This window comes from Venturia canescens, chromosome 4 (genome assembly GCF_019457755.1).
Source record: "Venturia canescens isolate UGA chromosome 4, ASM1945775v1, whole genome shotgun sequence".
Classification (NCBI taxonomy): domain Eukaryota; kingdom Metazoa; phylum Arthropoda; class Insecta; order Hymenoptera; family Ichneumonidae; genus Venturia; species Venturia canescens.
In genome coordinates, this window is record NC_057424.1 from 23650145 (window position 1) to 23773019 (window position 122875).

At 40.0% G+C, this 122875-nt stretch overlaps 7 protein-coding genes and 1 long non-coding RNA gene across 20 annotated transcripts; 4 read left to right on the forward strand and 4 right to left on the reverse strand.

Annotated features, from left to right (window-relative positions):
• The first annotated feature begins 24596 nt into the window (after positions 1-24596).
• Positions 24597-28921, forward strand: LOC122408758 (FAST kinase domain-containing protein 4). 3 transcript variants are annotated; one of them, XM_043415762.1, is made up of 11 exons: positions 24597-24756; positions 24908-25058; positions 25811-26284; positions 26372-26521; positions 26622-26867; positions 26945-27089; positions 27246-27338; positions 27416-27577; positions 27686-27761; positions 27858-28071; positions 28627-28921. In XM_043415762.1, the coding sequence occupies exons 2-10, from the start codon at positions 24918-24920 to the stop codon at positions 28060-28062; spliced, it is 1692 nt and encodes a 563-aa protein (XP_043271697.1). In that variant the 5' UTR covers positions 24597-24756; positions 24908-24917; the 3' UTR covers positions 28063-28071; positions 28627-28921. The 3 variants fall into 3 exon arrangements, with proteins under 3 accessions (XP_043271697.1, XP_043271698.1, XP_043271696.1); XM_043415763.1 differs by having other exon boundaries at positions 28682-28921; XM_043415761.1 differs by lacking the exon at positions 28627-28921 and having other exon boundaries at positions 24598-24756; positions 27858-28127.
• A 180-nt stretch (positions 28922-29101) lies between these two features.
• LOC122408760 (zinc finger protein 830) lies at positions 29102-31485 on the forward strand. Its single transcript, XM_043415775.1, has 3 exons — positions 29102-30011; positions 30557-31174; positions 31267-31485. The coding sequence occupies exons 1-3, from the start codon at positions 29908-29910 to the stop codon at positions 31406-31408; spliced, it is 864 nt and encodes a 287-aa protein (XP_043271710.1). The 5' UTR covers positions 29102-29907; the 3' UTR covers positions 31409-31485.
• A 333-nt stretch (positions 31486-31818) lies between these two features.
• LOC122408759 (uncharacterized) lies at positions 31819-68242 on the reverse strand. 9 transcript variants are annotated; one of them, XM_043415766.1, is made up of 7 exons: positions 68116-68242; positions 67314-67672; positions 45614-45766; positions 44769-44909; positions 43867-43981; positions 41913-42127; positions 31819-37385 (listed from the first exon to the last, which is right to left on the reverse strand). In XM_043415766.1, the coding sequence occupies exons 2-7, from the start codon at positions 67438-67440 to the stop codon at positions 37225-37227; spliced, it is 912 nt and encodes a 303-aa protein (XP_043271701.1). In that variant the 5' UTR covers positions 67441-67672; positions 68116-68242; the 3' UTR covers positions 31819-37224. The 9 variants fall into 9 exon arrangements, with proteins under 9 accessions (XP_043271701.1, XP_043271703.1, XP_043271704.1 ...); XM_043415768.1 differs by having other exon boundaries at positions 68082-68163; XM_043415769.1 differs by lacking the exon at positions 68116-68242 and adding an exon at positions 67947-68084.
• A 5674-nt stretch (positions 68243-73916) lies between these two features.
• LOC122408637 (putative defense protein 3) lies at positions 73917-81946 on the reverse strand. Of its 2 annotated transcripts, none has more exons than XM_043415513.1 (4): positions 81797-81946; positions 80418-80696; positions 78741-78948; positions 73917-74425 (listed from the first exon to the last, which is right to left on the reverse strand). In XM_043415513.1, exons 2-4 carry the CDS (start codon positions 80635-80637, stop codon positions 74365-74367), a joined length of 489 nt encoding a protein of 162 aa, XP_043271448.1. In that variant the 5' UTR covers positions 80638-80696; positions 81797-81946; the 3' UTR covers positions 73917-74364. The 2 variants fall into 2 exon arrangements, with proteins under 2 accessions (XP_043271448.1, XP_043271449.1); XM_043415514.1 differs by lacking the exon at positions 81797-81946 and adding an exon at positions 81631-81763.
• A 3291-nt stretch (positions 81947-85237) lies between these two features.
• On the reverse strand, positions 85238-88162 carry LOC122408635 (palmitoyltransferase ZDHHC6). Its single transcript, XM_043415510.1, has 7 exons — positions 87914-88162; positions 87383-87564; positions 87195-87279; positions 86718-86992; positions 86255-86467; positions 85859-86046; positions 85238-85648 (listed from the first exon to the last, which is right to left on the reverse strand). Exons 1-7 carry the CDS (start codon positions 87966-87968, stop codon positions 85507-85509), a joined length of 1140 nt encoding a protein of 379 aa, XP_043271445.1. The 5' UTR covers positions 87969-88162; the 3' UTR covers positions 85238-85506.
• TORIP (Torsin interacting protein) lies at positions 87718-90787 on the forward strand. 2 transcript variants are annotated; one of them, XM_043415512.1, is made up of 3 exons: positions 87718-87881; positions 88691-89533; positions 89674-90787. In XM_043415512.1, the coding sequence occupies exons 2-3, from the start codon at positions 88742-88744 to the stop codon at positions 89959-89961; spliced, it is 1080 nt and encodes a 359-aa protein (XP_043271447.1). In that variant the 5' UTR covers positions 87718-87881; positions 88691-88741; the 3' UTR covers positions 89962-90787. The 2 variants fall into 2 exon arrangements, with proteins under 2 accessions (XP_043271447.1, XP_043271446.1); XM_043415511.1 differs by lacking the exon at positions 87718-87881 and adding an exon at positions 88244-88435.
• A 573-nt stretch (positions 90788-91360) lies between these two features.
• Positions 91361-97364, reverse strand: Kap-alpha1 (karyopherin alpha1). The gene is made up of 8 exons (XM_043415507.1): positions 97186-97364; positions 96215-96427; positions 95680-95874; positions 94967-95187; positions 94442-94705; positions 94150-94354; positions 93728-94031; positions 91361-93592 (listed from the first exon to the last, which is right to left on the reverse strand). Exons 2-8 carry the CDS (start codon positions 96425-96427, stop codon positions 93396-93398), a joined length of 1599 nt encoding a protein of 532 aa, XP_043271442.1. The 5' UTR covers positions 97186-97364; the 3' UTR covers positions 91361-93395.
• A 5058-nt stretch (positions 97365-102422) lies between these two features.
• Positions 102423-111704, forward strand: LOC122408706 (uncharacterized). Its single transcript, XR_006260517.1, has 4 exons — positions 102423-103232; positions 103334-103538; positions 109027-109250; positions 111589-111704. It is a non-coding gene; the product is annotated as an uncharacterized lncRNA (long non-coding RNA).
• The last annotated feature ends 11171 nt before the right edge of the window (positions 111705-122875 follow it).

The following is a 122875-nucleotide window of genomic DNA, read 5'->3' on the forward strand; positions in this document are numbered from 1 at the left end:
TCTTGAGATGAAGATATCCTATAGAGCCTGGAGTTCTGCCGGAACAGCTATTAATAATATTGATAAGTGTCGAGAGGAATGCCGCGAGAACGGGCGTATGGGAAATCATTCTGACCCGGTCTGGAAAACAAAATTCCAGTCTTTTCATCCTTCTTTCCTCAACCCCCTCTCAAATATTCGCCATTGTTATTTTTTCCCTCTTAATTTGGATCCTGAAGAGTTTTTAAACGATTTTCCGATGTACGAAACTCGGAGCATTACACGCTTTAAAATCTATAATCGAACCACCCAGGCCGAAGATGCGTCAGCTATCGTTTTCCCATCGAACTTGTACTCGAGATTATCCGCCATGTGTGATCCTCCGGTGCGCAATGGAATCGATTTTTCAGAAATTCCATGACACATCCAGCACTATTTAATCATTTAATTTCGTTAAGAATAGACGATTTTTTGGTAAAACGCTCCCACCCCAAAATGACGAATTTATAAACAAAAATGAAGGAAATTCGAGACCAGGACCGACGAGATTGCTTCATTCTCGTTCGAAAAAACGTGAGCTTCGTTTTCAAACGAATCATTTTTCTGCTCAACGAGCCGCATGAATACGACCGTTGGACGACGAGCTTTCTGTCTGTGGGACACCCTGTATAAAGGATCATTCATTTTTTACCCTCGAGTATATCATGCACGAGGTCGAGGGGCACGCGGAAAGTGGTGGAACAAAGCGGTAACATATCGGTGGAGAACGAAATGAGGAGAGAAAGAAGAAAATCCGAAGGAAGAGAAAATACAGAGAGGGAGAGGGGGGTGGGTCGGGTGGGGGGTTTCGAATAAAAAATTTCACCGTATAAACGGTATAGAAGTTACATTAAACGGGACACTTTCGTAGCTCTATTATCGGGGTTATTTGTGCTCGTGAAAAATAACGAGCCTCGTGTGTGTAATGTAATAATAGCTCTTCGTAGTGCGCATACTAAATATTGTACAGGGTGTTACATCACTCATTTTCAATAGGAAAAAACCCAGCGAAAAGTCAAATTTTCATTCGCTGAAAAAGTTTAACTCGTTCCTCGATCGAATTCCCATTCCTCGACAACTCTTTTTGATGATTCAACAAAATTTGTTCTTATCTTCACTCATTTTTTTTTTTGAGGTTCATCAAGTCATGTGCAAAAATATAACCACGGTAACGTCGCCTCCAAACTTCGGATATTCGAGAAAAAAAATTGTGAAGATTTACATCATGCTGTTTTGCAAAAACCGCCATATTGGAAATATCGAGAGAGGATGAAGAGTGTTCATGACCAGTGTTCTGGAAAGGTCAGGCATTAAGGACACCTCTGCAGGCGATAATATGGTTATATTCGAGTGCAGCAACGATAACAAAAATCGATTTGAAAGAAAAAACCTGAAAAAATTTTTGACTTATTAATGAAAAACAGAAAAATAATAAAAATTTTGATTTCACTCTACAAAATAAATGCCAGATTCTGAAAAAGCATCCTCGAAAACCCGCTAAATGAAATTTTGAAGAATTTTACTTTTGTTTTTTTGCGCATGGGTTAAAACACGTTTTTCGTTTCTCCTCTCAAAATTACCTTCTTAAAATGTTCCCGAACAAATAAGCGTAATCATTTATTCCCAAACATCAATAATACAAACGAATATTTTGGTCGTAAATATTTGAAAAGTGTTATCAGTTGAATGTTAATCGCTTAGGAAAAGCGAATACTTTTACGTTGAGCACAGAGGAAATTTGTTTACCTTATAAATGCGTAAGTGATGAAATACTATCGAGGTACTTGAGCGCATGCGTGCCATTGGCCGCGTCCACGAGCTTTACAAAAGAATGAAATACGAACCGCAGGTAACGCCTTCTCATTTTCACTTATACGAATAACCGACTCGATGTAACGCGTAATTAGCAATCAGCCGTGTAATTACGATTACGCCGAGCGCGCCTGCGCTGTTTATTTTGTTTTCTCCACAAGTGGGCGCGCGCGCGCGCGCACCGTTAATTGTTTGAGAGATTTAAGAGACGCATCGAAGATCTAGATCGAGCAACTCGGAGGGCGAAACAAACTCCTCGTGCATACTTCGTTTTAGATTATATCGCTATTTAATACCCAAAAGACATGAGACTTTTGGATAAATGACCGACAAAAAATGGACCTGTCAAGCGCCATTTTTACCGATTTTCAACATTAATTTACCATTCAACAACACGAATTTTATAAAATTGATAGAACTGGAGATAAGCATCGAAACGATAAAAACATTTGACAAAATCATTAAGTCATTTAATCGACAAACAATTTGAGTTTCAATGGTTATCGCGAATGTTACTTTCATTATTAATCCGTCAATGTCGAAGCGACGCGATCACGGTTCTTTACAAAATTGAAAAAAAAGCTGATTAATTGCATTCCCCGTGAGTACAAAAAAAAGAGACGAAACTAAATAAGAGAAGTAAAAAAAATAATACAGAATCTTTTCTTTTGACTTTTCTTTATTTTCGTGAAGAAGAAAGTTGTAAGAATCCCTGGTGGGAGAACCCGTAGCGAAGGTAGCAAGTATCGGGAAAAAGGAAGATTGAAAGTATTATGCTCGATCCAACAGGGATTCTTATTGTATAATGAAATTTTCCATTCTCGCACCCTCCTCGGAACGCTCATTGTCCTGTTAATTCGATTTTTCGCTAGGCCACAGTTGGTCGCCGGATACTTTCAAGCATGACGCGGATACTGAACCACGAAATTCAAAGATGGCGGGAATCTCATGATCGAAGACGAGCCTCTTCAAATTTTTAGATTATTCGCGTTGAACGTGTCAAATATTCGTAATTTGTAACCTGGCAACGATGAGTTTCGACGACGCACAAAGTTCCTGGTTTCCCTGAAACGAGTTAACAACTGAGGTCCAAGTGATTCCCATTCGATTGCAAATTGTCGTCGTCCAAATGTCGAATCGATTTTCGATACTTTTTTCTTTCGCGTTAAACGGACGGATCTCAAAGCCGGTCGATGCACTCGTATAAAGTTATCATGTATAAATATTTACGACGTACTCTGTTCCAAAGACGGACGCCCGAGTGCCATAATCCTTTCTCGACCGTAAGCACACATTGATTGGCCATAAGGAAGTGGCACCGTGTCAACCCACCTTTAAATTTACAACTTATTAACTTTTTCCACGCTAACCTCCCTCCCGTTCGTCCAATTTCCGTCATCCAATGGCTCATAGACACAGTGTTACAACTAATTATTGAACAAGGCATTCACCACCCAAAAATGGAGGCACGAAAGGATGGAAGACCATGAGAAATAATGGTCCGAATGAATATTGGCTGTAACAGCTCATCGAGAACATTTCTCATCAACATAGAAACTCACGGAATATGATTTATACAATGACGGACTAGTCGAACTCGGAGTGAAGCATCTTGGAACATGCGACTCCGTTAAGACTGTTTTAAACGGTAATGCCCACGGTAAACTTTGCGGAAACGGTAAATCGTTTCATAGATCCTGGCATATTTATAAGACACATTTTTCAAATGGTGAAAAATCGTTTGATGAATTCATCGAGCATTCTCGCATCTTCTGGATAAAAATGTTATTTTTGACTATTGTAAAAGTGTATGCGAACGAGCAAGAATGAAGGTTTCTCGATCGAAAATGGTTTCGAGGGAAATCTTCTGACCCTAATTTTCTTTCGGCTGCTTTATGCGAGGTTGAAAGCTCCCGTGTTTTGTTCAGACGCCACGGGTTAGATGCTCCGGGGTGGTCTTCCTCGGGCCCGAGATGAGATTTGTAAAAAAATGGAAAAAGGAAATTGCGATCGTCCGAAAGTTGGAATAAATGAATGTCGGAGAATGACACATACGGTAGCCTATTGACAGCGGCGCGGGAGGGAAACAGAAGAGAAACGCCGCGTATCAAAACTCGCCAGCAAATTACACCGATCCAAAGAATTTCTTTCGTTTTCATTTCTTTCGATTCGTCTCATAGATTTGTGAAGTCACGCCGCAGGAGGGCTGCGATCTCGTTCGCGCACCTGAGCGAGTTTATCGCCGCGAGCAAAGAAAATTGTAGCGCAGCTAAACGTTATTTTAGAAACTTTAACAAGAAATTAATAAATTTCAAAAAAATAAGAATAAAGAGAAGTAAAACCTCCTACCGAATCGAGTAATTTGTTCCTTCATCATCGCGCGGGATTGAAATCGATTGAAATCGATTGAAATCGATGATTGGCCCAAAGAATACGGAATTTCCTACAACCTTCGAGAGCGTTTGACTCAACGATGTAGACGCGCAAATTCCACGGAAGAAAACGCCATAACAAGAGTTATAAAACCAAAAATATCTCCTCCCTTGAATAATGGACATTCGATCGAGGGAATTTGAAGAACCAATAAAAGACAAAAGAACGAGTTAAAAGTGCGATGCGATGAAAAGAGTAGCGAGGTAAAAATGCATGAGAAAAGAGCGAGAAGGGTTGTTGAGTGGCATAAAAATAATGAACACAGAGGCCGCCATGTCGGGCTTTAAGCTCCGTAAAAATTATCCCCAAGATATACGACGCTGTTACTGGGATTGGAGCTAATTACCACCCAGAAGCGACGTACGCATACAATCCATGCACACAGCGATGAAAGAATATGTGCACAGACACGCATGCACTCAAACGGATTCATACGGATGATTCTGCGTGTATAGAAAGAGAGTTTATTCGTCGACTGGCTTGGCTCGTATACGGTGTTTATAATAGCGAAAATCAACGTCGTGTTCTGAACTCCGGTAGGTGACCTCATATCAGAGGACCGCGCGCTCATGGCTTTTCATAGCTATCCGACCTCGGGATCGTCCACGAGCCGATTTATTCCCTTGTAACGAGCCTCAGAAATAAAAGAAAAAATGAGAATAGTTCGACGAAGAGGTGCGCGCGCTCGAAAGCAAGGCGAAGCAAGGAAGCCACAACGAGCAACGAGAGGTATAATGATAAAGATGGGGATAGATGAAAAGGAGGAAAGAAAAAACAACGACGGAGAAAAGTCTTAACCCCTTTCCTTTGGACGATATATATTCCTCTTGACCGTCGACTTCGTCATCTTCCCATTCGTATATATCAAGAGACGCGAGACGCGTACTTGTGTCTGCGTACCTGGGCCATTACAATCCGTCTCTCAAGACTCTGAGATTCCTCGTCTCGTCATCGTCATTATCATTTACCATCGTTACGCGTTCCTTCATCGCGTAATACACCGAGAACTCTGCCGCGAATTACATTCCCGCGGTATTTCTTTCCGAAGTATATATTTGGAGCTCTACACATTTCGTAATAATACTTTTGCTATTTTAGAAGAGGAAACACTCGAGTCTAATCGTTAACTACCGAATGAGAAAATCCCGTAGGAAAAGCCGAAATAATTTGATCGATTCCCGTGGAAAAAACGGAGAGAAGAACCGAGGCATGGAGAAAAGCAGAGAATAGCAGAGTATCACGCATCAAGCCGAGTCAGACAAAGTTGCAAAATCATAAAAATCATGAAATCTGAAATCATGAATGAGAAAAAAAATTATATCGCAACTTCATACGAAGTCATACGAAAATAAAAAATCGAATGAAAAACTCCTACAAAATCGTGCAATATCGCATACCAAATCATAAAATCATACATAATCAAGATCGTAAAAAGGGAGAAAAAGAAAAATCGTACTTGTGATCGCACTCAAACGAAATTGTCCAAATATATACCAAACAAATTCAGGCACGAAAGCGAAAACTGTTTCGGTGTGAGAAACGAGAAAAACGGAGCAGAGAAAGATACGGAAGAAAAGAAACGAACGTATGAGGAATAAAGAGCTGGAGAGAGAGAGAGGAAGAGAAAATCTGGAAGCTGGCGTGCTGTTAGCGATCTTCTAGATGGTTCGGGGTCATGAGGCGAGGTCAACGACGACATCGGAGAAATCACTGATACAAATGAGCCCGAGACATTTGAAAAAGATTCAAACTCTCTTTCGTTCTTTCCTTTTCTCACTGGCGTTACGAAATAAATGACGTAATTAGGGATATTAAGGGGACACGATTTGGTGTGGATTTTAAACTGGATTCCAAAAATTCCAAAGTGCGTAAGCAAAAACTACCGCGGTTACAACCAACACACGACGAAATGAAATCTCTTTTATCCCCTCCCTCCTGCCGGCCCCCTGCGCGCTCGCTCTCTTTTATTTTCTTTCCTTTTCTTATACCTCCTCGAGATAAGTAGTCGCTTTTTGCATGTACTCGTCGTGTGATAAAATGCTTGTAACCCCACTTGCGCTATGATGTTTTATTTCTCGGAATTCCTTCGAGTAGTGCGGAATCTTTTTAAAAAATCGATCGCATGGAATTCGCGTATTAATCTGAATGAGCTCTTGTGCAAAATGAAGCTTAACGCTGACTCAACGTTTCGGATGAGTTTACGCGGTGTCTCTTGTCGCCTGGCGATTCCATCCGGACTCAGGGTGGAGTTGAAAAGTTTGAAAAAGCCCTTGCCCACGAATAGATTTTCACTCTATTTTGCCAATAATTTGATAACAATGCGAGACAATCTATACGGTGCTCCGCGATAAAAATATGCCCGACTTGGCCGCGCAATTTGGACCTCGGAATCGTCTCGAGCAAAAAAATAAAAAACCATTCAAATATTTCTGGGTTTCACATGGTCAGTTGCGGAATGTATGGATACCGAGGGATGCATAAAAATCGGCGATAAAAGTAACTACGAAAGAAACACTAACAGATAAAACTGCTACAATTTATTTCTCGTTAAGGGAAGATGCCAACTTTTTTTATACCAGACGAGTCAAATGTCGTTCGAATAAAAATAATTCAGTTAAAGGAGAAAAAAGGCGTACATTAATCGACAATCCCGCAAGAAATTATACAACTCCATAAAGTCCATCTAATTGTATTTGACGCATGTTAATACAAACACACATGTCCTATGCATTATGCACACATTTGTGTGCGCGTGTGTGTGCACGGGTGTACTCGACGGAGTGTGCGGACGAGCTCGAGGGCGAGAAAAGATCGCGAGAAGAGATCGGTGAGAGGAGAATCCTCCTTATTGGATGCTTATAAAAGCTGGTAAAAGTTACGTAAGGCTCTACTGAAGTGGCGCGACGAGCAAGCGAAGACGAGAGAACAGCCTCGAGCTCACCCCGAGCACCAATTACCAAGCGTAACTATTCATATCGGTATGAATAATCTCCGAGAAATCCAACTACACATAGATATCCGTATAAATTTATAAACGTTAAGGAAACTGTGAAGCAGATAGCAATAGTGCTATAAACTCGTATATACGTATGTATATGCACATAAGTATATGTATGTGGACTTTTAATGTCGACTTTGCGTTTATTGCTAGGGCAAAATTCAACGACGCGATGCAAACAAAGTGTCAAAACTCTGTGTACCAGCAACATAAACTCTCGTCACAACATTATTTTATCATTTATTATGAATAATGATGCTACGAAAAAATAACAACGATAATGGGGTATTACAACTTTTTTTGAAAACGGATTTAAATTTATGCTGAGATCGTAATGAAGGAGTAGAATTTTTATTTTTGTTTTATAAGAGCGAAAGGGGTCTTGAGAACCATTTTTTACTTATGATTTTGAATTATCGCGGGGAAACGCCACGCTGTTTCGGTTCGTGACGTCACTCCGTTGGTAAACAATACGATTGCGAAAAACCAAGAAACAAGATTTGTGAAAATAATGAGTTGTAATGTACATCATTGGTGTCTCGTGCCTGAATGCAATAATACAAGTGTAAAAACACCACGGAAACTGTGGATTCATCGCCACCGTCAACGTATTTATCATTGGCAGATTTGAACTTTCTGCTTTCACAAAACCCTCTTCCATGAAGCGATTTTAATAAAATAATTGATAAAAAGCCACAAACGTGATGATAACTTGTAAAATTTCAAAATAACACAGAGCGCAAGATAAAAATCTAGATTGTTTACCATCTGTGACGTCACGTTGGAGTCCAATATGGCGGGTGGCGTTTTAGAAATTTGAAAAACAGATGAAAAAATACGACTTTTAAAATTGAGTTACACAATTTACGTCGCATTTTTATGAATAAATATTTACGTTTCTCATTTACTTTTTACGAAATCTATATTTTTTCTTACATGCTGTAAAATACCCTATTGTGAAGGTCGCGTAACAATAAATTACCTCGATAATCTTTGTCATCAATCTCGGTTACCAATTTTACAAAACCCCTCGGTTACCAATTTTCGTAGAAATCTGAAAACTTTTTTTTCCGGCATTTTGGGCACTTGACGTGGAAAGTGTCTTGCCACCTAAAGGGTTAACGCAGGAAAGCACCGATAAGATCGAGGCGAAACAGGGTGAGGAGGAAATATCGTAATTCTCAAAAATTCGAGAAGCTCTATCTTCATTCTTACCGTGTCGAAAACCAAGAATCGTAATGGAATTCGTGGAATTTGTAAGAAAATAAAAATCTTGAAGCACAATAAGGTATCACTGAAAAATTGGTGGATTTTTTTCACCGCGATTTCAATCCAATCCACCTTAAGGGCCTCTTTAAAAAAGAGTCGTAAAAAAATGAGGATTTCTTCAAAATTTCAATGTTTTAGATAGACATTATTTTTACTGTGAGATATGATTTGAGAAACGCGTTGAATTATCGCTCCGACTCATCCCGTAGAACATTCAACTCAATAAGAAAGCCACGTGGAGATCTAGGATCAAGTGGGAGCGTGCCCATAAGCACGGTCATTGATATGTGTGTGCGCACGTCGCCGTGGCGCGAACGAGGCAAACGCGCACGAGAAAGCCGTCGACGTCTTCTCGGACACACGGGTGACTCTTTCTCGCGAGACTCCCGAGGTTTTTCAAGACCTTCGAGAGATCCTTCGCGAGCTCAAGCGCGCGCGAACGATCGTGGATGCTGTGAAGTTACGGGGCGAAAGGGTAAGGGTGGCCGAGAGGGAAGGGGGCTGATTGCGCGGGATTCCCGCTTTGAAGTGGCACCGCCGATGTTTCCGAGACCGTCTTTCCGACTCGTTACCACTCTCTGATCATTTCTCTCTCTTTCTTTTTTCCTTCCTCCGCCATTCGTCCTCTCTCTTTCTCCCTCGTCGTATGGCCCACGGGTACGTGAATTTCTCATCCAAAAATTGGTGCAAGACTGACGTCTAGCTTCATTTATTCTGTCAAATACAGCAAAAGCACCGATCACATTTTTTAATCTTGAAAGCATCGAAAATTGAAAAGAGAGCCATCGAAGATACCAACTTCCAAGTACTTTTTCAGGGGTACCTCCGTCTCTTTTTATACCGGGCAGAAACTGGTAAAGGAAAATAAGGAAGGGGTTTCTCTGCATTGATCCTAAAACCTCATCACTGTTTGAAACAAGTACCAAATACAAGCATCCGAGTCGTCCCTTTTTCCTTGTCCCTTCGTAATTACAATTTCTCAACGAAAAATGTTTCGTCAAGCATCATTATAGGACGAAGGCAATTCAAATCTGTCACAATCCGTAGCAACGAAATTGATTGACGAACATCGAATTGATACACGCAATAAAATTCACAAAATTTTTACTGCACAGAAAAAGGATCTTCGAGGGTGATCGCGTTCGATGGAAGATGCTCGTGAGTCAAAATTGATATAGAACATAAGCAGCACGTTCCTCGAAGCCCATCAAAAGTCACGTCCTGTGTGTATAGTTGGATACGCGCAGAAGCAGTCTCTCGGGTGAAGCGGACAAAATCTTAATTAGGCCACCGTCGGCACCCACTTTTCAATTTCTCACCCCGCGCTACCCATTTTGATCTCTCTCGCGTCCCGCCATGTCCGAGATCTCAACAACGTCGTTCGCTCTTTCCACTGGCCAGCAAAAAACTTAATTCCTCATTCCCTCTCGCTCTCTCTCTCTCTGCGCTTCACTCTCCTTTTCCCTTCTTTCTTCTGCCTTTCAACCGTTTCCTTTCTCTCTCCGTCTGCTCTCATTCGCACGCGCTCAGCTCCTCGTCGTTTTCGTTCCTTTCTTATTTTCCCTCGTCTTCCCGCTCCTCGTCTACCAAAGCGTTGTCATTAACTGTCGTTCCGTTTCGTCCAGGACCGGCACACGCGAGAGAATGCGCTTGAGAAGCCAAGAGAATGGGCTCGGGAGCTCATTCGTTATCTAACATCTGGAATAACTAAAATATCTAATATCCAAAATTCGGTTGGAAGTTTTTAACGAATTTTGCCAAAATTTCGGAATAAGTCCATCACGCTTGTGCATGGTTCAACGGACAAAAACATCGATCAGCTCAGAAATTTATCGTCAACTACACAAGACTCGTTTATAGGACGAATTTCCACCGGCGAAGATGATGACGAGTGGGAAGCATCGTTCCCTCCGCGGGGAGGATGAAAATGTTGAACATTGGGATCGCGTCCCCGCATTCGGTGTCTCATACGAAGGGCACACCGGCAATTACATCGGAGAACAATTACAGGTTGGCACGTCTACCTCTCTCGGTGCAATCGTTCGCTTTTTCTCTCAGCCGCTCTCGGGATTCCACCGGCGCAGAAGGATGCCGCGCGAGTAAACCTTTTCTCATCGCGGTCTCTCTCCTCGTCTCCTCTTCATTTAGCTCTCCGGGGCTTTTCTCTTGTCTCGTATCGCTCTTGCTCTTGCACCGATTCCACTTCAATTTTTCCACTTCTCCGTGCCTCATTCGTGCTCTTTATGCGACTCCCCGTGTCTTTTATTTGTTCCTCCAAGTCTCCCCTTTTTCCTTCCTTCCCTGTCCCTTCTCACCTCGCGCTCCCTTTCTTCACGGCTGCGATAAGGGCTCGATTGAAAAACCATTGATTAAAAAATGAATTTACTGACTCAATGAAATCGGAGTTAAAGTGGCTCTATTAATCGGTAAAGACGATGCTAGCTGGGGCATTATACAAATTAGACCGTTGAGATATGATTTTAAGGGAAAAATCGTATTTAACGAGCTCAACCGCGTTATCAGGCAATTTGTCTCAAAGTGATTAAATTTCTTCTTAGAAAAGTTGTATTCCCCATGCTGACAGTGCAAACGGAATCTCGTTGATCGTTAGGAAGCGATGATCGTCCGGGGTGCCTTAACGCGCCGAGGTTCACAGGTCGTCCACGAATGCCGCGATGATTGGCGGAATGCGCGCGGTTTTACGATCGCGCATGCGCCTGCGCGCGTGCACGCAGCGCACCGAAGGGTGGAGGGAAGGAAAAAATGTATTTTAAAGAAGAAGAAAAAACGAAGAAAAACGTGACGAAGTGAGTGAAATAAAAAGTTTGTGAGGCCAGTGGTGTGCTGTGGGGAATAGCTGGCCACAGAAAACCTGGATAATACTTGGTGGTAGTTATAATTTGATGCGACGGGGCTATAAAGATGAAATTACACCTAGTGCGAGGGCAAAGCATTAAATGGCTATAATTTTCGTGGAAAGTAAACATCGGGGGGAGCAAGAGGGGCGTTTGTGTGCACGATGAATAGTTGAAAGTGGACCTTTGTCCATTGTAGCCTGAAAACGAGCACGTTCGGATACAGACGCGTAAGATTTTCGCCCATATCTGAATATTACTAATTTTCCTCATCCATATTGTCGTTCTTCAACGATGAAAACAGCATTTTAAAACGATTTTTTCGGCCAAGGGGTCTAACAGCGAGATATGCTTCTGCGGATAAATCAAATGCGGCTATCACAAGAAAAAAGTTGAATCGGGAAAGGGGAAGTAGAAGAGAAATGAAGGTGCGAAAGTGCGTTGAAAGGATAATGAAAGGTTGAACAGTGGCCTCAACGCGTTTCGTACTGTTTATCGATGAGAAAGTGCACATAAGAATTAGCAGCGTTGCGTTCGTAATCGATGTAGAAGCCGGACGCGTCCGCGCTCATGTGCTTCAACACCCCGGCCACAGCGCACTCTCCTATATAATCTCAGAGGCGTGTAGCTGCGCTCACACGAATACGAGAGAACACGCGCTGCCATAGACCGCGAAATCAAAAATCGGCTCGGGAAAACAAATAAACGAAGGAATCGAATAATAAATAAAAAGAAAAGTGGAATGATGGGATTACGAGGATATAAAGATCTTCTACAAATCAAGCCAACACCTTTCGACACCGGCAATTTGCTAATAACGCCACCACGCTCTCTCTCTCTCTCTCTCTCTCTCTCTCTCTCTCTCTCTCTCTCTCGTTTTCTTTCTCCGTAACAACTTAATTCGGGGCCCCGTAGCCGCCCGATCAAACAAACTGGTAACCACCACTCAATTCGAGCCTAATAACAACGGGGCGTGCGTGGCTCCGCGAGAGGGTCGAGACCCGAACGAACCAACAACGAACTCTTTACCGCGGTAACTTTTCATACCCTCAACATAAATATAACTATATGAGGGGCTATGCACGCACCGAGCTGCGACGAGACCGAGTGAGAATCATCTTTTGGGGCACTCGGACGAGCGAGCCGCACATTTCGTACGGTCAATTATCCAACTTTTCATAATCGATCGACGGCCCCGCGACCAAAATATTCTGGCGGCTTCGACCCGATGGGATCACATCCATCGCACCATCAATTCCTACTAAAATTCTTCTAATAAAATGTTTTTTAAAAAAACGTAAAAACTCTTTCACGTAAGAAAATAGTAGTAAACTTTAAAAAGCCTTTAATAAAATAAATGTCGAGAGGTATCTTTTTCTTTCAGACTTTTTAAGGTAACTACTGTACTGCAAGCTAGTCAAATGAGTGCTAAATTTTCAAAACGTTTTTAATTAAGTTTAACGTATCGATTAAATATTTTGTTAGTGGATTTGTATTACAACATATCTTATTAAGACGTAGAAATATTAAAACCGCTAGGTTTGCAAAACCATCAACTGATAAATGCAAAATTTCCACGCTGACACATTTTCACTGGTATTTTTCAAAGAATTGTCTGCGTTTTTTCATCGATTTTATTGCAACAAGTCTCATTTTATTCGTCAACTGGTCCTCTATTAATCCACCGTATGGTTGTTTTTTCAACTTGATCGTTTCACCGTTGCAGCTAATCGTTCATTGAGTGAAAAAACTTTTTCATTCATAGTTTCTGAAGGAATGAATTTAAAGGGAAATCTACGTGGTGAATTCGTAGAGGATCAGTTGAGGAACAAAATGAGACTTGGTGCAATAATTCGGTTAAAAAATAGAGATGATTCTTTGAAAAATACCTGTGAAAATGTGTCATCATGGAAATTTGCATCTATCACTTGATAGTTTTGCAAAACTATCATTACAAATATTTTTTTACGTTAATAAGATATGCTTGAATACATATCTACCAACAATAAATTTAATCGATACGTTGAAGTTGGTCTAAAAGCGTCTTGAAAATTTAGCACTCATTTGACTAGCATGCAGTACTATTTTCTTATATTGAGGAATTTCGCAGTCGGGAGTTTTCACGTTTATTCAAAACATTTTTTCATCTCACGTTTTTTAAAGTTCATCATTTTTTTAATGAGAAAACCCAGCACAGCGTCAACTCGACACTGGGCAGCAGTTCACCACCGCATTGTTTCCGTATATCTATGCATATAATGTAGAGTTGACTAATTGGCCACTTGGAAACAGCAGCTCGAAGTGAAAGTAGCAGCGCACAACCGTGCGAAGTTGTCGATAATCGAGCACTACCTTAAATGCTCAATATGGAAAAATAAACTTGAACATAAACATCAGTTTTCTCAGCGACTTCACTACAGATCTTGACAAATCATGTCTAAGAACACTGTCCGTCACTTCTAGAAAGAACAAGCAAAAATTGGTCAAAACGAGTGCGACCACTCCAGAGAAACTTGCTTCAAAAAAATACCCCCTGTCAGCTGATCGCAGTGAAACGCACAACTCCCGTCTTTTTGCGGGCAGTCGGGAGTTAAAAAAAACTCGCCTGTAAAACGTGCCAAAATTCATCTCATTACAAGCCTACGCGAAGAGACTTTTATAGCAAAAATTACTATGTTTTTATAGTAACGTCGGACCACATCGATATTATAATAATAATCGCTACAGAGTGTGTCAAATATAATGCAAAAGTTTGGGGGGAACTGTTACCACAGTTCATTGTAAATAACGCGCTGTACTATATCGAAAATGAACATCGAACGAATTTTCATCAAAAACATAGTAAATAATGAAATGATTTGATGAAAATTTAGGAAATAACATAGCAGTCGTTTCGCTGTGCTTTACCAAAAATTGCATAGTTTCGTATTTTCCTTTTTACCGCATTGATTTTTTCTCAATAACATAGCAAAATTCATGCGCCCACCAATTCTATGAGGTGTTGCGAGTATAAATATGAAAATTAACCAGTGGCACATAGTAAAATTTCAAGCAATTTGTCCACTCCAATTGACCTAAATTTTGCCTGTCGTACATAGTAAAATTTGAGAGAACTGCTTTCGGTATCAAAACTATACTATGCACTTTGGTGAAATGTAATAGAATGGCGATATAGAACAGCATTTGCTATAAAACATAGCAAATTTTTGTAGCAAATTCATCCGAAATATTCGTATAAAAGTATCTCCTTGTATCGAACGTATTATACGCAGAAATGACATTTTTTATTTCAAGTCCTCGTGGAACGATAATTTTTTATGTTCTCTTTGATGATAGACGTACGACGGAAGACGATGTGTATCTGTAGATGCCTGGATATGTATATGGAGTTAAATGTGTTTTTACACTTACTATCTCGTCAAAACTCGAACGGCCAAGAGCTCACGATTTTACACCGTGATATATAGCTCTCCTTGGCGAACCCGGACGTGTTTGCGTTTTTCCGTATAGATGCTATACGGAGCCCCTTGGAAATCCCTTGGCAGTATATAAACGTATATATGGGTACGGATCGTACCGGACGAAGCGAGTTGCCCACGGTAGTAAACGTGTATACGCGTTGACTTTACACCGCAAGCTTTATGGCAACAGTACGGAAAGCGTGGAAGGGCGTTTCCTCCCTAAATACCAGAGATATATTAACCATTCACAATATTTCCCAAGGAATGGTGCACTTGAGCTTGTTAAAACGTGCCCGAGCGCGAGGAAATCGTTTGACACGGATTAATGATTATTTTATTAGCTTTTTAACAAATATTATTTTTTCCATTAATATTAAGCCGCTAGATTGTTTATCTTTTCATCTTTATTATCAAATGAGTTAATTTGCAACGAAACTTTAGCGACATGGGACAGGTGCTAAAATATTCCACGACAGCTTTCGGCTAAGATATTTTAAATTATCTTGGAATAAAAGATCGAGAGACTACATTATTTGGGAGGCTAAATCGCATAATGTGAAATTTCGCATAAATTTACGCAGCTCGGCATCGAAACGATTTGTGATCGCATTGTTTAGACAACGACGTTTCGACGAGCATAAAAGCTTTTTTCACTTTCGAAGCCAGTTGTTCGAAATCATTTTTGTTCCACACACACTCTCTATTGAATATTAGTTTTGTTTTCTCTTTCTTTGAGTTTTTTATCCTTTTATTTTTGTGTATCTCTGGCACGCTATTCGACCACCTAGAGAATAGGCACCACCCGCGGGGTGTCTCGTTCGAAAATCGTTTGTTTTCTTCACATTCGCCGCATATTATCTCCTTCACGCAGACCTTCTCATCATCGCCGTCGTCAATGTCGTTGTCAACGGGGTAGTGAGAGAGCGAGAAAGAGAGAAAGACTGTTTCAAGATTTCTCGTGACGCGACGCCTCGAAGAAAAAGCTCTTGCACGATACAGCAAATACCATTTAGGACGGGGAAAGAAAGAGAATTTTCGAGTAGACCGAGAAGAGGAATCAATTAGGTAGGCGCCGAAAACTGTTGAAGGATTCTCGGGACGAGAAAGGTGAAAGAATGTACAGTTGAACTTTCTATAAGTTTGCAGCCTCGAGTGACGAAACGACCTGCCATTTGCATGGAGGATTAAACTCGTAGGAGGATCATGACCGAATCCAACGGACGGTTGAAAAGAGTGCAAATTAATCGGAAAAATGGTAAGGATCAAGTCCAATTTGCTGTTAATACCAGCCCCGAATTCTTGCTCGAACAATTGACCCGAAATCGACGACGAGAGGACCCTCGACTTATCCCAAATTCAACTGTATAATAAAAATTTCTACGAAAGCCACGATCCACGATAAGTACTGCGAAAAAAGTGAGAAATAAAAATTTGTGTGACTATACTAGAATCATTAGAAATTCAAATGAGCCGATTGAAAAACACCTGTGCGAGGAAAGTAAAAGCTGTTCACGCGGTAGCTTAAACGTGTCGGCAGGGTTTGGTCTCTTATTCTTCTTCTTGCATACACCCTCCAATCATTTCTATGTCTCCCATCCGTTTCTACAGACTCGTTCTTCCTCGCTTTTTTTCTTCCCCTCCTCGCGCCTTTTATTCTACGCGGGCTCTCGCTAATTCTCTACTAGGACTAATTTTTTCAACACGTGTGTATACGCGTGACTGAAAAAACACGCACGTGGTGAAAAATTGATGGTTATTATGATATAGTGTTCACAATGATCGGCAACACCGAACTGTACCATTAAGCTTATTATATATTCTATTTGCACAATAGAATCCGCAAGTGCATACAATGTCCTCTATATATGTGGTAGGGCGCATGAGTCTTGTGAGCATAAATTAGTGGTTCTTCGAGCTCGGGCACAACCTCATTTTCGTAAGATCCAACAATTTTCGCCACATCGAACCTTACTTTTCTTATCTCAATCTACGATTTCATGGAACATCGAGAATGGACAGGGTGAGAATAAAAAATTAGAATGACTTAAAATTTGGAACAGCTCAATAAATCTCGAGTTTATAAATTTCGAATGATCGTACGGAGACAGATCAATTCGACTAGAGCTTTGAAGGTCGGAAATAAAGGAGAAACCTCAAATTTCGAAGGACGTTTACGTCGAAAATATAACGTAACAATCGCCCATAGAAGGACGATTGGAATATCGATTTTCGGGAAATTTGACTATCGCTCTTTCGATTCGTAAATTACTGTAATCAGCAATACTGCGAATGTTCACGATTTCGAAAATATAATAACGAAAGAGCGAATATTAAATCGAACGGTCAAAATAGAGAAACGCTAGAAAGTCGACCGATCGAAATAAAGAAATGCAGTGGAACTCAAAATACACGCTTCTCACTCACTCACTCACTCAGACTCGTAATCCCCAACTTCGACCATCGCCATTTTGTAGGCTCGGAAAATTCGCTTTCGATTTTTTGCTTCTCTGTATTCTGGTCTGTCATTTTGAATTCGAAAATATGAACTTTTGACATTCGTACGGTCCGTGAAAATAGCATTTGAAATGAAAACTGTGGAAAAATATATTTTCTATAGTAAATACGAATTCGAAAAAGGAATGTTCGATTAAACACGTAATCTGCTAAATAGTCGATCGGGAATAAGAATTTCGAATGACTTATTTTCCTCCAATCTGATATTACAGCTTTTAAAATTTCGAAACATCGACCCTTCTCAAATTCGGTTATTCGACATATTGAGCCTCACCCGTAAATCGTACTTGGAATCTCGTGAGGATTTTAGAGCTGCGGAAATGATGTCCGAAACGCTCTCCCAGCTTTTCCCAATAAGCGTAAATCATCCCCGAGTAAATATTGAAATAAACCTTTTCAAGATTATATTTCTTCGTTAGAATTAATAACGACAAATATATTAAATTGGCCGAACGAATTACGACCTTCATCTTCACAGGGTTCCGCGAGCTCCGCGTGTTACGCAAGAAAAACCAATCCCCAATAATTTTTTAATCAGAAAAATTCATCGTGGGGATTCGCACAATAATCCGACGTACTCATTAACGCGGTGTTTTATCGTTGGACAGTCAACGAGAGGATTGTCGGTAGCAGCCACTGCGAGGATTTTCCATGTAGCTTATAGCTTATTCGCTATAAACACACGTGTCTAAAAGACGTCGTCGAGGCACGGCATCCCATCGCGGCAATATTAGTAAGGTGAAAAGGTTACGCGCATTAATTAGTCGCGACTGTCTCCCGTTCCTCGAGTGACGATGATGATCATTATTCGGGATGCGAGGCCGGAATAGAGAGCCGGAGAATAAGTTCTCATAACCATTCCTACTTTCCTCAACATTTTATGGCATTGCTCTTATCTCCAATCGCGACGAGTTCGTTGCGAAAAGTGGTGAAAAACATTTCTGTAAGGAAGGATCGTCGTTTAATGGCGGATAAAAATGGGAGAACGAGGGGCAAAATAACTGAAAGCTGCGAGCGTAGCTGTCGAGCGCTTTTCGGGCTTTTTTCTATATTCTAATTCCACGATTGAAAGATAACCAGCAGAAGAGATGTTCCGCGGAGATGAAAGCCTTATTTTTCTTGTACGAGTGACGACTGTGAAGAGAGTCATCGATAGGAGCGAAAAACGAGGAAAGAGAGCACGCGAGGCGGTGTACGAGGCATAAAATCGAACGAGAGAATCTCGTCGATCCGGTCAACGGACCCGTAGTTGAATCCGATTACTCAGGCCCCGCATCGCTCTCCATGAATTATTGAAGCTATCGCGTTTGCTCGAGTCACAAATACCGATAATTCCCAGTCAAAACTCCCGCGATAGCAAAGAAAAAAAAAAAAAAAAAGAAAGAAAGAAAATACACGAAAAATCCGATATTTTAGCCAAAAGGAAGTCACCGAAACTGAACTGCAGCGAGGAAACTTTTCCTTGCGCGATTGCGCTACGAAAATTAAATGATAAATTATTAATTGAGATACTGATCGGTGTACCTCTGTCAGTGGGAATCTTGTTAATCTCAATTGTACTACAATCATGGCTGGACATACTTCGATAACCGGGGGTAATGAAACTCGTGAGAAAGAGGGAGATATATTTGGCGTATATAGTTACGACTACGTACCGGCAACTATACACATCGAGAGTTGATGTACGATCGAGGGAGAAATGGCTGTCCGCGCGCCACCGCGTCCCGATAAATCTCTCGCAGATTTTTTTTCCGATCCGAGTCCGAGGGCGGGCGTTCACGAGTCTGGATGGGCCGCGAGAGAAAGAGTCGGAAAGAGAAAGACTAAAGAAGGAAACAAAGATGGAACGAGATAAAGAGAAAAGGGAAAAAAGATGAGAGTCTCGATCCCTCGGAGATGTGGAAGGAAGTGAGGAAGGCCCACCATCGAGTCTATATAGTTGTCTTTAGCCGCACGTCTTATAAATATATAACATTTTCATAAATATTAATGAAACGCGCCGGGGACCAATTGAGCCAAGTTTCCTTCGCGTTCTCTTTATCCTCCCCTCTCTCGTTTTCTGCCTCTTTTGTACAGCCGATGCCCGTACTCACGAAGCGACCTTCTCAAAAATCGGAGTTTCACAATTTGTTTTCAAAATCACGATATTTTATACAAATGCTTATGGAAGTGAAAAAAAAAAAAAAAAACATTTTTTTCAAGAGTTAGTACGTATGATTCGGTATTTGGTTGAACAGTTTACGACATCGACTCGATCAGCCGAATGGACGAAACGTACGAATGAAAACCCCCTTAATAATCGTAGTAAACTGCGCCGTGAAGAGGAAACCTGAAATCATGGAAATCAATGGTTTCGATTCAAGAAGCAAAACGTTGTCAAATAAATGCAGAAGTTGCCAAGCACATCGGATTACGAAGAAAAAATCACAAGGGAAGATAACTTGGACGCAAAAAATTATAACCACAAAAAATACGGAGACATTAGAAAAAAAAATTGCGACGAAACAAATTGAGATCAGAAAAATTTCAAAAATAAATATTACGAACCAAAAAATTGGAAGGAACAAATTTGGCCGTACGACTTGGCGCTTTACTCGACTTTCGAATTCGTGAGTGTGAGATACAGGTAAATTAGACAATTTCAACTACAAAACAAAAACAGCTGTAAAAGTTTGTCACTCAAATTGTTGTGAGAGTGCAAAAAAAAATTTCAAATGTAACCAAAGAATGTTAAATCAAATGATGAACAACGATGTTTTAAAATGTACTTGTTAGTCACTTTATTTTGCACTTATCGAAATTTGTCCTTAACAATTTTCCCTACGATACAACCGAAATCAGATATTTTTCGAAATGAACAATAAATTTTTATCTGAATAATGGTAATTCTGTTGTCGAAATAAAAAATCTGAAAATTCGCAACAAGTTCATCTTTAACCTTAGATAACTGTTGAAGGAGTGAATTTACCGAAAAATCATAAGAGATCTTATTTGTAGAGCGTTCGATTTTCTCCAAAAAATGATTTCTTTCGTTGCCACACGTTGACTTGCTCAGAGGGGAAAAAATGAGCTGTAAAAAGTGTCAAAAGCCCACGTCATTTATAAGGTAACTCCTGTACTGCGTGCTAGTCAAATGAGTGCTAAATTTTCAAAACGCTTTTAGACCAATTTCAACGTACCGATTAAACTTATTGTTGGTAGATATGTATTCAAGCATATCTTATTAACGTAAAAAAATATTTAAAATGATAGTTTTGCAAAACTATCAAGTGATAGATGCAAATTTCCATGATGACACATTTTCACAGGTATTTTTCAAAGAATCATCTCTATTTTTTAACCGAATTATTGCACCAAGTCTCATTTTGTTCCTCAACTGATCCTCTACGAATTCACCGCGTAGATTTTCCTTTGAACTCATTCCTTCAGAAATTATGAATGAAAAAGTTTTTTAACTCAATGAACGATTAGCTGCAACGGTGAAACGATCAAGTTGAAAAAACAACCACACGGTGGATTAATAGAGGACCAGTTGACGAACAAAACGAGACTTGTTGCAATAAAATCGATGAAAAAACGCGGATAATTCTTTGAAAAATACCAGTGAAAATGTGTCAGCGTGAAAATTTGCATTTATCAGTTGATGGTTTTGCAAAACTAACGTTTTTAATATTTTTACATCTTAATAAGATATGCTGTAATACAAATCCACTAACAATACATTTAATCGGTACGTTAAACTAGCCAAGTGTCGCATAAAAAATAGGGCGCAGCCTCCTTTCTATGTGAGCATTATTCGTTGTGAAATATGTCCCAAAAATCCTTCAAATTATCGTTAATTACTAGTAAAAAAAATATATGCTTGCGATATTTTACTAAAATTTCATAATTGCTCGTGATTTTGAAATTTTTATATTTGTTCTTTTGCGCACGCCCCTGCTAGAACGTATGCACATATACAAATGAACGCTCAGAAGCGCGTCAATCGTGACAACATTGTACACAGGCAACTGTTTGAGACGAGCGCAGCGTACTAAAGTATAGTGATAATCTGAAACTTTCCCACTCAAATTCTCATACAATTTTTATTACAATCATTTTTTTCTCAAAAACTAGACGGTAGATCATGTTTTTTTTTTTTTATTTTTTTTCGGAAGATACTCTAACACTGTGTTTTTTTTTTTTTTTTAATCAAAATCGTAAGTACCGTTCTCGAGTTATTTCGGTTCACATTTTTCATTTGACGATTACCATGAGTTCAGATGGAGAAACCGCAGAACTTTAACTTGCAATATCTGAAAAACTAAACCGTAGAATTACTTTTTTCTTTTTTTTTTTATCGATTCGTTAGATTTTTCTGCGCGACATATATATTTTTCAAAATTTTCGTCAGAAATCGGGTTTTGGTATTGGACAACAACCTTAATCAGAAAATATCTCATCTTTACATGAATATTAGGAGCTTATTCTGGCTCGATGTTTTCTCAGGTCTTGAACTAAAATTCTAGGGGGCGTCGCAGAGCCTACTGAAGAAGCTCACCGTAGTGCCACCTTGTATAAACTCGACGAAAGAACGATTAATTCTTGACGATTTTTGCGAGTCAGTTGGCCTCCGAAAAAATGAGGATGAACCAGTAAACACACGAGGCGGAGGAGCGCGTCGACGATGAGAAAAAAGTGAGCGTAAAGCCGCGCGATCGGAATTATTTAGTAGCTTTATTCAACTAATTTAATAGCGAGATCGACAAGGTAGGGGGACAAGGGTCGTCAGTAGATTGAATTACATAAAAAAAAATACCTATCGAAGGCAAATGTTGGCGTGCGGTCGAGAGAGAGAAAGAGAAGGGGGGGGGGGGGGGAGAGGGGGGAATCACTCGTTACATATGTATAGTTATCTATTCCGTGGGGATATCGCAAACTCCCGTCGACGTCGCCATGCTCGTCGTCGCATTGACGACGATTACGATGCGAGCGATCGCCTCGGTTGAGAATGTTTTCTTCTGGCGTTGCCGAGGACGTGGGCCCTTTATTGGATTTAGTCCCCTAATGATTTCGTCAAGCAAACGGATAAAAGAACCTGCCAACATTCCGCGAGTAAACGCGCAACCCGCGCTCGTTTCTCCATTCGAATTTGGCGCTGTTATATAGACAGGGACGCGGTACAGGGTGTCCCGATTTCGAAGGAAAAAATTCTCGCGGTTTGTTGTACCTTAAAAAAGTAACCTCTCTCAGTCCGAGTGCCCGGAGTTGTCTCTAAATTTTGTTTGCCAATAAATTAACTGGTTGAATGAGCACGGGCGCGCGACGCTCGTTACGATTCTGAAAAATGTTTGCGAGAGAGCCTGCCGAGTTGAAAAGACCGTGGAACTTGGAGAGCGGAAAATGACGGGCGAAAAAATTACGATTTCGGCAAGTGATTCCCAAATGGGACACCCTTTGCGTCGGAGATCTCTTTTCTGCGCTCGATGAGATCGGAGATAAAAGAGAATCGAAAAGGGAGAGATGATAAATAAAATATGAAATATCTACTTTCGGTGGAACAAGGAGAGCAGGGAAGATGTCACTCGTTAATGGCCATTTTCGTCACCTGAAATTTCGTAGCTGCGCGTTACGAGGCAAAACGTTTCAATTTTTTGTTCACGCATCGGCGCAAGGACACTTTTTTGTTTACATGTCTCCTCGCGATGCACGACGCGGCTGTAATAGATTTTCATTTTTTCCAAACAGATAATATTTGCGCTCGTTACACGTAAACAAATCAATTTTATTGAAATTTGATTTCTGAGCTCTTCCAGTCGTAATCGAATAGCAATTAAAGACCTTCAATCTTGAACTTGAGCTTTAAGGATAAAGCATAAAAGTGATTAGACGAAATTATTACAGCAGCGACGTTGAGGAAGATTTCATGGGAAAATAATTCTGTTGGACCGACGCGAATGGCACGATTGTAAATCACACGCATGATGAATTACATATACAATGCACAAATTAGTTTTTTCACGTTTTTTTTTTCTCGATACATATTTATGTATGCGTAGTTTTTAGACCGAAAGTACGAATCGTCCGAGCTTGACGAACGGTAGTTGTACGTATATCGTTATAGTCGCGAACGAGAGACTGAAAAGTCCGTGGGTAAAGAGTGAGGTTAAATCCGCTGAAAGAGAGCCGCGTCAATCGAGCTCCCCGATGTCTTTCCGGCTCACGTCAACGGTACGTCAACTCTAAATGGAAATGTCTTAATTATCTGGCTCTCTTATATAGGAGTCTGAAAGTGCCCCTGGGCAACTCGGAACTGTTACAAAAAACGATCCCTCGCGTATTATACGCCCCGAGAGCTTGTGAAACACCGCGGCGGCGAACAGTGCACAGTGCCTGTTTGTTATCAAGCAGATCGCCTTTTGTGTATGTACTCGAAACTCGAATAAATGCCACTTCCATCAAGTGTTGATAAGGTAGAAACGCAGGGTAGGCAAAAAATATGCCACACGCGTTTTATCTTGATACGATAAACATGTTCGAGTAAACCGGTGCTAACTTTACAGGTTTCTAAATATTCGATCGCACTCTGTTAACGAGGGTTAACGTGATCTATCAGTTGTTCAGTCGGTAAAAATCCTGCTACACGTTTTATTCCGAGTAGGTTGATATTTGAAAGAAAATATGAGTTACACGCTATTCTCATTTATTAGAGATCAAGGTGTAACTTTTATTTTTCTCAAAAAATCAAGGATGTCCGAGTAAAACGTGTAACCATTTTACAGCTATCTCTCTCGCACTCACTCAAGCACCACGCAAGTGATAGAAGAAGAGAATGGCTCAGTATAGACTCGAGTTCGAGTGATGAAACTGAGAAAATCGACTGAATATGATGAACAATGGAATGTATAAGTTACTAGCACAAACGACGAGTCAAAAAATTTTTATTCGATTGTCGATTTTCCGAAATACTTACCTAGGACAGCCGATTCCCGGTACGAAATTTCTAGCTTCTCTCTTGTTGAAAAACTTGCAGGAACACTCATTATTGTCTTTGGGTCATGTAAAGAGTTGATTGATGAAACGAAAGCATCCGTTCGCTACGGGAAAAACGATAAGTTAATAAAAAATTCAACGGATAAAGGCATGAATGCAAAATAATAATCGTTTTGTGTGGTAAATTGGAAACGGGCGCCATTGAAAGAGGGGTAGTGTTTCCTTCTTTTCGTCGCTGCGTGTCTTGTGTCTTGTCCGCTCACAGCGCACTCTAGCATCGAAAACTGATTCCGCCGTGGGACGGCAAAAAAAGAGATGTTAGCCGCCTAACCTAAATATGAACTCGTGAAACAATCAGAAAATATCGGGATAATATTAATTATTTAAAGTTTGATAATAGCTCTTTATATGTTGTCAACTTATTGTAAGTAATAGCAAACAATACGCAATTCATTAAGCAATCGGTGAATATTTATTTGATAGTGATACGGCTGGTGTTGGAAACTTGAATTTTTTTCATTCACCCACAAGTATTATATTTTACATCGATTATATAAATAAGGATTTTTAAACAGTTTATTAGAGATGCTTAAACTCAGTGGAATCCGGCGAAATGCGTCCTCCAGACTTGCACCAATGTCAGCATCCTGGCAAAAACCTCTTCAAAAATTAAGCGCAGCTTGCTCCGGTGCTGCAAATCTCAGTCCCAAGCTTGCCCAAACCAAGGTACATTGTCAGTCGAATATCATTTTCAATTTTTCCCACGCCCCAGTAGCGTATAATTAAATGCATAATTTTCCCTGTTGTAAATTTATGCGTAACTCAATTCAACTCTGACGATTTTGACAAATAACCTGTGATTATTTATTAATTTAAAACACCATTCCCTTCAGTTACAAATATCAGTTTTATAGCCCTTTCTATTATTGATAAAACCAGAATGTTGCAGCATATATATTTGAATATTTTTTATTAATTATAACAATAATAACCATTCTTTTGCTAATTTGGAGCAATGTTTTATGTTCCAAAAAATCCTATTACCAGCACCTATTTGTCAGAGAAAATAGTCATACCTTTGACACGATAAATCACTAAATTTTTCTTCATTCTATTACAATACAATATCAAAAAAGCTTATTTAGTTTAGAAAACATAATTGCAATTGAAATGGATACCGCATCAAAATAAATGTTTGAATTAAAACGATCAATTATTGAGTTTTGATCTATCACAGTATCTGACTACAAAGATGACAAATAAAATTTGAATAAATATTTCATCAATGTTCTTAAATGTACTATAAATCAATTGATCTATATTGCAATATAAACAGCGATTTATAAACTGGAACAATCAATGGAGAAGTTTTACATCGAGTAGAAAAATTCTGGAGTCAAGAGATTGTAAAGAGCAGCTCCAACATTGTCCAATCCTCGTGTAAATACAAATATTTATATCAAACTTTTCTATTACAGGTAGATAAACCACGAGCAAAGGGCTTGAAAAGTGAAAAGAAAGAAACTCCACCATCGAAAAATCTTTTGATTCAAACAGCATTAGATGCCCTAAAAGTGTCAGGTTTCCAATCACAAGATACAGGAACGGAGGAGGCGACGATAGAACGAATAAAAGCTTCGACGACTGTGAGAGGTTTATTAGAAATGATTGATGTTGAAACCATCACGGCTGAGCATGCTCGTACTACAGTAACGATCTTGATGGATTGGGTTAACAATGGCAAAGCCAAACTCAGTGATTTTGATCTAGACAGTAGGTTCCTACATCTGTGCGATTTAATTGCTCAGTCCAAACCATCGAAGCAACAAACTCAACCAAGGAAACTCAAAAGTCATGAATTAAATCATGAATTGAGTCTTATGTACGGTCTGAACGACATTGATGACGTTATAAAAGAAATTTCCAACGTATCAATCAGCCACATGATCCAGGTGAAATTTTCTTTTGTTTTTTTTTTATCCAACTGAAAAGTCCTTCCTCATTTAATCTGAGCTTTCTCGCCCGGATGTTTACTTAAGGTGATGAAACGATTGGCCCAACAAAAAAGGCGTACGACGCCGTTACTCACGTCACTCTGCTATGACATTAGTCGATCAAAAGATGTACTAAACATCAAACAAGCTTCTGATATTTTGTATAGTATGGCTGTGCTCAATTATTCAGACGAGGTGAGAAAAAAAAATAACTTATGACTTGGATTTGTTTTCATGCAGTTTTGGACGATTGTAAAGATGATTCGACTGGTGTGATCTTTCTTTTCGATTCCAGGCATTGTTAGAAAAAATTTCAAACGATATCATTGGTACGATAAACACAGTCAACAAAAGTCCAATAATTGGTTCGATCGTGACATCACTCGGAATTCTCCGTTATAAAAATACGAAATTGATGGACGAATTATCCACTTGGTACATGAACAATTCGAAAGATGTACGCCGCCAAGATTTGTGCTCGTATTTTATAACCCTAGCGATGCTTGGTCACATACCTTCCGAGTCTAAGAAAATAAAGAAGGTACAAATAACGATAAAATCAAATTTTCTTGAATATTAAATCAATCGACTAGTCAAAATGTACAATATTTTTATCAGATAATTATTGATCCGTTGGAAGAACGTGACATGCCGAGACCTACTGATTGGCTCAACGTTGTTTGGGCATGGACGATTTTACAGCTCGCAGAGAACCGGCACATAGAATCTATATTAAACAAAGCTTTCGTCGCCAAAATAGCGAGTGCGTATTATTTATCATGAAAAAGTTCAGCAGCCCGAACTCTTACAGCTCTCAATATGTCCTTACCCCTGTTGCTCTATATCGATAATTTAACAGATTTTTTAAGATCCATTCGTTATTGAGATTACTAATGGCCAGGTTATCTGTACATTTTAGTTGACATAGAAACACCCAATGTTTTTATACCAAGACATCGCAAACTGCTAGTCATCAATGGAGCTGCTCAGTATTTGACTACGAATTATAATGGTAACCAATCAACTTTAAACACTAACACGTCAAATAGAAATCTTGCAATTAAAATACATTTATCTGAAAAATGTTAGGACCGCTTTTGGAAGAGAATTCTCAGACATTCGCATCTATGGTTCAGAGATCAAAAGAAAAACAAATGTTCACACAGTCGGTGACAGTCGCACTTGCAGAGATGTTTCCTCCCCCCGAATACATGAAGGTTAACGTTGACTTGGGTACGGGTTTTCTAGTGGGTAAGTTGAACCAAATTTAACATCATCCCGCAGCTCACTTGGCGTATTTTATTTTCTCATTGAGGGAGACTCAAATCTTCAATTCTTCTCCACATCACTTGTTTTCAGATACTGAAATTTGTATAGACAGCAACGGTGATCGATTACCCGTTGCGAGTGATTTAAAGACAACAAAAGGCTTCAGGTACGTGTGAAAATCTAAAGAAATTTCCATCGTAAATATTGTGAATCAGCAGAAACCAATTTTAAATTGCGCTTGATGTGTTTTCGGAAATTGTAGGATAGCCGTGATGTCACTCAGTTATAACGATTTTTGTCGAGGCAAACATGATCCCATGGGCTTTTACGAATTTTATTTCCGAATCCTCGAGGCTAAAGGATATAAAATCCTTTCAATTCCGTACACGGAATACAGCACGCAAGACGAAATGTCTTCACGGATATTATACATAAGAAACCGTATTAAAAAAATGCTCGATAAATAGTCCAACCTGGTTAGTACAATATGAACGAATATCATATAAATTTAATAAAATACGGTTCGAAAATATCTTTGTTTATGTTTCATCAATAATTACCTATGAATCACTTTTTCGAAGTTCAAACATTTTTGCCATGATGCTTCCACGAACATAAACTCAAATTCTTAAATATTTTTGTCAATTTCTGACAATTCACCAAATTTTACAGGAATTTTTGGAAATCGAAAAAACATTCAGTATTCACTGCTTTGGAGAGAAAAATTTCAATTAGCGGAGTGAAGTAAACTCTCCAAGCAATATGGCGGGAATTCTTTCGATTTTACAAGTTTAGCTGTTAATATTCCCCTTTCATTATCGAATTTATCACATTGCCAAAACACGTGGTTCGGATCTTCTTCTGCTTTTCCACAATCACACAATCAAATTTTTTAAACTTGCTTTTAAGGAGGAGTGCCCGCTTCGTAATCTATTATTAGATACAATTCCTCTCCTACATAAGTCAAGCTTATCAAACCACCGACGCGTATTTTGCTTATAATAATATCCAAAGTATTTTTTTCCTTTTAGACCTGATGATGCCAAACACCATTCGTGAAATTCCGCATTCTTTAACATTTTCCAGTGAGCGTGTCTCTTCCTGACATGATGGCTTCTTTTGCTGCAGTATCGGCGATTTCATTTAACTTAACCCCTCGGTGACCGGGGATCCAATAAAACTTCTTTTCCACTTTGTTTTAAATCTTCGAGATTTTCTTTAATGGAGTTATTCAAGTATGAATATCGATGTACTTGAGGAGAGCCCGCGAGAGATTCGAGGACGCTTTTGGCATCGGAAAATAAATAGCGAATTTACGCGCGTCAATTGTTTTAACAATTTCCAAAGCCTCCCCAATCGCCATTGTTTCTGCCGTATATATGGACGCATATTTCGTTGCTCTAAACATTTTGGTTTCGTTATTGTCTTCCCTAAAAATTGAAAATCCAACGAAAGGCTTATTTTCCATTTTGGATCCATCCGTGGAAAGGACGATCGATTCTTCCAAGGCTTCCTTAAATTGCTCTTGAAATCCCTTTTCACAGTCTTTCATTAATTGTATCTCTTTTCCTTCTTGAAATGAGAGTCGTACTCATAGCTAAAACAATGAGGTTGCGGAGATTGCGCAAATAAGAAGCTTACGCGATCGAGATCCTGAAACGTTTGAACTATTAACGGTTTATCTCCTCGATGTACTACTGTAGGATTCTCGAATGATTCACACAACTTCTCCAGCGAGGGTATAATCTTGTGGCCAGGGTTTACCAACACTCGTGTTAAATAATTTCGACATAAATATCTAAACCTTATATCTAGAGGAGGTTCTTTGGCTTCCGCAATAATCACATTTGTTGGTGTGGATTGTCTAAAACCCAACGCAATACGCAAGGCCTTATACTGTATCCTATCCAATTTTATCATTTGGGCTCTACTGCATTTGTGAAACAAAAATGCTGCATATTCAATGCGTGATCGAATTAGAGCTATATATAATCGCATTAAAAGAGTGGGATCTGCCCCCCACCATGTGTGTCCTAAACTCTTTAGTATTTTTATTGGATTCTGGCATTTTTTAACAATAGACGAGATCTGAGGATTCCAAATTAAATTGATTTCCCGCGTTTCCTTTTTTCGTCATCGAACGCCATCTGATGAGAAATAATAAAGTTTTGAAAGTGATACCAACTGATCCAAATTCAGACTGTGTCTTACGCTCTTACCAAGTTGCTAACTAACGCCTTTGCTCACGCCAAGTTTCGACGTTTGTCAGTGATAACATTTATTGCTAATATAAATAATTGAATTGAATAAAAATGTCGATGAGAAAAAAAGTGACGCAGGGGGACCTGAGAAAAGCTATGAACGAAGCTAAAAAGAAAGTTACCTCTGTAAAAAAAATCGAATCTCCACTGGCAAAATATCCTTTTTATCGTCATTTGAAATTTTAGGTTATATTTACATGTACACATTCATCATGTTCGATAATTGTATAAACAATATTTGAAGTGTTTTACGGAGTGTTTACGGATATTAGGAAAAAAAGAATATTTGTCAAAATGTTTGATTTTATCAAATGAATTGTATAAAAAAATTATTCGGTTACACAGTTCAAGCGAATGAATCGGAGGAACCAAATAAAGTTGTCAGCTGAATTGAAATATTTCCTGAAGAACCTGCAATCGTTTCTTTCAATGAATATCTAGCGGTTCTTGCTAAGAAAAAATATGAGAGAGAAACCCAATGAAATTGATAAATCTTGTTCATCATCAGACTACTGGGAATAAAATACATAATTTTTCATGATAATGGAGCTTATTGTAGCCAGAGTTATTGTTAACAGCTTCAATTTCTTTAGAATCATGATTATGGTTCCAAATTATTAGAACGTGGCTCATATTTTATCTGTCCTGTTCAGAATTATATTGAATTATGCTAAAATAACGTTTCTTAACCAAAAAATACGTATACCGAAGCAGGACAGCTGATGTGCATTCTCTGCAAATCGATAGTGCGTAGCGAAGTTGTATGGCCCATACATTTGAATTCCAAAGTACACAAAGAAAATATAGATAAAGCAAAGAGAAGTGTTATGGCAAAAGAGAGTAACCCTCGCATATGTCCTGCCAAAAGGCCAATTTCTCCGAGTATGGAAAGTTACGGAACCAAAAAGGTAAAGGGCATATTGAAAAACACAACTGTAGAGAAAAGCGTCCCAAATTTGCCATCGGATTTTTTCGACAACTCGTCAAACGTGATAGGCGCAACTTCATGGGTCTCGGAAAAGTCAGAGATTCCAAAAGTAGAAAAACCACGAGAGGGAGGAACAAGAGAGGCTCAAGAAGCCAAGGATGAGACACACGCAGCTTCCTTGCCAGAAGGGTTCTTCGACGATCCTAAAATGGACGCAAAAGTGAGAAATGTCGATTACAAAGATCCCATTGAGGAAGAATGGGACAAGTTCCAAAAAGAGATAAAAGAGGAAGCGGCGCAATCTGCCCAAATTATTGCTGATGATCAAGAGGAAGCAACTACAGTGCGACAGCTCGACGAAATCGAAGAACAAATGAGGAATTGGAATAGGTAAAAATACCAGTTTTTCAATATCTTGTAATAAGGAATGGAAAAAAAGTAAACAGGCTTGACTAAAATTAAAAAACTGCATACTTTTCCAGAGTAATGGATTTCGTGAAATTAAAAGATCAGGTCCGAACGTCCGAGAGAAAAATGGATTGTATAGGTAACGAGGAATCTAGTGACGATGACGAGAACTATGATGAATTTTTAGACTGGCGTGCTAAAAATTCTTATAAATAGTTTTTTATTATTTATTGAATCTTTAAAGTGTACATTAAAAAATGAAAACCGCTAATATACTATATTTGTAGATATCACGAGAATGTAGTATGGCTTATTTTTTCCCAATATCTTCAGTACTCCATTTGAGTTCAATTCCTCTCCGATACAGGTTCAAAGTCTTGTCAGCAGAATGGTGATGCTCAAATTGACTTGCACACAAACTCCAAAATTTTCAAAAACCAAATTGACTTACGGTTCAAATTAAATGAATTCCGATGCAGGAAATTTTATCCAGAACATTCTGTCTCAACCGAAAAGAACTCAATCCATCTTGCAGGAATTAAAAAAAAATTTTTACATCATCATCGTTTCTATCGTATCGTTAAAAAGGACTGGATACTATTGGTTAAGCAAGTAAATGGTAAAGCTCGAGGTATTATATGATTTTTATTAAAATGAATTCAAGATCAATAAGTTTCCAAGTACAATGTAGTAAGAGTTTTGGTACAATAACATATATAATTTGTAAGCTAAATATGTTATCGTAATATGAAATGTATAGAATATAAAGGCTATAAAGTTGACTAAGCCGGCACTAGATATATTTTATAGTTATTACAGACGTTATACTTTAATCATAGAGAATTAAGTCAAAAATTATTCAAGTATTTAGTCATATTCACTGCACACGCGCAACCCCTTATAAAATATTACGTGAATGCAAAGAAAAAACAAGAAGATGGCTGCGTTTTCCTCATTATAACCGTAAGTATATTAAATGCTCATTCCGTTACACGTGAATTCAATCTATAAATACATACAAAGGTGAAATATTCCATGTGTATTCACTTATATATTTATTACCTCAAAGGCAATGTTTTTCGGTGAGTAAATGATTTTTTTTCACGACTGCCCCAAAGCAAAATTTGAGATAAAATGAAGAAACGGTATGGATAAAAGATATTCTCTCTCTAAAGATGATCGAAACTCTGTTATATTATTCATAAATTACGAGCTAAATTTCAAAGGTAATGCAAAAACGAAGCGATGGAGGTTCTTTGTTGATTAGGTACACGTTGTTCTGATTGAGAATAATATATTCTTTTGCGTAACAAGAGACTTTTCGTTTTTTTCCTTATTTCCGTCACTTGGTGAATCTGACAGAAGTATATAGCATCTTTTTATTTCTGTCAAATCATCCCCTTAATTTTTCATCCGATCACTAAATATTTCTCCTGACGCGAATCAAAATCATCTAATTTTCTGCCTACTATTTTGATTCTCACGAAATGAGAGAAGATCGTTATTCTGCGTTTGCACGTGTGCAAACGAGAATCTGATGCAAGATAGCGACCGATAAATTCATTTTTTTCATTCTCACCCTTTTTACTTTCCCAAAAATGCATTATCGTTAATGATGCATCATCAGTATATATCTGGCACAGATAATCATCATGCTAACCGCGGTTATCGCTCTAAAGCTGAAGGAGGCGTTAATTTATTTCTTTCTTATTTTTTCATTTATAATACGTCACATGACGTAGTATGATTATATAACAATAGTGTTATGATAATTTATGATTGTGTATCCACGAGATTTGTTTTTTCGTTTTGCTTTTTTTATTTATCTGAATTTGTGATCAACGTCTCACCTGCGTATGCTTTGACAATCGATATTATTCACGCAATTTATTTAAAAAACAATCGGCAATCGTTAACACAACGTTCCTCGTTGATGATTTCTTCGTTTGTTTTCTTTTCCTTCACGAGTAGCGTCGAAGGTGCACTAATTATACTTTGTACACGCGGGTAGGCCTAGCACTTCCCCATTGACTGGACTACCCGTCGTCTACTCAGTTCGCACCTTTGATTCGCGTCGTTGTTTTCATTCGTGTTTTCCACGTTTTTAACCTCGTTGGCAAATGTTGCTGATTGTTAAACTCGGACGAAAATCTTATGTTTTTCATCTTGTCTCCATTTATAATCGTTAGGACGTATATTAATAATTATTAAGGAAAAACGACAGTTCAACACGAGGAAATATCTCATGGACGATTTATCGTGTTGCGACATCATTGGCGCTTTTTAGCTACTAATAATGGTAAAAAAAAAAGACCCGCCACACATGACTCGCGTAGTAACAGCTTGCGCAAGGTTCAACAATATCGCACACTCTCTTTGTCCTTATAAGTTTGTTTTCCTTCATTTCCGTCGTGTCATATTTCGAGCGATATTTTCAGTTCGTTATTATTATTATTATTTAATGGCTCACGCAAGGTACATTCAGCAAGTGTAGCAGATAGAAATATTCGGAGATAACGTTTGAAAAATGGTTAATTATTTTTTTTTGAGTTATTTATGTTTTTTTAGAAAAGGAGTGTATACGAAGTGTTTTCATGTCCGTGTGTGTCTCTTTTTCGGGCAGAGCGTGAGGACAACTTTATTCGTTTTTTTTTCTTTTCCAACATCAGAGCGAATATTCGCGCCTGACGCTTTGTGCTCTAAAAAGGTAAACCCAAAGAATTCTATCGGTATATACATACATATATTTTTATGCTCGAGTTTTTATGCACTTTCGTTTATACCACGGTTGAGTAATAATGCTGTCGCGCGAGTTTAGAGGAGGCTACAGAAGCGATTTATTTCTCGTTTCGGTTAAATCCTACTCGATTGTTTTAATACCCAAATTCGGGTCTGTAATTGAGATTATTCATTCGGACGCGATTGTGTCAAATTCTTTATAATGTTCATCATTGAGCGCTGTATTTCGATCTCTTTACCCTCACTTTTGTTTCTCCATTCGTTATTTTAATAATTTTCGAGCCCCGTCAACTCAACGTGGCGAAAATCGAACCCGATCTCAAAATGGAAATCTTCCCCGAATTTCCTTTCAAGATCGAGTCAAGTCGCACCATCGAAGGTTTAACCTCTCCGACACTCGGTCCATCAATCCCAATCTTCCAACCAAAAGCCTTTTCTCATTCATTTTTTATTTCTCGTATTTATTTAATGGACAGAAAATGATGTGCTATCGTGCTCTTTTGCTTCAGATTATCAATACTACTTCCTTGCGGCCTTCTTCCCAATAATTAATGCGTTTTTTCTTCCCTATGTTCACTTCGCCTACATCGATTTTTAACCTATAATACAGTGTCGTCACGTCTTATGGGGTAATTCTCGTTAATCTTTTTTTTTTTTGTTTTTTTTTTCGTTCTTTTTTTTGCTTACGTAGCTTATAATCACAGAGTAGCACAATAACCGCCTAGGCGTTATTCGTACGCTAAACCTACTCGATAGATAAATTTTTTTTTATTCTTTTTTTCATTTGTTTTTTTTTCTCATTGTATCGATTAGATGTGAAATAGGGCCAAGCTTCGTCGAGGGTGGGCAGAGAACGACGATCATTGAATAATGTTTTTCAGATTCTAAAGTTTAAATTAGATTTTTTTCATGTTTCCCTTCTCATAGAGAGGCACAAAATTGCCGAGAGTTACTTCGGCATAGAGTGCTATTTATTATTTTAATGCTGCTTTATTATTGTAATTAATATTATTATTTGGGTTTGTTTTTTTTAAATTTTTTTATTATTATTCATTTATATTAGTATCGAAGATTATCTCTGGTTAGATTTTATTTTCGAATGAAAATCACGATTATAACAACGCTAGACGATAATTTTAAAATCTTTTTGATTAATTTTCGTCGAGATGAAAAAAGACTCGTTTCTATCGTTAATCAGAGGCTATTTTTTTCATTCTTACGGATTCTATTTATCACGCGTGATTAGCTGAGCTAGTTTGGTGCGAAGTTTATCATCGTTTTGCAAAGTTTGCTCTCCTTTTTATTTATCATCACTATTGTTATTGTTATTATTGTTGATCAGCGAGCACTACATCGCATTTGGGCGTTTGGTCACTCGCTCTAATTATTTTATTTATTTATATATATCTACCTTTTTATCGAATGATTATTTAAGGCGAACTTCCGCTCTGTCGATTTTTTCGTCCTTCCTTTATTCTTCTTACTCGCGAAAGTGGCTCGAAATTTTTCATAAATCATTACGATTCGTTCGACGCTCTCGCTTCTGATTTTCACTTGTTTTACGTCACACTTATTTTTCTTATGTTTTACCGAATTTCATTATTTTCAATGTAATTTTGACTTGCGCTCGGAATCGATGCCCCCAGCTTCCGCTCGGCGATCTTTTTTCCGCCGATGCTCTTTTTCCCCATTTTTTTCTCGAGCAAGTCTGCTTTTTTGTGTTCCCCTTAAGGGGCGGGGGGCAAAAGTATGTCGAACTTGAAATTTCCCATTCACCTTCGGTTTCTCTCCGAATTAATTGTTTTTTCTTTCTTTCTTTTTTTTTTTTTGCCAAAACACTCGATACGAAAAACCTTCTCATCTGGTCCCATTCGTTCACGCGGGACACCTTGCTCTCGATAAACCATTCGCTTCTGCTTCTCAATTTTCTTTTGTTTCCTCAATTATTTCGATTCGATTTATCAGAGTGCACAGAGATAGTATCCGATTCCATAAAGTACGAGAGCTGCTTTTGCTTTACAAAAAATTTTGCGTTCCGCACTCTAATGGATTGTCGATTGTTTTTTTCTTTCTCTCTCTCTTCTCTCTCATTTGCTCACTCGCTCCCCAACGATGACTCGAATTTTCGAGCATCGAAAAATAATTGATTTTGCAAGAGAGAACAGACCCCATCGAGGAAAGTTTACGATTTTTTCCATACTAATTACGACTGTTTTATATTTATTCGTCTATTCATACGTATATGTATATATATATAAACTCACATTTCTATGTGTATATATATGTATATATACATGAATTTTTATCAATGGACCCTAATGAAAGCTTGTTTGGTCCGAGTTCCTCTAGAATTTGCTAATGAGTGATGGGCGCTAAGGAAAAAAATGAGCTCTGTTTCTGCTTTTACTTCGACCTACCTTTTCTTGTTTTTCTTTTATTTTTTTTTCTTTACTTTTCCTTTTACACACAAAAATGTTTCTTCTTCGATATCGTTTTTCGAGACTATCGGACCGGATGGAATTTGCTTCGTAATTTTCTATCTTCAACGTCATCCTGTAATTTTTCCCCATTGCGAAACACTTTTTTATATTGGATCTTGGTAAAAAAAAAGAAAAGAAAACATTAATAAGAGGGTGCTATAGGCACAGGAATATCGCAGTAGAGCGTTACAAAGTACGTTCCGTTATTTTCTTATATTATTCACGAAACGTCGTCACTCTCCTTCGTGAGACTGTTAATTAATGTAATTATTTTTATTATCGAGATTTTCATCTCTTTTTATATAATTATTTTTCCTTCGTTATTTTCGTTTAATTTTTCAGCGGTTATCGATACACGACCTCGTATATGTTTTTTTGTAATAATAGTAACAATGATTATATGAGTTTTGAAGATCGACAATGAATAATTGTGGCTCGAAATAACTATCGTCGCTACAATATTAAACGTCGTTTTTCATTTCGAATCAACAAGGAATTCAACATCAATCATGATTATCTATTATTTTCAAATGACAATAATAATAATCATCATTACGAAAACGATAATCGATCCATTATTGATTATCAATAATCATCATATTCATTGCTGTTATTATCGTCAAAATTTTCATGCTTTTTCGTATATATGCATATGTAGAATTGTTTATGAACGCGATAGTCGTGACTTTTGTATTTTTCGGTATTTCTTTGTTTTGCTTCTACTTTGTCAACACCTTCGTCATAGTGTTTAATGTGGTATCCTACGATTGCGGATGAAGGGCTCGATCGAGAGAACGAACTCTAGAACGAACTCTACGCCTTCGCATCGAGGATTTCGACGGTTACGTTTTCTTGCTGTTGATTATTGGACGCGTTGTTCGTGTGATTCGGCGGCGATTTGTTTGACCTCGTTGATGCTGCTGATGCGTTACCACTACTTCCACGACTTCCTCGACGGGATCCTGGATGAAAACCTGGCAATTAGTTCCCTTGGGTGACTTTCAAAGTTTCTTTTCATCGATACTGAAGTTTGCACCTTCGAAATGCGAGGATTTTTCAACTACTGTTTTTCCCTGCTTCGATACTTTTTCTCTTGTGAACAATTTTTCATTTTCAATATTTATAAACGAAATGACCAAGCGAATTTTAAGATTTAGGATTCTCCTAGTTCACAGAAAACAACGGTCCAAACTTCAATATTTTTTTACTGTCAAAAACTAAAATCGCGCAATGAGTTGACCACGCACAACAATGCTTTCGTTAAATATAGCCCACCAGTGAATCAAAGTTTTACTTCTTCGCGGACCTCAGTTACGATTAACGAAGATGCCCGAAACTATAATGGCAAAACAGCTGAAGCATCGGCGTGTCGAAATTTCTGTTGAATTTTAATCTTTCTTTGAGCAAGTTGAACTCACTATTCAACGAGAATTATAAAGTACTGATGTCTCATAAGAGATTTTAACGAACTCATTTTTTGTGGGGTCTGACACAAGAGTGTTTGGTTCGTTGGTCCAGTGTTTTTTTGAAAATCGATCGATCGCAAATTTAATATTTGCACGAGCAGATTAAATGAGCAGCAACATTTTAATGTGAGCCACATCCACGGAGGAAACGAATTCCTTTTGTAAAGTAAGAAATATATTATTTTTGAAGAATCTTCAAAGTATTTCAGCCACAGATTACAAACAGCAGAGCATTTTTTAAATTTTATGACGCTGAAGTTTCCAACATTTGAGTCCAACGAAATGATCGAAAAAAAACTCTCAAATAATTCCAGTAAATCTCCAATTTTCTTCCCTGCCGAATTTCCAATTCGTTATTTTTTAAGCCGCATCAATAATTCGTGAAATAAAAAAATAATTAATTATAAATCTTTTTTTGTTCATTTCGTTGAACTCCAACGTTGCAAACTTCAACGTCGTTGAATTTTGGACTTTTTCGTCGCTTGAATTCTAAAAAGCTTTATGTGGATAGCGAAAAGTGATGCACGTGAGAACTATATTTCGTTTTTTTTTTTTCAAGTGTTATTCTTCATGTCAGACTAGCACTTACTGATAAGTGGAAATGTACTGTAAATCACAAATTTTCTTTCACTAATCACTCATTTTTTTCAGGCTTGCCCGAGCATACTTTACAATCATTTTTTTTTGGACTTTTGACTATGGTGGGTAGAACAATTCTTATTACTGCTCTTCGAATTAACGCTGCAAATTTAACAAATTTTTCGAGGTATGCAGCCAAACTTGGAGAAAAATTAATCCATCTCTGTTTGATTAAACATTAACAGAAATGGTTGCTCGAGACTTTGATGGAACCTCGAAGAAAAAATAATGAGAAAAATGACATCAACTCGGATTATTGTATCACGAAATGCGAATATCCATTAACGGAGAGGCCAATATTTGTCCCCCTGGAAATTTACTTCTCAGACGTCCCAAACACTTTTGTGCGTGCTCGCATTCTTTTACCAATAAACTGACTCCGACTAAGCAATTCTTCGCTAATCACAAAATCAAACAATCTTTCGATTGAACATTAAACTATAACTATAGTATAACTATTGTTATTTTTATCAATATTATACTCATATAAAACTGTACAAATGAATCAAGTATTAGATCAGTTGAAGTAAGTATAGCTGTAGTTAGTAGAGTCCACGCGCACACACACACGCCCGCACACTTATCCACAGAGAAACTCTGGCGTTTGCTATCAATAATTGCGTCAAAATAACGATTGAGAAACGTAGTTGATGCAATTATGTTATAAACTGAAAGCTACGTTACAATTGCAAAACGAAACATGACTACCTCAGGGCACAGTACGGTTGAAGGCAGAGAATAAATTGTGTTATAACGATGCATATTAGCATCGATCCATTAATTAACTAATTAACTCATATCACTTATTAATTACGTGTGAGAATAACAAAATATTCGATCCAAAATAATCCATGACAGAAAAGATTTATTCTCCGATACTCTGATATTCTTTTAACCCAACAAGCAGGCTCTCTTACGGAATTAGCGATAAGTAAAAACGAAAGTTCGATCTATTGAAGGTGAGTCAATAAAGGAATCGAGCTACGATGGAGTCGAATGAGTGAATGAAATTCTCTCGCCCTTGCACAACTGCCCTTGGTGGTCCGTTCCACTTCGAGTTTCTCTGCGTGTGTTTTTAATAAATTAATAAATAATATAATGTAGTACACAGTTTCTATCAAAACGAACCAAGGCAATACTTTGCTCAAAAGTATGGCAGGCACATGTTTTACTTCAGCAAGCAACTATTATCACGTGATTCATTCACTAATAGAGATAGAGAAAAATAAATGTACATGTATACATACGTAGATATATGCATATGTAATTCAGTTGAAGGGAAAAAAATAGAGAGAGAGCACAGTTAGTTTCGAGAAGTTGTCGAATGTTACACGCCTCGTGAGCGAAGGGCACAATAATGTAATAGAAAAAGAATAAACAAAACTTGTTTCCTGGACGTTGTCGCGTAACAAAAAAAAAACATTACCCGAGAGCTCCTTCGTTCCTTGAGTGATGCACGAGAGGGCAGAAGTAGCATCGACCCTGCTCCTCCTGCCTCTGCAGATTGTACAATCGAGAACTTTCGAGAATAACCATCACGAGGCTCGGTGAGAGTGTCTATTAGTTGTCTACGATGTAAGAAAGTAGTGATGACATGAGATTGAAAAAAAAAAAAAAAAACAAACAAACAAAAAAAATCAATGCCCAGCGAAATTGCGACCGCGGACGACTCGAGCTCTTGTAATCGAAAATGTGTCGAGTATTCGTCGAGATAAGGAGTCGCACGTTCCGTACAGTCGTTCCCAAAATACCGTCATTCCGTGACTACTTTTTCCATGTTTTTTCTAACCGACAAAAATCCTACTAAATTGCAATTGTTCGTTCACAATGCTAACGACAAATAGTAATGATGAAAAAATCATTTCAACGCTCCTCTCAAGGTCGCTTTAAATTATTTCGTTTTCGACGTCCTTCGCAACCGATGCGACGGAACTCGGGGGTAATGCAGGTCAGTTTGTGTCTTTTTTTTCTTATTACCAATCTTTTTTCGATCGGGGTTTATAATTTCGGAAAATAACCTCTCAGTATTCCGTAACGTTGAATATACTTTTAAGCACGACTGTACAATCGGTAGACTCTCAATTACAAAGTTGACGCTGCAGCCTCCATTGTTATAAAGTGTGTATTTTCCTTGATAATTATTTGTTTTCCCATAGAAAGGAGTTTTCAGTGGCTAAACAACGGGGTCGACGGATGAATATGACGGTTGACCCGAGGCTCTGTCTAATTGGACGGAAAAGACGCTCGAGATATTCCAGTTTTCGTGATAATTAAGATCCAAGTATGCCGGAAAGGTTATAAATGAATTTCCCTTTGTAAATGTTGACGAGTAGTTTTCTCCCTTGACCCTCATACCGTCGTCTCCAAGTTCTACAAGAATTGTGAAATTTAATAATGAAAAAAGTCAAGGCCCTCATCCGGAGACAATGAAAGCCTCAACTCAGTTTTCCCATTTTATCCGATCCGTCGTCGTGTTTTTACGAGTCGCCAAGACATTCTTGCGAAAGAACAAAAAACCGCCCGAAGAGGAACAAAACCCTTTCGAATATTCGGGCAACCGGTAAGGTCTGCTCGCGCGGCTCAATTTCGCATGCGACATCTCAGCCCGCGTCGATTGCCAAACCTTTTGGACAAACGAATATAAAGCACGTACGCGTGTGTTCAACAATGGCAAGGGAACGATGCTCACCGGCTTGTTCACACGATTTTTAGTCTTGGACTCAAATTATCGAACGTCGATAAGGTTTTGCTTTTCGTCGCACAAGCTCCTCGATGAAGATCGCTATGAAAAGTGTGACAGAATTAATTAAGGAGAGAAAGGCCTCGAGTCATTTCCACGTGTGTTGAACCCCCGATCGGATATCGATCGAACATTGAATGAACGTATTTTATGAATGCACATTAATTGAATGACATTCACACAAGAAACTGTAAGCCGAATGAGAAATGGCTCGAGGCTCGTCTCATATTTAAAGTTGATTCGTCTTACTCGTCGTTATGCCGTCGCGATCTTAAGCGTCTCCGAGAACCTTGTGTTGGTGGGACTCTAAAATTTCTTCTCGATCATCTAGTGTTCATGCTTAATTCCATACGGACGTTCGACAGTCGGAGCTCTCGTTATCTCGGTGGTGAAAAAGTTGGGGTAAACGAGCCGGTGAGAAAATGAAAGAGGGTAAGTACGAATATGCGTTGTGATGCGTGAGCGAAGAATGAGGAAATGAAACAGTCGATAGGAAAGACATTACCTACTTTTCGACAGAAGTCTCTTGCTCTAGTCTTTTTTGTAATTTCATAAACTCGTTAAACTGCTTGTTTCTTTCGTATTGAAAAGAGAAACGAGGGTTACTGTCATTTAAAGTTGCTTGCTTAGTAAATTGAATGGATAAAAACCCGTACGGCTCACTCGCTGAGTATTTTTCGCACCTTGCGAGGCGTTGGGCGAATGCGCGCGTAGCGAGGCCATGGAAGGTTGCCTCGATGGTCCTCTTACGCTAGCGCGCGAACCTCTCCGCTCTTGGGCATGCAGAAGCTTGTTGTCCCGCAGTAGCGATACGTTCATCAGGCGAGCGTTCGGCGTATTGAAGATCGTACGGTTTTCACGCCAACGTGCTCTGAAACGATCATTCATTTTTCAATTATCGATCGATCCGTTCTAGCGTCTCAAAAAACCGCGTTTCCACGAGCGAAAACGCCTTCGAAAGCTTTTCTCTGTAGGAACGTTGGAAGAAAAAAAAACAGCTATTGGAGAAGCAATTTCTCTGTGCGAACAGTGCTTCTTGGAGATGTGTGCATTTGGAGTCGCTGCATTTCGGACGTGCAGGAGAAATTGGGGTAATTCCGACCGCCTGAGGGAAATTTATTAACAACGAACCACATGATGAAATTACAAAATAAATTTCCATGTGTTTTACTCTTTGGTATCTTGTTCACGATTTCCGATGTTAATTTTAATAAATAGATGAAAATATTGATTGATTTTTAGCAAAAAACAACACATCGTAAATTCGGATTTTCCCCGAACCTCCGGGGTAATTCCGGACGGCCTTTGTGCTGAATCTAAATCGCATTAGAAATTGCTACACATATCGCGAACAAATTATCGACTCGGACTTTCGCTTGTGCAACTTTGAGAGCCCACATTTCACACTCGACACATAATCCAGTCTCCGGATTGTGGATCTTCGTATTTTTCAAATCAAAAATAATTTTTTTGTTTTCGCATCGTTCACTGCTACATTTGTGCACTCGATATCATACGTTCGTGTTTTTTTTTTTTTTCATATGTATTTACGACGTTACTGAAATTTGGAAAAAATCGATCGATATCGGGTAAGAGCAAAACTTCCGGAATTCCTCCAAACAAGCCGTTCGGAATTACCCCCAAACTGCGAAATTTCACAAATTCATTAATAATTAAAAAACAGTAGGGTAAGCCCAAGTTTGAAATGCGTTAACGATTTTTACATGAAATAACGATATCAAATTGATTTTTTTAATATCATTGAAACCGTTTATCCCGTAGTTTCATCATTTTAATGTACAGGCAAAAATTAGATCAAAATCTACGAAATTTTACAATCGGTCCTATACCCCGACGTAAATATATCAATTCACGCCTCGTGCAATATGAGTTTATTAAGGTATTCCTTTCGCAGGGCCGTATTTTTTGGTGTCGCACTCGAAATTTGGACTGATTCCTAACCTCTGAGAAGTCGCTGTTACATGGAAAAAGCTTCTGCTTCTGCCATTTTTCCAACTTATATAGTTAATATCTCTTTTCAACATTCGACAACCCTTTATTTTTATTATCGCTATGGATTTCTTAAATTTTTTTCTATCCGTGAGATAGTTTATATCAGGAATTTAGTGTATAAATTATTGAATAGAAATGTGGTGATGATGGATGCTCCATAAGCTCCCGTAGAAATTTTACGATTTTTGACATTTTAATTCTTCATTAAATGGTCGATGATAACCTGACCTGAAATTTCGCCAATCTATTAGGATGCAGTTGTACTTTACTGTAAATAAAAATCAATTTTTTGTAGAGATTTCGGGTTCGTGAAAGGAATACCTTAAACGTCGATAGGACTATCGCATGAGTTCGAGTGCGTGAACGTAGGGGTTTCGGAATACAAAGATATCGCGATCTCCAGCATATTTACCCCGCGTCCGGAATTACCTCCACTTTGGACTTTCGAGACAGAACATTTTTTCAGAAAACAAACTTATCGCGCAATAGTATTTCGAAGAAAAAAATATGAAACGCTGCAAGGAAAAAGATGACAAGTGTAGTAGAAAAAAGTTTGGTAAATATAGAAGAGGGTGTGTAAATTGTCGAAGGACTTACTTGCTAAAGAGCCTCAGAACGACGCATATGATAACGAACATTAGAGCCATACCCACGAGAACTCCGATCATAGCCGGGTCGACGTACTGTAGATTTTCCGGTTCTTTCACCTCGGCTGTGAATTTACAATGTCATATCGTTTTATCGTGTTTAATGGAGCATTAACGCTATCCTTAAAGGGAAAAATAAGGAATTAATGGATCGTTCGCGTTGAGTGAATCGATCGAATCTCCAATCGCTAGAACTATTCGATGTCGAAGGTGCTTTTCTATCTGCTGCGGCATGGATCTTCATTTATCTACACGGAGAGACTTTTATAGCAAAAATTACTATGTTTTTATAGTAACGTCGGACCAGATCGATATTATAATAATAATCGCTAGAGAGTGTGTCAAATAATGCAAAAGTTTGGGGGGAACTGTTACCACAGTCCATAGTAAATAACGCGCTGTACTATATCAAAAATGAACACCGAGCAAATTTTGATTAAAAACCGCTCGTGACCCATTCGTGCGTTTTCTTTTCTCTTCGTTAAATTTAACATTTCGAAATGCGACGTAAAAAAATATCCTCCGTACAATCCGGTGATAAAATTTATCGGAAGATTGGGCCTCGTTCGAGTTGAGGAAAATGTAACAAACGAAAATCCCGAAGGCGGTCTACAGCCGCCGATTCTGATGCGCTAGTACCCATAAAAATGTACCCAAATTAGCCAATTGTCAGATTAAAAACACGATGAAAAGCAAGCGCATCTTTCCCCTGCAATGGGACGAGGCCCCAGCACAATCTCGTGTCTCTCAAGCGGAATGTTTACGTCAAAAAAACTTTCCGCACGTAACTACAGGTCTGTAAAAAATGTATAAAAAAGCAAAGGTGATACAACTGGTTGTTTCTCGTCTCACCGACACACTCCAACACACCGCCCGGTTGCATCACCGGAATTTTCTCGAAGATGCAGATGCAACGACCGTCCCGACATTCCGTCTGCTGCACTTTCACCTCGCACTGCTCGTTGAACACACATGACTCGTTCACGTTCACAGCTGCAATAAAACCAAATGAGCTATTCCGGTTTTGGGGAAACTTTAACTGTAAATTCGATCGACCTTTCTCGTTTAATCGTCTATAGTTTTTTTTCGCTCGAGTAGAAAATTTACGACAAATTTGGAAAAAACTACTTTGAAAAAAAAAAAAAAACGTCGACGAATTGAATTCTGTTTGTGTCTCAGCAGTAAAGCTCCTGGATGAACCGAAAATATGTTCTGTCAGACAGGTTTTCAATGGCTCGATCGATAGAAACTCTGCCAGTAGTGAATCGGCGTGATGGTCCAACGTATATATACGCAGACTTCTCTCTCGTTCTCTCATTTTATCATTTTTTTTTTCGTTCCACTCTGCGAGATATCGACGTTTTCACAATTAACGGAGATAGCTGGTGAGGAAAAAAAAGAAGAATGACAAAAAAGCGAGGAGAAGCGAATATCGCTGGGTCACATCCAACTAGGCCCATCGGCCGTTCATTAAGAGAGAGAGAGACATCGACGAGCTTCGACGAGGTCGTGAGGCTTGCAAGTCTATATTGAGTCAGTAGGTCGAGTCGGAATCATGAAGCAATTACTCACTTTTCATTTATTTCTCACAATTTTCTCCGCTCATGATTTTTTTTCGCTCGTCATTAGGATACGTGAAAATTCGTGCAGACTCAACCGACGTTGAATTTTGTTTGAACGTTTGAACGTATACTTACGATGTCCGCATTTGTCGATGTGATTAGTGGCCTGAAACTCCTCTCTGCAATAGCACTTTTTCCTGTTTGGTTCGCAGTAAGAACCGGCAAAGCCGCATTCGCGATCCTCACGACACCCATCGCCGAATTTTTTCGTTCCTCGCTCTGACAGGTCTGGAGTTATAAATGGGAAAAAAATACAATTGTGATTAATCGTTCTTATAATTTTGTGTTTATTGGCAACATAAATCTTCTTCAAAACCATTTTATCCTTCTCACACTGACGCAGTCACTGCTCTCCGATGTTCCGAAATTCACACGAATTTCCGGACAGCTCTTTCCGTACACAGAGGGAGAAAATCATCCCTCCATGAAAACTTCATTAATCTTTGAAATATCCTGCTCGCAAAAGGTAAGGGTTCTATATTCTTCAGCTCCGTTCCTTCCATCTCCCTTAAGAGGATGGATCAGTCGGTATATCGCAACCGTGAGTGCGAGAGAGATAGCTGCAAATTTCGAAATCAAAATTCTTTGACACAGTTTGACCGATTAAAAAAAGGCTCTGTCAGTCGATTTTTGCCATCGTTGTGCGTAGCCTGACAGAGCCTTTTTTTAATCGGTCAAACCGTGTCAGAGAATTTCAATTTCAAAAATTCCAACTGAGATTAGTCGACTGATCCATACTCTTAAGGGGTCTACCCTAATTATATGGGCAAAAAAAAAGACTACTTTCGCGAATTTTTTTGATGGGTATAAATTGTAAATATGGATATAAAAAGTGTCAGGCCTAAAAAATACATTTTGAAAATACATAAAATTTTATTTTTATTTTTATTTTTATTTTACTCGGTTTTTGTATGGAGAAATGGAGGAAGACAGGTCCAAAAAAATATGGGTGTGCGCTGTTGATGAGATCTGGAACGTATGATCCGAAAAATCGGTTTTAGATTCAGTAGGTAAATGGCTATAGCGCGTGTGACATGATTTTTTATTTTTTCCAAAATGATAAAATGGTGGCCATTTTTCCAAAAACTACGAAATAGCACGTTTCTTTCATCGTTTTTTGCAAAAAAAAAAAATAGTTCTACTCAAAATTTCAAAATTCGTATGATATACGCTACAGCTATAGTCATAAAAAAATGTGGTAAAATTTTGGTAAGGATCGGTTGAATAGTTTCCGAAATTTTATCAACGAGCCGTTGTAAATCGTAATTTTGAGAAAAACGCGTTCAAACACAAAGGCAGCACAGACAGCTGAGTAAACTTCGCTGAAAAGTACACTTGGACTGCTCAGATCATTATAAAATTTTAGTATGATACTTTTAAATATGTATACTTTCGAAAAATGCTATAAAAAAAATTGATTTTTTGAAAATTCTACTTTGGTTAGACACCTTAACGTTTTTAAAATTTCGAATCGTTCAATACGATTTTCATTTCCAAGTGCAATGAAAAATTCAAATTTTCTGATCGGAGGAATACAAGAATGTGAAAAAGCTACCCCATCGTCTCGTCGTTTCGGCTTTTTTCGCGAAATTTTTAGAACAACCTGTAATTTCGGTGGCACGGCTCGGATTCCATCGCAAGACAAGCTACTAACGAACAGAAAAATCGTCGTTTATTATTTATCTTCCAATATTTTCTTTCGTTTGGCGTAAAAAGACGAACGTCGCTATCCCAGCAAACTATAAACTCTACCTCGAAGAAAAGGTCGACGTATTTTCCTCGAAAACTCTGAAAACTTGCTCGATGCCCGATAAAGTTATTCAGGACTTGACTCCCTTTGCCTACAAAATTCACTCGGCGATGTAAAAAAAGTTGGAGAAATACGTGGAGCATAAAAAAAAGCAGGTGCGGTGAGATAAGAAAACAAGAACCCGCGAAAGCACGAGGCCAGAAAAAAGTTACATTCCCGAGCGATCCAGCGATAACTTCGTCATTCGAAATTCAATGTTTACGGGGGGGGGGGGGGGGGGGGGGTGTGAGCGTGCGACGGAAAGTTTAGTTCCCCAGAAAAATGTTCGCATCGGTCCCTCGATTCCAATAAAACTTCTCAACTTCCAATGTACTTCCAACGGATTATGCGCCACTCCGAGGCCTCCGAGGGCTTTCACCGTGCAGCAATTTTGAAAAATAAGTAGAAGCCCTCGATCGTTGGAACCTCTTTGTCAATCAGCAGTGATTAAATGCCATCCTGTTTACCACCAAATGTCACACGGATGGATACGAACGAGGGCCATAAATTATAACGAGCTAAGAAGCCCAGTCCGAAAAATACGAATGCAGGGGCCCCGACTACAACTCGTGGAAAGAAGAATCTTCGAGTAGAATAGAAATGCAGTAGTAAAACCTTCTTATCCAATCGTCTCACTTTCCTTGTCTGCGCATAAGCACACTCAACTCTTGTCGAGCTTTTAAATAATTCAAGAGCTTTGAGTGAAAGCTGCACGAGAAACTTTCCAAGTTCGTCAAGCAGAATCCTCTGTACATACTGTCCACGTGTATTCATACACTTGCACACACCCGTGCGATATTTAAGGACGTATATACAGACGCATTAATATCGGATGTTCGTCGTACAACCTCACAGAGATTCACACCGAGCCATTCTACCAGCAGATTCCATTATCGTTCTTGCCACAAAACTGGCCATGCGAATACGCATTTCCTCGTACATCATCCATCTGACTCGCGCTCTCTGTCCGGAGACCTGCAAGTTTTAGAACGCCTCGGTTAACAGCAATCACACGCTTTACTTGCCGCATAGAAATCAACAGAAATACCATCGACGGGCAGATCGTTGCGTACACCAGGATTTATGTGATCATATGAAAAATGAAATGCAAAATTGTCTCCAACTTGAAAATCGTGCCAAAAACGACATCGTTTGACAAAATCGAGAGCTTAATACTGAGATTATTTGGATTAAATTGAAATTTAGAGTTTATGGAGTTTTACTTATTCATCAAATCACTCGATAATCCTTTATTGCTGCGACGAAAGATGAGCCATTTCGTTTTCCGCATAGTGGTGCGTCGATAATAAATATTGCGCGGCATACCGGAACTCGGAAAATTGCGGACTACAAGCTCAATGGTGCGGAATAATCCCTCAACCGTTGCGTTAACTCCCCACATGTGATTCATCAATAGTGAATTCCGAAAAATCGAGCATGACGTTTCCTGCGTACGCAACATTGATGTGTATCAATAATATTGATGGGAAATGTACGATTCGCTAGAATATTTACATTTTCGTCTCTTCGATCGACGATTTCGTCCTTTTTTTTAATTTTTCATGCACGTTTGAATATTCGAGGACCGATTAATGTTTCAATGGGATTTTCAACGTAACGCTTGACACAAAATTTTGATGCACGGCGCGCGTACACGGATAAAATTAAACGGTGATATTTAGCGTGAAATTCACTGTAAAATTAACCGGGAATACTTGACTGCAGGGACAAGTTAACGGAAAATATTTGTTCCAGTAACGCACTGTAAAATTTTTAAATATTTTGCGGAATTTTCAGTTTTATAATGGCAAATATTGATGCAGATAGTGAAATTTACGGTATACGTATACTAAAATTTCCAAAAGGTTTAGTGAATTTTACGGCGCATCACGCTAAAATGTCTTTGCCCTGACGCAGGCACCGATCATTCGTTTCCGAAATTCGTGGCACACTGAAACGGTGATTTACGCACTTCAACAAAGGGCTGAGCACATAAAAACAATACATAAACATTCATACGGAAATGTTGACAGTGCAGCATCGTAAAATTCACGGTGACGTCAAAACTTACCAAATACTCCGATAAAAGTTTCTACTGTGAACACTGAATATTATTTTTTTATAAGAAAATTCAATTTCTTTCCCATAATAATATCATGAATTGCAGCTCGTCACCGCACTCTCGTTACTCGACGAATTTCTGATAATTTTTCAACTTTGCTTGTGCAAAGTGTCGATAAATTTGCCAGGGGATTGAACTAGTAGTTCAACCGGGAAATGTATTTTAATTAACAAACTAATTGTAAAGAGCAGTTGCACAGTAATTATTTATAGTGCAGCCAACGTTGCTGAAATATTCGTCCGGTCTGTTTGCACGTAGATTCAATGGTATCTCCTCTAACAATAGCCGCAGAATTACACGACGCAAGCTTTCCTATTTGTATGTGGGCCATCATGCGAATGAAGTAGCTCCGTATCACGTTTAACAGAGCTCGAGACCTAAATTCGAAATGGGCTCCAGCCATGTGCTCCACAGCGACGTTGTACGTCCTTCAACGATGCACAGAAGAATAGCGGGAGTTTGAAAAACGACTTGACGTACTTGTTGGAAAATTGAACGACGCTTCAACGTCGTTATGCTGTTATCTATGAAAATTTCACATTTTCCATTCGGTTGGAAAAAAAATCGTAGGAAAATATGATCCAACGAATTGGGGGTTTCGAAACTAACGGGTTCGGAGCTGAAGAATGACTCGTTGATGAGCATAGCCAGTAGCATTCGCCCGAATAGCGGTTTAACTCGCCGGGTTTTCACGTCGACGGATCAATCTACGCTCGGAGAGGCTTAACGAAGAGGGCGAGGCAGCTTTCATCGTATGAATTTAATACCAAAAGCTCGGTACATTTTGGACGGAAATTCGCAGTTGAGCATTGTGTCGAAACGTGCTCAAATTCCCATTAGGCATGCGCTGGTTCCATAACAATTATCGAATGCGCGTCATTCGACGTCGGAGCGACCAGCAGATTTTCATAAAATTATATTCGAATTCGCAGTATTAAAAATGAATTTTCACGTTGTTCCCACCTTGCCGTGATTTCCACCCTAATTTTTCACATACACACCGAGATACGACGCCTGTATATTTCTCGCAGTTCGACGTGCATGTTTAACCTCGGCCTCGAAAGTGGGTCAGTCCACCTCTCGACGCCCAGCATGGCACCCTGCCAATGCTCTTACCTGCTGCGAAGCGTCCCACGCTTTATGTCAGCAACCAGCCACAACGCAACACATTCACGTCTACTCCAACGTGCACACGCTCGACAAAAAAGTGTATTCATAGACACGTCAATCGTGCCATCGTGACTCCACGTCTCAAAAAAGCTCGCACCTGTGAGCTAAAAGATTTTTTCCGTCCTTTAGTCTTTATTGACCCCTTGGGAAATTGCGGAAAACCTTTCTCGAGTTTCCGGCTCAAAGAAAACCCTGGCGACTGTTCAATGTACTATAAAACTCTCTCTTCCTCTCTCCCTCTTTTACTCCCATCGCATATCCGCGATAGAACTCCGCAATCAGCCGAGAAAAAGCTCGGGTTCGCGAGCATTGCTTTTTTACTTTGGATAAAAGCTGTACGAAGTGCCTGCATATATGAATCGTCGCTACTTGTACGACTCGTGCGAGCACCTGCTGATCGAACACTCCAAATCTTTTGTCGCAGAGCTTCGAGGCTCGGTGGATCATGGTGAAGTTCCTTTGAACACTTTTTCGACAGATCTCGTTCCTACGGAAAATTCAATTTTACTAAAAAATGTCTTTTGTGGCATTGAAGCATTCGAGTGCGAGGCGAAACGGTTGACGTGTCCTGATCTATGGGACGCTGATAAAAAATCAAATTCCTGCGAGATTGAGCTGTAATTGCAACAAATTTGAATTGGTAATCGAGGAATTCTCATTTTTTTTAACAGACCGTACTCCGGTCGATGTTGCACGGAGACTGATCGAGGTTTGGAATTCTCGTTAAATTTGACCCGCGATCAAGTGGAATCGCATTGAATTTCAGGTGCGAGATCGACTCCGATCCTCACTTTAGTCAAATTATTCTCAATTCGTAAAGAAGATATAATATCGCTGATCGAGATGATGCAGCTCTGTGGGATGAGTAATTAAACAACGAGGAAGTAATCGACGAGGATTATCCTTGCTCGCTATAGTAAAATTCGAATAAATTGCTATACATTTATGCGGGAAACTCTCCCATGCCAGGTACTTAAGCTTTTATTCTTCGTCCACTTGGCTTCCACTGAATAGGCTCGTTAACAGCAGAGACTGCGTATACATCGGTCTCTCGCAGTTATATCTATGTATACCCGACAATGCTCGCTCCTAGCGAGCTTTGTTTTCACTTTTTTTTACGTTTCAAAGAGTAAATCGTGGATGAGAGCTTTTTCTAGCTTCTTCTTTGCGCAGTTATCTCTCCCGTCAGCTCTTATTCATCTTTTTCTACGAATCGTTAGAAACTGGAACAATTTTTATTTCAATAGTTTACTTTCTTCAAAAAATAGTCGGACGAATAAAACAATGTGTCGAGTGTGAGGGTACATTTTCGAGAAGTCAAAACTTTTCGGCGCCAGGGCTATTCGCTCGGTCAATTTTTTTTAGCAACGTCAGAAGCTGCGCGTACAGCCGTGGTTACCTCAATCGGCAGGAGAATTGAGGCGGAATGCTGTAAAAACATTCGCTCTCCTCACACATGCTCCGAATCAAATATTTTATAGACGTCCAAAGCCTCGAATTTGCGAGATTAAATCGAGTTGGAGAGAGGCTCCGTCCGCATGTGTTTTTTCCGTGATGAAAAAAAGTGTCCATGCCGAAGGGTCACGACGCGTGTTATTAAAGTGCAATTTCCCTCGGGTCGGTAGCACAATCGTCGTCGTGGGACATGCATCGAATATTTTACGAGGCACATGCAGCGCACGGAGTCCCAGAGAAGAAGGGACGGAGGAGAAATAAGCAAAATAGAGGAAAAAAGAAGTCTCGAATGGTCAGGAAAGAAAAGGGAAACGCGTGCTTCTTCTGGTCCCTCATTTTCAACATTGTAATGAGAATCTCCTCGGCTCCTGCAAAATGCACGCTAAAGAGGCGTAATAGTTGCGGTTAATAAATTTAATAAAAAATGCAGAAGCGTTGAAAGTGCACGCGAGATGCGTGTGCATGTGTGGACGGAACGAGCTCTTGCAGTTCGCGGAGAATCCACGGGGCGCGCTTTTCACTACCACACCGAACGAGGAAAGCTGGTCAGAGGGGAAAAGAGGGAGCGAGAACAAAAAATAAAGGGGGTGAGAGAAAGGGAGGCTTGGAAAAGGCAAAGACCTAATCTCCTGGAGATCATTTGCTTTAGTACACGCAACTAATACCTTGTATCCATGCACCTATATTAATCACGCCCGCACACACGAGTACCATTGATTATACGTGTATTTCTATACACAGAGCGTATTTTGTTGGAGCAAACGATAAAGCAACCCGAAGCCTCGTTGATGGATCGTTTTTGTCGATAGAACGCGGAATTTTTGAGTTTCCAGGGAATAAGGTCACTGAATAGGCAACCCAATCGATCATCCTTCCTGGCTACAATCGCATTTCACCGTACGAGCGAACGAAAAATGTATAATTATCCCATTCGGAAAACAAAAAACAAGCCGAATCTCATTAAATATATGCGATACTCCATCCGAACAGCAATATTGTTCGCGTCTTTTATTGCTAACAAAATGTCAACAGAAAATTTTGAAACGATCGTTTCTGGGGTCTGGCCATCGGAGTGAAGCGTGAGGAGGGATTATGCTTATGCACGAAACCGATGAATTATTGTCAACTGTTTGTCGTCAAATTATCGTCGTATTTTATGTCATTTTCCGAGGAAAAAATCCACATAGGTTCGAAAGAATATTCATTTTTGACAAAGTTCGGGTTACAGGAATTATTTCTATTAGTTTATGGTATTATTTTCGATGGTTTGTCAACGATTGATTATTGCAAGACGAACTGGCAACAGCGTAAATAATCACTCACGATATAGTGCTTGGGTTGGCAGCAGTGTCGCATCACAAACAACGCGCCCCGTTCCTAGCCTCAAAATCGAAGTGTTTGTTTCTCAACCGCATGAACATCGGTCCGGGAAAAAATTGTTGCTGAAGTAGGGACCGCTTGTGTCGTCTACGCTGTTGCCATGTTTCCGAAGCCTCATATTTTGAGTGCTCAATTATTGAAAAAATTCGCGATCATAAGGATTGATAAATCTGAATCGGTATTGTAAATGATTATTGTCAAGGCGCCAAAAGTTAGTCCGATATTTCATTTAACCATACCTGTTTTTTAAACTCCCTGGCATCGTTTTCTCGTCAAATATTTTAGTATAATATACTGAAAAATCTTCGGAACATTCCCATTAAGGAAGTTGAAGCGATATATATAGGACATCATACGAAAAATACATTAGATTTTATTATTCCAAATTAATGAATTGAAAATTTACGTGAATCTTCTTGAACAGCGCTTAATTATGTGTGAAAAATTTGGAGAGGTTTCACCGCCTGGTAATCGAGATATTCATTGTTGAAAATGACAAGGTTAAACATGGGCTCTTATGGAAACTTTCAAAAAATTGCCAACTTCACCAATAAATATCTCAATTTCACGACGGTGAATCATCGGCATATCCCGCCAGAAGTTTAATACTGTCTTAAGCTTTCTGTTTAAAAAATTTTAATGTGCAAAGTTGGAAAATAGTTTTAACATAAGATACGCTTCAACCTCCTTAAAATAGCGTGATTTTTTTTCTAAACAACTGTACTGTGGATCGTTTTTAAATTTGACGGGTTGATTAGTAAAGGGATCATGAACGTTCACAAAAAATTTTATCTCAGTCACATCGTTTCGTCCCGACCCCACACAACCTTAAAGTTATTCTGACATTAGTTTAGCAGCAAAGAAATAATAATTGCCTCATCGTTATTGGAGTTTCTATCGACGAGCAGAGATGGATATGGTTAGATTACAGAGTGGCATCTCTTTGAATTCGCTCATATTCCATCATACTAAGAGGGTGTCAGGTGGCGCATAGGCGTTACTGAGGATTATGGGATTGAGTTTATATGGAGATTACACAACCGTGTTAGCTCGACGTTGAGTGGGCGAACACACTATGTTCGCACACTACTCTCATATCTCTAATGCTTTAGTTAACATATTCACATATAGCTTTATACATTCTGCTGTGTACATAAAAATGTATACTTCCGCGAACATACGACGGTATAAACTCTCCGATGATTCACTTGCTAAAACCTCACGTGCGTACACACACACACACTGATGATTGAGCTTGTGGCGAACTATGTCAAATATAATACAATTTAGCGACGCGGTCGGAATTGATCAAATGGAAATCTCGAGCAATACGATACAGGGATGGCACGGATGATGGACATTGTTTCCATTAATCTGCCATAAAAATTATTAACTGCATTAGCTATTGTAGGAAAAACATATTTTTTATAAGGTTACTCGCTTTTGATTATCGAGATTTTTCATCCGGAAAAAACCGAGTTCTTCGCACAATTCACTTTTCAGAAATCCCATATCGCGCAACGGATCAAATTTCATCGGTCGGGCTCCCATCTATCCAAACAATCCGGTGAGAATCTCATCAAACCCCTCGCCTCCTTCATCGAGCTCTTAATTATCAAAGTTAGTCGACGGATCGTTAGATTTCAAGAATTTCCCTCACTTCCGGTAAATTTCCTCAGCCCCCTCGCGGCTTCGTAAGCCCTCGAGGATTCGAATCGGATCGTTAAATTTCAACGGTACGTATCAAGGCACCCCTGCTCGCAATCCAAACCTCTTTCACGAATATATAATTGTCGAGCGATATTTTTAGGGAGATATTTTATCCAGTTTGAGGGAGCTTCTTAACCGAGATGGAAATTCTTCAATAGCTCTCTAGAGGGATAGAGAGCTATTTAAATGGAGCATTGTGGACCGAATAAATTTCAAGCCGTTATGAAGATTCTCTTTTTAACGGTCGAACAGCTTTGTCGAAAAAATATGAGCGGTGTTGAAAAGCTCAAAAGAAACGATTGGAGCTCTCGCGACCTTTTGAGAAATAACAAGGTCAAAGTTCACAAGAATAAAGCGAGATTTCTTTTTTCTGGCATCGCTAAATTTTTAGACTGCTTATATGTATTTCGAAAACGGGTCAAATCTTTTTTTGTCTCTTGGTAAAGGTCAGACTTAATGGAACTTCGTCGAAGAGATTTGAACGATCGGTGTAGAATAAATTATTATAAAAATCAGGACAAGAATCCATGGCGCGGTCCAACCTTCCAAAATTCAATCCGGCACCGTCCAATATCAAGAATTCCGATGTGAACCGCCGCGATATTCGTGTTCTAATCGACACTTGTAGATGCAACGAATTAAACGATTGCAGCAAGTGTTGCTTTCTCGGCACCGAGTACAGCGAGAAATCACGTTCTATAGTTACGCATTGGCACATTTTTTCTTTCTTAATCTTTCATCGCTTGTCCGACTTGTAGAGAATTTGTGAATATACTTGGCACTCGAGAACCCTAGACACAAAGGCGCACCCCCGAAACCCACTTAGCCAACCCCTTTAGTCGCATTTCACGAATACTCTAACGTTTTTCCTTGCCTAAAGACATACACAAGTTCTTTGGATATCAAAAAGTATATTCTTGCCCCATTCGCTCGTAGAACATTGTGACTCGAGCTCTTTCGCATGCAAGTAAGACACTTAACGTGTGTCGTACGTGTGTAAAAATGACGCTTAAAAAAAAGAACTTTAATCGAATGGAACATTCTACACACGATAATTTCTCGTTTCAGCCACGCGTCGTAAAACGATTGGCATGTGTTTCCTTTTAAATGGACACACTCGCCAATCTGGAGCAAACACTGCGCGCGTATGCCAATAATAATTTATTCAAGAGCCAGCGTTATAAACATATGCCTGACGAGGTCAATTTTATTCTGGTGAATCATGCTATTTTTGACAGATCTGATATTCGGCAGAACGATGCGCGTGTTATTCTATATTGTTTACAAATCCGTTATTCGAGACGCTTCCATCCTTTTTCATACGTTTCATTAACCATATTTGCTGTCATATCCCAAATGGAGGATCCTGCGAATCGATAAGAACGGATAATAATATTGAAAAAAATAGAAATACGAGAAAATTCTTGGCAATGCAGATTTACAATTTGCAGCGTCTGCAGTGCCACCACGCGGCCAATTCCAAAACTTCCTAGGTCCAATTAAAAGTAGGCGCATATGGGAATTATTAATTGTCGCATTATTTAACGGAATAAAATGATTATTTTTTATCGTGTCTCGATCGAGAAAATATATTTGGATTCGGAGGTGCTCTGATGCACAATTTCGACGTCGAGGCGTTGAACTACCAGTAAAATTTTATTGTTTCCCGGAGGGCACAATCCATGCTCCATACAAAAGTGAGAAATGGGCCGAATGGATCACCTAAACACTGTCAATTCATCCACCAAAATTTCTGTTTCGACGACGCTTAAAATGTCATTCGATTCAAACAGTTTTCTCCTTTTCCGTCATTTCGCCTCGAATGCGATCGCGTTGTTGATCGGACGAAAACCGTGTTTGATTATATTAACATTATTTTTTTCCGAATTCAATTGTTTTCAATGTTTTCATAGTAAAAATAGCACCGAAAAAATTGCACATTCAGACAACATTATTCAGGAAAATCAGTAAAATACTTTCTTTCGTTTTCTATGGTTAAATTGAACCAGGAAATAGCTCAGGTAGGAAGCTCTTCGTCTTTTAAAAATCACTGAATTAACGGATGAAATATTGAGGACAATGAAAAAACTTGGCGTACTCGTCACGTCATCCGGGGACTAAAATACGTGACGAGAAGGTCGCACCCCTTGTCATTGTTTTGATGTGATCTACCGAATCGTACCTGGACTCTGATGTGTGTAGAGCTTTTTCTTTATCCGTTGCGTGTATCATTACAATGTAATGAAGAAAAAAGCGTATAACACGCGGAATGAATCACATAAAAATGAAACGTAGGTGCCAGGCACAGAAACGTTCGATACAAAAGAACATGAGCAAAACTCGTTCGGATATACTATTCCCCAATGGTAAAGCAAGTCCCAAGACCGTGAGAAACTTTTTTCTATTGACTCCCCTTCGTGTTCACGATCACACGTGAGCTCTTCAATGGAACGATGATTCCTAGTCGATCGGCTAGGAATCAATCTCATTAAATTTGCAACGAAATTTTGGAATAAGAAAATCGAATGAGAAATGATTTTTAGCCACGAATTAATCATTCGATCGTTCAAATAAGTCTTCATCCTTAACTGCATTCATTTTTGTATCATCAGGCGTGGATTTGATAATGGAAATATGCGTCAAAATAAAAAAGCTGATGAAACAAACAAAAGTTGAGAAAAATCATGCTCAACGATTTCCACGCAGGCAATAAACTGCGACTGATTCAATGGCTATGACGCTGAAGTTTGCAACGTTCGGAGACCAACGAAACGATGTAAAAAACCCTCCAACAACTCCAGCAATTCTCCGATTTCGTTCCCTGTAAAATTTGCAATAGTTTTTCAACCTGCACCGTGATGCTTCGTGAAATAAAAAATTGGTGAGTAACAAATGTTGTTTTTCCTTCATTCCGTTGGACTCCGACTTCGCTGCAAACTTCAGCGTCGTCAACGGCTTCAATTGCAATGGTGAAAAGGTGCAATAATGTTCGCCACAATTTTCAGCATCTCAGTGTTATCACACACCGATTCGCGAAAGAATGGAATATAAAAGGCGAATCCTGACATTGTCACCGAAAAGGACGAAGAAAAACGTGTAGCAGGGAGAATGCTTTTCGAAGGTGAACAAAGAACTCTCGATAAAGGAATGTGTACACATTGGAGAGTACAGTAGCCTCTGTTATAGAGAGCCAGCACTTTTGAAAGTTATATCGCAGTGACGAGAGGCGAAGCTTTCGGTCTGATTCCCCTCGATATTTGTACAGAGCTTTGTGCAAGCAAACCCGAAAAATTGGAGCCCGAGCAAAGTGCTTTTTCCCTTCATCTCTCCACATTTTTTCATTCATTTCGTTTGACACGAAAGATAATTTCCCTAGTCGATTGGGTTCGCAATATTACAGAATGTTAAAATCCACATATACTCAATTGGAACGAATTGGCAAATGTTGCGTATACACAAATTGAGATATTCTTGTCAATTGGAACAGTTCGAAATATAAATTTTCTTTTCCTATCGCGTTTTGCGATTGTTCGGTCATCTCGGTAAAAAGTACGGGATCGCATGAGAGCTCAAGCCCGAGGAAGGTTCAACGTATCAATAGAAAAATGTCTTCTCGATTTCTGAGGCGAAATGCTGTCCGATGCAGATCGTAGAATATTTCATCGATACGTGATATCCTGTCGCGTCTATACAGACACAAAAAAGTATTCGATTTACGGAGACATGTTGAAGGTGTGTTAGGGGATTTTGTGCCTTAAAGAGCAACTCGGCTGAAAGTACTACGTGCATCCGCAGTGCAGACCGCAGTAACGTTACGTTTGAGCTACTTCCCTTCGCCACCACCCCTGCGTCTGCCCCACACCCTCGTTATTTGGGCTCTCCTTCTCGCCGTCCACCGATTCTCATGAGGCTTTCTCATTCTGGCCTTCTTACCCGGAGCTTCGGCGAACCGGCCCCCACCGCTCGTCGCAAAATTCTCCCTCCCTCTTAAATCCTATTCGACGAGACGTTTTTTTGAGTCGCATTGAGAAACCTTGAAAAGTCTAAGCACCACGAGACGGCAAATGATGCATCGTGATAGAGGCGCTCGACCAATTGCGTGCATGCCATTGCACCGAAACCCATTATCCGCAGCCCCTCAGTCCTCGTGGCTCTATTCGCGGACTATCGGCTACCATAATTCATGCGCTCTTCCATACTTTTATCCTGTGCCTAGCTCAGACCCGAGCTCGCTATATCGCTCTGTACACATTGAAACTTCATCGTCCCGTACAAATATCTCGAGAGACCTTTTCTTCTCCTATTCTCTTCGCGATAAAGGCTAACGCAATGTGCTTAACCGTGATTACATGAAATCCCATGAGGAATTGCGCTCTTTTCTCATGTACGACGTGCTTAGAACTTTTCATCGGTTTCAGCCATCTAAAAATACTGCCCTCGGATCGTGCACGTTTGCCTGCTTGTGCTGGCTTTCATACTGATTCATTAACTCGACGTTAATTCTGTTGTATTATTGGCCAAGTATCAACCCACGAAAATATGAAGAATTTCAAAATTCCTTTCTTCAATTCGGCCATTTTTCTACAATAAAACTTGATTTTTCAATCGTTTCAAATTATTGTAATCGATCACTAAGGAATTGTTACCCCTAAAAAGTCTCGTTGTGAGATCGGTTCCATACATTCATGGATGAAATCAAAAGTTTTTAAAAGTTCAAGTGCGCAAATTTGCACCAGTGTGGGGAGTGTAGTGTCCAGGGTTAAGATCCAGATTTACGATACGAAGATTAATCGAAAGTCAAACAATTTCGCAAGACCGACACCACTGGAGACACGAAATTTATTTTCACCCCGAGCAGACTTCCCCATCCCCCTTAAGAGAAGTCTTATGGCCCAATAAACAGTGTACACGTAACATGGGAACCCATATCTTCACAATAAAATACGAATGTCCAACTAGACGAACATTACCGCATTACAAAATTGTCCGGTGTCTCGTACGTCCGGTTAAGGGGTTTAGTTGCACGAGAGAGCGAGAGAAATAGAGGAAATAGTAAAGCCGCAAGGTATATCCTCTCCTGTTCCAATTACACAATCCTGTGTACATTTTCTCTCGCAGCTACAATTCCGAGGGCGACACGTGCAATTTCGTGAAAGGCTCATCATCAACAGTTTAATTGAGTACCATTGTGCAATTAACGGTACAATGGTCCTTTCCAGCCTTTGAACTGTTAATTACAAGTGGCCGAATAAGAAGTACCAGGGTGGTGAGAATTTTCAATTCTTATCGTGTTAAATATTTGGTGAAAATATTTTCACGTTTCATAATAAAATTAAGTGAAATTTGTATTTACTCGTTGTTACGAGATAACAATATATTTCGTACCGGAGGGGGAATGCTTAAAACATTTATGTACTTTTGTTTTCATGCCTACTCAACGAAGCGATGTTACATCGAGTTTATGTATAAATTTTATAGATAATGAGAATAAAGACGATATTGTACTTTAACCTGCCAGGGAAAAGAGAATTCTCGGTCACGTCCGTTCAATGACTGCCACGACTACTCACGACGAATCCTCGGCTCAAAGCACCCTGCGATACACTTGCACACAATCTCTGTACAGTCTATAACCACAGTCTTTAGCTTCGAAGTGGTTTGTCCAACGGCCCCGGAGTATTTTTTCCCCGGTAATGACGTAGCCCAAATGGTCCGATCACATCGAGCTTACTCCACTGTGAAACGTTTTAACGCTTTTTAAGCTCGATGTTTTACGACCACGGTTCTACGATATATATTTTTTTTTATCGCTGAGACAGGGATGAGAAACACTTATCAGCCAGCTCAACCGGACAGAAGGAAATCTTGGAAAAAATTTGGCTCCTTTTTTGAGGAGGCGAGACAAGCAATCATTTCTAACCGATCAATCACTTCTGAAAAACTTTTTTATTTCCTGGGTAATGGAATGTGGAATAGAATAGAATAAAATTTATTAATGCGCAGGACTTTTGGCAAACTTTACATTTGTTGTAAAATTTTGTTTGTTATACAGTAATATTTATTCATCTAAATTAATCTTTCCATCAATGTACCAATCTACGAAAAGAACCCTTGCCTAAGTTTAAGGCGTTTTCCGGGAGAGCATTCGAGAGTTACGGTTACGCTGAAGGAATGCCTCTTGCATTCTGTTCGAAAGTGAGGAACTTCCAAAAATTCTCTCTTTCCCAGTTTCTTCGTACAATGATTAAATCTCTGAGGTACGAGGGCCTTCCTGTACGTAAAACACCGTGAGTAGGGGTAAAGGGGTTCGTAAAAACCGAGAGGTATACGCGAGTAGGAATATTCGATAAAAAAAAAACTTTTTTCCCCTCTTTTCGGGAGGAGCGGAGGGGGGTTTTTAATTTATCGTAAAATCCGCGAGTTTTCGCCACAGGAAGTGAAGCGCATCTTCGTACTTGTCGAATGACGAATAAAGTATGCGTTAAACTATGAGTCGTTGGTAGTCAAAAGTGAAGTTCAATTTACAATTTCCGGTAAATTTCAGGATTTTCATTGAAATTAAGCGGATAGCACAATCGCAATTTTTTTGAAATATTCCTACAAAACTTTCCACCTCGTTCGAAGAACAATAAGGGTATTTCGACTCGATCGTGCTTCGTTCATGTGCCATAGGTAAATTAAAAGCAATCGATATATTACGTCTCCTGAGAATGAAGAGAATTCCATCATCGGAAACAAGATCCATGGACATGCACTCGAGCCATTATGCGCATCCCGATGAATAAGCACAAAAACCCTGACACGTTTACGATCATGATGTAGGTTATGTGCACTACACGAGAGTTAACTCCGAGTGTCTCAAAGGTGGTTTCTCATTGATTGGTTTAACATCGTCTCGTGTCAGGATCGCACGCGCTAGTCGCGGCGATAAACAGATCGCGTATATCTGATACAAAAGAGTAATGAGATAAAGTGCACGATGATCGAATGTCTCGGTAACACGATGAACTAAATTAACACAAAACTTACGTCGCTTTAGTGTCATTTGCAATTTATTCGTTTTTCTTGTCCTTACAAACTGAACAAAAATCAACGATACAGCAGTAATCGTGTCGAGAGTCAGTTAAAATTATACGAGAGCGAGATGTGCTCGGGAATCAAACAAATTGCGCTTCCTGCTCTCGCGCTTCGCGGAATTACATTTGGCAATCATTGTTTCATGAGAATGAGCAAACGCATTGTTGAACGAAACGACGAACGACGAATCTAACGATTAAGAATATTTGGCAAAAGCTACAAAAGTTACTTGTGATTCAAACAAACAACTGAACTTTTTTGCTCTTTTAATGATCAAAGAATCGATTAAAATTCATTCTCGCAATTATTAAAATAATGTGTAACTTATTTGTTGAGATTCATAAATTTTTAATATAACGATAGCAGTTTAAATACTTTCGTAGAAAAATCGTCAAGCAAATGTGACGATAGCCAATTTGTATTTATATCCATATTTTAAACCAGCTGGTTCATGCTGTGTCGTTATTGCTCGTTAACCAGTGTTTTTTTCTTTTTCCATTCCCGAGTGATTTCCACCGTCAACAAGGCTTTCTCAAGACATCATTGATATCTAAAACATTACATTTTTTTATTCTCGTTTTTGGCTCTTGCTGGGAGGATCCCATTTCATTGAATCCAAATCGTTGCACAGGAAGAGTGCCTGCCCTAGGAGCCCTTCGAAAAATATGTGATTTTCGTTAATCGTTTTCTCGACAACTAGACGGGATAGATCCTATAATACTTCCAGGAATAGATGTTCGCTGTATATTTCTAGCATATTTCTAAATTTCAACGCTCAAAGTTGGAATTTTCGGTTTCCATTAGATTCGCGCGATCTTCCTTAACGGGGAAAAAAGGAACTACGTCACCGCGAAGTAAAGTGACTCATCGATAGTCTGAACGCGCGATAGAAAGCAACCGCAGTGCTTCGTTTAAGGTGGTTTCGCGAACGCTTTGAGCTTCCACCAAGTTTCACAAAGCTCCGTACACAAACCGTCGGAAAAGTTGGTCGCTACATCGTAAATTTAGCGGTGGCCAGCGTGCTATGTAATATGGACTGGTAAATGTACCGTAGGAATGAGCTATGCTGAATATCGACCATTTTCACTAAGCTGCGCCATCGTGCAAGGACAAACGAGAATTCGATGCTGTGTGCGAACGCGTAGGCTCGAGGGTTGTTGTACACGTTAAGAACGAGAGACACGCACGGGTCAACTCGTTTACGTGCGGAAGCAGCCGAATCTTTCATGGCGGATAAGGAAGAACGATCATTTCGAGCGACGATTGCGGACGGTTCAACTCGTCCCAGAAAATTAGTGAAAGGCTCCTTCGTCTGGCAATGTACTGCACTAATTTCAATTGAAAACCCGCCATCACTGCGCTTCGTCCCGACGCGGTGAGAACGTGCGCAAACGCCGTTGATTAAAGCGTACTTTACGGCCCCTGCAATGAGCCTTCTACAATGGCAAAACAGAAGTACGAAAATGTGAAAAAGGTCAAAGTACTTATTTGATCCATGTTTCCCGGGACACTAAGATAACAGTGACTTGCCGTAGTCAGCATGAATGTGAAGAAATCGATATCGGGTCGAGCTTCTCCGCATCAGTCACCAACGATATATGTAGATGTAACGGATGTCTCGTACACACGTAAGGGAAACGTGAGAAAAGGAAAAACTCGACTTCGAGTGTACTCATCAGTGAGGAGACTTTTTTTTCTAGAATCCAGAGCAAACATAAAAAAAGCTTAGCCTCACGAGTCGGAGAGCTTTAATGGAAGAAAAAACTCTTTGTGTTGCCCGTGCGTTGACTACACGATTTCTCCATTTTCCGCAGGGAGATTCTGTTCTTTCGAAGCCTGTGTTCATATACACTATTTTGGACCGAATCGATAAAACGACTGAGCTCGAATTTCCTCACGTTTCTTCTCAAACGAAATCTTCCGGAACGATATCTCGATGCTGTGCGGAGTGTCCAACATTTTTGCTTTTCCGGACATTCGAATCGTCGACTTTTTTCACATTTTAATAGACTTCGATCGGATCGTTGCGACAATTCTTTGAGTCAATAGCCGAAAATTGTTACTGGGAAATTGCCTAAAGCACGGATTCAAACGAGTCGCTAACGCGATTTTGGAAATAAGATTCTTCCTGGTAACGACGGACAATTAAACCGAAGATGGAAAGAATCGCGTGCTCGTAATGAACATCCGTCGAGCGTCCGTTCCACTAATCATTTTTCACCAGGATACGAAGACATTGAACGAGCATCTTTCTGTACTTTTTCGTGTTCACGCGGACATAATTTCCTATAAATTGAATACTGTGCGAACATGCACTCGTGCGGCTTGGGAAGCAACCGAAAATATGAGATTTCAAGTGTCAAAATGGTCGAACGTTTGTACGAATATGCGGATTGAGAGTTCTTACAATAGGTTCGAAACATCTGGAGCTTGAATAACAAATTTCTCTTGAATGTTACACCTCCCGAGCCGGAGGACCCTTTTTCCATAACCCCCGGAACTTTTCCTTCGTCTCACGTCGAGCGAAACTTTTTTTCCCTCGAGAGTCTGAAACGATGAGGAAAAGACGTTTCGTTTCAAAAGAATATTATTTCGTACAGATGCTTCTCTTCCGGTCTCCCTTTTCGAGGACTCCGTTAGAATTTATCAATAACACATCGTCATGTAAACGCATTATTGATCCTACGTCTAACCACGGTGCGTACAAAAACCGTCAGTTCAAAAAGCTCTCGAGCGAACGAAACGTCACAAGATATATTTCCTATGCTTTTTAAGCACTTTCCTATCTTTTAACAGCTGCGATAAGGTGCAGAAATTTTTGTAACCGAGACACGTAAACTGCACCATTTTTCGGTGCTAAAAATATTACGAAAACTGGGCGGATGTTATTCCGGCACGTGAGAGGATTTGTCGAAAAATATGAGAACTTGCACGTAGGCAGTGAGGAGAGGAGGACAAAGACGATGTAAAAAGTTTGATGGGCTACGCAAATCCTTGCTTCGCTCAACTGCCACTTCAATTTCGAGGCTTTTTACGGAATTACTTCAGCAACGGTGCTTTTTTTAATAAGATTTCTTCCAAAAGATTTATATTTATAACGAGTTCACGCAAATCCTATGATTCAAATTCTTTCGCTAGGATTTTGAAATATTTTTTGTTCTTTCTTTCGAGTGACTCGTCAGTTCCTCCAACAGGCTACTGTAATTCGTGCAAGCAACTTTTTACCGGCACATCATTCGAGGAGGGAGTATAGACATTTCTCTCAAGGGGTTTGGGCTCGAAGTTGTCGTCTGGCAAAGGGCCATCGATTGGGTCAGCTGTTCGCGAGCTATTGTACGATAGGACAAATATTTTGCTTCGACAAACGGGTTATCCTAAGAGGATTCGAAAGTTTGATTGTGAAATGAAGAATGTCTAATACGGATAAACAAGATTAATATCTGAGGGCTGCGAGAGGACGGCGTCATTAGGGCTCCTATAATGAACGACGAGTCATAACTTTCGAGAGAAAAAATTGTAATATTTTTACGAAGGAGCGTTTAGCACAACTTTTGCTTAATAGTCAAAGTTCGTCCTGCTCGATTGACAACTTTTTATGCGAATAATAAGCAAAGACTTGGAATAATTGCAATGTAACTTGACTAAAAACTCATTTTCTCCCACTTTTCTCGCGTTTTTTTCGCACACGTAAAGACATTTAGTTTGAAATATAGGCGCGTTTCGTGGAAGTTTCACGAATACGAGAACAAGCGGAATTAACCGAGATTGGTCGTACGACCTCATCGCGGGTCAGACTAATTTCGACGAGATTTCTGAGACTCCCGAGAGATAAAATAAGAGATTCGCAGTACGCAGAGTACGCTTTTTCTTTGCTGCGTTTGCTTTGAACGAGCGAGTTGGGAACGAGATTAAATAGTTTGTGCACAGATCGGTCGGGGACGGTGAATAAAATATTCCGAGGCAAGGTTAACTTTTGCTTTTGGCCTAATGGAAAAATGAAATAGGAACTTGTAAAAGGTTCGCGTGTGTCGATTAACGGGAATTTCGCTCCGTGCTCATCAAATTTTCCTGGGTAAGCACTCAGCACACAACATTTCATGGCGCGAGCAACGAAAAGGCTTGAGAAATAAAAAAAAGTGAAGGAACTACGCTGCCAAAAATATTTGGTTCGAAGCGATGAGTCTCCCGAGAGCCCTCACCTGGAATTTACTCGCATGACGAGGCTATATATATGCGTATAAGCAAATAGAATCATCGCGTACGAACAAACGCCTCGGGTCAGTAGAACGAGTCACGAAATAGTCAGACAAGGCGAAAACTTACGGTGGAAAAAATTTCATCAGGATTATTACCTTAAATGAATGCTGTAGAACCGAAATACATTGTTCGCGAAATTTTGAGTCTGAAGAATGATGCCACTGCCACCATCATCGAACGAAAGACTGTTTTTCTTACATTTTCGAAACGGAGGAACTCGAAGAATCCAGTAAAACGTTTTTCGAAATATTTCATTGCACGCTGATAATTGCGCAATCGATTTCGCAACGTAACGCGCAATGCAACTCGAAATCGTCCAGAATACTTCTGGAAACATCGTGTTGGTCTATCTCTTCGTAATCTTCGATGCATTAAATGGAGATATGAAGAAACATTGTACCGCTGCGGATGCGCATTTTAAATGGCGTTTGTAGCAATGCGGGAAGGATGAAAACGTCGGAAGATAATTGAGAAAAAATCGCGATGCGAATGGGCTCGATTCTCTGGGTCAATATGAGTAAGTTTTGAATCCTTCAACAAAATGCTTAAATCGGCTTTCATCGTTTTTCATCGAAAAATGAACTGTTCGACTTGGCCAAGTCGGAAAATCCCTAAATCCTCGTGATATTTACCGTTTTCGGGATCGTAGAAAATCCTTTGGCATCTTCTCCCCGCGACTGAACCCAGAGAACCAAGAAAAATGTCTCACCCCGAACATGCGGGAATCGTTCCCAAAGAAATAATGAGAGCCACCGAGAGATTTGTCTCCGTAAATAAGGGCGAGTGCAATTAGAAGAAGAGCCGTTTCTATTTACCTTCGAGAGTAGTGAATTCGGGGGGGTCCGGGTCCCCGAGGGCCGTTGATGCGATGAGGATGCATGACGAGCTCAGAACGATGAAAATAACCCGAACGGCACGAGACCGTGCCGACGTGCCGCACATCTCTCCACCCCGAACGACACCACGATGGCCCACGGCGTTACTTTCATATTACATATCTCTGCCGAACCACAACGCGTGTTATCGATCACGCTGCTTCCTTTCCGGCTTCCTTTTTCCCCCTTTTTCCTTATATTTCGTTGCACTTTCTTTTATCCCTTGCACCCGGCTCCTTTCGCACCTTTTCTTCCAATCTCCGAACAAACGTAATCACCCTCCTCCTTCGCACCTTCACCTGTGTTGCAATATTTGTCAAGTTCCGCAGATTTATTAATTTTGCCTGGGACTATTAATCACGGGGAATCCATCGCGAGTTTAAACTTAAAATTATTGTTTTCGTTCGTGTCGATTGTTTATGCATTTTTAATATCATTGATAAATATACACAGGCATGTTGAGAGCAAGTCGATACATGCGCGACTTAGTAACATGTAATTAAACATTTTTCGTTATTATTATTAAATAATCCTTTGGTGTATGAACCGAGCGTTCGTTCATCGATAACTTACTTTGAATTTCAGTGTATATTTACGTAAATGAATACATGCGATTGTACACAAATATATACTGTTTTATGAACAATGTTAATTTCAACATATATTTATATACAGACGCATGTATAATTGTATAAAAATGCGACAAACACGACTCGTATGAACCGGAACTGGAGTGACATACACGGTGAGGACCGGGCGGTTGCAGAGTCAACGAGACGCGGTCGACAAGCGCACCGGACGAGTTGCCGAGACTATCGTCGAAGGGGTCGAGAGCGTCGCGACCCTAAGGCGCCGGCGCAACCCCTCGCACCCTCGAGCATTTCCTCGACGAAAGCCCATTTCTCACCCTCCACCTCCCTCCTAACCTCGCGGCTCTTCGGGTGCAAACAGGGGACTCGTATACTTGCCTGTTCTTCCTTGTTCTTCCCTGTTCCCTCTCTGACTCACTTTTCGCATAAAACTCGGCTCTGCCACCGACCCAACGCGGGAAAACGACCGAGCATACGAGAATCGAGTGATAAACTCTGCGGTTACAACATTTTTTATTTTTTCTCTTTGCAAGAATCTTCATCTCTTATTTTTTCGCTGGGGGTTATCAGTCAAATGAGATTAGAGTTTCGGTAGCAATAAAATGTCGCGTCGATTGATTTATCTTATCAGGAGACGCGGTAGCGACTCGACGCCAAGTATTATTATCCATGCAATCGCCTGCATGCTTTCTCAGCATCCACGAAAAGCAGGCGAATTTAATCCGAGTATCCGAGTCGTTGCATCGTTGTGATGCAGCTTCATTTTTTTTCTCATAGCGATTTGTCTGCTGTCTCGTTAACGAAGTTCATACACGAAACGATTTTCTTAAAAAAGTCTTGAAACTTGCACTGATTTTTGCACGTTTTTTAAAAAATTGTTTATCTTTCCACATAACGAATAAACGCTTCTTACGAAGCTTATGAAAAAGTACACTATAACAATGAAGTACATAATGAAGGTTTGGGAAAAAATTCGAGACGATTGCCTTGCTAGTAATAAAAATATATTAGGTTAAAGATTTAACGAAATTGGTAATGAGCACTCGTAACACCTCGCATATTTGCTTATTTCGGCGTTTTGTTTCTTCTTGGCTTGGCCCAATCCTGTCATAGCCTTCCGTCTTTTTATCAACACTTTTTTATTAATCCATTTTCCTTTGTGTTTACCCTTTGCGCTCTCTAATGCGATTTTTTACATAAAAAAATATAGAATTTTCGCCAGGGACGAAGGAAATTTCGGGTTCGGTCAGTGATGGGTCCCTCATTAATTAATGGCTTGTAATTTCATTCGCCGAAAGATAAGTTGAAAAAATGTAATTAAAATTTCGAATTAATAACTCTGACATTAATTCCAAGTGATTATATCGTCAATTAACCCTGCTCAAACGATGCCAAAAACCTAAAAAAAATGTCCGCTCCTTTTCTCCATCCAATCGACCCAATGTTTCAATCTCTTGCTCTCATTTTTAACAATTTTCTTTAGATTATTCTGTACGTCAAATGTGCAATGCCATAAAGATGCAAAGCTCAAAAGTTCATATTAAATGGCTCGAATAAAAGCATTCCCCGCTGTAATTAAGCCGTACCCTGAGTGGATAACGAAAATTCCCATTAGAAAATCTTCATTCTCGTTACCTCGGTCGATATTTGATTGTACAGGGGATAAGGACCCCTCGGATCTCGAGGCACATTACATATTCATATGAATAAATAGATAAAACGCGTTCGTATTCGACTTGGATAGAAACGTGACACGTCGCAACGCAATTAATGCAATTACCACGAGCCGGGCCTAGTCACGGTCGAATTACTTTACGACGTCATTTCAATCTATAATATTCATGTTAAATTTTATAAAGCATACGTGCGTCTGAACTTTTTCCAGATATTATCTTTAGTCTTTACAGAAAATGCGATCGTCAACGAAACGTTCATTAGTCACGGAATTTACAACAAACTCAATACTTTTTATTCAACAAAATGACTTTCAATCATGCTTCCGGAAACAGCCTGACTAAGATTAAAACGTGAAAACAAAACGACGCTGAAGTTTGCAACGTTCGAGTCCAACAAAATTAACGAAAATAACGTTTGTAATTGACCAATTTTTTTTCACGAATCGTTGGTGTAGACTGAAAAACTACGAATCGCAAATTAAGCAGGTAACAGAATTGGAGAATTGCTGGAATTATTCGAGAGTTTTTTAAAATCATTTCGTTCGCCTGCTCCAACCTTGCAAACTTCAGCGTCACAAAACAAACCCATATAACGAACATCGTTGATAATCATATTTCAATTTTCGAGTGAATACCGCATTATTTGAAAAACTACCTCAAAAAGTTGGCTCGTCGTGGCATACACCAAGGCAAATTCAATTATTCACCGAGGCCTAAATTAGTCGAATATTTTTAACCATACGAAGAGGGAGGGATGAGATCAATCGATGCATCAATTCTTTCCCATTGCATGAGCTCCAGATACACACCTCCGTGTCTTCCCTCCGTGGATTAATATATGCATACCTCTGCACCATCAGCCTCTGTGTGCGCGTGTGTGTGTGTGTGTGCGCGTGTCTATACATAACACAGGACTCACCGTGTCGTCGTCTCGGAACGGTTGGCACGAGCCTCCCGAAGCGTGGTTAAATTCCTGTGCAGCTCGGCGACGTTATTATCCGTCCTCATTCGATATATTATGAGAAACGTGCTATGAAAATATAATGCGTCGTGTTCGTAATGCATCGAAAAATAGAGAGAGAGGGAGCGACACAGAAGTGCACGTGTCATTAACGCAGCCAGGATCTCGTCGAGTCTGCGTTCTCGCGCACAAGTCCATCAGGATTAAAACGCAACGTGTCATCCTCGTGTGCGCCTCTTGTCGTTCATATCCCCTCGCGTACTCAACTTTTTAAACGTTATTTACGAAGCCCGGACCGCAATGCTGAGCGATAAGTTCGCTCGATTCTGGCAACACTGCCTGATAATAAATGTTGAAGTTTGAAGAAAAATTTTCTGTATGGACTATGTACGCGAGGCAGTGAGCTTGCAGATAAGAGTCCCGCAACGACGATAATTCCAGGGGCTCGTTCAAACCTTCACAGCTATTGGCCACATTCGAGCTGCTCGGTGTTTCGATTTTTCTCTCAAAAATTCATCAACTCGAGGATGATCAATCGAGGAGAAAATTCAGAAAGCGAAGTACCGCCGTTTCCTCCTGAGCACAGGAGCACAAAAAAAATGGGGATTTTATGATCGTGCCGTTGATCGAGGATAGGGAATTATTATAATGAGAGAAAACCTTTTCGTTGTGAAGTAACGAAAAAATAAAACAATTGCGGCCTACGTTCAATGGGAAATAGGAGGAAGAATGCGCGATTTATTCTCCCGCTTTCCTCGAAATTTCATTCGTCTGAGAGAGGCTGAAAATTATACGAATCGTAAAAAATGGCTGCATGTTAAATCCAGCGAAATTGCCAATGTCCAATGAGTGAGCAGCGTGTGTCTCTAAAACGGTGTTTTACCCCGCGATGGCGACGAGAGTCTCGCGTGCGATATGCGAGTCGCAAAAACACGAGGCTCGAGCCTCATAATCCTGGGGAAAAATGAAAAAGTGAGAGAAAAGCTGCACTTTTCTCTGTGGCACTTTTGTCCTCGATGTGGGGGAGTTGTCGACCTGCCTGGAAAAAGCACGAGCTTATTCGGGAAGTCGATACTGACTCCGTACTCCATAATGTACGACGTTTACGTGCGTCCAAGTTGCAAGAGGGTGTCTCACATTGTTTTTAGTCCACTTGCTATGGAGAACAATAAACCCTTTGGAATTTTAGCAATCGATGAAATTTTACGAAACCCGGATCCAAATCCACGTGGTTGAACGATGGGACGAAAAGCTCTGTCAAAGCTAAGGATAAAACCTCATTTCACGGTGCGTTAAAACCGCATGAAAATCGTGCTGATCAAATGCTGCGGTAAGAAAAATACGGATGTTCTCAATTGGAGCAAATCGACGAATTGACAAATTGCGATAAAGAAAAAAAGCACGCGCTCTCCGAGTCCCAACGACCTCTGCCTCGCTATATCGAAACAGAAAAATCACTCTGCAGTGAAAAGAAATGACTAAAGAGGATCTATTAATAATATTGACCCTCTTTTACGCTGATGTGAAAAATAAATGAAAAAAGTCTGGAGTCGTGCTAACCGAAGTACGTAGGCAGGAGGGTTCAAGCTCAGGGACCTTTGATATCGCGTTTCAAGGTCTTATCACGCTGGATTTTCTATCGCGATAACGATGAATGATACTCCATCGCTGCTAGCGAACTTTGTCGTACTTTATTCGAGCGTGGAGGAAGCGGAGAAGGAGAACGGTGCGAGAGGAAGGCGGAAGCAAGAAAAATGAGGAAATAAGACAGAGGGAGAGAGAGAATCGAAAACTCTCGGTATGGAGGGCCAAACTTATCGTACCGCTGTCTCAAGAGTGGCCCACTTTCACTTGGCAATATAAACGTCGTAATTTCACGCGGACTACAGTGCAGAGAAACGCCGTTACATCATTGCGAGTGCCTCCTCGAGTCTCACCTCATTTCGGTTTCCTCAGACCCATGAACATCGAGAAAAAAACAATTATGAGAGTACACCGAGAAAAAAAATTGTTGATTCAACAGCGATTGATGTTATCGGAAGCTCCCTGGACTCAACTGCAACGCTTTCGAAGAAAATGAATCTGCAGTTTGATCTAAAACTATTTTATTCGTTCAATCATATTTGAGGTATTTCTTCCACGAACTCGAATATTCTACAAATAATTTATTTTTAATTACAAAAGTCAAAGCACATGGGGATAGATTGCCGAAATTTCAGGTCAGGTTATCGAACATTTAATGAAGAATTAAAATTTGAAAAATCGTAAAATTTATTTACGGAGCTTATTGGAGATTTCGTCATCGCCACATTTCTATTTAATAATTCATATGCTAAATTATTCTAAATTCCTGATCCAAACTGTCTCACAAATAGAAAAAATGTACCGAGTGCTTAAAAGAGATATTGACGATAGAAGTTGGAAAAATGGCAGAAGCAGAAGCTTTTCCTGTATAATAGCGAGCTTTCCCAGAGGTTTAACCCTAGAACGCATGACTGGGGTGTGGGCACACCCCACGCGAACTTCAAACTACGCTCCCGTCCTAACAAGCGACATTATCGACTGATTATCGACGGATTTTTTTATATATAAATTCAATTGAAATTAGTTTTATCGTACATCATTCTTTTCGTTATAAAAAAACGGAGAAAATGGTGCAGGATAAAGTCAGTTCAGCATCGTAGGACCGGATTTATAAGCAGAAAAAGAGTGGGGTGCGTTCAAACCCCGGTCATGAGGTTGAGGATATGAAAAAAGACACGCGAGGTGTAGGGTTAATAATCAGTCCAAATTCCGAGTGGCCCAATTAGCGGCACGAAAAAAAAATATGGTCATGCGAAAGGAGTGCCTTAACTTTGTGACGATTACAAATTTCATTGGCACCCCGTAGTGCCACATTATTTCGTTGTTCCACTGACTTGTTTTTCCCAGTGTACGAGAATTAACGAATGATACAACGTCAATTGCGAGTATTGCAAATAAAAATAATTCTCACGAATGAAACATGCGAGTAGCAGAAAAAATAATGTGTTACGAAAAACACACAACGAGCACGATCAAACAATTAAAATGCCCCGACGGCGGTTCGCTGTGAGACGAGAAAAATGAACGGCGAGCTCGGCCTTTATCTCCGTCTCGTGTCCGCGTGCATGAATAACTCTCCCAGCACTTCCGACCTCCTCATCCTTCGGGCTTCTTCACTGCTTTAAGTAATTTGTCCTCGTCGATGACTTCGCAACGAGTCTTGTTTCTACACCGCTTATCCTCTCGCGCGACCTTCGCATCCGTCGATTAAGCAATAACGGCAATAGAAAAATGCGTTTTTCCCTTTTATTTTCAGTGTTTATCGCAACGCGATGGTAAATATATAATTTTATTCGAAACATATTCCCGCAAACATCGATCTTCACCACTTTTTTCCTCTCTTGGACGATTCGTCGTTAACATTGAGATTAGTAATAACGCTGCAACAGCAAATATTTTTACATCAAACCTTATTTAGCCGGGAGATTTTTTCTTTTACGCGCAAATTTTTTTGTAGCCTGTTCCCTTCGAGTACGTGCTGAGAGTGTTCGCTCAATCGTGGCCTGAGTTTTCCCAAGCAGCACTTCGAGCTCAGCCAATTATAATAACGAGCCACAAATGCGTACTCGGCCAGTTTCTATCACCGCATCCAGCGCTCATCTCATTTGTTTTGCTTCACATTTTTATACGTATGTCTGCGTCGTGTGGTTCCCCTCGAGTCGGATCAAGTCAATCGATCCCTAGGGATTTTGAGCCACGAGATCAGCCCAGAACGTCGAGTAATCCTTAACGATGCTGCCACTGTAAAGCAAAACGGACAAATTCGGATGACTAAATTCTATGTATTTTCCTGCGTTTAAGTATACGAAAGAAAAAGGTTATCGTGTGGATCGAAATAACGAAGAATAAATCGTTCAGTTTCGAGCGACCTCGGTGAAAAGTCATTTTAAGAAGGCAACAGTCCCACACATCGGCGCACGTAATTGAGGTCGGTGCACGATCGAACCCTCAATTATTGCGAGTACTGCTGCAAAACTTAATAAAGGTAATAATTGTATATCGATTTTCTCCACTCTCGCATACTCCTCGCGTTCAATTTATTTTTTCTTTCCCCTCACGCTCTCATTCCATATTTCCATCATGTTTTCTAACGTCTTGTGTAATGCTAATGAGGATTTTTATAGTTTGCTGTACTTCGCGACCCAAATCCGGGCGGTGGGCTCTAACGATTTTCTAAATGCGAGATGTAACGAAATCTCGTTATGCACAGAACCATTTTTTTTTACTCTTTCATTCGATCAGTAGTGAATCTTTGTTTTCCCGATCAATAAATATTTTTTTATCTCATCACACATTACTCGTTTGCGAGAACCCCGATTTGATCACGTCCAAAACTCCATGATCATGACAGTCCTTATTGCGTTTTTGTTCGTATAATAATGAACCTGAAACACAGCATGAATGTTGTGAAAAAAAACTGGAGACAAGTGCATTTATGTCAATTGGCCAGTCGCGTCTAAAACCATGGAAATCAATAGTTTCAACTCAAGAAACAAATCGTTGTCAAATAAATGCAGAAGTTGCCAAGCACATCGAATTACGAACAAAAAATAACAAAAGGAGAAAACTTGAACGCGAAAAGTTACAACCACAAAAAATACAAAGACAAAACATTAAAAAAAAAAAAAAAACAAATTGATTTCAAAAAAAAATTACAAACGAAAGCAAATCAAAATAAAAAAAAATTACTTTTCGTCTATAATAATCTCTACCGATACGAGCCTTATTTGGTGGATGAAAAAAGCACTCGACATGAAAAAGAAACATGGATGGAATCGATTGAAATGTCGGGGAGCGATCCAATTTGGGAAATAGCGGACAACCTACAGTGATTTTGCAATCAGACAAATGTGCGTTCGCTTTTCAATGTATCTATTCGTTACCATTTATACACACAAAATACACAAGAAGCCTCGAGCACGATTCTTCGCAAAGAATTCCAAATTTGTAAACGCGAGTGATGCGTGTTCTTATTTTGAGGTTTTTTTCTCTCTCTCTCTCGCTCGGTTTATCGAATATCGCACGTTCGTCTATGTGGCCCTGCGTCCATGTTGAACGCTGGACCGGAGATGGAGAAAACGTATTTCCAAAAGAGATTTATTGGTTCACGAGATTCGTGACGATTTTTAAAACCGGTTTATTATACAGACACTGGCTGTCGGTGCGTAACCCATGCGAAGAGAGAAAAAACTTCGCTTTAAATCTCTCGGTTCGATTACGAGATGCGTGATCGGAACACGCGTCTACGACCGCGATTCATCATCCGTACGTACTCTCGATTTTTATACTACTCCCCGTCAATTTAAGGTATTCCTTTCACGAACTCGAATATTCTACAAGTAACTGATTTTAAATTACAAAAGCACGGGGTTAGATTGGCGAAATCTCAGGTCAGGTTATCGAACATTTAATGAAGAATTAAAACTTGAAAAATCGTCGAATTTATACGGGAGCTTATGGAGATCCCATCATCGCCACATTTCTATCTAGAGTCGCGGCAGCGACTCTGAGACAAGTACATTTATAAGATATGACGAGTTGCTGCCAGAGACTCTTTACCGGAGCGATAGCGTTTCCAATTGTTTTCGAAAATTTTCAAAATTTGTTTCTTCAATAATTAATTAACTATATCATTTCGGAGAATATTATACGTTGACATATTTTTTATTATTTTTTTTCTTTCGATTGCGACCTCATCGAACTCTGTAGCTTGACGCGTTGAAGAGATATTAATTATTTATTTTTTAATTGCATCAAAAAATGGGTCGGATTTTCGCACACATTTTTGATGATTATTTGTTTTATATCTAGTGATTCAATAATTCATACGCTAAATTATTCTAAATTCCTAATACAAACTGTCTCACAGATAGAAAAAAATAAGGAATCCACAGCGTCGATAAAAATGAAGGGTTACCGAGTGCTTAAAAGAGATATTAACGATAGAAGTTGGAAAAATGGCAGAAGCAGAAACTTTTCCTATATAACCGCGAGGTTTATCAGAGGTTTAGAAATCAGTCCAAATTTCGAGTGCCCCAATTAGCGTTACCAAAAAATACGGTCATGCGGAAGGAATACCTTAAGTATTCTCCATTTAAACACATTTAAACACATAATTTATACGAACTAGGTGGGATAAATGGTCCCAAGCTCTAATTTTTTTCTCTTTATTTATTTTTCAATAAAAAAAAAGAGAGATAAACTGCTTTAATCCATCGAAACATCAACACGAAGGCGGCGTTTCGCGTTGAGTTGGCGCCGTGTGAAAACGTGCTTTAGTCATCGCAAAATAAAAGTGAGTACCATTTGTTTTTCGTACTCCAAAAGTTATATCCTTTCAAAGGAAAGCTAATATGATGTATTTAAGGTGTGCGAAAGGAATACCTCAAGTACACGACGCCTCGTTTTTTATTGTTTTGTTAATGAGATCATGCCCACCACACGAGCGTTGAACAACTGAATTTTTTGTCATGATAAGGGATTGGTGCTATTATATTCTCTCAAAATTTACAGATTTAAAAATTAACATAACTAATCAATTAGTCCGTTGTAATTATCAATTACATAAAAAAAATATCATTATTAGTAAAAATTTGACTAGTTAACTTTTTGATTTGGCAACTTTGTTGTTGGTGGAGAGATATATCTACCTTGCCAACGGTAAACTGATGACTTGTCACTCACATATGACTTGATACACATAACCAAAAATTTATTTGAATTTGAGGTTACGTCATTATTTGTGATTACAAATATTTTTGTTATCACAATATTTGTATAAATATGAACAAAAAACATCTTTCTATTAATTATACCGAGACAGTATACACGCCTGTACAGTACCGATACACTAATGTAAGCACGTCACAACTAAACACGATATACGTCGATATACATATACATAAACAGCCGATAGAGCGGTGTTGCCGATGTACCGAACCTAGTATTCAACGATTCATCGTGAGCGATAATCGTAGTTAATTTATGATTTCATTCTTAAAGTTTCGGTGACCTGACATTTTTATAACGCCATTAACAAGATAAATGTTCAACGAATACGTATATGATTTAATTTTTTTTTTTCCAGCATTTACGATCCCTTAAATTTGATTGAAAAATCACGATCCATTTACTGCCACTACGATGTCCAATTTTTAATACTTATTTTCTTACTTAAATGTTCGGTAACCTCCCCTCAATTTTTTTTACCGTCATTTTCGAACATTTTTCTATGCTGTGTAAAAAAATCAGATTTTTAAATAGTGGCCATGATCTCATTAACAGAAAATAAAAAAGAATTTGTAAGTCGAGCATGGAGCATTGCATACACGATTTCGCTCGAGCCCGGTTCGATTATTTCAAAATAACGATCATTAAATTAGTTTTGATTTATCGAGAAATATATTCTTGAAGTTTGAATAAAAATGTAGAGTGACCGGGACACGAATTTTTTTATGTCTTTTTCGAGTGTTTGTTGACGCTCAACCCGAGTTGGTTGTCCGGTACTTTCGATTATTCGTTCGTGGCGCAACGATAGACCACGCTAGTTTAAGCAACTCATTTATTACTTCGAGACTAAACCAGTATGTTAATTCCGTTTTTTTCTCCGCGTGATTATTCATTTCTTCACTTCCAGTCGTTGCAAATTCGTGGATGAAAGTGAGTGAGAACGCGGCTTCGAGACTCGAGCTCTTCGTGACCTTTCATATTTGGCTTTGAACAAGTTTAAACGCTTCTGACAAACGCGAATGCATCAGCATTCAGCGAGGAATAAATCACGAGCACCGCTTCGAGATACTGCATTCATTCGTCGAACTTTGGTCTCTTCGAAGCCTCATTTGTACACGAATGAATTTACGAACGGTTGACCCGATTCGAGCGAATAACCTTTTTACTCCAATTTCCCATGAGATTTTCAGAGAACTCGAAAGCCAAAGAAGTTTTTTTTTTCCTTTCAATCGGCCATGGGGTTTCACGTGATCCGCGCGAACCGGCAGGGCGACGATTTCAAAAAATGGCTCGTCGAATTTTTTCAAGAAAAAATGAAACGACTCACGTGAAGTAAACTTGTCCTCCGGAATTGGAAGGTGCCTTCCAGATAAGAGTCGCTTCCTGTTTGTCACGAGGATCGGCATGAGTTATCGCGCTGCACTCGTCGTGAGCTTTCGTGTTCGGTGTCTGCGCCCAGGTACCGACCCAGGCATCGGTCTTGGCGTCTCGTGCTTGCAGGAAAAAGCCACGGAAAGACGAGCCGCGAATCGTCACTGAAATTCCATTAAATGAGATCATGCCCACTACACGAGCGTTGAACAACTGAATTTTTTGTCATGATAAGGGATTGGTGCTATTATATTCTCTCAAAATTTACAGATTTAAAAATTAACATAACTAATCAATTAGTCCGTTGTAATTATCAATTATATAAAAAAAATATCATTATTAGTAAAAATTTGACTAGTTAACTTTTTGATTTGGCAACTTTGTTGTTGGTGGAGAGATATATCTACCTTGCCAACGGTAAACTGATGACTTGTCACTCACATATGACTTGATACACATAACCAAAAATTTATTTGAATTTGAGGTTACGTCATTATTTGTGATTACAAATATTTTTGTTATCACAATATTTGTATAAATATGAACAAAAAACATCTTTCTATTAATTATACCGAGACAGTATACACGCCTGTACAGTACCGATACACTAATGTAAGCACGTCACAACTAAACACGATAAACGTCGATATACATATATATAAACAGCTGATAGATTGTGTTGCCGATGTCGTACCGAACCTAGTATTCAACGATTCATCGTGAGCGATAATCGTAGTTAATTTATGATTTCATTCTTAAAGTTTCGGTGACCTGACATTTTTATAACGCCATTAACAAGATCAATGTTCAACGAATACGTATATGATTTAATTTTTTTTTTTTTCCAGCATTTACGATCCCTTAAATTCGATTGAAAAATCACGATCCATTTACTGCCACTACGATGTCCAATTTTTAATACTTATTTTCTTACTTAAATGTTCGGTAACCTCCCCTCAATTTTTTTTACCGTCATTTTCGAACATTTTTCTATGCTGTGTAAAAAAATCAGATTTTTCTGCAGATTTTTAAATAGTGGCCATGATCTCATTAACACCAATCAGTTGCAACGCATTTCGTATTTTTTACAAATTCTCACTCGTACGTAAATTCAATGACATTTTTTCATTCGCGATGGTTATTGACGAAGTCGCAGATTTATCCTGAAAGAACGTTCCGACTTTCATCCCCAACTTTTTTTTTTTTTTTTTTTTTTTACCAAGGTCTCAACGGTGCTCGAGGAAAAACGCGAGAGTCTGATTGTTCCATGACCACAAAGAGAACGGAACACCTGCCTCGTTATTTCTTTGTTTCTATGAATAAAACGAGGATAATTAATGGCCGAGTGTATTACCTCGATTCATGGACTCGCGATACGCAGGCACCGACGTGCATTTTTTTACAGACTCAATGCATTTCCTGACTTTTTATTTGACGAGTGAATGCACGCGGATACGGAAAGTGATTTTCATGACGAATCAGAAAATTTTTCCGCACAATGAATGAAAATTCAGTTTCAAATTAATTTGTGCCTTTTCGCAGCCTCCGATATCAATTTGTAGATGATTTCTGATGCTGCACTTATAAAGTGATTAAAATGTGAGGGTGAACGCGAGTCGAGTTTAGGAAATACCGGTAATTTCTGATCCTGGTTGGTAAGTTCCCGATGAAGCCGTTATCTGATAAGGACTCGAAGCCAAGGGCTGGGCTTCGGCTTTCCCGTGATAGGGACGATTCGGTTTAGGCTTTACGCAAACGTCGACGGGTGCACCGTCCGGAAATCCGTCTACGTAGAGTGCCCCCAAAACGACAACGCCGAAGAGGAAAATTGCTGGATTCTTCAAGACGCCCATTTTCCTTTTATTTTATTTTCCACTTTTCGTCTCCTTTCTTTGATCGAGGGAAACACACTCTGCACATAAAAAACGACAATTATCCGGTGCTGGTAACCCCACGGAGGGAGTCTTGCAAAAGAAATCTTTCGTAATGAATCTCGGCAAAGAGGAACAGGATTCTTTCGTGAAATTTCAATTTCACGACTTTCAGGGTACGCTGCTTGTGGGAAAACAAAAAAAAACACTTTATTTCGAAATATTCGATCACAAAGTTCGTTTCGGAAAAAATTACTTCAAATGATATTTTGTAGAAAATATTGACGTTTGAAAAATACTTGTAATCAACGAATAACACGACTACAAATTTTTGTTCTTTATCCTAAAGCTGATTTCATGATTTTCTGGTTAATTGTGTACAAAAACGAAGAAAAACATTTCATAAAAAGTTTGCTTTTGTGATATCAATAATACTGATTTTCGTGTTTTCGTAAGAATTTTAATAAACTTTACATTCAAAAATACCCCGCGATAAATGCGGGCTTCTCACATGCACACTTCGAACAATGTTATTAAGGCCAATACACTGAAAATATGATGGGAGACTACATTTAGAGTATATTGAGAGAAAACACTTGTGAAGATAAAAGAAAAATTAAAACTATGCATTTTTAAGTAATTTGCCACTTTTTTGTAAGCTAGTTTGATAGTTGAAATGAATCGAAATAATAAACATTTATATTTGTATGGTTTTATTATAAAACAAAAATTGAAATCACTGATATTCAAAAATATCGTTCAAACCTTCTCCTGGATACAAAAGCAAACTTTTTCGTGTCATTTAATTTTTTTTCGTTCAAATACGATCCACTCTACCAAAATTTCATACTCAAACGCCAATGTCAAATTTTGCGTTGACCCCTGCAATCAATGATAGATTTGATGAGCGGAATTGCAAGCAATCCTTCAATCTTTGACAAAGGTTTGAAAAATATTTTTTTTTATGATCCTCACTCGTTAGTTCGTTCGACACCTAAAGAAAGTGACAAAGCCTGACAAATTGGACGCTACGGCCTCGCGGAAAAAGAGCTACAAGTGAACTAAAGTCCGTATCTCTCGCAACTCTTTCGCTCAGAATGAGCAGTGTTTTAAGCAAATCCCACCATTCGACGCAACTTACCAATCTTGCAAGTTTGCTTGGAGCGTGCTCGGATTGGACTTTTGCCGATTGTCACTTTCACTCCGACGATTCTCCAGGAGGTTTATATACGATACGGAGCGATGGATGCGTGGACGAGGAACAGAGCGCGGAAAGCGATAACGCACGGGGAAAACCCGACCGATTTTCCGGCTTCGATACGTTTTTATTTTTTTGTTATTATTTGTTTTATTTTATCCTCTATTTTCCATCTCTCGATGGAGCAACGTTCGAACGAATAGAAGTCAATTCATGCGCGGTCGATCGAAATAGTTTATCGCCATTCCGTTGGCGCATACTTGACCATATCGGGTCATTCGTTTCTCGCACAAAGAAGCACGATTGATTCGAACGTTCCGAGGAGTCAGGATCGTCGTCGACTCTCGATTGAGGAAACTATTTAGAAAAAAAACGCTTGACATTGAAGTTTACTCGCTGTAAATTAATCAAGGGGAAAAAATGTTTTCGTAACATTTCAACAAAGCTTTTTTTCGAAAACGTTTCCGAAGACATCGCTGCATGACGATTTCAATCGAATTCATTTCATCCGGAAGATTCAACAGTTCGACTTATGAATTTTTCGTTCTCTTTCGTGCCAGCAATAACATGCCGGGGAAATGTCATTAAGGCGACATCCTGGCAATTTATAATAAACCGTAATAATTCATTGGCGCGAGGCAGCATCGATTTTCCCCGGTTCGACAATAGAATCCAATCAAACTCGAACGTTGCACTATTCAAGACAGGCGAACGCGCGCCCGTGTATGGATCAAACTGCGGAACGGAATAGTGCGAGCGTGCATGAGCTGACGCGTGTACAAAACGCATCGAGGAATTTTAAAAAAACGTCAAATTTTACGGGTATTCATCCCCAACAATGTGACTCATATCGCACGAATGATTGAGCCTTCACAGTTCGAAAACTGTCTTTTTCATGCTCGCTGCGACTCGATTTTTGGCATCGAGACGCCCCGCCGTTTCTCTCGATTTACAATGAACGCGATTCGTAAAAATTTATTCCCCCCCCATTCCATTATGAGAGGCATTGTCGTATCCGCGATTGTCACGAATTTCCTCAAAGTTTATTAATTTTATTAATCCCTTATCGATCGCTCGTCAAGCGCCATGACTGAAGGAATTTTCTGTCAAATACGACACGCTCATGCACCGAGAGATTTGAAAAATTACCGTGAGTAACGACACTGCGGTGACGAGCTCCAATTCATGATATTATGGTGGAAAAAAAATTGAACGGAGAGACTTTTATAGCAAAAATGACTTTGTTTTTATAGTAACGTCGGACCACATCGATATTATAATAATAATCGAAACAGAGCGTGTCTGATCAAAAACATAGTAAATAATGAAATGATTCGATGGAAATTTAGGAGATAACGTAGCAGTCGTTTCTCTGTGCTATACGAAAAATCGCATAGTTTCATATTTTCCCTTTTACCGCACTGAATTTCGCTCAATAACATAGCAAAATTCATGCGCCCACCAATTCTATGAGGCGTGCGAGTATAAACATGAAAATTAACCAGTGGCACATAGTAAAATTTCAAACAATTTGTCCAGTCCAATTCACCAATTTTTAACATTTCGCCAAAGACACGAGTGACATTCGGATATCGATGCATCGTTCGATGCAAGAATGTCGCAGACCTAAATTTTGTCTCTCGTACATAGTAAAATTTGAGAGAACTGCCTCCGGCATCAAAATTACTATGCACTTTGGTGAAATGTAATTGAATGGCGATATAGAACAGCGCTGTTACAAAACATAGCAATTTTTTCTAGCAAATTCATCCGAAATATTTGTATAAAAGTCTCTCCGTGATATAAATGGAAAAGTCTGTTTGTTTGTTTATTTGTTTTTTGGCACAGAGTTAGTTGAAAAGATGGAGAGTAATCCAGGCTACTTTCCTCGCGTCCTGTCAAACCAACCAAACGACTTGATTTTTGGCATAGAAATAGTTGAAAAAACGGAGAGTGACATGGCTACATTCGGTAATAGAAAAACACCCTGTTCCCAAGGAAGATTTACGGGGATATTTACAGTAGAAATCGCTCTCTTTAAAATGCTCGAAGTTTACATTTTTATTTATTTATTTTCATCACTCCTGGCAAGGTTTTACAAATTTGCGGGTAAAAGTTGGTCACATAATATTTATTGTTCCAAGTAGAAACTTTTACCGGAGCATTTAGTTAATTTTAACGTCCTGCCTGCAATATTTACTGTCATAAAACTGAAAATTGCGCAAAATCTTTGAAATTTTACAGTGCGTTACAGGAATGAATACTTTTCGTTAACTTGTCCCTGCAGTCAAATATATATCACGGTCAATTTTACAACGAATTTCACGCTAAATATTACCATTTAATTCTCTCCACGTAAAATTCACATCGCAGTACACACAATAAATTATTGATAGGAATTTATTCTCTCGTGTCGAATGGCCGGTTCCTCATTCTATTTGAATACTTAGGAACAACGCCACTCCGCCATAACTGCCAGCGGTATGTCGTACTCCATTTTTTATCATTTGTTTTTCATGCTGCGATGAAAAAGTATCAATTTTGTTGATCGATCGAAGCATTAAATGGCAACAAACACGAACGAGATCGAGACAAAATGAGATTTTCAAAATGATATTGAAAAAGAATATATAAAAAAGAGTAATCATCAAGGAGACATCTCAGTTTATCACGTGATCCGCCTGAAGCAAATTTCTTTTTCATGCTTCGTTTTTGCTCTTTAAAAGTATTAACAAGTTGCTAAAAAGCCGTGACACACACGCTCTGCGTGACAGTCGATCGCGTTGCATGTTTTTCATAGTGCCACTCCCAAAGCTACACGACCACCCTCGCGTTTCCCCGTTAAACGTTTGTGTACTTCGGACTAACGCGTGTATGCACTTGCACACATACGTTGAAACATCCACAATGTGCGGACTCAACTTTTCACAGTGGCATATTGATTTTTCCGGGCCTATCCGGGGCCACCGTAACTCCGTTCGTAACCAAACGTTCCTACTGATAATAAATACTTTCAATAAATTTATTAAAGCTCACAGGTCCAAACATGGAAAAAAAAAGCAAGAGAGCCTCGTTCAAAATCCTCTCAATTTCCAAAATCGTTTGTGCTTTTCGTTTGATAAAAATCGCTCTGGAACTTGCTTAATATCTTACGCACGATTATACACGACGAAATTATGTGGGTCACGATTTTCGAAAAATTTCATTCACGTTCTTACTGCAATGATAATTATAATCGTATTATGAATAATAATGTTGACGGTAGATCCGAACCAACGTGAGTTTGACAATGATTAACATTAATATTTACGTTCATATACGTAATGGATGAGTGTAAATAATAAATGAATGGATATAAATGGCGAACACGGGCTCACCCCAAGCTTCATCATCATTGATCGCTTTTATTGTTCGCATTATTTTACAGCTTTGCTTGATAACTAAAAAAATATAAAAATGACTGATTGCCATTGATGGAACAACGAAAATGTCTGAAGAATATGCGCGCTCCGTTTATAAATATATACATAATACACTGTACAAAATTACAATTCTCGTACCCGTTTCTTCTGTGTTGATCGATCGTTACGATTTTTTTATTTGCATACTTTGCATATCATCACATGACGTATACGAATGTAATGGGTATTGGGCTAATCGAGCTTCAAATACGATGAAAAATCGCTTCCATTAGCTATGACCTCGATAACGCATGAACGTGGAAACCAGCCTCGGGGACGTCTCGTTCGATCATCCGTGGATCTACCGTCTTGCTTTTCACCAAACAACCAATACCTGGAGAAGAAAGTTGTTGTATAAAATTTCTGGACAAATTTTTTATGCGAATCAGTGCAAAATAACTGAAGTGGACGAATGAAATTTCCGAACGGGATCTAATGAAGAGCGATTTAATCTTGAATTAAAAAATATTTGAGTGCATTGTTTAATGGATTCAGATAAATCTTTGTTGTTTCATTTTTTCACGATTGACAGAAATTTTTGTACCTTCGCCATCTTGTTACAATTACGTCGTCAGCAGGATCGAGCTTTATGCGAGACTCGTCGGTGCAAGGGGGATGACACAAAACGTCCCATCCATAGCTAATCGGTACCCAAGAACCAGAATAACGCGCCGTTGCTCGATAGCGACGAGCCCTTCTTCGTTTTTCCATTTTTTGGGCCAACTGCTCACGCTGTAATAAAACCAAAGATCGAATTTTGTTAAATGCTAAAATGCGAAATGTAGAATTGCACTGAGATCGAATCTTTGGGCTATCGAAAAATCAACATCGAAGCATACACAATAGTTCTGAAGATGACAACTGTGCCATTGGGAATGGAATGCAACATCGTGGAAGATCAGGTCGCGTGGATAATTAAAGTTAAATAAAAATGACTTACGGTCAACGTGTATTGATCGCAACCGTCAATTACTGGCCACACAATACCGTCACCGGTTGGGCGACAGTTCCAAGTCAATACTTGTTTAGCGTTGAAAAGCCATCCTTTTGAATACGGATGTACGAAAACATCTTTCGAACCGTATCGTCTCGTTTGAGCCTTTTCTAAAATCCAGTCTTCTATTCCAGTCTTGTTTCTTAAAATGGCTGACAACTGTAAAAATAGAAGAAATTTTTCTATTTGAATACTCGAGCCGTATGTTGGTACCTTTAAAAATAAATCTTTTCGAAAAACGAGGATACTGGGATTCTAAAAAAAAATGTATCACCGAAAAGTTGGGGCAAAATGAAATGATATTTCGCGAAAATAGGTGATGAGAGAAGTGCTTTCGATATGATGAAAATTCATTGGGACTTGCATTTGCTTTTGAGCAAAAGTAATAAAGGAAAGCTAATAAACTTACTTGAAAATAAAGAAGCATTCCAACAGCGAGAACAACGCCGATGGACAGACCAATCGTAAAAACTACCACAATTAGACTAAACACAGATGGCGGAGGGAATGGAAGATTTCTACTGAAGAGTACCGTTGTCACCCAAGAGACGAGTATAACCGTTGAAACGCAGCAGCCCCCTACTGCACTTGCGAGAAATGCCGCAAAATGACCGTGATTATTATGACCCACGCAATTATTTATCCATGGACAATGGTGATCCATTTTCAGAACACAACGTCTACCTGCGTGTGGAGAAAGAAAACATTGTTCTGAACATTGAACACAAAATGCACGTGGCTTTTCTTATCATCATTATTTGAAAAACATGTGAGGTGCTTCGTAAAACTGTAACATTCAGTTAATAGTATTTAGGATCACATGATATTCCGTCAACATTTTTATTTTCAATATTATTTTTCAGCACTTTTACGCAAAGATACTTACATTTTTTACAATGATGAGACCTGGGGGCTTTATACCCTTGACAAATGGAACAGAATTGTAAATATTGCGTGGCTCCAATATTTTCCTGTGATTAAAACAAATAAATTTACAAGAAAATTGCTTGAAAAAATAGGCTGACTCTTCTATTCTCTTGCATTTGCAATAACAAACATGAAAGTATTCTTTACCGGTCTCCATCCTCGATCAAGAAATCCAGGACCTTTAATAATAGCGCACATAAAATGATATGTCGTGGAACCGCTCAAACTAAAAAAAAGCAAAAAATTTGCAGCAGCTAATGGACTCTCGTAAGGTGACCACCATTGTCCACTACAATATATTGTCATTAGGGTTATCGTTTTGATGATACCTGAAAATGAAAGACAAAAAATTCGATAAAAATTTGGGCACTGGAAAAAGAACGGAGGATTTAAAGTTTTCTAATATCATTCAAAAACTTCGCGGTGAATCGACTTAACAACAAGCGGGAAGAGTGAAGAGCACTACCAACATTGCCCGTACTAAAGTTGTAACGAAAGTTATCGCGAATTATTTTGTGTATTCATTCGGATTATTCTCATGATTCGTACCAAATTTAAATGAAAAACGACAATTTGGTTATTTAAACAATTTCAAATATGGATTAATCGATATTGTTTTGACACAACGAAAACTCAAAATCTTGAGGTAAGTTGTACAAAGTGTCAAAATTCTCTCACCAAGAGCGGCAAGTGGACCCCAGTGGCACACTTTTTTCACCCGGCGTATAAACATTTCTTCGTCATCAATAGTTTCACGAAGATGAACACCCTTACAGTCTTTACACTTCCAACACGTTTTACGATCTGTCAAAAAATTATTTTTTCACGTCTGTAACCATACAATCCTCCTCTCATGTATGTGTCATGTCACGAAGAAGAACCATGTTTTCACACAGACACGACGTTGTGTCTCTCTAGCTCATGAAGAATTCTTCTTTTCCTTGTTTTTAACTCTTATATGTTGGTATTCTGGAATTTCCCATCGATATATAGTGACAAACTTTTTGAGCCTGCCGCCGAGCTACACGGCTACATCTCTGAGAACAGAGAACATAAATGTAATGTACATCTGTGTTCTCTGCAGCTACATCATCAAAACGTCGTCGAATTTTTATTCGATAAATAAAAACTTTTTAGACCTCGTTTTTTTTAACAGTCCATATCTTTTTTTTATCGTTTATCGTTTGCTATTCTGTAACGGTAAGTTATAAAAAAAAAGGCACATTGTAGGACAGCCAATTTTCATGTTGACATTTTCGTGTTTGTGACATGCCAACAATCTTTTGTCAACTGGCATTGTTTTTTTTATTGATTGTAAACAATTATCGCAACAATTGACACAAGCAGCAAAAAAAGTTAACATTGAATCGATTATTTTTTCGCGATATTTTTGTAATAACGATTAATTCTGTTCCATTATCCAACCATTAGTGGCTCAACTGTTTACAATTTCAGATAGCGGACTCAAAATCTCGAAGGCCATCCTGTCGGAAACCTTTGGCAAGAATGTCAAAGAACGAAAGCCCTGAAGGAACTTGGCCACTACCAAACTCGCCAAGACTGCGGCATAATAAAAGATCTCAATCTCCACCAAAGTGCATCGACGAAAAAGATGATTCATTAACCGAAGACGACGATAATGATTCAATTGAAACCGATCAAATTGTTGCATCGACATTGTTGAATCAGATCGACGATTCAGGTTTGCCAAGCCTCAAAAGCCGTACAAAGTACCAATCGTCAAAAACTGCTGGGAGAATTCATATACCTTCTCTACCTGATTCAGAGCAGGAAAAAAAAGCGAAAAGTATTGAGTCTAAAAAACCATTGGTAAACCAGGCGAGAAAGACTGCTAGCGGAAAAACAAAAACCTCAACAGCCACCAAATATTTCATCAAGAGTTTTGTATTATTTTGTATACTTGGGTTGGGTTGGCTCGGATATTCATTGATAACACAAAGGTCAACTGTAATACCAACACAAGATGATAGATTCAAATTATTTTTGAATGATCTAAAAGCGATAAAAAATCAATTCCCGCATCAAAATGATCGATCTTGGTTGGAAATTCACGGAGGTGTATCGAATGTGATGAATACGTCAGCAAAACCCTGGACATTCGTATTATTTTCGAACGAAACTACGACTACATCGTGTCTTGCTGAATTATTAGGAGCAGCGATCAGCAAAGCTTTACAATCGAACAGTAGCTTAGTCTTGAGACCCAAGGATATGGGCAACGAATATGGGGATGCCATCGATCGCTTGCGTCCTCTTATCATCGAAAAGAAGGCAGTTGTAAGTACCAAAAAAATAAAACATCTAATTTGCCGAGTTCCAACAAAGATAGCTCGTTGAACCTTTTTGCTGCAAAATCAATCCCAACGAAAATAAAATTAATCACGTTTAATTAACCATGAAAATACTTTTTCACTCAGGTTGTTCACGACTTGCTAAACATTCATCCAGGTGCAATACAAGCTTTTCACTCGATGTGCGATCGTGAAAATCCATTGGTGAAAGGAGCTGTTTATATAATAACAATCATAACACACGGATATGCCACGTCCCCACAAAAACCGGAAGTATTCGTAGAAAATCTTCTAACCACGAGATTTATTAATAAAGTGGATGTTGACAAGCTTCAACCGCTTATCACGAGACTCACAGATGGACCAATTATTCCAGTAGAACCAGGAAATGTCCCAGCTGGATGCACCATATAAAAAACCAAGAAATTATGACTATTACATTTGGTTGAGAAACGAAAATTTTCATTTCTTGTACTCATAAAACATTATTATTGTTAATATTATCTTAGGGTTAAAATAGTACTAAAAAGATTTCTTATTGAAATTTTTTTTTCTTCATATCGTAGGCAAAAAAAAAATCTTCTAAACAATATTGTCTTTCCATGATGGAATTTTCATAGTGACTACCTAAAAAAAATTCTTATTTATAAAACGAATCTTCTTTACAAACATTTTCAGTACTTTTATACACTGCGAGAAGTCCAATAAAATTGTTTTTATAAATAAAAGTAATGGAATTCGAAACCTGTCTCAAATCAAAGAGTGTCGGTACAGATAGTAATGAACTTCGGTTAATTTGCTGCATGTTTGTTAAATTATTTAGTCTATTGTTGATTCACTAATTGATATAACCATATCGTTTTTTAATATAGCAAGACATTTGACTTGCCGATTATAAAATGTTTTTTGGAAAATTACTTTTCAGTCATTACGATTTTGTCCTCCCATAAGGAACTCTGAAAAATAGAAACCTTGACAGAAGTAGGGGTTTCTAACTATGATAAAAATGAACCTTTGATCTTTGGACATCAATAATAACTGTGGTCCTTTAAACAAAAACAAATTATAGGGCTTAGTCTAAGAAAAAAAAACGTGAAAAAACGAAAAAAGAAAAACAATGAGGCTAAAGAATGTGAAAGAAATTTTAATCGAATGTTCAAATCCTGTCCTAATAGAGGGTAACTTTACATTTAATATGAACGCAGGGAAAACAGTTCAATAAATCCACTCATGTCTCGTCTTTGCTTTTTCTGTGCTTTCTATATTTAGTCAAAATTGTGGCAGTCACTTTTGGGTCGATTTAAACGACGGGGACTTTTGCTGCGAATCATCAAGACAATAATGCGATAAGGTTGAAATACAATACAAATTATCAGATGGAAACAAAAATTTTTGGTTCTTTTGTTTAAATATCAAGTAACAACTTGAATCAACGTTTGATCGACGTGCTCATGTTGACTCGTGCATTTTTCTTGAATAATTATACGAATACAAGATTAATTTATCTCATTGCAGATTAATCTCAATCAACACAAAAAAAAATATATAATCAAAATGTAGATAAAAAAAATACTCATTTGCAAGAAAAATAAGCGAAGGAAAAAAAACTGTAACTGGGAAAGCAACACCAATTTATCCCTTGTTTTTTTTTTGCTTTCGTTTCCAACGTGCTATAAAAAAATACACGCATCGATTGTACAGCCCTCAAATGAAATAGCTGAAAGCTCATTTCCATTTTTTTTGTATTTTAATCTCATAAAAAACATATTTTATGGATCAATTTTACAACGTTCGTAATAAATTTTTGAAAAAATTGAGAGAAAAAACACCGTGTTCGTTTTTATTCCAGTTCTTTCTTCTTCTTTCAATGTAACTTAACACAGTATATATATGCAGTGACGATGGCGACGAGTCGGCTGAATTATATTCAGTATTACACTAAAGAACGTTGGCAATAAAAATTAACAATATATACTTTTTTTCTCTTTCGTTTTGCACAAACCGTCCTGTCGTAAACAGGCTTTGAAATAAATTCTATATTGATTGGCAATGAGCTCTTTTATATAGTTTGTTACTTTTTGTTTCCTTTTGCTCGACTACGCCAAAGCAACGTTCAGTGGATAATTTTACAATAAAATGTATATACGTTGTCATCCTCTGTCGTAATAATAGAAGTCTCGGTACCTAAAAGTGATTTATATATATGTATATGTATATATATATACGTGTGTCTATATATATGAGTATACGCATATATATCTCTTGTATAATATTGTATCGTCGAACCTAAATAATAAATACATTTTATACAGTCGTAGACCTTTTATACAGAATGTTCGATTTTTGTCAACCGAGCCACGTTGATAGCGCACGAATTTTCAAACCCATCGTCGTTATAACGAGTCAACAAATGTTGCTTTTGTTCGTTTTTTTTTTGTTTTTCGATTACTTAAGTATTTTCAAACGCGTGTACGTATTTCTACGCGACGCGACACGTCCGTTGTTAAACTCACTTAAACTCTATGAGAATGCGAACACGTGATGCGCGTTGTAATAATTAAAAAAATGTATCATTATTAATGTTTCGATGACAGGATCGATCTACTTACCACGCTATGACTAACGCGAGACAACGTCCCATTCTGCATAAAAACAAAGTTGGAATATGCATTCTCAAAGAAAATTTGAAGAAAAAAAAACATTGCAAAAGAGACACGAGTTTACGTAAGAAAAAAGAAAATAAAAAGCGATTGCTGCGATGCTCCACTGGCAGATCTTGAGACACGATTCTCGGGCACTCTGTATAAAATAGTCTTGAAAAATGACGAGATTCGTATTTACAGTAAAAAATGTTCAATTGGTCATGTAAGATATCTATCGTAACAAGGGATAGTACCGCGTTTCGTAAAGTTGTCCGTTTCAATTACGTATAAGTTTTATTCGCGTGTTCTCCGGTAGATTCGTACGTCTCGCAAAAGTCGTGCAAATTTTTACGTTTTGTTCTCTCGTCCCGTACTTTTTTTCATTGTATTTCTTGAATTTGTATTAAAGTTATCGGTATATCTCCGGTAGAGTTACTCCGTTGTCAGTCAAGTCTCGTATGAGGTATAGCAGCATGTTTTTACTATTTTTTACCTCGAGAATATCTCTTGATCATAGTTGGCTGGTTTCTTTTCTTTCTCATTGTTTTTTCACTTTATTTTTTCTTTTAGTTGGTTTTAGAATCTAACACTATTTAAGCGCTAACGTGTGCTTGTTATGATTTTTGCTTCCGATTCAATAACAAAACTGAAATTAACGGAAATGTTGTCAAGGATGGTAAAAACGAGAGATTAGTTTGCTGTAACGGTAGTTGTATAATGTCTAAAAGTCAATCGAGTCATCGTTACAGTTTTTTTTGTTCAATATGTCTAAAAATATTGTATGTATAGCGGTCACAATTATTCGTATATGAACGTCAGAATGGAGGAAAGAAAACTTAAACAAAGTCGCTGTAAACATAAGTCGAGCAAAAATTTTTCACACGGCGACTGGGCTCCTCTACGATTCGCTTTTCTCAATTTTTTTTGTCGTAACCGCAATTACAATACACCGATGGAAAAAATCAAAACAAAAGAACTATTCATCTTCTTTCTCCTCGTTCCGCTTTCGTCGCGGACTAAAGAAAACGTACGTGTGGTATCAATGACGTCGTGTTCCTGACTGAGATGGTATCGTCAAAAGATCAAGATACAGATAACCGGAAAGGGCTATACGCAAATCTTTAGATACGTGTATATCTCGTTACGCGTCTTAATAATCTCCAACATGTTGGAGTTTCAGGAAAGGAGGGAAGATGGGGGGTGAAATTAAAATTGGAAGTTTTGCACCGGTAACTGAGTCGTATCGGGAGCGTTGAATTGAAACTCTTGACCCTGGGAATCGGTCGATGGCGCGATTCTCGGGTCCTCCTCCTCCGAGCCGAAATAACGCTCTATTATGTCAAATGCTTTCTTATAGATTTCCATATTTTGATGCGACTGCAGGAACTCGATTTTATCTAGGCCTGCGAAAAAATTCAAACAAAGAGTTCCTTTTGTGATTAAAATTCGTTCAAAAAACTATTTTTACAACAAATTTGTACTTGATAACAATTGAGAATCCTGTACCAACAGTTTAATGCGTCAAAAAAAATACCAACCGAAACACTCTTCAATGATGACCGTATACGGATTTATACCGTTATGGACATTCGTATCCTGTTCACCGAGTCTCAGTATATTCTCCAAGCCATTCAACGCTACGAGTATCATTTTGGGATCCATCACGGTCAGAAGATCGCACAGTGGTGGAATACATCCTTTAGCGACTAGATATCGTATTTGTTCGGGTGTACCACCGCTCGTACAATTTGTTATTGCCCATGCTGCTTCCTTGCGAGTTTTGAACTCGGCCTTGGTGAGAATTTCGATAAGAGCGGGGAATATATTGACGTCTATAACCGCCTGAAAAAATGAAACGGAAATAATTCTCAGTGACGAATATATTGTTCAATCATGAGTCTACCGAACTTTCTTTCCATATTATATGTTCTAGAGAATATGTTATTTCGAGCAATTTAACCTGAATTTGATGCGGATTTCCAGCAACGATGTTCGAAACGGTCCAACATGCTTCCTTGCGAATAGTTTCTTTCGACGAGTTGAGAAGATGCAAGAGACTCGGCAACGCTGAACAATTCAGAACAACTTGTGTTTGTACGTCATCACCCGTAACAATATTGCCACATGCCCTTAGAGCAGCGCTTACTACCGTGTGCTGATGGTGCCTGAACAATAATGATCAACGTGAGTATCCTTGTATTCTGTTCGATTAGTGTTTCAAATAAATGTTGAATGAGAGTTTCGATCGTTACATCAGCAATTCGACGAGTCGACGACATACACCGGCATCAATGACAGCTTGAATCTTTTCGTTCGGACCATCACTCAAATATGACAAAGCCCAGCAAGCATCGGCAAGTGTTTCAGGATCATTGTGATTCAAAAGATGAGCCAATACTGGCAAACACGGTGCAACTTTCGAAAAAGTTGGTGCTGGACTTTTGCCACGACATAAATTCGATAGTGCCCACACAGCGTTCCGAATCATCGTCAGACGAGTAGTTTTTGACAGTAAGCTTCGATCAGAAAAATGAGGAAAAGTATTAACAATATGCGCCAAAGCTTTATTTATATCGATATAAACTTTCATTGACCTTTCAAAAATCACAAGTATTTTTGACATTCTTCTAGATTTCACTAAAACTTCGGGAAAAAATTTGTAGATTTATCAACGATTATTTTGAGACGCAAGCTCGATCATGAAACATCTTCTCTGTTCCTAATGTGAACTTTTGTAGTGACGAGAAGCATGAAAAAAAGAAAGATTTGATACTCACTGCAACAACGGCGTTAGAATTCCACTGTTCAATATGAGATCTCGACATTCCGGACTATCGCCAGCTATATTTCCCAATGCCCAAACAGCTTGTTCCTGTACGTCGTCGTATTCGGAGCTCAGTAAGGCTACAAAAGTCGGTACTGCACCCGCTGTTATAACTGTGTGCGTTTGTGATGATGTGCCACTCGCTATGTTCGTTAAAGCCCAAGCAGCTTCGAACTGTCGATTTAATTAGATGTTAGCGCATATCTTCGTCATTCGTGAAATTACTTCAATATTTTCCAATCGAAACCACGGTTCAATATTTTCTTTTTATTTCTCTCTATTCTATATAATATATTCTCTAGATAATAGTTTCATTGAACGTGCAATTTCATAACGTTTATTAAGGACCCCGGAGCTACAACTCTTTACTCTATAGACTTCCCATATCGTCCACTGTGTTTTTCATTGTTTATGATCCTTGTCAAGAACTTGATCGTCTGATACATTTCTAAGCGCTTTTATTTTATCCACAAGATCATTTTTTTTCTCTAACAATCGTAAAACAATTTACAATATCAAACCCGATTCAACAGATCGTTCTCTACAAGTATCCAACCCAAAATCTCATTAAAGAGTTGAATAATAAACATTGAGCTAACTGTTTTACAAACTCAACTAACTTAATCGTTATTTAACCGTTAACGAAATAAAAAATATTCGCATCACCTGAAGAGTACAGTTTTCATTATTTTTCAACAACTCGACGAATCTCGGCACTATACCCGTTTTGATAACTTCGTCTATGGGCGGATTTGGCTCCCTGGATAATAATTTCCTGAATTTTTGCGTTGCCGCAACCTGTTTTTCCACCTCTGAACTGTAAAGATCGGCTACCATATCCTCCGTAATTGGGGGAGGTTCCTAAAAATGAAATCGAAATTAATCAATCAATTTCTGTAGAAATACAGCAGTATATAATTGTAAAACTTTTCAAACATTCTATATCGATTTATAAAATTTTTGAAATATCGATTCTTACATAATCAATTATGGCATATGAATATTATTACCAGAGCACACATTTTTTGAATAAAATAGAACCGATGGGTTTGAAATTTCCAAAACTATTGCAAAACAAGAATAATACTAATAATTATGCATTAATATATCGATAGGAGGTATTTGGCAATGAAAAAAGCATTCAAAATCAAATGAATCGGCTGAATAAAATCAAATATTTATTAAATGTAATGATACGCACCGTTAGCGGTATGGGGACCAAATATTGGTCGGCGCTGGATGAGATACTCTCATCTTCGGTGGTGATAATGGGAACATTCCGTCTTTTTGACAACTGCTGCTCTCGCTTTTGTTTACGTAATTGTACTCCTTCCTCTTCTCTGCGGCGACGCAGCTCTTGCGAGTCCAGCCCAACATTTTTGTATCTATACTTGTGTGTTGGTCCTGTTGACATCTGAAAAGGAAGAATGAAACTCTTTTTAAATTGATGTCAATTTTAACAAATTTCAACAGCAAATGAAAACAGTCCAACAATGATAAATCAGACTCAACCAATACAATTATAATTATAGTGCATTCAATAGTAACTGAACACGAAATTAAATCTACAACAAAAATTGTGTTTGCTACTATATGTTCAGCTTGGTTGTTAAGTACTTTGTTAACTACTTCATACAATTTCATGTATGAGTCACCGATCCAAAAAAGTCTGCAGGATCCTGTAGCACGACAGTTTTAAGGAACAAAGCCCGACAAGATGGGAAGAACAAATTAAATAATAAGTCGGTGGTATTGATTTGTCAAGTAATTAAACCAAATATGTGAATCGAGAAAAAGTGATCCTTAAGAACGTGTACTAATGGAACGATCTATGAGGGTTAGGTTTCTTCTTTAATAGCTCGAAGCCATGACTTTTTTACCGAAAAAAACAAGGCTTACGAATTTGAAATATTAATATTTTTGATAAGGAAAAACAGCGAAAGCACTCTACTGGAATTGTAATAACTTCACATTGTCCTCGTAAAATTGGACATTCTGGCACACAGACATATACACGGAAAGAAGAGAGGGGCGGAGGGGAAGGAGCAAGAACTGACATTGGGCCACGGTAAAATTTGTGATAAGCCCACAAAAATTACGGGCTGAGAATTCGGATTGCAACGATCGAAAAGTATGTTTTTTTTTGCTACTATTCCGATTGCTAGTACTTACGTTTACGAAACGATCCGGCACGACACGATAATTATGCGTACATACGAATATCAAGCCCCAGACACCGCCACACTTTTTTTCGCCTCGCTTGTCCTGACTTGGCAAGTGCTGAACGCTGCGGGATGGGAGATGGGAGAGAAAGCTTCGTGCTAACTAGAAAGAGGGAGAAAGAGAGAAACACGATAAAGCGAAAAGGAGGGAGAGAACTCTTCGGAAACTCCGCCGCAAGGAATCACGGGTCTCACACGCGACTCTTTAGGCCTGTTTACAAAGTTCTTTTAAATAACATCGGTCTCCCGTTTGCGTATCGACTACGGCAACTTTCTTTTTTTCTCGACTCCTTACGACTTCAAAATCCATTTTTTCTTCTAGAAAATAACGCACTCAAAGGGTATTTTACTTTATCGTTCCAAAACAAAAATTTATGTCGAGTACGAGAAACGAGATTGCAAAATAATAAGCGTTAGCAGACATTGCAAATATACTCGTTGTTTGTTTATTGGTTTGAGCTACACTGCCTTAATGGGAGGGATAGTCATTATTTATCATAAATCTTAACAAATCAGGTTTAATAACGATATTCTGATTAAAATTCGTCAAATTGTAGACACACATTAGTGGATGATTCTTTTCAATTTCCCCCTGCTAGAATTTGCATAATTTCCCCCTAGGGAGCTGCGGTCGCTGGCCACCGGGAAAGTTACTCGACCTTTTGATGCGTTTCTGAACACCATTGGGTTTAAGGGTGATTTGCGTGAGTGCAAGAGAGATAACTGAGAAATGGTTATACTGTTTGTTCGGACATCCTTGATTTTTCGAGAAAAATAAAAGCTATACCTTATTCTTTTCTGATAAAATGAGAATAGCGTATAACTCATATTTTCTTCCAATTATCATACTACTTGAAATAAATCGTGTAACAGGATTTTTTACCTACCGTGATTCTTCATGGGAAACTAAGAGAATATTCTACAGTGATGTATACATTAATAGAGACAAGATCATAAAAAAAGATGACAACGAAAAAAAAGAAGAGTTTTTTTTTAAAAAAATGCCGATGAAATTTGAAATTCCCTATTTTCAGAGTAATGTAAAAACGAAAAACGTACATTATCGAATTACGGTAAAGTAGGAATTCGGTCGAATATAGTTTGATGGTCTTTTGTCGATAACCTTATCGGCCATCGATAAAAGTTTACCGACACACAAAGTACTAATTTTCTCCACGAGATGATGTGACTGTCGCGGCGATTTCCTCTCCCAGTCGATGATAGGGTCGTCCATTTGCGAATTTTGGATAATTTTTCGAGCCCACTGCCGTCATCATGCATAGTCAGATACGAAATCGACATAACAGGATTATAAAACAACGCAACATCATCTCAGTTTATTTTTTCGTTGTCGAAATTAGAGAGCCTCAAAAAAGTGTAGAAAACAACGAAATACGCGTTCGGCAAGTTGAGAACATTTTATTTCGTCTTCCTACTTGCTACGGAGAAGTTCATTCGCCGCGGACTTTGTTTATCAACGATTCCATATGAGAAAAAAACCAAATCTGAAAAAACCATGGATTTTGACGGTGTCATAATTATTTTCAACTACAAAAGTTATGAGTTCCAAATAATCGATGGATATATCAAATATTTATCTGACAAATGAACGGCGGCTTTATTTAATTTGTTTCACAAGTTCTCCGATCCATTACGATTCTGCTGCGTTCCTGCAAAACTTGCCTGCCAAACATAATTTTTCAGCTTCCAAAAAATCAATACAAAACTTTGAAATTTTAAGTGATGTCGATCGGTAATTAGCTAAAATTTGAAAAAATCAAATTCGGCTGTGCCAAGTTTCGGTGTTGATGTAGCTTTCAAAAAATGAGCATCTCGTTGAACATTCCGATGGGATTCGTTGAAGATAAACCTCTTCGAGTATATAAGCCCCTCCCACCTGTCTGCCATATTATTGTACCTTCGAGGCGTGACTCTAGCACCTTGCGGGATCTCAGGTGCACGCTTCCCGCTCGTCCTCGTTTCGTTTGTCGGGTATGGCCTTTGGTCGTAGGTTTCCAGCACGCCCACATAAGCTCCGACGAAAATCTTTCCACCATTATTATTGGATCCCGATTCCGTAGACCATCGTCCATTCAGCGTGCTTCGAAACATTCCACTATACTTTTCATCCCGTGATTATCGGTTTTTTTCTGCTACCACTCAAAACATTCGTTTTATTTTACGAAAAGTAACGAAAATGGTGTTGCAACGAGGTTCTTTCCAGATAACGATGCTTTTCGGTTGCTTTTCGAATAAAAAAATTCCGCGAGAATACGTTATACGAGCTATTGGTCAACGGTCGTTTATAAGTTTCAACGTTCGATGATGCACTTTAGCAAAATATATGAACGAACTCCCCCCTTCATCCCATCTCTAGCAAAATCGTGTGCATAAAACTCAAGTACGTCAATTTACTTATATTTGTAATATATACGTGTATAACTCTCGAGGGATAATCTTATTAATACAATAGAGTGCGGTATAAGCCGGAAGATTAGTTATATTATCGATAAAGCGTGTGCTTTTATTAAGCAGAGGGATAAAAACGGAGAAGCAGGGGGCTCGTACGAGGAATATGAAAGAGTCAAATTTGTGTCTCGTCGAAGAGAGATCCGAGGCGCGTAAACATTTTCGGCAGCCCTTCCAAGTGCATGATCAATTTTCTTCCGGGCTGTCAGTAAGTAGGTGTATAGTATATTGCCAACTCTCAGTAGGGGGAAAACTTTCGCTCTTATCCGGGAAATAAATAAATGTCAGTCACAGGCAAACAGTTTGCGTAGTTATAACGCATATGGACTGTTCCATGCGGAACGTAGTTTTCGCAGTACCCGATTCCTCAAAGCCCTAACCTCGAAAGTGAACACTTTCCCAAGAAAGAAAAAACGAATGAAAAGTTAGGTTATCCCGGCGTCCGATAGCCTATTTCACATAAAAGTTAGATCGAAAAAACTTTTCTCCGTGTTGAGGGAATATCGGAAAAATATTCCACGTTCACATAAATATTTACCTACGAATCGGATGAGTTGATGCGTGTTTACTATTCTGGCAACGAGGGCGCGCACCAGGTAAAGAAAAACAGAAGCGAACGAAATGGCCGTACGATAAAAGCGTAACGAGACGACGTTTCGTCGAAGAAAAGTGAGACGACAAAAAGAAACATAAAAACAAAAGGAAAGGGGGATAAGCGTATCGATATAGAAGATCGCACTAGCGCGAGAATGTCGAAAGAGCGGAGAGAAACGTGACGTGGATAGTGAGGGTAAAAAAATGTGATAGCAATAAGGCGAGAGCCGCAAGAAAATAACAGTACGAGATTCGTAGAGACCGGCATGCGGGGCGGGGGGTAGAGTAATACATTATATCGTTGCGTCAAGGTCAAAAGGGCACATCGGGGTGCTCGTGAGCCTGAAGATTCCCTGCTTCTGGCACAAGCATCAGCGTACACATGCATGGAATAAAGGGGATGAGAAACAGAAGAGTAGAAAGCGTTACGGGGCGAGGGGGGGGGGGGGGGGGGGCGCGGCGGCGGAGGTGACATAAATACGAACGCAGAGTCGTACCCGAGCGGGAGGCAAATGTATACACATATTACGGAGGGAGCGCTATCGGCCGTGAATAATGCGCGGTGGCGTCCGTTCGGTCGGGTCTCGTGCGGACGCCCGGCTGGATGGATTGATAAAGATTAAAGGTAAAGGGAGGTGGCGTCGGCGGCAGTGAGCGAGTATATACGAATAAGGAAAGCCGGGGGAGGGGAAAAACAGGGGGAAACTCTGGGACAAGGGGTGTTTGGAGTCGGGCGACAGAAGTCACCCAGCGAAACGAACCGTCGACGTTTCTCGTCCACGCGCGTAGGTACACTACACCGCGGCGTGCTTAAACGAGAAAGAGAGAAAAATAAGTAAACGAAGAGAAAGGGCGATTTGAGAAGCTGGCAACGACGGGGGTGCCTAGCGGCGAGGGGGGGGGGGGGGATGATGTCATTCAGGGATTTCTCTCCATACTCCTCTACATCCTCGTCGCCCTTTTTATTGTTATGTACAATATTATACCCTCTCGTACACATTAAACCGGCTACCGCTGCTGTTCTTCCTCTACCTTGATTCCGCTCGAATGTTTGCCCACAGATGCAGCCTCCGACATTTTTCGCCTCCCAATGCATTCGAATACTACATTTTATTATCGCGATCAATGACGTACCGCGGTGAGTCACCTCAATTTCGGGTATTACAACATTTGTTGATGTTTTTCTCGAGAGAACAGACGGCGAGCGATGGTTTCGTAGGAATAATCGATTCTCGATAAATGTGTTCACGACTCTCAAGGAATATCGTAAGCTTTTATTGGCCAATTGTAAAGAAGCATCTCTCCGCAGAGAAGAATGGATCAGTCAACTAACCTCACTTGGAATTTTCGAAATCGAAATTCTAAAGGCCTACGCAGCCTACGCAAGACGATGGCAAAAATCGACTGACAGCCATTTTTTAATCGGTCAAACTGTGCCAAAGAATTTCGATTTCGAAAACTCCAAGTGCGGTTAGTCGACTGATCCATACTCTTGAAAATAATATTTACACATTAATAATAATAACGACAACGGATGGGAAACTGGTCGAAAAAGTCAATCAATCGGAGACATCGGAGGTTAGGTTGCGTCATCGATACATGGATTTGTATTCCGAGAGCGATATTTTCCAACGGGCGACACGCGCGTTGCTATATACGTGATCTCGTCTCGCGCGGATCTCTCTTCGTAGACTCTCAATTGGATTCTCGAGTGGTACGCGATTAATCTCGCTCGGCGAGTAAACTTGCGAACGAGCAGAGCACAGTAGTAGAAACGTACCTCGACAGAAACTGCGCCAGTGCTGCCCCGCCGCGGGGCATAACGCTAGCGCGAACGAAGAATAAGTAATGCGGAGACGCACACCGCCCGCGCTCCCGTACGCAGTACGTATGTGTAGTCCCAAAAGCACCGTGACGCAGAACTTCGCGCGCGGTCATCCGTTCCAACGGTTCGTACCGAGTCGAGACTTTCGAGGAAGCTTTTCAATCCTACTGCGCGCATATAACGCGTAAATTTTTAAATCGTCCGAAAAGACCTCGCTCTTTCACCCCACACGGAGGAAGCGGCAAACTTATTCATCATCCTTCTCGTCGAACCGCGGTACATCTCGTCGTCGTTCTCTGTCGTAAATTTATATATCAATCTCCATATATATTCACGTTATATTATCGTAACTCAGACTTTTTCTCCACATCGTATTTACGTCAGAGCGATTCGAATTATCACGAACGCCCGAGCTAGCCTACGGAGATTATTTTGTCGGGCTGTCATAAAAACGCTGTCGAGAAAAGGAGACAAAAACACACAAGTATGGCAGACACGGTGCGAGTTAACAAGACGTTGAGAAAACTCGACGATGAACATCGAGCATCGAGAAGAGTTCGATAACCTCTTCGTCAAACTCTCTTTTATTTCTCTCCCCTCTCGCTCTCGCGCATACACTCACTCCCGCTTAGTCCTCACGGGTTCAATCGACCACGCGATGCTGTACCATTACAAACAGAGAAGTCTCTCGAGTCGATGACGGCCGCTATTACTTAGTTTACTGCTGCCTGACGCCCTCCCTCGGTCCACCTATTCCACGATGCTCTTCCTCGCTGTTTCCGCGTCTCCGAAATGTCTGAATTCGCCATATCTACGACATAACCTATATCGATGCGCATCGCGCGTTACTACCCCATTTTGCTTTTTCACGTCCCCCTCTATCACTTTTCCTCGACAATCTCCCACTCTCGCGCTATCTTATCTTATTTTTCGTAGATTTTCTCCAATTCTCGCTCCTCCGTTCTTTTCCTTCTCGTAATTAATCACGGGAATCGTAACCTCTTATCGCCGATGCTAGGCCTGGCTCGAGCGCCGGCGAGACAGAGATGGCTTCACGCCCCATTTTCCCGTTCCCGCTCCGCAGCCAATTAAGATTTTCTTTCCCGAAGGTAATTTTCGAAATTTACCAAGAGTGTGGGAAAGCATTTTTCCCAAAAGCTCGTTTACCTGTGTAACGGTCATAAATTTTTCTCCATTCTGCCGGAATAAGATTCGCAATAATGAGAATCACCGTACCGACGCCCATGCGGAGAAACAAACCAGCATCCTGGGATGACTCACTGCGATATCACAGACCTCTTAGTGTTCCCATTCTACTCGAGAGCCGCGCGCTTACTCTGCACGCGTGTGTTCGCACACGGACAATGGACGAACGACGGAGCGAGCGAGAGGGAGAGCCAGTAAACGCCACAAAGGTAAGTCACATGAGCTAGCGCGAGCTGCGGAGAGTGGGTGAATAATAGAGAAGTGGGGGAACGAAACGAATCACTCTTGTGCGTACAGCGGAGAAGAAAGGTAGGAGAGCGCAACCCGAAAATACTGAAATGCTTTGGTATATAGCCGCGGGCAGCACGTGGCACAGGGACACACGCGGGCACATATAAAATTCACCCCACATCCATCTCGTGGCTGGCGGAGCGATTCCTCCCCCTTGCTTTCTTTCTCTCTTTTCCTTCTCGATCTCTATCGACGCTTTTCTTCCCTTCCGTCTCTCAATATCTGACCCCCCTTTCGTACGAAATCCCCTCTTCGAGACCTTGCCGCTTTTTCACTTCTGTTATTCTCACCCCGCGTGTGCTCCCTCTGACCTTATTAAGATTTCCGTCTTTCGCTATTTCTCCATCGCTCTCTTACCTTGCGAACTTGACCAATGTTTCTCCCACGCCACTCCTAACCTGCTACGTGCGAATTTCTCACTCCCAGATTTTCTCACAGCTCTGATAAATACGCTTCGAGCTGTAGGATCGGATATAAAAAATTCGAAATTCTTTGTTTACAAATACAATTTCAAAGGAATTACAATATTTTTTTTTTTTCAACGGTTTCGTTCTTATTCGAGGTTCACGAACAAAACTGTCACTTTTATTCATTTTTTCTTTTTCTTCACTTTCAATTATTTTTTAAGTCTTGTTCTTTTTATCGTTGCTTTTTACAATGCGAACATGTCACATTTCGAATACGTTTTCTCTTCCATGCTCCGTTCCCACAGAGCTTATTTCCCTTACACGCTTCTATTCGCAACCTCTTGCATCGAATATACGTTTTTTCTCCGCGCTGCGCTATGCGATAATTTCGAAGGAATACGGACACGAGCATTGGAATTGTCGCAGAATCGTTCATTGTAAATTAGTGAGAGACTCTTCGAGTGTACAGTGTTTCTTTACCGCGATCAATAAGCCAATGCGACTGTGTCGTATTCGCTGTATTTGGGAACAGCGATACATCGAATTTTCGTTGAATTCTCAACGTCGTTGGTGCACGCCATGGCACTTTCGAAGCATAGGAATTACGATAAATTTCGAGCTGTCTCGTCCGAGTAGAAATTCCATCATTTCAGAAGAGCTTGCAACACTTTTTTCGTGCACAATTGTACGATGCTTCGATGAATCTGCTGGACGAGTAATTAAACGCAGTCTTGACATTGAACGTATCCGATTCAAGGGCACGGGGATAGAGGAAATAAATACGCGAGAATCAGCCGATGGCGAATATATTTGTGAAAAGCACGCGTACAAGTCGGCGACGCTCGGAAAAAAAGAATAAGCCGCGTTGGGTATCGGCGTGAAGGAAACAGAGTTTTATTGGCGGACGGTACGGATCGCGTACGATCTCGAAGAGCCTATTCTTGGAACAATTCACAAACGCACGAGCGTGGCAGCTCGAAATTAATGGTCAACAAGGGAGGCGATAGTTGCGATGTAAAGTAAGAAGAATAGGTTCGACGTTGTAAAAACGTTTATAGGTTAGTTTAGAAGGCGGGTGTGTGCGCGCGGTATGCGCGAAATGGGTTGTGTACGATGACGGGCGGCGAGGGGCGCGGACAGCGAGCGAGTCTGGCACGGAAAACGCGCCGGTAAGGATCCCTCTCAATTAAACAATTATACTTAAATTGAGTCCATTCCCGGAGTCCGAGATGCCCGCATCCTCGTTTGTGAAAGAAATATAATGCCTGCTCGTCGAGATGAGTATCGTCAGGGAACACAGCACACCGCCAGCACCGCTCGGCCAAAGTGATGGATGGATGCGCGCGACCAGCGCCTCTACCGTTGTTACATGGTACTCGCACCTATACGCGTTTGCCCTCAGTTTTGCTCTCTCTACCGAACGCTTGACTCATTGACTCGCTCCCTTGCTCCCTGCCATCCACCGTGTATCATCAGTATACTTGTGTCGTATATTGTACACCCAGCATTCCACGTTATTTACGCCGGACGAGAGCGACGCTCACAGTTAAATTGACAATGAAAGCGGACCCGCACACTTCTCATTGACTCATCGGTCGTTTTTCTCTTCACACGGTGGCTCTCGATTCATCCCTATGTACACGTATATCTTGTCATATACGTGTGTTACATATACCGATATGTTCGAACCAAAAGATCCCGCAGGTAATTTTATTCTCGTTATGTTTTTCAATACTGAATTATAGGGGTTAATAAAGCTGAGGCAATAGATGTCGCTGCCGAATACAGAGGGGGGGGGGGGGGGGGGAAGCGAAGGATGAACCAGTAATCCGAATCCCGAATTGAATGGCTAACCTAAAATTATTTAACGTCGTGGAATATCATTTTCGGGAAAATCAATTATGCCGCAATAATTTGTAGGGGTCTAATAAAATGAAAGGAGACGTCGAAAATCGATACTGACCGACGAATTTTCGAATGGTTCGGATACCTGTTTTTTTGCTTCTGTTTTTTATTCAATTCGACAATTCGATTGGGAATGATGTGCAGTCGAAGGCGAGATTCTACACGCACATAGTCTGGAATAAATTCGTTATTACACCGATTCAGCCTGGTTTTATCTTACAAAAAGCTCGATCGTAAAATGTTTTTTTTCTGTTTTCATTCCTCAGTGTCTTTACGATTCACGTATATAGCGATAAAAATAGAGATAACGGAATGAATCGAACGATATTTTCTCAACGCACTCAGTCAGCTGGTTTATAAAACTTGTTCCGCTGACAAATACAAATCGATCGGGAAGAGTTACGAGAATTCGAAATTCTCAGGGAGGTTTTTTAAGGTTGGGAACTTTTACGAGCCTGGTGTACTTCGAGCATTACTGCTAAGACCCTTTCTCGAAAATGCAGGAGTGAATAATCGCCCATTGGATGATGGATTTTCTTCATTTACGAAATACATGGATCTTGCTCCATTACTGACCGAGTTATTTTATTCTTCGAAGTTTGTGAGCAAATTTCGTATGTTTTGACATCTGGAAATTGTTTTTTTTTTTTTCAATCAAATCTCAATTTGCATGCATTACGATCGAATGTGCGACCATTTCAAGGCGGATCGAAACGTCCCGATATTTTGAATGGTTCATAAGGTTCGACGAGATTTAACCCTTAGTGTGCCCACCTTCACAGCGAGACATTTCGTGCACATGGGATCACTTTAGTCACTTTTTGCAGTGAATTGATCCCAACTTTAAGGCTGCAAAGTCGGATTTCCAAAAAAATTTTTTTTCATCGTTCAAAAACGTGCTCAAAGTTAATAGTGCGCGTAAGAAGCACTTTTCGGTTAAATCTCTCGTGAAAAATTAAATTTTGAGTTTTGAAAAAAATCCTTAGCGAGTTTTACAGTCAAGCGTCCATGCTTTAAGGGAAAAATAGTCCACTTTGCAACCGATCCAAAAAGTGTATTTATTTTGAAGTATGAAGTGGCTATGCTCCCCACTTTTAGAGAGGGGATAACGATTTCTTAATATTGGGGGTTTTACTTATGAGATGCTCATCTGTAAATGCTATTCATGTGAGAAAAAAATGTTGGGCTCAACCTGACCCCAGATGCACACTAAGGGTTAAACTTTTCAAAATGTCGTTTTTTCAGCCGGCCGAGGCGCTGTTGCGGGGTCCGAGGTCAAGTGAATAGTTTCTTCAGAGGCGATCGAGACTGAAATCCGTTGAAATTGGGAGCGGCCGACGAGCGCTTTGGCTTACGACGCTGAAGTTTCCAACGTTGGAGTCCAACGAAATGAATGAAAACAAAATGATACATCCCCGTCAGTTTTTTATTTCACGAATCGTAATTGTGTAGATTGAAAAACTACGAAGTATTAATTCGGCAGGAAATAAATTAGAGAATTGCTGGAATTATTGAACAATTTTTTAGATAATTTCGTTGGACTCCAACGTTGGAAACTTCAGCATCATTTTGGCTTGAGATAACGGCGGGAAACTCGGCTCGAGTTATTTCGCAACGGCCGACAAACAATACGCGGGAATCAATGCGCGCCGGGCGCGCTTTTCTTCGGGGAAAAAACGCACGGAGGAAGCGGAGTTGCCGCGATCGAAGAGGAGAGAAAAGTAGCCTACGTCGGGGTATTTAAAGACGGGGGCGCGCGGCAACAGAACAGGAGAGAAGTTGGAAGAGCAGGGGAAAGAGAACGAGGGTAAAATCGGGTATTCCATTGTGCTCAGGTGTGAGGCGTGTGCAGAAGCAGACGCGGGGGTTTGCGCACTCGCACACGTCAAAAGAAATCCACGTACAAACACGAAGAGGGGAGAAATAGACGGCGCGCGCGCGCGCGCGCGTGTGTGTGTGTGTGTGCGCGCCACCGAGCTGAAATTGTACAGTGTACATCCAGGAGAATGAGCTCTCGCACGCGGGACGGCAGATTTGCACACGCGGCACGAGCCGTTTCCAACAAAGGGATGGAACAGATTGGAAGCCGTTCATTCATTCTCTTCCTATCCCATCTCTTTCTCGTTCTCTCTTTCTCCGCACCTCTCTCCGTCTTTCTTCCCTTCCATATCTGCGTATTCGACTGCAGGCTACCGACATTAACCACCTATGAGCGTGTACGTCGCAGGGGGGGCACGGGCTATTCCACGTGAGCGCACTCATTTCCCATCGGCGATCTTTTAACTTTTCATTTTTGGCAAGTATCATGCTCCACGAAACTGTGCCTTAGGAAGGCCTTTTACCTGTTTTTAAGGGCTTACATGAATTTAAATGGGAAAAATTACATTTACGTGGGAAAAAAGGTCTATTTTCAACTATTTTTTTTTTTAATATTTTAAAATGAAATATTTTATTCAAACTTTTCACTGTTTTTGAGGTATACATTTGAAAAAAAATCTGAAATTTTTTATGGAAAATATTCAAAACTCCGCCATTGTGACGTCATTTCCGGTGACCCCTCGGAAAATGGTGCGTCCGCGTTGACAGTAGAACTCGTGACAGGATCATCTGAAGTGAAAAAAAAAATTGTGTTTTAGTTAAGACCATAAACTAGAATTTGGACGAATGAAAAAAAAAGTGAAAATTGGATTTTTGGCAGACCTTTTTACAAAAAAATGCAAATTTTGGTCAAAATTGCTCAACGTTTTTTTTAAATAGTTGTGATTGAAAAAAAATCCTTCGCCCAAGTCCTCGTGAATTGTATTTCGAAGACCTGTGTAAAATTTCATCAAGATCGGTCGAGCAGTTTTCAAAAACTTTTGACAACCGACTTGGAAAACACAGTTTCGAGAAAAACGCGTTCAAAGTTTTGAGTAACAATAAAACTGGAAAAAAAATTTTTTTGTAATTTACATTGAATCGTCGATTCCTGGGCCATAAAGTAAAGAACTCTCGAGATGTTGTAGAAATTAATAAGGCAATTTAAAAAAAAATCGATTTTTTGAAACTGTGAAACTCATGTAACCCCTTAAGACTTTTAACAAAACTGTTTCAGGTGTTTCTGGAAAGGAGGCGAGGAGAAACGTTCTTGGCGTTTTTCAAGCTCTTTTAAAGGCAGGACTTTGGATGGAAGACACGGAGAGTAAAGTAAAACGACGCTGAACTCTGCAACGTTGGAGTCCAACGAAATTAAAGAAAATAACATTTATATTCGCTAAGGTTTTATTATTTCACGGTTCATTGGTGTAGACTGAAAAACTACGAATTGCAAATTAGCAGGTAACAGAATTGGATAATTACTGGAATTATTGGAGAGTTTTTTTATATATCATTTCGTTGGACCATAAATGTACCATAATAATTATTCATTCTTACGAACATAGTCATTTTTTGTGAAGCGAGAACTCGATGTGCATTGATGTGTGATGCCAAAAAAATTGTAACGGTACTCACGTGTACCGATATATTATCTTACAAACGCGAATGAAATCCTGCTACGCACCACAGAAAACTTCCAAACACTTTGGCGGATCACCGATGCTTGTGTTCGAGCTCCTCAAATTTGACTATGTTCAAATTTCGATTGTGAAAACAGTACCAACAATAGCAAAAGGGCATTGATGGTTCTACTTTCTCATCATCGAGTCAACAGAAATTTTACAGTTTCCTCGGCGAAGTACGTAGGAAAAAATAGAAGTTTCAACCGTTGTCAGAGCAAAATATTCAATTTGAAAGTTTTTATTCGGAATCGACTTGAAAATTACAATGTTTTTGGTAAAAACCTCCGAAATGGGCGACAGAACGCTAACACTATGGTGTCACAGTAATTTTTACGATTTTTTTATCCCTGTACTAGTGGAGAGATTACGGAGTTTGAGGAGCGACTCGAGGGCACGCGTCGGAGCTTTGCCACCCTCGTGTAATCTTGTGCACCGAGTGTTATCATCGGCGTTCACGCGGACGTGTATTTTTCCGGGGCATTGCAATGAGTACGCGTCCGATAAACTCGATCGAGTTTCATCGGTGCATAATTCGTGGGCTTTGTGTACGAGGACCTGGGAGATCGCGGGAGAAAAGGCACTCGTAAACGGATGTTCGCGATCAAGACGGGGACGAAGTTTCAGCGAGAAGCGACACACGTTTTTCGACAATTTCGATTTTCGTGGGCCGTGACGCATGCCCGAAAACGCAGCTCTTTTCCCCTCCCCCCGCGTACGTTGCTCGCGAACGGGGAGGAAACGATGCGAACTGAGAGTGAGCGCTCATCGATTTATGGAAATATGTATCTTGTTTGGACGTACATACGTGTTCAACCAATTTCCCATTTTGCATATTTCTGTACATGCTCGAACGCTCGTACGCGGGTCGCCGAGCTCGTAACTTTTCAGTGCCCTCTCGTGACGACAGCACCGAGAATGCATTTATAATTTAATAACAAAAACACAATGTCGATGCGCCCGAGTCTCGTCCTCGTTAGCTTCCGGCAACCCGATGAATCTGCGACCGACCGAAAATTCTTTTATTTTCCTGGAACCGTGGCTCCGGCTCGTCCATCGGCAATGAGTTCAATTATCTTTCATACAATGCTTATTTCCTTATGATCTTTATCGAGGCTGCTCCATTCGATGAACGCCGATGGTCAAGTTCTAGAAAAATATTAGATTCTCTGATTTTTTTCCCATCTGCCTGGAAAAACCGGGACGAACGATCGTGGACTTCTAATTTAAGGGGTCATTGCCAAATGAGTTGAACTCCAGCTCAATACTTGAAAACAAGTTAACGATAAGTTTATTTAGAAAAGAGATTACGAAGTCGAGGTCAGTGGCCTCGAGACCAATGACTGACTTTAATTTGGTAGTTAAGGAAGTTAACGCGAATCTAAAATCGAAAATTCCAACTTTAAGACTTGACATCTTGAAATATGCTAGAAATATACACCATGCGTCTATTCCCGGAATTATTAGAGGATCTACCGTCTAGTTATCGAGAAATCAATGTGAACAGAAATCACATTTTTTGAACATAGGCTCTTATGACAGGTACACTCCCTGTGTGATGATTTGAATTTAATGTAATAGGAAGCTCCCAACTTTGAAGAGCCAAAAACGAAAATAAGAAAGTAGTATGTTTTTGGAGACCAATGATGTCTTGAAAAATCCTTGTTAACGTTGAAAATGATTTGGGAATGGAAAAAGAAAAAACACTTTTTGAGGTTAACGAGTATAATAACGGCATAAACAGCGGAAGTTTCGACAATCCCATGAGCCAGCTGATTTAAAATATAGGTATGCATACGCATGTAAATAGAAGATGGCTGTTGTCACACTTTGCCTGATGATTTTATTACGAAAGTATTTTAACCGCTATCATGATGTTCAAAATTTATCAATCTTAACAAATAAGTTGGATAAAATTTTAATAATTGCGAGAATAAATTTTAATCGTTTTTTTGATAATCAAGAGAGCAAAAAAGTTCAGTTGCTTTTTTGAATCACATGTAACGCAAGATTTTCCTTAATTGTCGACAGTCGCAGACTGGCGATTCGGGTTGTCTCGTCTTCGTTTATTTAAGTTCATTCAAACGCTCTAGATTTGTCCCTTCTACGATTTGTTCTAGATTACTTTTCGAGTGATCGGTTTTCAAATGCATCGTCATACGCACAATTCGAGAATCGTGGTTCAACGACGTCGGCAGTTCAGCAATTTAACAGTTAATAATTAAGAAATTAGAAGAGTCAGTAGTTTAGCAATGTTTCTAGTGAATTATTATATGCTCATGCCAATTTGTGTTGCCCCGGGCACAACATATCGAGGAAAGCTAAAATTATATTTCCTTCTTGAGTTTCTTTTTGTTGATTCGCGATGCTCGGTAGCCCATTCCCTCCTGGATATCGAACTCGTGCACTACACGAGTACGTTCAAGTATCGTCTACCGCACGTACGAGAGAGCGAGTATGTTCTTTCCGGCTGCATGCACTTCTATTCGAGTTATTGCATTACCGGCCTAGCTTTGCTCTCGAACTACTGCCCCCCGCCCTTTCTCTTCTTCCTCGCAAGTATCCCTTGGGAAAATGAGCCGATGGCCCGGGGATTGTGCAGGAGAAATTGTGCACGAGTTTTGCTCGAATCAGCCGGGCACAGGGTTGCTTAGTTACAATTTATTTAAACTTCGTACTCGCCTCGTGAAACAACGAGGCCACGAAGCAGGCTGTTCCGGTGCTAAATTCTTGGTGAATTAAAAAAATTCTACGAATTACGAGCGGGCCAGGAATCATCGACTCGTTCGACTTAACATTGCGAAAGTGCATCGACCTTGCAGAACGTTAAGCCTGTTCGGCACGGATCGAGCCCCAACGGAGATTTACTTTTATTTATCTCTCTCCCCCACACGGAGGGCCCCCCACAATCCAACCATATCCAATATCCTTCGACAGGGGGGCTTATTTTCGCCTAGCATTTTTCAGTGCACACCTCTGGCAAAAGGGCTCGCTCCTGCCTCCCCCGGACGACCGCTATCCCTTTAAATCTCGTTTCGATCTGACTGCCCTATGCGAACGTACATAAAAGCCACCTTATGCGCGCGGATGGTACAGCTGGAACGGAGATGGCTCATTGGGGTGGACGCGAGGTAAACGAGGGCCCGATGAGCATGGTGAACATGAATAAACCCGATGACGGCCGAACGAATTCCATTCGCTCCCACTCCAAACTACTATTTTTACTTCCAACGTTTTTTCGTAAATCATAAATTTCATGCATGGAAAAGCAAAAAATTCAATATTCTCATGTTTTTTCGTCGACGATCCAAATATTTGATTAATAAAACGAAACAAATTTCCTGCAATCGTTCCGCCAATACTCCGAGGGTGAAAAAAATTTGTGTCGTGTGCGCATCTGATGTCAGACGTAAAAGAAACCGATGGGAAAAGGAAATTTGTCAAATTGGTCGTTAATTATTATTTCTAAATTAAAGCACGTTTTTAAAAGTATTTCCAAATACGCGACGATAAGGAAATCAGTTTAACTCGTAGACACCGCACCCCCTTCGAGGTCACACTTACAACGAAAATTGAAGAAAGTAATTTTGAAAACCTGTTTTTTTTTAATTAATTTTCGTGGATGCAAATTTGCACCAGTGTCTACGGGTTAACACTTGAAAGAAAATATCGGATTATGGGAGCAGGTTTCGAAATAAATGGCACAAAGTTTAAGGAGAGCAATTATGTATTTTATTCAATGAACTTTAGGAGATCTATCGAATAACTGAGCGTTGCAGTGGTCGAAAAAGTGACTCGAACTTGAACAACCAAGGGCCTCGTCCGTGGACCTCTTTCTTGATCTGTATATTCGTATTATAAACAAACTTATAGGACCGCGAGTCCGTTCTCACGTGTTAAATATCAAGTTTTATTACTATCCCGATTAATTATTTTTGCTCATATTCCAATAGTAATTGAATTTAAAATTAAAAAAGTAAATGCGAAGAGAGGCGCGTGGAAAAAAATTCGAAACGTTTGTCTCCGCAAGAGCCACCGAGAGCTCGAAACACACGACGAGGGAGAAGACTCGTGGTCCACGGTCGTTCAGCGCGTTCGTCGATGGACGTGCACACACTTTTTCTGTATATTGTTTTGGCTGTGCGCGGGGGGGACGAGAGAGCCCAGGCTCCGAGTAAACGTGCGCGTATATTTATATAGAGAAGCATAGGAGGATGCCAAGGGGGTGAAACTCCCGGTAAAATCTGGCCCGCATACGGGGTTCGAATCGAAGGTGCACGCGTTCGTCAGGAGCCCCCAGGCTGTCGCCCATATGGTGACCATGGCCTCGGGGACTTTCGAGACGATAGGTAAGCACACACTCGTCCTCTCCCGCTCTCTTTTCCTATTTAACACATGCGCGAACCAAGCAAGGGCGTAAAGGACGCAATTGTACGTGTCCGTTGAAAGTTATTTGTCTCGGTCCGTTCCGCGCTCGATACTTTGCCGTTTGTGTCGAGCACCCGCTTTTTTACCTCTCGCGTACGCGCCTCCTTTATGTCCTGTTCGCGTTTTCTCTCGGGAGTACGTACACGCGTGTAAGCAGCAGCCCGCCCGAGCCCGTCTTTCTCCCTTCGTTTTTTGCCCCCGAGCTTTCGTGTGATCCGTAGACCGCGTTGAACTTGCCTCTGAACGTGTACCCGGCGTACCAATCTGTCGACCTTATGCCCGGCTTGCGTGTCAACATTTGCCATACCTGATGCAGCAGCACGCACCATCACGGGGTATCGGATGGAAAGGAACGTTCTTCGATTCGAAGCATTTCGAAAGAGCTGGCTCGATTTAACGGGAGCTTTTTTCGTGGGAGTGCAAAGGTCGGAAAATCATTGAATTTGGAAAAAACGATTTTTCAGTTTGTTTTTCAGAGGTGAAAAAAAAATTGATCCAACTTTCAAACTTCACGGGAGCCGGAAGTTCGATTAGTAAATCCCGCAATCCCAATCGGTCGAGCGACTGGACCACGATTCTTCGAAGGTCGGGATTCCCGGATTCGGAACTTTCGCCGCTTGATATCGAGCCGGAGACGCCGAGTTTGACATTTAGAGATGACACTAAACTTCGGAAGACCGGCGACCTCTTACCCTCCCTCGGATTCATCATTTCCAGACGCACGGATGAAGAAAAAACACTTTTAATTGGCCTGTTTAACGAGAAATATGGGCGACGTAAACTCCCAGTTCATTTAGCCGCATTGTTAAAATAATCGTGTAATGAAACTCGCGCAAAGCCGAGATACGTGTATCCGTCATATATCTGTATATGAGTAACAGTATCCTTTCACGGTTGACGGTAGCATCGGAAGACTTTCGAATGTACACTCAGGCACGGGAAGCAAATATTTGCAGGCCCCCGTTGCTACTCGATGCGCACACGTTCCACGTTCACCCCGACAGTTCCATACCTTTGATACTCTATTAAGGTTTGTTGTTCGAGGCTCCGGTACATACTGCATCCCTCGTGTATATACGTTCATGAGCATAGAGACAGGGATACAGACACGCACGGACACACACATTGTGACGTTGCAATGCTATCGTCGAGTACAAAAGGCATGACACGACTTTGTCTCCGTTGCTCTCTCGCGAGAGAGCCGGGCGAGCGTAGACTGGATTTTAGTACACAGAACGCTATCCATGCATTGCAGTTAGGTCGAACCTCTTTCCCGTATCATATTTCCTTCTTCAGCCATGCACGAATCCTCGGGAGGTGAGCTTTTCCAAACAAACACGATAATACTTTGAGCAAACTGTGATGAACTTCGGTCGATAGGAAAAGTACGTAGAAATGAGACAAAATTACGCTCGCTGGCTTTGTTTACGTTCTCGGGACGAAATTTTGAGCCTATTTTGATGCTCCTCTGGGAGGAGATAAAAGCACTGCGGGAGGACATGAAATAATGTTAAATGAAGCCTTACTTAAGGTAGCTCATGCACGAAACGATTTTCTTAAGAAAGTCTTTAAATTTACAGAGTTTGAATAGATAGTCGACTGACACGCATATCAAATTTTAAGGGGTTCGTCTTATTGGTTATTTTAGATAAACGTGTTTAAATATATAAAGAAAAATAGACAGGGTTCAGGGACCATGCGTAAAAAATCGTTTACCTTTCCATATAACGAATGAACGATTCTTACGAAGTTTATGAAAAAGTATACACTATAACGATGAAGTATATAACGAAGGTCTGGAAAAAAATTCGAGACGATTGTCTTACTGATAATAAAGATTGAACGAAATTGATAAAATGGGCACTCGTAACCTCACATTCGCTTATTCGGGCATTTTGTTTCTTCATGGCTTGGGCCATTCCTGTCAGTTTATTAACACTTTTTCCTCCATCCATTTCCCTTGGCGCTCTCTAAAGCGATTGTTTTACATACAAAAATTGTTGCCCCCCCAACACCGCGAATCGTTTGTAGAGTCCCGAGACTCTACAAAGTCTCTTGGTAATATTTTAGCCAGAGATGAATAAAATTTTGGGTTCAGTTAGTAATCGATCCCCGTTCAAGTTGAAAAATGTTGAATTCATAACTCTAGAATTAATTTAGAGTGATAATATCTTTAATTAGAAAGTAATAATCGACCATAAATCGACACCCATAAAATACGATCCTCCGGGCATGATCTTCCTTAACGCCCAATACGAGAACAAATTGTCCTTTTCTCCACTTCCAGGCGCTAAAGAGAATGTCGATGTGCCGCTCTTATTGGATGCAACGTTTACACAAGCACGTAAGTGTAGATATAGACAACACACATCAATGGAACCATTTATTACTAATATTTGTTTTATGATGACCGTTGAATTTTAAAATACATAATCTCGAACTCGACCTCCGAGAGAATAGATATTCTCGTCCGGTTTGTGAGCAACTAGTACTCAGCATTTCTTTATCGTAACGCTTTAATAACAAGGAGAAAGAGAAGAATAGGAAGAACAATGCTGAAGTTTTCAACGTTGAACGAAATGAGGGAAAAAACATTTTTAATTGACCAATTTTTTATTTCAAAAAGTATCAGTGCAGCTTGAAAAACTACGAATTGGAAAATCGACAGGAAACGAAATTGGAGAATTACTGAAATTTTTGGAGAACCTTTTTAGATCATTTCGTTGGACTCCAACGTTGCAAACTTCAGCCTCACTTTTTTAAGTTTTCAAAGTTTCTTTATTTCATCTTTGAGTACAATGTTTTGGGGGATACGTTATTTTGTGTGAGGACTACGCCTGCCTAACTAAGGCTTATTAGTCTATTTTTGTGTTCGTGTTTTGATTTTTGCTTTATTTCAGTGTGTTATCACATTTAGTTTGTGTGTCTGTTAGAGTAAAAATTTGAAAAAAACCTCATTAGAGTATACTTCAGTCAGCCTCGTTAGAAAGATTGGAAGGCTTATAGGTGTCTAGGTGGTGCTCCGCTGGCGCGAGAGCGCTCCATCCGTAGCCCTCTGGCTGATTTAAACTTTGAGTGTGTTGTGAGTGAGAGAACGTACATGCGCTCTGTAGATTTAAATGCAATCAAAATAGGACTTGGGGCCACTCCGACTGGGTCCAGAAGAAAATAAGGTTTTGTAAAGGTGGTAGGCCTTGCTGTAGTGGTAAAAGAGGAAGAGAAGTTGATTCAGGCGACACTTTTAGGCGCATAGGAGGACCAGTATCGTCATATCAGGCTTAATAAATGAAGTAAAATGCCTTTAAAATAAGTAGCTCGGCGCGATACCCGAAATTCCTCGTAAAAAAGCGAGTATTCGACACGAAATTCGGCGTTGTTATTGAACAAGCGACTCTGGATTAACGGCAATAATGTTGTTTTTAATTTAATCGGTAGTTCGGGCAACGCGATCCGCCTCAAAGTGTCCGACTCGAGAAACAAAGCGTTTCGGGGAACGCGGCCATTTTCAATTCGAAAATGGGCTTCTTCGTCGAGAAGAGGGAATAAAGAATTTAGTCTCCGTTCCGCCTGTTTTTAGTCTCTTTTTTCTCGAGCTCTCTCGCGACTCCGAGATTTCAAAGTCCTCTATATAGGTGGGGATCGAACGTACACATCCGCGGAGGGAGCTGACGGTGATGACAGTGAGAAAGCGAAACCAAAGTCCAATCGGGTGAGCCAGCCGAAGCGAGATAAATAAAAGACAAAGTCTCAAAACGCACGATTCGGAAGAGAAGGAAAAAATTGGTCGTCGGTGCGCGCTGGTGTGCGTAGAAAGAAGGAGAACGCCCGGAGACCCGGAGTGGCCCAGAGAGAGTAAAGATCTAGTATAACGTGAGAAGAAACGGAGAGAAACGTTAAACGGGCGCGAAAAGTTCGCCTTAACGAGAGCGGGAGGATAGAAAACGGTGTGCGAGCGAGATAGAAGCCCTGGGTTCGGGGTGCAGAGACGAGGAGGCGCAAGTGGCTCACACATGGTGCACAGTTGTTCGAGAGGTCAGGTTTTTGTCCACGGGAGGAGCGCTTTCGGTTTTACGGGATACCGAAGAGAGCGAGCGAGAGAGAGAGAGAGAGAGAGAGAGCCAAAGTTACCGCTCGCTACGTGAGATACAAGCTATGATACACGTGTGTGTCCGGATATATACAGGACCAAGGCCTCCTGGGAGTTTGCCTCGAGCGTATTCGACCAAACTCTCGTCTCCCGTCGACCCCCGGCCCCCCTCCCCTCCCGTACATCCTCGTTTCGACAAATTGTCAAAGTTTTGTATTTACGGTTTACACACGTGGCAAGTATAATGGAAAAAAACCAGGCGATGAAAAAGTGAAGCGTCCATCGCGAAAATTAGAGGGCGAATCGATATCCCCGGCTTTGAATTTCAGCCGAAATATTAAATGGCTCCGCGCGTGTTAAATTCCATCGGAGATTGGTTCGTTGTGACTCGCTCGCCTGAGCTGCCTCGAAAAAACACGAGGAAAATTAGAGTGTCGTAATATTTTTGGAAGGTTGCAGTCCTCGGTGATTTTTCATCCCGAAGCCACGATGACGCGAAGCTCGATTAGTTTTCCAGCGAGGAATCGGGCGGCGGAGCGAACCGTTCAATTTCTTCTCACCGTCAAGCGCGTTATGAGAACGCACATGTAAATAAACTCGAGCCTCAATTGTGTGCACTTGTATATCTCGCATTGTTCTCGAGGCTACCGAATTAGTGGGAGAGTTTAACTCGCGAAAATAAGAGATAGCGATACATTAATGAATCATTGGCGCGGCAAGGGGCCGAGGGGAAGAGGGGGGATGGCTTGCGAACAACGAAAGTGCAACGTTGTAAGCGGCGCCCGCTCTTCGCTCGCGGCGGCAGCTAACAAAACATTTTCATTCCCTCGTGACTCCGTCAGAGCTGTTGCGCGAGAAAGCTAATGTACGTTCGAGAGACGAGGAGACTTTGAACGATTCGTTATTCGTAACCTATGCCCGGTGAATCACAAAGTAAACAAAAATCCCGTAGATTTCACCGTGATATAAGAGAAACGGAGATAAAATACTTAGGGAATCGCGCACCGTCGACGTTCGAAAAAGCTCGGACTCGCTCACGTCGAAAGTCATAGTAAAATGGGAATCGAGCGAGAAGTACAAAGATAAGAAATAATTGGTATAAAAATACGGTGCCGTTGTGAAAGAAAAACAGAGCGATCTCGTTGAGGGAGTTAAGTCCGCGTATCGCGTCAATTGCTACATCGCGCATTCAACGGCCGAGAAGTCGATCGAAGAGGAGGCAAAAATAATAATAATATACAAATAAGAAAATAAACGTCAACAGGAATATGAGAAGGAAAATCGTAAATGAGCGAGAGAGTAGGAAGAATATATAGAAATATTCGTACACAATAGAGCCGCGATAACGTGTATTGGATGCGCATGTACGTACGCACACACCAGTTCGAACTGGACGGGGCCACAGGAACGCGAGCGTGATATCGTCGCGGTGAGGCACACAACACACCGACGAGATAAAGAAACACAGTTGCGAATCACGCCGTGGCGGAGCCAGCGGCGCCTAATAGGCGGCAACAAAAAGGGGTATCACCGACGATGGGGCTTCTCCCCTCCCCCGCCCCCTCCTTACGCATAAAATCTAGCGTGCCCGTGAGGGGAAAGGGAAGAGAGCAGCGAGCGCGGGACGAAGACACTCGAGGTACACGGACGGACGCGGGTTTATGCGTGTGGAACGATAGAAATACAGAGTCGTTTTATCCCCGCCATACGAATGAGTTTGGCGGCCCCTGCTGCGCTCGGAGATCTCCGCGTCCCTTCGAGACGATCGCTGCTGCGTCATCGGCTGGACCCGACGTCGTCGACGGCGATGGAGATCACCCAGGGCCGTATCAAAAGAACGATTGCGTTCCGACGACCGGACTATCGTAGCGCAATAAAGTTTGTCGGCGTTTCGTATCCTTGTCACATGTTTTCAATCGGGATTACATCGATCAACTTTTCAAGAATGTACGATTTCATGGAGAAAGAAAATTGGAATATTTTTACGCGTATACAGCGTTGGTGATAAGATAAGTGATTCGAATTTATGGACACAGGTTTTAATGCCGAGTCTCTTGGCTCCCAGCAGCCCCCATTTACCCCTTTCTTCGACTTTCAAATATTTCTATCGGCTCAACGACCGAACGGTAAGTGATTATTGACGAATATCAAGACGGCGACGTTTGCCGTAAACGTGAATATTTGCAGTGGGAAATCTGGCAAACGATACAGAGCTGGAAGGACAGCGATGAAAGAGAACATACGCGCATTAGCGAGCATCCACGATGATGATGGATAGGACGGTAACGAACTCCGACTCTGGACAATTGATCGTAAAGCGTGATGCGAGTCTCTTCGTCTCGACGCTGACTCCTCTTGCGCGCATTTACTCTTCGCATTTGTCGCATCGTCGTATCTCTCCGTGCATCTCGCTCGCTCTCTCGTTGTGGAAATGAACGAGCGTACACACTCGACACACGCACACGAGGCAGCGAACAATTTCAGTCGCGCGCCCGCGCATTCCCCGTTCGTGCGTGAGAATCACGCCGGCCACTTTATTACAGTTGTGTATGTAACGAGACATAAATTCAATACTCGGTGGAAAAAGGAATGTTTCGTTTCTTCCAAGAGAACACATTCGGCGATAGCATTTATATTTCCGTACGAATTAACCCCTGATCGAGCTCTCATCACTGTAGAAACGCTTCGAAACATCCGTGCAGGAATTTCGACTCACCTTTGATGTTTTTTTTTTTTTACCCGTTGAAAGTGAGCTGCGATGTCGTCCTCCGTGCTTTCTTCCGTCAGATAACGAGTCGCGGGAAAACAACGAAATTTACGTACCCAACGGACTTGCGTCCCAGAAAAATAATGTTGACGTGTACGCTTAAGGCTACTACATAAACGGCATTGTTTCGAGACGCGATTATACGGTGATCCATTCAGTAATTCGACGGCAGCTGCATACTAATAATAGTATCGAACTGCGAGAGGAGAGGAACGAGATCGAAGCCGCCATAGCTGTCTGCGACGTCGAACCGCGGCGGTGGCCGGTACAAGCAGCTAATGTAGCTAATACAAATACAAGCGTTTCTCTCATTCGAGGTAAGCTATATTCATCATTGATCGACCTGAAGAAATGTCGAGAACGAATCGTGAATATTACGAAGCGAGAGTGTCTCGATTGACGTTTATTTTTGGTTAGAAAACATCGAACTTGGGAGCGAAGGAGGGACTGCGGGAGAGCAGGGGGGGGGGGAGATTTTCCGTTCCGTACGGTAATCTCGTTAGAGATGGATTTCACACGCGATGTTACGACGACTTAAAAATTCCATTCGACGCTCGCTGCTCTACGCAAAGATATAAAAAATCCAAGAAGCGTGTCATCATCTTGGACGGTTAAACCTTAATGTTGTTTGTCTATTTTTCATTAAATTATGACGTGTGATGCTGTCAACTTGTGAAATTCCGAAAAAATGTAATTTTTCAATAGCACGTACGAAAAACGTCTAATGACGATGGATCGAGAAAAAAAGGGTATTTTGAGGTTAATTTTTCGAGGGCGTCAGCGAGTGAGGCATCGTCACGTGACTTCTCGAATCTTCGTGGATGAGCACCAGTTAATTTTCTATGACAACGGTCACCTATCTCTTTGTACGGGCACACGTCTCGGGGACTTTGGACTCGTGTGCAATAATGATTTGCTCAACGAGCCTGAAAGCTCCGATGTCAATGCGTTTGACACGTGCGCGAGTTTGTTACAATTTAAAAGACCCGGAGATGCGCGCGAACGAGAAACGAAGCAACGTTTACGTGCACGTATAGAATATTCTCTCCAGATGCTTAACACTATATTTATGTACATATTCATAATGCAGATCGTGTATGCTGGGAACGAGAGTTCCCGGTAATACGATCGTGGCCTCTAATCACGAAACGACCTATCTCCCCTCCAGCCCCCTCCCCCCCACCCCCCCGATCCGTCGTTTTCTCCTTGCCTTCTCGCTCTTTTCTTTATCGCTCTTCGACCGAACGAACGTCACTGCATTTTCCTTACGAACTTGTTAACGAAACGAGCAGCACCAGCGAGAACTCGATGGAACGAAATATAATCGTCGAACGACAAAAACGAGGGACGAAAAAAAACGTGAAAACGACGAAGCAGCAGTGAAACATCGAAAAGCAGTCTCAGATAAATGCACAACGGATAAATCCGTCAGAGGGCGTTGCATGAAGGGGACTTTTTGTTATCTCCCACCCTCGAAACGAACGAGAGAAACAAAAAGATATCGAAGTTTCCGGTAACAAACCCGCTTAACAGAGAGATAAGAGAGTCCTCTTTCAATCGCGCGAACCGCCCAGTCTCCGATTCGTCACTCGCGCACACAACCACGAACATTCTCCGTACACGAACTTTTCGAGCGCGACATAATCGTGCGCCCTCTACGATTCCAATTGCCTCTTATTTTTCTTCAATTTCTTCGAATACTCGAACTTCGCAGTTCCAAAAAAAAAATATGCATTCTTGCCTACGAATGTTAATTTTCCATACCAGGAAAGAGTCGATACGCAAAATCATTTCACGTATGCGCGACTCTAGGTCTGTGTCAAACCCGAAAGAAATTCATTCGGGGAAAAAAAAGATGGCCGGGGGCCGAGAGATCGAGTAGATACGTCCCTGGCTCCTGATTGCGGGCGAAGCACACGCTGTTCGCAGGTAGAGGGGACCGCACGTAAGCGAAGCTAGAGGATAGCTGCGGCGGTGGGGGGCGGGGGTGGAGGAAAGCACACATACGTAAAGTTGAAAACGTGATTCGTGAAGCGAGGAAGAAGCGTGCTCGTGTGGGAGTAGAGAAAGACGAAAAGTAGGAGTGGGGAGTAGGCTGGCGAGTAGCGCGGAATAGGATTCGTTG

What these genes read in the sequence shown, in the direction of transcription:
- LOC122408758 (XM_043415762.1), top strand. Translation starts at nt 24,918, where the DNA reads ATGCTTAAACTCAGTGGAATCCGGCGAAATGCGTCCTCCAGACTTGCA. An exon ending in TTTCGTCGCCAAAATAGCGA is followed by an intron (nt 27,090 to 27,245) that starts GTGCGTATTATT and finishes TGTACATTTTAG; the next exon opens with TTGACATAGAAACACCCAAT. An exon ending in GGGTACGGGTTTTCTAGTGG is followed by an intron (nt 27,578 to 27,685) that starts GTAAGTTGAACC and finishes ACTTGTTTTCAG; the next exon opens with ATACTGAAATTTGTATAGAC.
- LOC122408760 (XM_043415775.1), top strand. Translation starts at nt 29,908, where the DNA reads ATGTCGATGAGAAAAAAAGTGACGCAGGGGGACCTGAGAAAAGCTATG. An exon ending in ATCGAATCTCCACTGGCAAA is followed by an intron (nt 30,012 to 30,556) that starts ATATCCTTTTTA and finishes ACCAAAAAATAC; the next exon opens with GTATACCGAAGCAGGACAGC. An exon ending in CAAATGAGGAATTGGAATAG is followed by an intron (nt 31,175 to 31,266) that starts GTAAAAATACCA and finishes ATACTTTTCCAG; the next exon opens with AGTAATGGATTTCGTGAAAT.
- LOC122408759 (XM_043415766.1), bottom strand. Translation starts at nt 67,440, where the DNA reads ATGTGCGGCACGTCGGCACGGTCTCGTGCCGTTCGGGTTATTTTCATC. An exon ending in CGAATTCACTACTCTCGAAG is followed by an intron (nt 45,767 to 67,313) that starts GTAAATAGAAAC and finishes TTATAACTCCAG; the next exon opens with ACCTGTCAGAGCGAGGAACG. An exon ending in AAATACTCAGCGAGTGAGCC is followed by an intron (nt 37,386 to 41,912) that starts GTACGGGTTTTT and finishes ACTAATTGCCAG; the next exon opens with GTTTTCATCCAGGATCCCGT.
- LOC122408637 (XM_043415513.1), bottom strand. Translation starts at nt 80,637, where the DNA reads ATGGGCGTCTTGAAGAATCCAGCAATTTTCCTCTTCGGCGTTGTCGTT. An exon ending in ACCAGGATCAGAAATTACCG is followed by an intron (nt 78,949 to 80,417) that starts GTATTTCCTAAA and finishes ATGGAATTTCAG; the next exon opens with TGACGATTCGCGGCTCGTCT. An exon ending in GGAGGACAAGTTTACTTCAC is followed by an intron (nt 74,426 to 78,740) that starts GTGAGTCGTTTC and finishes TTTGCTTTACAG; the next exon opens with TGGCAGCATCGTTAAGGATT.
- LOC122408635 (XM_043415510.1), bottom strand. Translation starts at nt 87,968, where the DNA reads ATGTTTATACGCCGGGTGAAAAAAGTGTGCCACTGGGGTCCACTTGCC. An exon ending in TTGATCGAGGATGGAGACCG is followed by an intron (nt 87,280 to 87,382) that starts GTAAAGAATACT and finishes TTTTAATCACAG; the next exon opens with GAAAATATTGGAGCCACGCA. An exon ending in GAATGCTTCTTTATTTTCAA is followed by an intron (nt 86,468 to 86,717) that starts GTAAGTTTATTA and finishes CTATTTTTACAG; the next exon opens with TTGTCAGCCATTTTAAGAAA.
- TORIP (XM_043415512.1), top strand. Translation starts at nt 88,742, where the DNA reads ATGTCAAAGAACGAAAGCCCTGAAGGAACTTGGCCACTACCAAACTCG. An exon ending in TCATCGAAAAGAAGGCAGTT is followed by an intron (nt 89,534 to 89,673) that starts GTAAGTACCAAA and finishes TTTTTCACTCAG; the next exon opens with GTTGTTCACGACTTGCTAAA.
- Kap-alpha1 (XM_043415507.1), bottom strand. Translation starts at nt 96,427, where the DNA reads ATGTCAACAGGACCAACACACAAGTATAGATACAAAAATGTTGGGCTG. An exon ending in TGGTCCCCATACCGCTAACG is followed by an intron (nt 95,875 to 96,214) that starts GTGCGTATCATT and finishes TTTCATTTTTAG; the next exon opens with GAACCTCCCCCAATTACGGA. An exon ending in GAAATCCGCATCAAATTCAG is followed by an intron (nt 94,032 to 94,149) that starts GTTAAATTGCTC and finishes TCATTTTTTCAG; the next exon opens with GCGGTTATAGACGTCAATAT.